The sequence below is a fragment of the Oncorhynchus nerka genome, linkage group LG20, assembly GCF_034236695.1.
Source record: "Oncorhynchus nerka isolate Pitt River linkage group LG20, Oner_Uvic_2.0, whole genome shotgun sequence".
In the NCBI taxonomy this organism is placed as follows: Eukaryota; Metazoa; Chordata; class Actinopteri; order Salmoniformes; family Salmonidae; genus Oncorhynchus; species Oncorhynchus nerka.
In genome coordinates this window covers 54,606,830-54,751,008 of record NC_088415.1, presented here as the reverse complement: position 1 = coordinate 54,751,008, position 144,179 = coordinate 54,606,830, and the positions used below count along the sequence as shown (strand labels likewise).

Below are 144,179 nucleotides of genomic sequence, written 5' to 3'. Positions count from 1 at the left end.
TTTTAACAAAGTTTAGCGGTAGCATTTTGAATTCCTTTCTCTGCATGTTAAACAAGTGGATTACTCAAATTGATGGCGCCAACTAAACAGACGTTTTGGGATATAAAGAAGGATTTTATCTAACAAAACGACCATGCATTTTGTAGCTGGGACCCTTGGGATTGCAAATCAGAGGAAGATTTTCAAGAAGTAAGTGAATATTTAATTGCTATTTGTGATTTTACAAAGCCTGTGCTGGTTGAAAAATATTTTGATGTGGGGCGCCGTCCTCAAACAATTGCATGGCATGCATTCGCTGTAAAGCCTATTGTAAATCGGACAATGCAGTTAGATTAACAAGAATTTAAGCTTTTAAATCAAATCAAATGTATTTATTTATATAGCCCTTCGTACATCAGCTGATATCTCAAAGTGCTGTACAGAAACCCAGCCTAAAACCCCAAACAGCAAGCAATGCAGGTGTAGAAGCACAGTGGCTAGGAAAAACTCCCTAGAAAGGCCAAAACCTAGGAAGAAACCTAGAGAGGAACCAGGCTATGTGGGGTGGCCAGTCCTCTTCTGGCTGTGCCGGGTGGAGATTATAACAGAACATGGCCAAGATGTTCATAAATGACCAGCATGGTCGAATAATAATAAGGCAGAACAGTTGAAACTGGAGCAGCAGCACGGCCAGGTGGACTGGGGACAGCAAGGAGTCGTCATGTCAGGTAGTCCTGGGGCATGGTCCTAGGGCTCAGGTCCTCCAAGAGAGAGAAAGAGAGAAGGAGAGAATTAGAGAATGCACACTTAGATTCACACAGGACACCGAATAGGACAGGAGAAGTACTCCAGATATAACAAACTGACCCTAGCCCCCCGACACAAACTACTGCAGCATAAATACTGGAGGCTGAGACAGGAGGGGTCAGGAGACACTGTGGCCCCATCTGAGGACACCCCCGGACAGGGCCAAACAGGAAGGATATAACCCCACCCACTTTGCCAAAGCACAGCCCCCACACCACTAGAGGGATATCTTCAACCACCAACTTACCATCCTGAGACAAGGCTGAGTATAGCCCACAAAGATCTCCGCCATGGCACAACACAAGGGGGGGCGCCAACCCAGACAGGATGACCACATCAGTGAATCAACCCACTCAGGTGACGCACCCCTTCCAGGGACGGCATGAGAGAGTCCCAGTAAGCCAGTGACTCAGCCCCTGTAATAGGGTTAGAGGCAGAGAATCCCAGTGGAAAGAGGGGAACCGGCCAGGCAGAGACAGCAAGGGCGGTTCGTTGCTCCAGAGCCTTTCCGTTCACCTTCCCACTCCTGGGCCAGACTACACTCAATCATATGACCCACTGAAGAGATGAGTCTTCAATAAAGACTTAAAGGTTGAGACCGAGTTTGCGTCTCTCACATGGGTAGGCAGACCGTTCCATACAAATGGAGCTCTATAGGAGAAAGCCCTGCCTCCAGCTGTTTGCTTAGAAATTCTAGGGACAATTAGGAGGCCTGCGTCTTGTGACCGTAGCGTACGTGTAGGTATGTATGGCAGGACCAAATCAGAGAGATAGGTAGGAGCAAGCCCATGTAATGCTTTGTAGGTTAGCAGTAAACGATATAAGACACTTGTATGTACCTAGATGTTTAATAACCATCATTTTTATGATGATTTATTTGAATTGCTCGCCATCCAATTTCACCGGAAGTTGTCGATGGGACACTAGCCCTAAGTAGAAGCAATACAAATGGCCTTCTTTAGACTAGTTGAGTATCTGAAGCATCAGCCTTTGTGGGTTCCATTACAGGCTCAAAATGGCCAGAAACAAAGACTTTCTTCTGAAACTTGTCAGTCTATTCTTGTTCTGAGAAATGAAAGCTATTCCAGATTACCTGGCCACCACAATCACCTGACCTCAACCCAATTGAGATGGTTTGGGATGAGTTGGACCGCAGAGTGAAGGAAAAGCAGCCAACAAGTGCTCAGCATGTGGGAACTTCTTCAAGACAGTTGGAAAAGCATTCCAGATGAAGCTGGTTGAGAGAATGCCAAGAGTGTGCAAAGCTGTAATCAAGTCAAAGTTGACTACTCAAAGGGTGACTAAAAATTAAGAAAAACCCTTGAATGAGTAGGTGTCCAAACTTTTGACTGGTACTGTGTGTACTGTATATACAGTGCATTCGGAAAGTATTGAGACACCTTGACTTTTTCAACATTTTGTTAAATTACAGCCTTATTCTAAAATGAATTAGATTATCTTTTCCCTCATCAATCTACACACAATACCCAATAACGACAAAGCAAAAACAGATGTGTAGAATTTTTTTCAAATGTATATAAAAAACAACAACATAAATACTGTATTTACATAAGTATTCAGTATTGAGACTCGAAATTGAACTCAGGGGCATCCTGTTCCCATTGATTGTCCTTGAGATGTTTCTACAACTTGATTGGATACAGCTTGTTCTGATATCAGCACACAGCTTTTTTATGTTGTCAAATCTCACCCATAATGTGTCTTTCTAATGTAAAAAAAATAAATTAAATTAAGGTTGTTTTTACATAAGCTATTGCTATTCGTGTATCAATGACCACATCTTAAACACAAAACTGATTTTATTGATAACAAATACATGACAAAGTAATTCTGTAAGAGCTCGACAAATATGTAAAAAAAATTATTAACTGTGTTCATTGTGAACATGTTCAGGGATTTTGTATGCGTGTTTGGAGAGCTAAAAGCTGTAGCTGGAAATGAGTGTCATGGTACAGTATGACAATCATCCATGAGTTAATTATTTGCCAGAGCTTCCCATTAGGATGAGCAGGTAGAGGAATATGTTTATGATGGACAGGATCAGGGCAGCAAATACATACTCCTCTGGATCCAGGGCATACTTCTGCCTGCCCATTACCAGCTGGCAGTTAATCACCAGGAGGGAAAAGGTGTCGGGGGAAAGAAAGGGTTTAGGGTGCAATAGATGGGGGTATTCATTCTGGCTACAAGGCTGCATAAATAGAAAGGGCCTAATAAAAGGAGATATAACATTGAGTGAGTTCTGTATCAGTGAGGAGAGCAGGGCTCCCAGAGATCCGTAGACTATCTGCAGCACATGGGAGTGGTAGAAACAGCAGAAGAAGCTGAACATGAGAAGGTCCACTGCCAGCACCAGCAGGATGCCATTGCAAAACGTGAAGTCCACTCGAGTCTGCAGACCAAAGAGAGGAGAGTGATTCACTTTTATTTCTGAATTCCAAAGCGACCCTGGGCAATATGGTATTTGTTGTCCAATAAGCTTGGTCACCTGACCACAAACTGATGTGGTATGGTCGATTTGGAATTAGGCATAATACCATGTTTTTAGTGATTTGAAAAGACAGTCAGACCTGGGCTGAGAAGATGATGATGATGGTGAAGGAGATGACCACTGTTGCTCCCATGGCGATGACTACAGCAGTGTTGTCGAATGAGGCCACAGTGCCGACCATGTAGGAAAGGCTAAGAGCGACCACTGACTAGAGGCAGTACACACACCATAACACTTAAAATACCACTCACTCAATCCCAAATCTCACGTTATCCTATCATTGTGTTTAAGTGGTGATAGAATCAAAGCAAGATCAAAGATGGTTGTTCTCATTAGTCATGCAACTAAGTTCTAGGAGAATGTATTTGGCATTAACCAATAGGGAACTGTGAATACAGTAAGATACATTTATAACCATCACCGGTAAACTTCACTTTTTAAATAATGTTTGTGAACACATCTAAAAAACAATTGTATACTTTATATCTATATGTGAGCAGATACATTTAGAGCTCAATGCAGTCTAAACCACACTTCAGTATTTACTTAGTGACTTTGCATGGGCCAGTTGGTCAGTCGCTGGTCTAGCTAGTTGTGATGGGGTTGTGTTTATGTGTTTGTGAGTGCGTGTGACCCACCAGGGTCCAGGGATGGCTACTGCTAAATGAGTTGCAGCAGATCAGGCAGATGGCCACTGAAGCAAACAGGATGGAGGAGCTGAGGTAAATCAAATGTTATTTGTCACATGCTTCGTAAACAACTGGTGTGAACTTAACAGTACAATGCTTACTTACGGGCCCTTCCCAGCAATGCAGAGAGAAAGAAGTGCAATGCTTACTTACGGGTCCTTTCCAACAATGCAGAGAAAGAAAATTGAGAAATAAAATAAAAATTGTCCATATGTTGCTCTGCACCACTGCCCTCACCATACTGGAGAAAGTGTTCACACAATGCTGAAGGTCACCGGCAACTGCAGGGTCACAATACTGAACACCAGGTAGAAAGACAGGGTTACCATTAGCCCCTTGGCAGGTATACTTGGGAGGATACCAAGAAACTTAGGGCTCCAAGACCAAATCTCTCTGACATATCAGTACAAACCTTTCTGATATTGTCTCGTGATCAAAAGATGATCCTTTGTGAGTGACAGAACAACAGTCTCATATTATTGGCCAAGACAACACTGGAATATTGTAGTGACTTTGCAGACTTTTCAGTGGTCATGTAACCCAACAAGTGAATTCAACGGACATACATTATTCCAGCAGAAATGTTCAATTTTGCATTAACATTTTATTGTAATTGGCAGTAATACGAGGAAAGACCTGATTAATCCACCAGCATGATAGATTCCCCTCTTTCCTTGCTATTGCAGGACGGGATAGATAGTTACCTGGCTCTCCCACATGGTTACACTCTCTAGGTGGGAGGGGTCCGAAGTCCACCCATGCCTGTAGTGGGTACAGGACTGGGGGGTAGAGTACGGCATACTGAGCCTCTGTGGGCGTGGGGTAGTTCTGTGCACCTGTCATTCTGAGCGAGAGCGTAGTGTGAAGAGGAGTGGGTTGGAAGATACTGATGTTTGGAGGAAAATATAGAGGGCTTAGATGATATCAAAAGGCCTGTGAGAAAAGAGATGTGAGATACTAGCCTGGGGGATTCCACTGTCCACATGAGGAACCTGGAATTGAGTAAACCTTCATAAAGTAATGTAACAGTTACATGTCAGAACAATGCAACAACAACATCCTTGCATTTATGACCAATTCAGCATACCGTGTATGTTAATATCACCAAGGAATGTTTTGTATTAGTGTTCTCACTGACACATAGTTTTGTCTATAGATGTGTGTGAATGCAGATATTTCTTAGTAACTACAGTTCTCAATAACAGGAATCAGTAGGTCAAACCACTGGGATAAACTGAATTCAAAAACATAAATATCTTTCCTTAAAAGATATATATTTTTCCCTTAAAATATATATTTTTTCTCCATAAAATATTATAATTTGTATTTTTTTTTTTTTTACAAATTACAACTGGAAAACTGACCCCAAAAAGATTAAATCCATTATTTTATTATAGCATTCATACACAATTAGATCATATGTTTGTGTTGTCCAATTTATTTCATTATTTTGTCCAAACTGGCACATCATCCTCTACCAACTGGAGATTTTTGACAACCCCAAAATGATGTCATCTTAGTTCCTTGAAGTAGTGGACCAATCTGGGAAATGACTAACTGAGCACCTACCTTCTTTATACCTGGGTTTCACTTGTGCTGAACCTCAATTACCACACTGCACTTCCTGTGTAGTGGAGTGATGATCTAGTGGCTAGCCTACACACAGACTGGCGCTTTGCTGTTTGACTCAGACTGAGAAACTGGAACTTCTACCTTCACCTTTAGCAGCTTGTGCCCGTTTGGGTTATTTCCAGAACTGAAATGTCACTGACAGTGATGGTGAACTAAGGCCTTGTTCACCCTGCAGGCCTTAATGCTCAAATCAATGTCGTTTTTCAAATCCATTTTGGACTACTGACTGTCCAAACAGCAAGTTACAAGTGACCAAATAGAATTTGTGTGTATTCAGACAGCATTCATTTGCTGACAAGGCTACGCTTGTTGTCATAACGATGAGTGTGCGCAGTGGGGAAGGCTGACTGGTGGTGGTGCTCAGGGTTCCTATCAGAAGTTATGTAGCAAGACAACAATACATGCCATGGATGTTCCCCAGTTGCTTTGAATGCTCAAAATCATAGGGTAAGAACACATTTAAAGCCTCAAAGGATAAGATGATCCAACTTTCAAAACGAGTCCTTTTTGGCTAGTCACAGCAGTCAACTAGCGAGCTAGTCACAGCAGTCAACTAGCGAGCTTGTCACAGCAGTCAACTAGCGAGCTAGTCACAGCAGTCAACTAGCGAGCTTGTCACAGCAGTCAACTAGCGAGCTAGTCACAGCAGTCAACTAGCGAGCTAGTCACAGCAGTCAACTAGCTAGCTAGCCACAAAAGTCAACTAGCTAGCTGGGTACTATAGCTGTTCAGCTTTCTAGCACATTCACTAATTTGTTTGTGAACAATTCAGACTTCAGGAAAAATAACAGACTTGAATCGGATATCGGATATGAAAATATATTGGATTAGAATCACTGCCAATGTGAACACGGTTTACGTGATAGATCATACAGTGCCTTCAGAAAGTATTCATACCCCTTGACCTATTCTACAGTTTGTTGTTAGTCTGAATACAAATGGATTAAATATTTTCTCTCACCCATCTACACACAATACCCCTTAATAAAGTGAAAACATGTTTTTAGACATTTTTGCAAATGTATTAAATGAAATACAAAAATCTAATTTCCGTAAGCATTCCCACAAGAGTCTACTTTGTAGAAGCACCATTGGGCAGCAATTACAGCTGTGTGTCTTTCTGGTGACACAGCATTCCACACCTGGATTGTGGAACATTTGTCTATTATTCTTTTTTAATTCTTCAAGCCCTGTCAAATTGATTGTTGAGCATGGCTAATTAGGAAGGACACCTGTATCGTTGTAGTGACTGGGTGTTTTGATGCTTTTTAAAAATATATTTTTTAACTCATCTACCAATAGGTGCCCCCTTCTTTGTGAGGATTTGGAAAACCTCTGGTCTTTGAGGTGGAATCTGTGTTTGAAATACTCGACTGAGGAACAATACAGGTAATTGTATGTGTGGGGTATAGAGATGAGGTAATTGTATGTGTGGGGTATAGAGATGAGGTAATTGTATGTGTGGGGTATAGAGATGAGGTAATTGTATGTGTGGGGTATAGAGATGAGGTAATTGTATGATAGAGATGAGGTAATTGTATGTGTGGGGTATAGAGATGAGGTAATTGTATGTGTGGGGTATAGAGATGAGGTAATTGTATGTGTGGGGTATAGAGATGAGGTAATTGTTCCAAAATACTTGTAAAGGAGAGCCACAGTCGGTGCAACATGTGCAAGAAAGCATTTTGCTCAAAACAGTTTTATCCTTTTTGTGTTTTATACTTGGGATATCGCTTCTCACCAAGAAAAGTTTTTTTATTTTTTTTATCACCAGAAGACATCTAAAGGATTGAGTAAGCAGTAACATTTTTTTTAAATCCAACAAATGCAGGAAGGAATATAACATTTCACATGGTTGAATTTATTTGTATTTTTAAGGTATGCTAGTCATTTACAGTAGATAACTGTAAATCTGTCACAGCAGTCAGCACTGCCTATTTGGCAAAGACCTTTAACAAAAATGCCATAAAACAGTTAACAGTAACCTAAACAAGGACATTGACAAAACAGGGCTCAAAAGTATATTTATTGTAAAAAATACATATAAAACCAATTGAGACATACAAAAGATTGGAGCTTAGAAACAGTCAAATGAACAGACAAAGACCAAGCCAGTTTGAATTGCAATACATATTTACACTTTAATAAATAAACGTAATTGTTCTATTATACCAAAGAGAAGGCAGATTGTCCATATCTTGGGGTGCAGATATCGCTGTGGTGACAAACATTCTCATTGAATATATCAGCATAACCGTCACAAAGCTCAGCGTCTAGGAGGAACAGAACCCTGTGATTAAACGCCAAGAATGCAATACATAGAAAATATCATTCCTGGAGAATAGCTATGCTTTTGTATTTGTAAAAATTGAGGTATTGCACCACACAGTAAAAAGGGAGAATAGTAATGTAACATTTGGGGCTTCAGATTGTCCAGATTTTTACTGACAACCCCCCCCTCAAAGTACACAACATAATTATTCATCATATTCACCACACAAAAAAAAGTACATTTAGGGCTTATGATCAATTCCTCTTTTTCACACACATCCCTGCCCACTGTTTCAGTTACACAGACATACATCATTTTGGCGTAATAGTTTCTTTTTTGAAGTGGAAAGAGTAACATGCACAGGGCTGGCAGGGCACGACACGTCGTAGCACCTCAGCGAGTGCAGGATGTGGTGCAACAACTCAGGGAGATCATCCAATAGGAATGCTGAACAGGACTGATCCTCATGCTGGTCTACAGCAGTCCGCCTGTGCTTTGATAAACTCACTGTAGCGTCACCACAGATCCCCAGACTAGACTACACCATAGGAGCCTGGACAGACACAAACCTCTCACCAGGCAAAGGCAGCCAACGGTAGCTTGTTTAACACATATGGTAATAATACAATGTCTAAAAATCCTCTTATGGGGAAGGGTGGTGGCTTAATACAACAAATCCCCCCATCAGATGTTCATTGCCTCCAGCGATGGGAATCATGGGATAGGCGAGGCAGATGCCTCATGGCGTAATCATGCCCTAAAATACATCATCCCTCACATTGACATGAACACAGCCAGATGGCCAGACAAGTGCACAGGGCCTGGTCCAATATTCCGGACTACACCAGACAGAGCGAGAGAGGCAGGGGGACACACCACCACATGCCTTCAGCACGACAGGACGGGTTGGTCTCACTGAGAGGAGGGCCAAGTCATCGTAGCAGTATGGTTTTTAATCACACTGCTTTAGGAACAAAGTAGCACTATGGTCGTTCCACCTTTGTTCCTAAGGTGGAACGACCATAGTGCTACTTTGTTCCTAAAGCAGAGGAAAGAGGGTAGACATCAACCATCATTGATTGTTCTGAAATCATTTCTGTTAGAAACATAAGATTAGCATTCATGCAACATATTTTTGAAAGCTAACTGATTGCATCCAAATTGGGCATTTTAATTTATAGGATTCATATAATATTTATTCAATATAGTACCTAACATCTGAATTGGGCCACACTTTCTTCAAACAATGAGTTAGACATGAGGAATCCAAAGGAATGGTCAAAAGCCAGGCACTGACCCCCCACACCAGTCCCAACCCAACAAGTATATACAGTGCCTTTGGAAAGTATTCAGACCCCTTGACTTTTTCCGCATTTTGTTAGGTTACAGCCTTATTCTAAAATTTATGAAAAATGTTTCCCCTCAATCTACACACAATACCCCATAATGACAAAGCAAACATTTTTTGTGGTTGACATTTGTTAATTTCTAACAAAAAAACGGAAATATTCCACTTACACAAGTATTCAGACCATTTACTCAATACTTTGTTGAAGCACCTTTAGCAGTGATTACAGCCTCAAGTATTATTGGGTATGACACTACAAGCTTGGTACACCTGTATTTGGGAAGCTTCTCTCATTCTTTTCTGCAGATGCTCTCAAGCTCTGTCAGGTTAGATGGGAAGCGTTGCTGCACAGCTATTTTCAGATCTCCAGAGATGTTTGATCGGGTTCAAGTCCAGGCTCTGGCTGGGCCACTCAAGGATATTCAGAGACTTGTCCAGAAGCAACTCCTGTATTGTCTTGGCTATGTGCTTAGGGTCATTGTCCTGTTGGAAGGTGAACCTTCTCCCCAGTCTGAGGTCCTGAGCACTCTGAAGCAGGTTTTCAACAAGGATCTTTGATGTACTTAGCTCCGTTCATCTTTGCCTTGAACCTGACTGGTCTCCCAGTCCCTGCCGCTGAAAAACATTCCCACAGCATGATCCTGCCACCACCATGCTTCAACATAGGGATGTTGCCAGGTTTCCTCCAGATGTGATGCTTGGCATTCAGGTCAAAGAGTTCAATCTTGTTTCTCATGGTCTGAGAGTCTTTAGGTGCCTTTTGGCAAACTCCAAGCAGGCTGTTATGTACCTATTACTAAATAGATGCATACATCTGTCCACTCTACCATAAGGGCTTGATTGGTAGAGTGCTGCAGAGATGGTTGTCCTTCTGGAAGGTTCTCCCATCTCCACAGAAAAACTCTGGAGCTCTGTCAGAGTGACCATCGGGTTCTTGGTCACTTCCCTGACCAAGGCCCCTCTCCCCGATTGCTCAGTTTGGCCAGGCAGCAAGCTCTAGGAAGAGTCTTTTTGGTTCCAAACTTCTTCCATTTAAGAATGATCGAGGCCACTGTGTTCTTGGGGACCTTCAATGCTGCAGACATTCTTTGGTACCCTTCCCCAGATCTGTGCCTCGACACAATCCTGTCTTGGAACTCCTCGTACAATTCCTTTGACATCATGGCTTGGTTTTTGCTCTGACATGCACGATCAACTGTGGAACCTTATATAGACAGGTGTGTGCTTTTCCAAATCATGTCCAATTGATTGGAATCCATCTGTGTTAAATGCAATTAAGTAGTAGAAACATCAATGATGATCAATGGAAACAGGCTGCACCTGAGCTCAATTTCCAGTCTTATAGCAAAGGGTCTGAATACGTATGTAAGTTAGTTATCTGTTGACACATTTTCTTTCGCAATTAAAAATAATAATAATACTGTTTTCGCTATTTCATTAAAGGGTATTGTGTGTAGATTTATGAGGATTTAAAAAATGTAATCCATTTTAGAATAACAAAAATTGGGGAAAAGTCAAGGGGTCTGAATACTTTCCGAAGGCACTGTAGTATCAGTTCTCTGTGACAGACAAGTAGTGTCAGGAACTCTTATCTGTTAGTAACTACAGAAACAATTTCAGAACAATCTGAGATGTTGGGTGTCATGGCTTGCTGAAATGACATGTAACAACGCTAGGGTTAAAACAATCTCACCCAGAGGGTATAAGGGCACTAACTAAGAACACACACTCCTCTCATTTACACAGCCAGTGAGAAGTCTGCAGTTCGCCTCTGCTGTCCAGAGTCGGGCGCTGTCATCCAGGACATTGACTGTCCACACCCCGCGCGCACGCACACACACACACACACACACACACACACACACACACACACACACACACACGTTGTTACTAAATTAGCAACTGTGGTTCAATCAAGCACACCTTATCTAAGAAGAAAGTTCAGCCTTGGGGTAAGAAGTGCTCAGTATGGGCATAACACCAGTACTATGGCCTGGGAAATGCCAACAACCTACTGTAGCTGCGGTAAAAGGCGCTAACACAGTGGGTTCAGCACCAACCAACATCCGCTTTTAACACCACAATCAACTCACACCCACCATCCCTCTCCTGAAATGTATCATGGCGACAATAGAAAACCACCTACAATCACTACTACTACAGCAACCCCATCCACAAAATAAAGCCCTGCTTTCCAACGTCGGGCTATAAAAAAACAATGCATTGCAATATTTAAGCATGAACAGTTAACATTTTCAGAGCTGGGTTGTTTTTTTTATGGACAGAAACATTTATTCACTGGAACGTGAATCTCTGCCCAATATTGTTTTGCTGCACCATAAAAGACAAAAATGACCTATCCCATATGGAAAAATCCACATTAGGGGAAGAGGAATGCATGGGACAACAGAAACACACATTTTTCCTCGCCTCCTCGAGTTAAAAAGGACTTTCACGGGACTGTCAACCTGGTATGATAATATATCGATTTACCGTTTTTCTGGAGTGCAGCAGTTTATCGTTTGGGCTATGTTCACAGAGGAGAGGTGGCTGTCTATTCCAGTGGTAGTTATAGTGGTCTGAGTTGAGCTCAAACGGACTGAACCAGCTCAAATGGACTGAACCAGGTCGAAAGAGAAAAAAAAGTGGTCTGCGGTCGCATCCTTGTGGGGCTGTGTCTGGGTCAGTAAAATTAGGAGGCTTGCCTCTGGTATTTTTCATTGACATCCTTGTGGGGCTGTGTCTGGGTCAGTAAAATTAGGAGGCTTGCCTCTGGTATTTTTCATTGACATCCTTGTGGGGCTGTGTCTGGTTCAGTAAAATTAGGAGGCTTGCCTCTGGTATTTTTCATTGCCATAATATATTTGCTGCAATTATAGAAACATTGCAGTCTCCTGTGGGGGAAAAAAAGTACATCAAATATTTATACTTTCCTCACACTTGGAATGTAACTCTTCCTATTTCACATAATATTTTGTCCACACTAACTTCTACCCTGTTGGCTAGTGTGACATCATGGGGTTGGAATAAATGGAGTCATGAACACGTACGTACCCGAGTCAGGTGTGTCCCTGAGCAGGACATGTGACCCATGAGTCAATCAAAAGGGTGTTCGGGACAGCATGGCTTCACCTTGGACCAGGAGTCTATACAGCTGGACAGAGAAAGAGAGAGACAAAGACATGTAATGAGACATACAGAAATGGAATGGCTGTTTTCCCTTTTGATTATCACTTATTCTGGACCATGCAGAACATGTATTACAGCAGTTTAAATTCCATAATTCAATCCCATCTGCGGTCCCAGGGTGGGACTTAACTCGGACCATGGTGCAGGCAGCTGACTGACTCACTGTGAGACAGCCAGATTATAAACACTGGTTGTGGTTACGGTATTTCTTTCAAAAGGAGGTTCACACCTTAAAATACCTCTTAGTCAAACAGAGGTGAATGACTTGCGATAAGGTTAGGTCATTCTGGTAAAGAAAATAAGGTTATAGCCGCTCACTGCTTGACGCTCCCACAAGTGTTCTTCAAAATCAAAAAGCAAATAAAAGTGTGAAACGCTTACTTATGGGCCCTTTCCAACAATGCAGAGAGGAAAAATAGAAAAATAAAAAGAGGAATAAATAATACCTTGGCTATACATGGAGTATACCAAACATTAATACCAAACATTAGGAACGCCTTCCTAATATTGAGTTGCACCCCCCTCCCCCTTTTTGCCCTCAGAACAGCCTCACGTTGTCTGACATGGACTCTAAAACATGAATAAAGTGTTCCACAGGGATGCTGGCCCATGTACACACGGGAAACTGTTGAGCGTGAAAAACCCAGCAGCGTTGAAGTTCTTGACACTAAAAATATTTTGCCTCCCATACACCCTCTGAATGGCGCACACACACACACACACACACACACACACACACACAATCCATGTCTCAATTGTCCCAAGGCTTAAAAATCCTTCTTTTAAGCTGTCTCCTTCCCTTCATATACACTGATTGAAGTGGATTTAACAAGTGACGTCAATAAGGGATCATAGTTTTCACCTGGATTCACCAGGTCAGTCTGTCATGTTCTTAATGTTTTGTATACTCCGTATATGCATGGGGTACTGTATACTGAATAACAAACTAACGCAACATGTAAGGTGTTGGTGCCATGTTTCATGAGCTGAAATAAAAGATCGCAGAAATGTTCCATATGCACAAAAAGGTTATTTCTCTCATTTTCTGCAATAATTAGTGAGCATTTCTCCTTCCATCCACCTGACAGGTGTGGCATATCAAGTGGCTGATTAAACAGCATGATCATTACACAGGTGCACTGTGTGCTGGGGACAATAAAAGGCCACTCATATGTGCAGATTTTTCACACAACACAATGCCACAAATGTCTCAAGTTGAAGGTGCAATTGGCATGCTGACTACAGGAACGTCAACCAGAGCTGTTGCTAGATCATTTAATGTTCCTTTCTCTACCATAAGCCGCCTACAATGTGATTTTTATGAATTTTTCAGTACGTCCAACCAACTTTACAACCGCAGACCACTTGTAAGCACGCCAGCCCAGGACCTCCACATCCGGCTTCTTCACCTGCGGGATCATCTGAGACCAGCCACCAGGACAGCTGATGATGTCCTAGCACCTCAGCGGGTGGGCCTGGCTCCCAAGTGGGTGGGCCTATGCCCTCCCTGGCCCATCCATGGATGCGCCCCTGTGCAGCCATGTGAAATCCATAGATTAGGTCTGAATGAATTGACTAATTTCCTTCCATGAAATTAATTGTTCCATTTATATTTTAGTTCAGTATACATACGGGAAGGGGCAAAGTGACAGGAAACAGGATAGATAATTAGTAGTAGCAGCAGCATATGTGAAGATTTAAGAGTTAGAGCAAAGGGGGTCAATGCAGATAACCAAATAGCTACTCGGACTAACTATTTAGCATACTTATGGCTTGGGGGGTAGAAGCTGTTCAGGGTCCTGTTGGTTCCTGACTTGGTGCATCGGTACCACTTTCCATGCCGTGGCAGAGAAAACTGTCTATGACTTGGATGGTTGGAGTCTTTGATACATTTTAGGATATTCCTCTGACACCGCCTGGTATAGACTGGATTGCAGGGAGCTCTGCCCCAGTGATGTACACTGCCGTAAGTACTACCCTTCTAGCGCTTTGTGGTCAGATGCCAAGCAGTTGCAGAGATGCAGTCAGTCAAGATGCTCTTAACTGTGCAGCTGTATAACCTTTTGATGATCTGAGGGCCATTGACAAATCTTTTCAGCCTCTTCACGACTGTGCTGGTGTGGGTGGACCATGTTTAATTCCTTATGCTGGGCATACACTATACAACTTCTAAAATCTTAACTTGTCCATTCCTTAATTCTGTCCATTCTCAACCCCAGGTCGTGGGTGCTCACATTACACGATAATTCCCTAGTTGATCCTGCCGACACGCAAACAGGGAGTTGCTTTATAAGTGTGCACATTATTATGTGCAGAAACATAAATATATATATTTTTTTAAAGAGACGGAAGTGAAGAATATAGACCCACAAATGGTTGGGCCGACATGGACAATCTGGACTTATATTCTTGAGGGAATTGGAGGTGAAAACATTTAATATTGAAAAAGGCAGCTGCATTCTCTCCAAGGCTCCACCAATCTGTCATAATTAAGGCTAAACCCTGCTTATTTCTACAATTTCTCTCCTTTAAAATCTGATTTTAAACCTAACCTTAACTACACCGATAATTTAAGGTTAAGCAAAAGGTTTAGGTCTTTATGAATTTTTACGATATAGAACATTTTGACTGTGGCAACTAGTGACAACTAGTGACAAAACAACGTTGTTGTTGCTTTCTTCTTCGCCATCATTGTTTTGGTCTCACATGTTGAGTGGTCCTTGGCTATTAGCTGCAGTCCTTGTCCAATCGCGTTGAGGCACCGCTCATACTACAAGATGGACATCCAACATTTGACACTTCAGAACATTTTCTGGACAACAAAAGGTTGTTGTCCTGGCACCACACTGCCAGATCATGACCTCTTCCCTATAGGCCGTCTCATCATCGTTGGTGATCAGGCCTACCACAGTCTTGTCGTCAACAAACTTAATGAGGGTGTTGGAGTCGTGTGTGGCCATGCAGTCATGGGTGAACAGGGAGTACAGGAGGGGACTAAGCATGCACCCTGAGGGGCCCCCGTATTGAGAGTCAGCGTGGCGGAGGTGTTGTTGCCTACCCCCTACCCATCACCTGGGGGCAGCGCGCCAGGAAGTCCAGGATCCAGTTGCAGAGGGAGGTGTTCAGTCCCAGGGTCCTGAGCTTAGTGATGAGCTTGGAGGGTACTATGGTGTTGAACGCTGAGCAGTAGTCAATGAACAACGTTCTCAATTCTTAAATTATTCAATGGAGCTTTTAGTGATATCAAAGATGATTTGTGGGAGAAAAACATTACAGGATTTCTTTTCGCAGTAAGCAGTGACAAAATAACCATGTAATTTCACATAGAACGGAAGGCATATATTACTAAATGAGAGTTCCAAAGAATGCAACTCATGATTGCATCACAACTCTTTGCACAGATCTGTGCTTGGTTCCCCCTTTGTCTCCTGGGCCACATGTACAGTGCTTTCAGAAACTATTCACCACTCCTTGACTTTATCCACATTTTGAGATTTTGTGTCACTGGCCTATACACAATAACCCATAATGTCAAAGTGGAATTATGTTTTTAGAAATGTTTTCAAATTATTTAAAAATGAAAAGCTGAAATGTCTTCAGTCAATAAGTATTCAACCCCTTTGTTATGGTGAGCCTAAATAAGTTCAGGAGTAAACATTTGCTTAACAAGTCGCATAGACTCACTCTGTGCAATAATAGTGTTTAACATGATTTTTGAATGACTACCTCATCTCTGTACCCCAAACATACAGATAATTGTAAGGTCCCTCACTCAAGCAGTGAATTTCAAACATGTTCAACCACAAAGACCAGGGACACCTATTGGTAAATGGCAACAAAAAAAAAAGATGTTGAATAGCCCTTTGAGCATGGTGAAGTTATTATTTACACTTTGGATGGTGTATCAATACACCCAGTCACTACAAAGATACAGGCGTCCTTCCTAACTCAGTTGCTGGAGAGGAAGGAAACCGCTCAGTGGATTTCACCATGAGGCCAATGGTGACTATAAAACAATTACAGAGTTTAATGGCTGTGATAGGAGAAAGCTGATAATGGATCAACAATACTAACCTAAATGACAAAAAAAAGGAAATCTGTACAGATTCAAACAATTCCAAAACATGCATCCTGTTTCTAATAAGGCACTAAAGTAATACTGCAAAAAAGGTGGCAAAGAAATGTACCTTTTGTCCTGAATACAAAGCGTTATGTTTGGGACAAATCCAACATGTCACTGAGTACCACTTCATATTTTCAAGCATAGTAGTGGCTGCATCATGTTATGAGTATGCTCGTCATCGGCAAGGACTAGGGAGCTTTTTTTTTAGGATAATAAGAAACGGAATAGAGCTAAGCACAGGCAAAATCATAGAGGAAAACCTGGTTCAGTCTGCTTTCCAACGAACAAATTCACATTTCAGCAGGACAAAAAACACAAGGCCAAATATACACTGGAGTAAGCTTATCAAGATGGTGCCAAAATAGCCAGCGTGAAACAGGGTCAAGAACAATGCATATAATCTTCACTGTCCAATCACAAAAGCTGCACTTTCACTTACTTTGTATATGCTTGTGATTCGTTCTGCACGCAATTTTGACTAGTACATGTATACTATGGTTCACAAGACTGTCTGATTCGCGCCTGTCTCAGTGGACTAATCCATTGCGGAGGCCACGGGGATGGCACAGTCCATCACTAAGACATGTGATACTGAAATGGTATATGGTTATATTATGGAAAAATAACGGTGCAACACTCAAATCTAATATTTTATAACAAATGCGCTTTCTCCCGCATTGGATAAGTTAGTGGTTTGTGGTTCTGAAACAATATTCAGTGCGCAGTAGAATTGGCGCCTTCCCCTATGTTGCTATGTGCAAAATAGCTAAATTAACCAGCATATTGGGATTGAGAACAATGCGATGGAGGCAGCAGCGGAGACGAGGAAAAAGCCCTGGCCTTAGCTTAATTGAATATTGAGGAGACAGGAAACCTCAACTTAATTAGGCTTATAATCAATAGCCTAACTGCTAAATGTGCTTGACTTTATAAATCATCCATATATATCTACAGAAATAAGACAGATATTGCTTCTGTTGCCTGTTTGTTTAATACCCTACTGATTCTGTGAGCACCAAGCCTCATGCTTGGTAGGCAGTCATTGCAAATAAGGATTGGTTCTTAACTGACTTGCCTAGTTAAATAAAGGTAAAAAAAAAAAAAAAAATGCAATGGCAAAATTTTGGAAAAAGCAATTTCACAGATTCGGTTGCTTTATCATTTATTTTGTTAGAACAGACTGGTATTACTTATAAATGTATTGTTTACACTGTTCCAAACAGGCAGAACAATAATATTGTGATCTAACAGCACCTGTTTGTTACACATATGCACGCAGCACTCGCTCCTATACCCTCCTTTTTCTTGATCTCCTTATTGTTATTATTACAATTATTATGATTACCATTATAGTAATAAGTAGTCGTTATCATTGGTAGGCTTTGTATAGTAGCCTTGTATAACCACCATCGAGCTGTAGGCCTAAGAGAGGGTACTGTTTGATCTTAAAACCACAACTTACTTAAACCTACATTTCAATATACAGGCTACTGTATCAATCAATCATTCATTCGTCCATGCCATCACACAGCATATGCTTTGAAATGCAAATCAAGCATTTTAGTTTTAAAATTAACCAAAGGGCGCTATGAATAATTAGCCTAAATGATACAGAAACTGCAATTCACGAACGCATGCAATTGTTTTTAGGTCTGCTGTAATAAAGGCTTTATAGATATTTTGTCCCCGTTAGAAAAGACTCTCCGGTACACTTATTTATTTTGTGTTGTTTAGACGGTTTCAAATGGTCCGAAAAATACACACAATACTCACGCAACCCTTGCTCCTATACCTTCCTTTTTCAAATGCCAAATGTCTTCCACAGACCTGACTTCCTCTTTCCCTCCTGAGCAACCAGTAAACATTTGCCTGTTTCCGAGTTTCTCTTTCACTTCCTCCTGGACAGCTAAACATGTTCTGCGACCGCTTTGAGGATAACGCCGTGCCGCAAACACGGGCCGCTTCCCAAGGACTGAGCTCTCGTTCTCCCTGGCCAACATGAGTAAGACATTTAAGCATGTTAACCATCGCAAGGCTGCTGGCCCAGAATGCATTCCTAGCCACGTCCTCAGAGCATGTGCAGACCAGCTGGCTGGAGTGTTTACGGACATATTCAATATCTTCCTATCCCAGTCTGCTGTCCCCACTTGCTTCAAAATGTCCAGCTTTGTTCCTGCACCCAAGAAAGCGAAGGTAACTGAACAAAATCACTATCGCCCCGTAGCACTCACTTCTGCCATCATTAAGTGTTCTGAGGGGCAAGTTAATTTTTTTTTCTCCCTCGGCTGAATGATCTGAATCTAGGATTACAGGGACTCTCCGCAACTATATTCAATGTGCGGGACAAAATTGAGGCTATGATTAAGAAGTTGGAGCTCTCCTCTGTCTGCATTATCAAGTACAATATACAGGTCTTTCCATCATTGTATGATTTTTTGTGTGCAAATGAACTCAAGCTTACGGACAATGGCAAACCATCGAATCCCCAAGCTGACATGGTAAAAATCTGTCGTTCTGCCCCTGAACAAGGCAGTTAACCCACTGTTTCCTGGTAGGCCATCATTGCAAATAAGATTTTTTCTTAAATGACTTTCCTAGTTAAATAAAAGGTTAAAAAAAAGTCAAATGTGATATAGCGAAGAACCCGAGTGAGTTGTGTGAACAATTACGCGGGTACTTTCCCGAAATGGATGACACAAACAACTGGATTAGTTATCCCTTTCATGCCCTGCCTCCAGTCCACGTACAGATATCTGAACAAGAGACTTATCGAAATTGCAACAAGCGCTTCTGTGAAAATGTCATTTAAATCAGATGCCACTGCCAGATTTCTGGATTGGGCTGCGCTCAGAGCTTTGTCTATTTCAACAGTATATCTTTGCTAAATATTAAAATACATTTCAGATCATGATCGAAAATAAATAAATTTGGCAAATTTGCCTTAGCAAATCACACTGTTAAGACACTGATGCCCTTTGCAACCACGTACCTATGTGAGAGTGGGTTTTCGGCCCTCACTAGCATGAAAACTAAATACAGGCACAAACTGTGTGTGGAAAATGATTTAAGACAGACTCTCTCCAATACAACCCAACATTGTAGAGTTATGTGAATCCTTTCAAGCACACCCTTCTTATTAACCTGTGGTGAGTTATTCACAATTTTCGATTAACAAATACGGTTTTATGTGTAGAATGGTTAAATAAAAGAGCACAATTATTGATTATTAATAAGAGCTCTGTCACTTCCCACGAGCCTGGTTGTGACAAAAAAATGTATTGTATGTGGCAGGCTTACAATGATGGCAAAAAACAACATTTCAGAGTGCGCTGACTGACCCTGGTGATAGAGGGGGGGTACGCAGCTGGAGGTTGAATGTTTGAAGGGGTACAGGACTATAAAAGTTTGGGAACTACTGACAAGGAAATCGGTCAATTTAAATAAATACATTAGGCCTTAATATGGCTATAGCAAAAGACGGGGAGCCTAAATGCATGCTGGGCCTGGCATGTCATGAACTGGTGAAGTGAGCACAACTGGAGAGGATGTGTTAACAAGGGCCTTATTGCTTATATCATTGGTCACGTGGCTGAGATTGGCACAAGCACTGTCCATGACAAACTGTTCACACCCTTCTTGTTGGCGAAGAGAACATTTTGCAGGTTTACGCACTTATTTCCTGCTATTCTACAACTTTTTGCCATGTCTTGTGTGTTCATGTGATATCTGAGTGAATCAAACACAACAAAATCAATGGGCAAAAAAAAACCTAGCTAAATAACATTAGCTGAAATGATCTAGACATTTCTGCCAAGTTACGAATAGCTCTTTCTCTTTCTGCAATTACAAGAGGAAAAGTGCCGATTCGAAAATAGGAACCACTGGCCCAGGGCTTTGAGAAGTGTGAGTCCTTAGCCCTGAGCTCGAGCTTAGCCCATGTTAACAAAGGCTTGGTGAACTCAGGATAAGCTAGCCCAGGGTCAGCCATAGCCTGGGGCTAAGATAGCCAGAGGTCGAGGTTAAAAACAATGCGTGTGAAAAGGCCTAGTGCTATTACCCCTTGTGGTAGACACATAGGCAGGCCAGCCGGGCAATGGTCTCTCCTTGCTGCAGCTCCTCCAGACAGATGGAACACTCACCGCTGTCCTTACTGAGCACGTCCGCTGAGAACACAACACACACACATCACAAACATGACAGTTAGACGTTAAAGTATCCTCACAAACCCAGGGGGCAGGGAAGGGGCTTTTAACATACATACTTTCAACACACATTATGCCTGAACTTTCATATATGCTACTGTTTGTGTAATAGACTGTAAATATTATTATTTGGTGGGTGCTTACATTTGTCCTATTTCAAACATGTACAAGTGTGTATTAATGTGTGTGATTTGGAAATGTGTTTTTTCCATATCCCTCTGAGAACGGGGTCACGGCCAGGGTCTGCCATTCAAAGGTAACCCTGGAGCAAATATGATTAAGTGCCTTGCTCAAGAGCACAGACAGATTTTTCACCTTGTCGGCTCGGAGATTTGAACTAGCAACATTACGGTTACTGGCTCAACGCTCTAACCGCTAGGCTACCTGCCACCACTATAACACCACTGTTTACCATACAATGTCAACCCTTTCTCTGGGTGAATGTAAAGAGCCTCTTTTGTTTGTAACAAATGAAACAGGCCTCTGCTCTGAGTTTTTTGGTGCACTCATACTCACTGTTGTAAGGGAGAGATGGAGATGTGAGGCAGCTCAACAGGTGATTCTCAATCTTGCCCCCCGAGAAAGACTTGGAGCAGAACGGACAGCGGATATCTGGGGATGAGATGGCAAAAAACATGCACATGATTAACAACGAAACATTAGACAAACAAAGGCGGGGAGAAGATCAAATCAACCTGTCCATCATGCATGCCATGGGTCTTTAGTAGATGTTGACATTTGTGTGATCCGAGTATCATCCTGACAATGATGAAGTCAGGTCAACTCAACTCATGATTAGTTTTCCAGTCATCATCATTCCACAGGTTTCCCAGTGCCAAGAGCGAGTTGCAGTAATCCAGACGGGGAGATGACAAGTGCCTGGATTAGAACAACATGCATAACTAGAGGAGTCCAGCCTCAGGGGTGGGACGACATGGGGAAAGAGTGTGCCCAGTTGGCTTCCATATCCCCTCCCTCCCTGGCCCTGCTGTCAGCTGGGCCCATGTGATTACTTTGACCCATTTCCTAGACTTGCTTGGGGGCTGGATTAATGGCGCGTGGGAAAATAAATCCAAAGCTTGTTTTGGGTAGGGGTCTCACTGACATACGACCAAGAAGGTCATTCTTGGAAACCTGAACTCAGTCTGAAGAGTTTTGGAGATGGGATACTGGTCTGTAGTTGTTGACATCGGAGGGATCGAGTGTAGGTTTTTTCAGAAGGGTGCAACTCTCGCTCTCTTGAAGACGGAAGGGAGAGCCAACAGGGATGAGTTGATGAGCGAGGTGAGGTAAGGGAGGAGGTCTCCGGAAATGGTCTGGAGAAGAGAGGAGGGGATAGGGTCAAGCGGGCAGGTTGTAGGGCGTCCATCTGTCTGATTAATAATGTAGGCCTACACTGAGATTATTCCTTGTCAGTCAGGACCTAGCCATATGTGAAAGCTTCTATTAAAAAAATAGCTGTGGATTGTTTCGTAGGCCTATGACTATAAGGAAAGCTTTTTTTATTTTTATAAATTCCCCATTACATGCCACCAGTAGTACATGTGCAGTTAATCCCCGTAATTTGATTACATCAATTTCTGTTCCTGCATGTATAAATTACAGTCATTTACTGATCTCATTCTCAGAGTGGAAATGTTGTTTGTAGAGTTCACAACCTGCTACACAACCTGAAACAAGTTTTGGTTAATTTCATAACCATAATTGACGAGTTGTCAATTTTTTCATTGTCTTTTGTTTGGAGTGGTCCATGTGACCAATGAGCATGTGTCTAGTTTCTCTGTCCTGTTAATGTTGAGGGAGCGTGGGCTGAGCACATAGAAGTACCTGACCTGCTGCGCAGCAATGTAGGAAAGTCAAAGTATTTTTCATTTTATTTTTTACATCCATTGTGAATGACAATATAAAGCTATTAATACTATAGTTCCTCACTGGAGGTTATTTGAAAAATCTTTCCAGAGTGTTTAAGAGCTAAATGTAATGTGATGATCTCATACAGCGCAATTGGAAAGTATTCAGACCACTTGACTTTTTCCACATTTTGTTACGTTACAGCCCTGTTCTAAAATTGATTAAATCGTTTTTTCCCTCAATCTACACGATACCCCATAATGACAAAGCAAAAAAAGTTTAGAAATGTTTGTAAATGTCTTAAATAAAAAACTGATATACCTTATTTACATAAGTATTCAGGCCATTTGCTATGAGACTCGACATTGAGCTCAGGTGCATCCTGTTTCCATTGATCATCCTTGAAAATGTTTCTACCACTTGATTGGAGTCCATCTGTGGTAAATTCAAGTCATTGGACATGATTTGGAAAGAAACACCTGTCTATATAAGGTCCCACAGTTGACAGTGCATGTCAGAAACATGAGCCATGAGGTCGAAGGAATTGTCCGTAGAGTTCCGAGACAGGATTGTGTTGAGTCCCAGATCTAGGGAAGGGTACCAAAAAATGTCTGCAGCATTGAAGGTCTCCAAGAACAGTGGCCCCCATCATTCTTAAATGGAAGAAGTTTAGAACCAACAAGACTCCTAGAGCTGGCCGTCTGGCCAAACTGAGAAATCGGGGAGAAGGGCCTTGATCAGGGAGGTGACCATGAACCAGATGATCACTCTGACAGAGCTCCAGAGTTCCTCTGTGGAGATGGGAGAACCTCCCAGAAGGACAACCATTTCTGCAGCACTCCACCAATTTATGGTAGAGTGGCCAGACGGAAGCCATTCCTCAGCAAAAGGCCCATGATAGCCCGCTTGGAGTTTGCCAAAATGTCGCTAAAGGACTCCCAGACCATGAGAAACAAGATTCTCTGGTCTGATGTATCAAGATTGAACTCTTTGGCCTGAATGCCAAGCGTCACGTCTGGAGGAAACCTGGTACCTTCCCTACGGTGAAGCATGGTGGTGGCAGCATCATGCTGTGGGGATATTTTTCAGAGGCAGGTAGACTAGTCAGGATCGAGGGAAAGATGAACAGAGAAAATTACAGAGAGATTCTTGATGGGAACCTACTCCAGTGCGCTCAGGACCTCAGACTGGGGCGAATGTTCACCTTACAACAGGACAACGACCCTAAGCAAACAGTCAAGACAACGCAAGAGTGGCTTCAGAACTAGTCTCTGAATGTCCTTGAGTGGCCCAGCCAGAGCCCGGACTTGAACCCAATCGAACACCGCTGGAGAGACCTGAAAATAGCTGTTCATCCAACCTGACAGAGCTTGAGAGGAACTGCAGAGAGGAATGCAAGAAACTCCCCAAATACAGGTGTGCCAAGCTTATAGCGTTAGGGTCTGAATACTTATGGAAATGTGCTATTTGTTTAAATATTTTTTTACATTTGCAAAAATGTCAACCTGCTTGGTCAAACATTGAGTCACCATCAGTCGATTCTTGTAAAAATGGCAATTCTGAAAATGTTTGTCCTGTACAACAGTGGTCCTTCTGCAGGGTGCTGAAATTCATACTTCTAATAAAAACTATTAGCAAACTTTTACTGGGACGGAACTAGCATAAACCTTAAGCATAACCCTTACCATAACCATTTAAAATGTAAACTTCCATTGCGTAGGGGCATCCCAATCATCCCATCATCTGTCTCTAACTACAGAAAACATTTCAGCACAATCTGAGATGGTGGGAGTCAATTCCCTTTCTTGTGCTTTTTGAGGTGGAACGACGCAGCAGCCTGATTATCACAACTTAATACAATGGGTTCAGCTGTAAGTCAAGTAGCCTGTATGCACGAGAGAAAATCACCCCTCCAAGAATGCCGTTTCAGTAGAAAGTCTGACCAATTTGTGTCACGTCTCACATATTAGCTATAACACATGTTAGCCAATTAACGTTGCTACCTAGGGTACATTTGTGTTTTTGTTCACACTGACTGACTGCCTAAATGATGCCGTGTACAGGATTTAAATCTGCCAAAAGTGAATAGCAACTGCAACTTAATAAAGCAATACATAAAAAACACAAAAAGGGTTGTCACCATGTCGGTTGTTGACACGGTAGAGGCCAATCCAAGCCTCCGACGCCGGGCGTTGATTGATGCCTCTCATTCGTGCGGATCTTGCGCTGACGTTGCGCCAGTTAGATTGTCGATTGCCGGGTAAACGTTCAGAGAAAGTGCGGTGAGACACGCGGCCTGTCTCCTCTCCAGGCAGATGTTCCCCGTTGACAGCACCCTCGGGACTGCTATTAGCGTCTTCCTCGCGCTTGCATTCGCTGGTGTCTTCCGCTGGTGATGACTGGCTGATGGATGGGTGGCTGTTGTGGTCGGCGGGGCTTCCAACGGCACTCGCCTGTTGCCCTATGTCCGAATAGCTGCCCTCCTCCGATCGGCTACGGTTGGTCTCCGAATCGTCAAAACTCCCCGAAAAGTCTATTTTAAGACTGGCGGGCCTATTGCAGCGGGGTCGTCGATAGGAATCCCGCTTTATGCCATCTTTGACGAAAGCCGAAGACACTGGGTCCTCCTGTAAACGACTAGCTCTTGTCCCCATCTCTTTCGTTTTTTACCCACAAAACAGGAGATTTAGCTAAAAATGTGATATTTTCGAAATGTCTATTTAAATTCTTACCACGATCTCTTAAATTATTTTCGTTCTATAAATAGAGTATTGTCAAACGGTTCCTTTCCTGTTTCTGAATCGTCTCTCTCCAAATTTAATTTTCTTTGACATCCCTCACGTCTGACTGCTTTTGGTTACCAGCGGAAGTGAATTCAGTTTCATCTTCTTCTTCTTTGGGTTTAATTGCGAACTACGCGCAAAAAGGTGTATCGTCGCCACCAACTGGATGGTTGTGAAGAAATTCACAAAAGAAAAGTACATTCCATTATGTGAAAGAGAACATTGTAATTAATCCACACAAACTACAAAATAATTTACAAAAATAAATAATATATATTCCCACTCCTTCAGACAATTCAAAACTTAAAATCCCCTGCTCAGGCTCTGGGGCCTGAGAGTGTGGCACTGCATGAGCCAATACTCCAATAGCTCCTCAGATATATTTTAATCCCAAAGGGGACATCAATGATGTCAATCTATTTTTTCAACACGCACAGTACCATTCATCACCATTGCTATAAAAGGCGATAACCATATGATCCATCATACGAACATCAACCACTCCAAAATTATTCTTTAGTATATCAATGTCAACTTCTTCCGGCACTCCAGAAATGACTCTTGACATGTGCCCTGCTCCGTAGCTCAATGCACGACCCAGGATAATCATCAACTTGAGTGAGGCCCAACACACATTCCCTCTGATCAGCACAAACACAATAAATCAAAACATGCGCACTTCTCGTGATCTTCACCGATGGTACTTTACCCAAAACTTTCATACCAAGGTAAAGACAGTTTCAAGTTGGATATTCAACTGATATTCACGCTTTCAAGCCACAGACTCCAAATAAGTGTCATGATGTTGGAAAAATTGCACACAACATTGCACAGGTCTTATTTTCACGATTTGGACATTAATTCGCTTTCCAAAGCTAATACACATGTGGAAATGTGAGCAGCATTTTGTATTTTGCTGACCAACTGGCAGGTGTCTTCACTGACATTTTCAACATGTCCCTGATTGAGTCTGTAATACCAACATGTTTCAAGCAGATCACCATAGTCCCTGTGCCCAAGAACACAAGGACAACCTGCCTAAATGACCACAGACCCGTAGCACTCACGTCCGTAGCCATGAAGTGCTTTGAAAGGCTGGTCATGGCTCACATCAACACCATTATCCCAGGAACCCTAGACCCTCTCTCATTTGCATACCGCCCAAACAGATCCACATGTTATGCCATCTCTATTGCACTCCACACTGCCCTTTCCCACCTGGACAAAAGGAACACTTATTTGAGAATGCTATTAATTGACTACAGCTCAGCGTTAAACACCATCATTAAGTTTGCAGACGACACAACAGTGGTAGTCCTGATCGCCGACAATGACAAGACAATGACAAGACTATGACAAGCCTATAGGGAGGAGGTCAGATACCTGGCCGGCTGGTGCAAGAATAACAATGTAACCAAGACTATGAAGATGATTGTGGACTACAGGAAAAGGAGAACCAAGCACGCCCCCATTCTCATCGACAGGGCTCATCGACAGTGCTGTAGTGGAGCAGGTTGAGAGCTTCAAGTTCCTTGAACAACAAACGAGAATGGTCCAAACACACCAAGACAGTCGTGAAGAGGGCACAACAATGCCTATGTCTGTTTATCAAATATGCATAGTCACTTTAACTACACATTCATGTACATACTACCTTAATTGGGCCGACCAACCAGTGCTCCCACACATTGGCCAACCGGGCTATATGCATTGTGTCCTGCTACCCACCCCCTGCCAACCCCTCTTTTACACTACTGATACTCTCTGTTAATCATATATGCATAGTCACTTTAACCATATCTACATGTACATACTACCTCAATCAGCCTGACTAACCGGTGTCTGTATGTAGCCTCGCTACTTTTATAGCCTCGCTATTGTACATAGCCTGTCTTTTTTTTGTGTGTGTGAATTTTACCCCCTTTTTCTCCCCAATTTCGTGATATCCAATTGTTAGTAGCTACTATCTTGTCTCATCGCTACAACTCCCGTACGGGCTCGGAGGTTGAAAGTCGTGCATCCTCCGATACACAACCCAAGCCAGCCGCACCAACGTGTCGGAGGAAACACCGTGTACCTGGCGACCTGGTTAGCATGCACTGCTCCCGGCCCACCACAGGAGTCGCTGATGCGCGATGAGACAAGGATATCCCTACCGGCCAAACCCTCCCTAACCCGGATGACGCTAGGCCAATTGTGCATCGCCCCACGGACCTCCCGGTCGCAGCCGGTTACGACAGAGCCTGGGCGCGAACCCAGAGTCTCTGGTGACACAGCTGGTGCTGCAGTACAGCGCCCTTAACCACTGCGCAACCCAGGAGGCCTTTGTTTTATTTCTTTACTTACCTATTGTTCACCTTATACTTTTTTTGCACTTGTAAGTAAGAATTTCACTGTAAGGTGAATACAACACCTGTTGTATTCGGCGCACGTGACAAATAAACTTTGATTTGATATTCCTAGTTTAATTAGTTAAGGAGCGTAAACAAAGTACAAACTTTTTTTGAATTCAAATTTCAATAGCTCCTTGGTCATGTGACCTACTGACCTCAACCAAGGTTCAGAATGTCCACTGACTACCCTTCTGTATTGCACACCCTTTAGTTTGTCCATTTTCATATCACTCAATTTTACATGATCTTTTTCAAAATGTACCATTTAAATAGCTCCTTGGTCATGTGACCTACTGACTTCAAACAAGGTTCAGAATGTACATTCAGTGGGCCTACACATTGCACACCCTTTAGTTTGTCCATTATCATCTCACACATTTTTACATTCATTTGTCAACTTTCTAATTTCAATAGCTCCTTGGTCGTGTGACCTACTGTCCCCAACCAAGGTTCAGAATATCCACTGACTAGCCTTATACATGGCACACCTTTTGTTTATCCATTTTCATCTCACATGATTTTACATGAATTGCCTGCTCTGATTCCCTGAAGGACAGTGTCACTCACACACCTATTCACTTGGGTCTTCTCCCTGGGGCCTTCCTGACCTCCAGGCATGCCCCCATTGACCTGGTGATTCCAGGCCTCTAGTGTGAGATGGAAATGGACAAACTAAAGGGCGTGCAATGTGTAGGCCCACTGAGTACATTTTGAACCTTGTTTGAGTCAAGTAGGTCACATGACCAGGGAGCTATTGGAATTCAAATGTTTGAAAAATTCATGTAAACATGTGTGAGATGAAAATGGACAAACTAAAAGGGTGTGCAATGTGCAGGAACAATGAGAGTAAATCCTGAACCTTGTTTTAGGTCAGCAGGTCACATGACCAAGGATATATTGAAATTCAAAAGTTTTCAAAATTACAGTAAAATCATGTGAGATGAAAATGGACAAAATAAAGGGTGTGCAATGTTTAGGCCCACTGAGTGGACATTCTGAACCTTGTTTGAGGTCAGTAGGTTACATGACCAAGGAGCTATAGAAATTTAACATTTTGAAAAATTCATGTAAAATCACCTGATATGCAAAGGGACAAGCAAAATTGTGTGCAATATAGAAGGGCATTGTGGACATTGTCAGTGGACATTCTGAACCTTGGTTGAGGTCAGTGTCACGTCCCGACCGTAGTCCCTTTTGTATGTCTCTATTTTAGGTTGGTCAGGGTGTGAGTTGGGGTGGGCATTCTGTTTTGTTCTTGTGTTTATATTTCTATGTGTTTGGCCTGGTATGATTCCCAATCAGAGGCAGCTGTCAATCGTTGTCTCTGATTGAGAACCATACTTAGGTAGCCTGTTTTCCCACTCTTTTTTGTGGGTGTTTTTTTCTGTTTAGTGTGTTTTTCACCTGACAGGACTGTTTCGTTTCTTTCATTCACTTTGTTATTTTGTTTTGTGTGTTCAGTTCTAATAAATTAACATGGACACTTACCACGTTGCATATTGGGCCGATCCTTCCTACTCCTCCACAGACGAAGAGCAGAAGCGTTACAGTCAGTAGGTCACATGACCAAAGAGCTAGTTAAATGTGAGTGAAAATGTATGTATAATCTATTTAAATTAGATTTGAAATTTGAATCTTAAAATTATTTTAAAATCTCATGAGATGCAAATGGACAAACCAAAGGGTGTGCAATGTGTAGGTCCACTGAGTGGACATTATGAACCTTGGAGGTGTGTGGGTCTAAAAAAAGTGTGTGCAATGTGTGCAAATGTCATCGGGTTAGCTAGAACCAGTTTTGAAAGTTTTAGGATTTAAAGAGCTATTAAAATGTGAACATTTTTATTTGTAACTGTTGACGGTCCCTAACTGCTGTTGGTGGACGTAAGGAAAACTACAGCCGAATATCCATCGAATATCCAACCTGAATCTGTCTTTACCTCGGTAGCTATCATCACCAATATTCCCTGAATTGTTTCAATTTAGTTCAACTTTATTTAACCAGGTAGGCTAGTTAAGAACAAGTTCTCATTTGCAACTGCGACCTGGCCAAGATAAAACAAAGCCGTTCGACACACAACACAGAGTTACACATGGAATAAACAAACATACAATCAATAGTACAGTAGAAAAATCTATATACAGCATGTGCAAATGAGGTAGGATAAGAGAGGTAAGGCAATAAATAGGCCACAGTGGTGAAGTAATTACAATATAGCAATTAAACACTGGAATGGTAGAATGTGCAGAAGATGAATGTGCAAGTAGAGATACTGGGGTGCAAAGGAGCAAGATAAATAAATACATACATTATGGGGATGAGGTAGATTGGATGGGCTATTTACAGATGAGCTAGTGGGGCAAAAAAGTATTTAGTCAGCCACCAATTGTGCAAGTTCTCCCACTTAAAAAGATGAGGCCTGTAATTTATCATAGATACACTTCAACTATGACAGACAAAATGAGAAAATGATTTTTAATGAATTTATTTGCAAATTATGGTGGAAACTAAGTATTTGGTCAATAACAAAAGTTTCTCTCAATACTTTGTTATATACCCTTTGTTGGCAATGACAGAGGTCAAATGTTTTCTGTAAGTCTTCACAAGGTTTTCACACTGTTGCTGGTATTTTGGCCCATTCCTCCATGCAGATCTCCTCTAGAGCAGTGATGTTTTGGGGCTGTTTCTGGGCAACACGGACTTTCAACTGCCTCCAAAGATTTTCTATGGGGTTGAGATCTGGAGACTGGCTAGGCCAATCCAGGACCTTGAAATGCTTCTTACGAAGCCACTCCTTCGTTGCCCGGGCTGTGTGTTTGGGATCATTGTCATGCTGAAAGACCCAGCCACGTTTCATCTTCAATACCCTTGCTGATGGAAGGAGGTTTTCACTCAATCTCATGATACATGGCCCCATTCATTCTTTCCTTTACACGGATCAGTCGTCCTGGTCCCTTTGCAGAAAAACAGCCCCAAATCATGATGTTTCCACCCCCATGCTTCACAGTAGATATGGTGTTCTTTGGATACAACTCAGCATTCTTTGTCCTCCAAACACGACGAGGTGAGTTTTTACAAAAGTTCTATTTTGGTTTCATCTGACCATATGACATTCTCCCAATCTTCTTCTGGATCATCCTAATGCTCTCTAGCAAACTTCAGACGGGCCTGGACATGTACTGGCTTAAGCAGGGGGACACGTCTGGCACTGCAGGATTTGAGTCCCTGGTGGCGTAGTGTGTTACTGATGGCAGGCGTTGTTACTTTGGTCCCAGCTCTCTGCAGGTCATTCACTAGGTCCCCCCGTGTGGTTCTGGGATTTTTGCTCACTGTTCTTGTGATCATTTTGACCCCACGGGGTGAGATCTTGAGTGGAGCCCCAGATCGAGGGAGATTATCAGTGGTCTTGTATTACTTCCATTTCCTAATTGCTCCCACAGTTGATTTCTTCAAACCAAGCTGCTTACCTATTGCAGATTCAGTCTTCCCAGCCTGGTGCAGGTCTACAATTTTGTTTCTGGTGTCCTTTGACAGCTCTTTGGTCTTGGCCATAGTGGAGTTTGGAGTGTGACTGTTTGAGGTTGTGGACAGGTGTCTTTTATACTGATAACAAGTTCAAACAGGTGCCATTAATACAGGTAACGAGTGGAGGACAGAGGAGCCTCTTAAAGAAGTTACAGGTCTGTGAGAGCCAGTAATCTTGCTTGTTTGTATGTGATCAAATACTTATTTTCCACCATAATTTGCAAATAATTTCATTAAAAATCCTACAATGTGATTTTCTGGATTTTCTTCCCTCATTTTGTCTGTCATAGTTGAAGTGTACCTATGATAATTACAGGCCTCTCATCTTTTTAAGTGGGACAACTTGCACAATTGGTGGCTGACTAAATACTATTTTGCCCCACTGTATGTACAGGTGCAGTGATCTGTGAGCTGCTCTGACAGCTGGTGCTTAAAGCTAGTGAGGGAGGTAAGAGTCTCCAGCTTTAGTGATTTTTTTCAGTTCGTTCCAGTCATTGGCATCAGATAACTGGAAGGAGAGGCGGCCAAAGGAAGAATTGGCTTTGGGGGTGACCAGAGATATACCTGCTGGAGCGCGTGCTACAGGTGGGTATTGCTATGGTGACCAGTGAGCTGAGATGAGGCGGGGCTTTACCTAGCAGAGACTTGTAGATGACCTGGAGCCAGTGGGTTTGGAAACATAGGCTACTAGATACTGTACAATGGGATATTATCAACACTAGACGTTCTCACCCACATTTTAGTTTATTTTTCTATTATTTTGGACAAAAGTCTATTCATCCTTATTTCCACTGCCATCAGATTTAAGCTCCATATCCACTTCTGCCATTGTCTCATCGCCCGCTGAATGTAAAATGCTAATGCTCGGCGGGCCAGAGTTCAGTTTGCGTTTTTAGAATGACATTTACTGTAGGGCAGGCCCCGTTTGAATACTTTTAAGCACACCCTTCTCCCCTACCTTAAAATATCACTGGTCTGATGACTGGACAGTAGATTTGTTTTAAATTTTACACCCTCTCTACATCCCTCTCATTTTCCCTGTGGGCGAAAACAACTAGTTGATGAGAGGGGTCGAAGGAGAATGGCAAGAATCGTGCAACCTAACAGGTGGGCCACAAACAGAAAAATAACAGCGCAGCATCTCGAAACGCACAACTCTTTGATCATTGTCACGGATGGGCTATTGCAGCAGACGACCACAACGAGTTCCACTCCTATCAGCTAAAAACAAGAAGCAGCTGTTCCAGTGGGCACGTGATCACCAACACTGGGCAATTGAGAAGTGGAAAAACATCACCTGGAACATGACAGTGAGATCAGTTTCTTTGAGTGGCCTGCGCAGTCCCCAGACCTCAAGCCATTAGAGCATCTATTGAGAACTGGAACAGGCTGTTCACAGCATGAATGTACCGCCGTCCAATCTGCAGCAACTGCGTGATGCCATGACGTCAGCATGGACCAACATCGCTGTGCAACGTTTCCGACATCAAAACATTGATGTAGCAATTAAGGAATCTAGATTTAACATGTGCGTTAAAAATCTGTCAGTGGCGGCCACCTGGGCAGCTTGGTCCCGTTTCAATTTAATCCCCTGAAACATGTCAAAGCCAGCCCATGGAAACATAGGGCAGGCCTAGTTCTATCACATTCTTTTGTCATTTTCTTACTCTCTTTCTTAAGAGAGACAACTCTCTTATTGTGACCTATGTATTATATGTTAACTTTGACGCCCTCTATTGACGAGATACAGATCTTTACGTAGCCAGGGTTGGATCTCAATACAGCTTCCTCTCCACTTCCGCTTTAATAATCTACACTGATTTGAAATAACTGAACAGGTGAAACCAAAATCCCAGTATCCACCATATTGCTTTCACCTGTCCAGGGTTTTCAGATCTTTGCAGGTGAAGGGAAGGAGCCAAGGAGATGAGCCAAGAGTATTGACATTTCCCCAGTGTACGTGTATGAAAATGACTCAAATTAAGTAGGTTTAGTATGCTGCCTGCCAATTATTCTTGTCAGCAGTTCATTGATAAATGCCAACTTCAGTTTGCAGGTGACAGCTGCACCCTATTTCAGCCAACCGTTCTTGTGAGGTAAGAGGAACCCACCTTACTCGTTTGGACGCTTTCTTATGTTCTTCGAGAGAGAGAGTCAACAAAGGGAGGACAAGGAAGTAGGTTACTTTTTACAGCCTCGCTCAAATAATCAATGGTTCGCGCAATCCGGGATCCCTGGGACGTCCCTACACTAAACTCTAACCACTACCCTAACCCTTACCTAAACCCAACCTTAGCCGTTTTAAATGTCAACTTCAATTGGGTGATGTCAGAGTCTGGAAAGTCCCAAGGATTCCGTTTCAAATAATCAAATCCAAACAACAACAAAAAAACTATTCGGCACAACCCCCCTTTCAACAACCACAGCAACTTATTTTACAATCGGTAAAGGCTAGGTGGGCAAATTATATATTGCCACAAGTTCACAGACAAACAAATACCGCAGGCAATCCTAATGGTAAGAGGTGGAAAGCATCGCCGTGGGAAGTAGTTTGGGGTGGGGGTGTTGCGATTTTTTTTTTTGAGGAGTGAGAAATAAAAAGCCCATGCTAAAGACGTAAATATTGGTCAGGACTAGTAAAGGCTCAGTGCACTACTTTTGTGAACAAATTTAAACTAAATGTATTTAAATTGTTTACCAGCATTTGTAACTTGAGTCTAATCATTAGCTGTACAAAAAAGTGAATCTGATAAACAGGATCTGTCCAGTTTGTATAAATACTTTGCAAATGCACTTATTTCTATGTGAAAACTGAAATGGTCTATTCATTATTGTTTTGTAGACGCTCTTATCCAGAGCAACTTACATTAGTGAGTGCATACATTATCATACTATTTCAAACTGGTACCCCATGGGACTTGAACCCACAACCCTAGCATTACAAACACCATGCTCTACCAACTGCACCACATTACATAAACCCAAACTAACTTTGCACTTTTTGATGTAGCCTAAATGTTTGAGGACAGTGTTTTGTCCTTTCTGGATTCCATTAGAATCAATCAAACGTATTCATGAAGCCCTTTTTTTACATCAGCCGATGTCAAAAGTGCTTTACAGAAACCCAGCCTAAAACCACAAACAGCAAGCACTGTAGATGTAGACGTGCGGTGGCTAGGAATAACTCCCTAGAAAGGCAGGAACCTAGGAAGAAACCTAGAGAGGAAACATGCTTTGAGGGGTATCCAGTCCTCTTCTTGCTGTGGCGGGTGGAGATTATAACAGTACATGGCCAAGATGTTCATAGATGACCAGCAGGGTCAAATAATAATAATCACAGTGGTTGTAGAGGGTGCAACAGGTCAGCACCTCAGGAGTAAATGTCAGTTGGCTTTTCATAGCCGAGCATTCAGAGTTAGAGACAGCAGGTGCGGTAGAGAGAGCGAGTCGAAAATAGCCAGTCTGGTACAAGGTAGCACGTCCGTTGAACTGGTCAGGGTTCCATAGCCGCAGGCAGAACAGTTGAAACTGGAGCAGCAGCACGACCAGGTGGACTGGGGACAGCAAGGAGTCATCAGGCCAGGTAGTCCTGAGGCATGTTCCCAGGGCTCAGGTCCTCCGCGAGGGGAGGGAGAGAGAGGGTGCATACTTAAATTCACACAGGACACAGGATAAGACAGGATAAATATTCCAGATATAACAGACTGACCCTAGCCCCCCGACACAAACTATTGCAGCATAAATACTGGAGGCTGAGACAGGATGGGTCGGGAGACACTGATGCCCCGTCCAACAATACCCCCGGACAGGGCCTACCAGACAGGATAGAACCCCACAGCAGGGGTTCAAACTGTAGAACCCAGTTCCTACATTTGAATACAAAAATGTATTTTATCAAAGAAAACTATGCTACATTTTATTTCTGGGACCCTCAAGATGACAAATCAGAGCAATATTACTGAATGTAAGTACATTATATACCTTCAGAGGTGAATATATCAAACCAGTTGCCATGATAATTGTTGTTGTTGTGCACTCCCCTCAAACAATAGCATGGCATAGCTACTGTAAATTGTACAGTGCATTTAGATTAACAATAATTGGAGCTTTCTGCCCATATAAGAATTGTCTAATGTATGTCCTGGGAAATGTTCTTGTTACTTACAACGTCATGCTAATCATGTTAGCTTACGTTTGCGCAACCGTCCCGGTGGAGGTTCACCGATCCCGTAGAGGTTTTTAAGGTCTAGACCGAATCTGCGTCTCTCACATGGGTAGGCAGACCATTCCATAAAAATGTTGCTCTATAGGAGAAAGCCCTGACTCCAGCTGTTTGCTTAGAAATTCTAGGGACAATAAGGAGGCCTGCGTCTTGTGACCATAGTGTAGGTATGTACAGCAGGACAGATAGGTAGGAGCAAGCCCATGTAATGCTTTGTAGGTTAGCAGTAAAACCTTGAAATCAGCCCTAGCCCTGGAAACCAGTGTAGAGGGGCTAGCACTGGAGTAATATGATCAATTGTTTTTGTTCTAGTCAAGATTCATGAGGTGGCAGGTAGCCTGGTGGTTAGAGCTTTGGACTAGTAACCAAAAGGTTGCAAGATCGAATTCCAGAGCTGACAAAGTAAAGAAAAAGCTGTCGTTCTGCCCCTGAACAAGGCAGTTAACCCACTGTTCCTGGGCTGTCATTGAAAATAAGAATTTGTTCTTAACTGACTTGCCTAGTTAAATAAAGATCAAATGTAAAAAATAAAATGATAAAACAATTCTAGCAGCTGTGTTAGTGCCTAACTGAAGTTTATTTAGTACTTTATCCGGGTAGTCGGAAAGTAGAGCATTGCAGTAGTCTAATCTAGAAGTGAAAAAAGCATGGATTCACTTTTCTGCATCATTTTAGAACAGAAGGTTTCAGATTTTTGCAATGTTACCTAAATGGAAAAAAGCGGTCCTTAGAATGACAATTGCAGAGAAAGGGACAATGCAACAACTCTTACAATTCCAACTACTGAATCATGCAAGATACTGTTCTTAATTATACAACTACCTTTTTTGCCAAAGCTGAGATGTGAAAATGTTTTTTTTGCCAGGGCTACAGATGTCTATCGTTCACTAATACTAGCAAAGGCAAAGTGCACTAGTTTTGGAAAATATTCCCCCCCCCCCCAAATTTTTATTTTTTATTTTTTTACAAGCACCCTCAGCACCCCTACTTCCCGTGGCCATGGCCCGAAGGGATTCATGAAGTTGTAAATATTGGAACTATTTTGGTTATAATTTTATGGGATATTTTGATCTGTTGTGTCAGCCGAGATGCATTATTGACTGGGGGAAATACAATACTGTAAATTGTAAGCGGATGGTAAATTGCTCATGCGTTATTATGGAAGATTGCTTAACATTGGTTAACATTTGTTTTGACAGGATCGGAAAGGGCGATATGATGACCTGCTGGATTTGGAGTGTGAGGGAGAAGTTATGGTGAGCCTTGCACTGTTGAATAGCATCATTCTATTCTAATCTGAGTAGCCTACATATGTTTTCTTTAATCCAAGAGCAAGGACCAATCCTTCTGTGTAATTGTATAAGTCCTCTGTGAAAGAATACATAGGCTACCTAGCGCAAGAATGTACTGTTAAGGAGTGTAGCCGACCCTTCCCAGTGGGCAAAACCTGATTTGAATCATGAAGTATTAGCTCGAACATCCCCCCCCCAAAAATTACTGACCAGAATGAGATTTACACTACATGACCAAATGTATGTGGACACGTGCTCTTCAAACATCTCATTCCAAAATCATGGCCATTAATATGTAGTTGGTCCCCCCTTTGTTGTGAAAACAGCCTCCACTCTTCTGGGCTTTTCACTAGATGTTGGAACATTGCTGTGGGGACTTGCTTCCACTCAGCCACAAGAGCATGAGGTGTGGCACAATGTCATTGTATGCTGTAGCATTACGATTTCCCTTCACTGGAACTAAGGGGCCTAGCCCGAACCATGAAAAACAGCCCCAACCCATTATTCCTCCTCCCTCAAACTTTACATTTGGCACTATGCATTTGGGAAGGTAGAGTTCTCCTGGCATCCGCCAAACACAGATTTGACCTTCGGACTGACAGATGTTGAATCTTGTTTCATCACTCCAGAGAACGCGTTTCCACTCCAGCCGTCGCTTGGCATTGCATATTGTGATCTTAGGCTTGTGTGCGGATGCTCGGCCATAGAAACCCATTTCAAGAAGCTCTCAACAAACTGTTCTTGTTCTGACTTTGTTTCCAGAGACGATATGCAATTCAGTAGTGAGTGTTGCAACCGAGGACAGGTGATTGTTACGCACTACGCGCTTCAGGACTCGGATGTCCCGTTCTGTGAGCTTTTGTGGTCTACCACTTCGCGCCTGAGCCGTTGTTGCTCCTTCACAGTAACAGCATTTACATTTGATCGGGGCAGCTCTAGCAGGGCAGACAATTGACAAACTGACTTGTTGGAAAGGTGGCATCATGACGGTGCCACATTGAAAGTCACTGAGCTCTTCAGTAAGGCCATTCTACTGCCAATGTCTGTCAATGGAGATTGCATGGTTGTGTGCTTGATTTTTATACACCTGTATGCAACAGATCTGGCTGTAATAGGGTTTCCACATACTTTTGTATATTTAGTGTATTTTTCTGACCACCATACGACCAGCTGGTCATAATTCTGACCACTATATTAAGTGCTATATTTTGTAGTCTACTGGCCATAGGGATAACGTCAGTGCTTGGACGTCCCAAGGATCCCGTTTAGACTTTTCAAACAATCAAGTCCAGACAGAAACTATTCGGCACACCCTGCCTTTCAGCAACCACTATTGCCATTAGTTCACAGTCAAACAACCACTGCAGGCAGTCCTAATGGTAAGCGGCGGAGCACTGCTCACACTTGAAGCGACTCCTGTCATTTTGAATATTGGAACTATTATGGTTATACATTTAAGTGGTGTTAGCCGATGTATTATTTGTTGGGGGATATACAATGTTTTAAATTGTAAACTGATGGTAAATTGCTCTTGAGTTAGCCTAACATTGGTTAACATTTGTGTTGACAGGATCTGAAAGGGCGATATGATGCTATGGTGGATTTGGAGTGTGAGGGAGAAGTTACGGTGAGCCTTGCACTGTTGAATAGCATAATTCTATTCTAATCTGAGTAGACTACATATGTTTTCTTTAATCCAAGAGCAAGGACCAATCCTTCTGTGTAATTTTATAAATCTGTGAATGAATGCATATAGGCTACCTAGCCCAAGAATGTACTGTTAAGGAGTGTAGCCTACCCTTCCCAGTTGGTAAAACCTGACTGAAATACATAATATTCTTGTCGCAAACTGGTTGAAAAAAAATATATATATATGTATTTCTTTACAGTTGGTCTTAATTGTGACCTATCTGACCAGCTGGTCATAATTCTGACCGTAATATTATGTAGCCTACTGGTCATAGTTAAGACCTCATAACCTGGTAATGACCACCTGACTACAGTTTACCTACTGTAAAACGTATTGCAGAGGATAGTTGGATATTGAAAACACAATTCATCACATTTGTATTTGTTTCCATAGTCACCAATTAAAGCTGAAATATCCAACATTCTTACATTTAAAACAGATCAAGCAATGGCAAAAACAAATCTTTTGCACATCTGCATACAGTAATTGTTTCATAATTCACCCACATACATTACATGCATAGAAATACTGGGACACAGAGTATATAAAGGCTGTTTTATTTGATTGATTAATAAGTGGTGTGATGGGTTAGATCCTCATCAAGGACCTCTGAGCACAGAAGGTGATCTGGAGTGTGGTTTCTCTCTCAGAGTTGTGCATTACAACTGTATCATCCCTGAAGACATTTTTTGGACTCTGCTAAAGTATTTCCATGGTACTAGTTGAAGAAGCTTGTGGCAGTTATCACTAAGTTATATCTTCAAAAAATAGCAACTTTTTTATGCAGACTTTGCATCCTCCTCCACCACGGTGGTCAGGGGCATATTTTAGGACTTTCCAGAGGGCCCGCAACTCATTAACCTCCTACATTTTCTGGCTTTTCATGACACTTCAGCATACAAAGTGAAGAATATAAGTTAACGAATGGCATATTGTGGGCATGCAAGACAACAGTAACGCAGAGTATAATATCTTTAAAAAGTCAGAATCTACAAAGAAATTCTCATTGTCTATGTCAAATGTCTCAACTGCTTACATTTACTTACCAACTACAATGGAGCACACACACGAGTGGTAGCGAAGGCATGTTTGCTCCTCTGTCCCTTCATATTGAAGTGGGACATGAATTCATTGGTCATCAATCTGAAACATTTTAAGAAAGAGGATATCAATATTAGATAGTAGTTGGATAATTATAATTATTATAATTATAATTTTTTAAAACTAATCTCTACATTTTAAAGTTTTGCTTAATGTTAATACATGTTGTAATATTCAAACAACTTTTTCTAAATGCACCACTCCGTATTCCCGAGGACATGGTCCGGGACAGAGGTTCCCCAAATTGAGGACAGCTTGGCAGTCTTAAACGGATACTTCAGGATTTTGGCAATGAGGCCCGTTATCTACTTCCCCAGAGTTAAATTAACTATTGGATACCACTTGTCTCTGTGTCCAGTATGAAGCATGTTAAGAACTAGTTTCCTGAGCCAATGTTAATTAGCGTTACCGCAATGCAAGCAGATATCCATAGACTTCCAGTCATTGAGCTATCGCTAGTCTGACTCTGGAGAAGTAGATAAAGGACCCGAAGTATCATTTAAAAAAAATAAAGGTAAAGAGGCAATAAAATACAATATTTTTCAAAAGCTATGTGACTGTCAAATCATTCCTGCAACAAACATTGTCAGGGAGAATGGGCAAGAGGAAAATGGGAGAAACTTTACATGACTCACCAAGGGAGGTGTCTGTTGAATCGGGACACAAGGGTTTTGCACCTAAAGAAAAAAAGGAGAGTTAAAATAGGATTTTATTTGCTTTACACAGACTTATATTATTAGTAGCAGTGCTAATTTAAGTTGGACCTACTTACACTACACTCTTAAAAAAAAGGGTTCCAAAAGAGTTATTTGGCTGTCCCCATAGGAGAAACCTTTTTGGTTCCGCATATAACTATTTTTTTGTTCCAGGTAGAACCCTTTTGGGTTCCATGTTGAACTTTGTGGAAAGGGTTCTACATGGAACCCAAAAGAGACTACCTGGAACCAAAAAAGGGTTCTTCAAAGGGTTCTCCTACGGGGACAGCTGATGAACCCTTTTAGGTTCTAGCTAGCATCTTTATTGTTTTTGTGTAAGATCAAACAATCATGGGCAGCTGAATAGCATGTCTCTTGGGAAATCCAATCTCAGTGAGACCTGATGCAGAGGAAATGTTAATGTACAAAGCTGGTTAGTAGGAATATATACACATTGAAGATCATAGTATCAAACAGAAAAAAAGAGAAAAAAATTGCACAAAAAAAAACTTACTGCCAATACTGGATTTAAGGAGTAGTGGTGCTGCTCTCTCCTTTTGTGGCAGAATATGTCACTGGTAATGGAGTGGGCCATGCATTTGGTCATTGACATGTTTCAGGAACTGTAAAGACCGAGAGGAATCACGATTAACCAATACCTAAGGCCTTCACTAAGTTAGACTTAGCCTAGCAAGTTCATTGACTGTTGCCCCTCAGCAGTCTGGCAGACATAGACATAGAGAGATCGACAGAGAGAGCAAAACATATGCCATTTACATTTCTTAGTCAGCCGGCTGGATAACTTCTGTACTCCTTTCCTTGGTTCCCTCCTCCATCCTGGCATCCAAGCTAGAAGATTCGTGCAAAAAAAGTAACGTTGGAATGAGTGTTGAGGGGGAGCAGGGATAGGAAAACTGTATCCTATTCTGTAATCATCAGAAACTGATTTTCTTATTTACAATGACGGCCTACCCCGGCCAAACCTGGACGACGCTGGGCCAATTGTGCGCCGCCCTATGGGACTCCCAATCAAGGCCGGATGTGATCTAGCCTGATATGCATACCTCCTTATTTAGCTACTAAAATTAAAATAAAATGACTGCACGTATGTTAATTGCTTAAAAGCGTTAAGGGAAAATATAGTCATTTTCAGGGTCAAATTCAGGTGCAATAATTTGACTGATTTATTTATTTTTATTTATTTATTAATGTGATTAAAAATAGGGTTGTGTAAATCCTGGTGGATTGTAGTAGGATATTGAAAGAAAAAAGACAGACCTAAATTGTTATTTGTTAAATTCTGAAAAATGTAGTTAGTCGTATTAAAACATCAAAACAGCATTCAGTGGAACAGAAGAAACATGCAGCAAAAATAAACAGTGCAATTAGCTAACACTGACAAAATATTACCATTAGACGCCAACACACAGTAAGCTATCAGATATCATTAATTAAACCACCATTATTTAATTGTGCTGCAGTTTTACGGCAAATCATTTTTTGTAAGGGTATCCTGTATTATTGTACATGGGGCGGCAGGGTAGCCTAGTGGTTAGAGCGTTGGACTAGTAACCGGAAGGTTGCAAGTTCAAATCCCCGAGTTGACAAGGTACAAATCTGTCGTTCTGCCCCTGAACAGGCAGTTAACCCAGGCTGTCATTGAAAATAAGAATTTGTTCTTAACTGACTTGCCTAGTTAAATAAAGGTCAAATATACAGCCTACCACCTTGCCACAGCAAACATTACTATGGTGTGTGTGGCCTCCACGTGCCTGTATGACCTCCCTACAACGCCTGGGCATGCTCCTGATGAGGTGGCAGATGGTCTCCTGAGGGATCTCCTCCCAGACCTGGACTAAAGCATCCGCTAACTCCTGGACAGTCTGTGGTGCAACTCCTGGACAGTCTGTTGGTGGATGGAGCGAGACATGATGTCCCAGATGTGCTCAATTGGATTCAGGTCTGGGGAACGGGCGGGCCAGTCCATAGCATCAATGCCTTCCTCTTGCAGGAACTGCTGACACTCTCCAGCCAACCGCACCAGCATATGGTCTCACAAGGGGTCTGAGGATCTCATCTCGGTACCTAATGGCAGTCAAGCTACCTCTGGCGAGCACATGGAGGCCCCCCAAAGAAATGCCACCCCACCCCACACCATGACTGACCCACCGTCAAACCGGTCATGCTGGAGGATGTTGCAGGCAGAACGTTCTCCACGGCGTCTCCAGACTCTGTCACGTCTGTCACATGTGCTCAGTGTGAACCTGCTTTCATCTGTGAAGAGCACAGGGCGCCAGTGGCAAATTTGCCAATCTTGGTGTTCTCTGGCAAATGCCAAATGTCCTGCACGGTGTTGGGCTGTAAGCACAACCCCCACCTGTGGACGTCGGGCCCTCATACCACCCTCATGGAGTCTGTTTCTGACTGTTTGAGCAGACACATGCACATTTGTGGCCTGCTGCAGGTCATTTTGCAGGGCTCTGGCAGTGCTCCTCTTGCTCCTCCTTGCACAAAGGCGGAGGTCGCGGTCTTGCTGCTGGGTTGTTGCCCTCCTACGGCCTCCTCCACGTCTCCTGATGTACTGGCCTGTCTCTTGGTAGCGCCTCCATGCTCTGGACATGGATGCGCTACCAAGAGACAGACAAACCTTCTTGCCACAGCTCGCATTGATGTGCCATCCTGGATGAGCTGCACTACCTGAGCCACATGTGTGAGTTGTAGACTCAGTCTCATGCTACCACTAGAGTGAAAGCACCGCCAGCATTCAAAAGTGACCAAAACATCAGCCAGGAAGCATAGGAACTGAGAAGTGGTCTGTGGTTATCACCTGCAGAACCACTCCTTTATTGGGGGTGTCTTGCTAATTGCCTATAATTTCCACCTGTTGTCTACTCCATTTGCATAATAGCACATGAAATTTATTGTCAGTGTTACTTCCTAAGTGGACAGTTTGATTTCACAGAAGTGTGATTGACTTGGAGTTACATTGTGTTGTTTAAGTGTTCCCTTTATTTTTTTGAGCAGTGTATATATTTCATCACCTGGTGAGTAAAAACCTCAAATGGCCCTACTCCTGAAGAAATTAATCTGTCTGGATAAGCTGAAGTGGACTCGGCCCGAATACCATTATCAAATCAAGTTGTATTTGTCACATGCGCCAAATACAACCTTAGAGTGAAATGCTTACTTTTACAAGCCATTAACCAACAATGCAGTTAAGAAAAATAAGGGTTAAGAAAATATTTACTGAATAAACTAAAGTATAGCACAAATAAGTCCCACAATAAAATAAGAATAACGAGGCTATATAAAGGGGGTACTGGTACCAAGTCAATGTGCGGTGGGACATGTAGGTAGGGGTAAAGTGATTATGCATAGATAATAAACAGCGAGTAGCAGTAGCGTAAAAAAAAAAGGGGGGTGTCAATACAAATAGTCCAGGTAGCCATTTGATGAACTGTTCAGAAATGCTACGGCTTGGGGGTAAAAGCTGTTAAGGAGTCTTGACCTAGACTTTGTGCTCCGGTACTGCTTGCCGTGCGGTAGCAGAGAGAACAGTCTATGATTAGGGTGGCTGGAGTCTGACCATTTTTAGGGCCCTCCTCTGACACCGCCTGGTATAGAGGTCCCGGATGGCAGGAAGCTTAGCCCCAGTGATGTACTGGGCCATACGCACTACCCTCTGTAGAGCATTGTGATCGGATGCCGAGCAGTTGCCATACCAGGCAGTGACGCAACCAGTCAGGATGCTCGATGGTGCAGCTGTAGACCCTTTTGTGGATCTGAGGACCTATGCCAAATCCTTTCAGCCTCCAAGGGGGAATGGGCAGTGTTGTGCCCTCTTCACAACTGTCTCTGTGTGTTTGGACCATGATAGTTTGTTGGTGATGTGGACACCAAGGAATATGAAGCTCTCAACCTGCTCCACTACAGCCCCATCGATGTGAATGGGGGCCGTGCTAGGCCCGCCTTCTCCTGTAGTCCATGATCATCTCCTTTGTCTTGATCACGTTGAGGGAGAAGTTGTTGTCCTGGCACCACTCTGCCAGGTCTCTGACCTCCTCCCTATAGGCTGTCTCATCGTTGTCGATGATCAGGCCTACGACCATTGTGTCATCGGCAAACTTAAGAATGGTGTTGGAGTCGTGCTTGGCCTCGCAGTCGTGGGTGAACTGGGAGTATAGGAGGGGACTAAGCACGCACCCTTAAAGCGCCTCCGTTTTGAGGATCAGCTTGGCAGGTGTTGCTACCTACCCTCACCATCTGAGGGCGGGCCGTCAGGAAGTCCAGGATCCAGCTGCAGAGAGTTGTTTAGTCCCAAGCTCCTTTGTTTAATGATGAGCTTTGAGGTCACTATGGTCTTGAATACTGAGCTGTAGTCAATGAACAACATTCTCACGTAGGTGCTCCTTTTGTCCAGGTGGGAAAGGGTAATGTAATTTGTGGATCTGGTATGCAAATTGGGGTGGGTCTAGGGTTTCTGGAATGATGGTGTTGATGTATATACTTACGCTAGCAAAGGGATTTTCTCAACTGAGTAGGTAATCACTTGTAACTGCGTATTCATTAACGGGAGGTGATACAGAGCATCCTGGTAACACACTTCTGAGACCCAAGAGACAGTGGCCCTTGTGTCTAACTGCATATCCAAGTCCTTTCCATACAAGGAATGTCTCTTTGTAATGCCATTTTTCCCATTGGAGGTAGTGTAAGTTTGAACAACATAGCCTAGAGTAGTTTGAACAGCCTGTTTAGTGCCCTGCCTGGATAAGAATATGCTTATTTAGCAGATTAAGAATGAGTTGCCAATTCCTTATACAATTGCACATTTATAAAACACATACTAGACAGCTAGTACATACGTCTGTGGCTAAAATACTGCTAGAGGTACATGGAACCGCATTGCCACACGCAACAAACTGAGCATTCATTTTCCACAATCATGTTCATTGACACCCGTCTGCTCTGTTAAAAATGTTGGGAGTTGAGACATAAAAAGGGTATTGTTTAGGTTAAGTTCTCCTTTATTACAGTAAAATAATGCCAATATGTTTGGGTGTCCATATAACCAATTATGTCACACCAACCCTCAAATACAAATAGCGAGTTGAAACTGCTTGTCAGACAGGATAGTCTTTCATCTTTGTTGTTGTGAGTGGCAGGGGGTGGGGCTTGGTGTCTGTGTGTGAGTGGGAAGGTGCACAGATCCCACAGCACAAAAGGGGCGAAGGAGACGAGACCAAAAAGACAAAACACACAAAAAAATGGAAAAAAATGAAACCTCAATTCTTGTGGTACAGGTGTTTGGAACATACATTTGAATTAATTCGATATATCACCCAGCAGCAAAGATTTCAAAGTAACGATTACACACCCTGACACAGTCCATTTTCCAGAAGGCAAGAACAGTGCCATGCGCATTGAAGGAAGCTGTGGACAACGAGTTGGATATGCTCGAGGAAACAAAGATTACCAAATTCGTTCCAAAGAGTGTAACGATTATAAGGCCACCATCAACCAGAGTGTGAAAGAGGCTTATCCCTTACCAAGCACAGTAAGGGACTTAAAATCGCTCAACCTGCTGGATGTACATCAGTCAGCAAGTTGGATCCCTTGCACGCCTACCAGTTGGATGCAGATTCTGAGAAAAACCTGACAATCAACACTCACCTTGGGCTGTGCAAGTCTCGTCGCATTAGCCACGGTGTCTCAAGTGCTACTTACCTTTTTTTAGTTGGTCATGGACCTACAAGGAATCACTGTATGGTGTGGACACTGATCTCCCACATCATGGACAACTGATAATAAAACCCCATTGTGTTTGCTTTGCGGACACTATTGGACACTGAAAAGAACTAGGCCCAGATTGAAAAAGAGGCCCTGCCAGAGTCAAGAAATTACAGAGTCAAGAAATTACATAATTATCTATACGGACAAGAGTTCATGTTGATTACAAGTCTGCTGTTCTAACCTTAGCAGCATTGAGAATGCAAAGATGGCACTCATACTCATGCCGAACGACGACATCGAATACAGAAAGTCATCTGTTCACAGTAACACGGACGTGTTGTCAGGACTACCAAGAGAAGACAAAGACATCACAGCTGAGGGGGGGAAGCACATTATATTTCTCACATGTGGATGAGCTGCCAATTTTTGCAAAATACTGAGCAAAGTACAAGAAAAGATCCTCTACTCAGCAAAGTGTGGCTCACAGTAAATGGGTGGCCATGCTACGTGACAGGTGAAACCATACTTCGTGAGAAGACACGAGTTGTCTAAACATCCTGGCACCTGTCGTATGACGGCCTTAGCCTGTAGCTACATCTGATGGCCAGAGTTGGACAGTGACATTCGGAAGGAAGTGCAGAGTTGCCAAATCTGCCAAACAGTACAGAAGATGCCAGCTGTCGCACCACTTCACCCTTAGAGAATTCACATTCGTTTCACTGAAAAGGACAAGCAGAACTTTTTAGAGATCATCAACAGCTTTTCAAAGTGTTTGGAAGTTATTCACGTGACATCAGCAAACCTCATCAAAAAGCTACAAAGGCCTACAGATCGTGCAAAAAAAATCATCCCAGACAATGGACCCCAGCTGGTCTCTTCAGATTTGAAACAATTCCTGAAAAACAATGGCATCAAGCAGACCCTTCTTCCCACCTACCATCCCGCCTCGAACAGCCAGTACTTAATTTGTGTAACATATACGCTGGGAGTCAGGAAGCAGGTGCAGAAGGTGAGTTTAATGATAAGAATAAGGCAGGTGTACTGAGTGTGACCAAAACTGCCTGATTACTGAGGGCTAAATAAAAGGGAGAGTAATCAAGGTGATGAGGCCAGGTGTGCATAACAATTGGGAGCAGGTGTGCGTAATGATGGTTGCCAGGACCAGTGGTTAGTAGACCTGCGACATCGAGCGCTGGATCCACCTCTCCTTTTTGGACTGTTTCATTTCGGGAACTATTTGGCCAGAGCCGGTACCTGATTTTTCTTTTTTTTCTCTTTTTGCAATGTAAAAATTCCTGATATTGTTGTTGATTCGGTTTGGCCAGGGCTTAAAGTTTGCGCAACATTGTAGCCTGTTAGACACCAACACGTGGCCATGTGAGAAGCAGGCCTTGTGTCTCTCACAGACCTGGAACGAGATTCACATTCTATGATCTCTCTCCCGATAGACATGAATTAGCCTGAAACTCTCCTCTCTCCAGCGTTGCACTTAATAATTTATGTCCTTATAGAATCATAGCTGCGCAAAGGGTTCGGGGGAAGGGGTCCGCAGCACCCCTGATAGAGTTACTGATGTCTGTTCAGAAATAAATTAAATAATTCAGAATAGCATATAATTTAACCAAAATGTTTGATCAACTTCTAAATAGGCTTTTTGTTTTACAAAAGAGAGAGAGAGAGAGAGAGACTTATGGCACTAGTGCATCGGCCATCACCAGCCAGTGAGCTGCGGTGAGTCAGTGAAATTGAAAAGCTTAAGACACATTTCCTCATAGTGTAGCCTACAATATGGGTCTCCATACGCCTAGGCAATTGATGGATGTAAGACAAGGTTGTTTTCACTGATCTCAGTTTGTCAATGTCAAAGTAGCCTGTCATTTCGAATTCCAAGTTGGATGACCGTTCAAAACGAATTTTCCCAGTTGGAGCAAATGTTTTCTTCCCGACTTCCCTGTTGTCTTGAACACACTGGCGTTGGAAGTCGGAGATTAAAAAGATTATGCCAAAGTCTCCAGTCATGTAGAATTGCATGAAATGCGTTTATGAAAGGCCACATTTTTCCTCAGACTCTAGGCCACTAAAAATGGTATCCATGTGTGACTCTACTGCTCTATGCCACCATGCAAATGCGATGATAAGGTGATCTCCTTTTTCCGGTACCTCAGAGGTCCCTAGGTCAGTGTTTACAACTTCCATGCAGTGACCCTTTAAAGATTCACTGGACATTTGAGAAGCAGTGCTGAAGGTCAGCAGCACTCCATATTTGGTTTTCACCTGGTTGAGTGTTTCTAATCTCTCATCCACTCTCTCACAGAAGAGTCGACCACAATGTTGAAGTAGTTGACTTCAAGGTTTTTCAGTGCGTCAGTCACTGGTTCATCAGGAGCCTCATAGCTGAAATTCCTCTGGCTGTTTCTCAATCTCTTCTCTTTCAGAACAGCCTCCACATTCATTTCTTAATAAATACTTTTGGCTGTTGTCTTGGCCTCAGAATCCAGTTATGTACTGAGGGAGGCCTTTGCATTTGAGATTAAATTCACTGCGATATCCAACTGCATTGAGGTGGATTAGAGGAGCTTGTTCACCTTGTTTGTCATTGTCAGTATCTCACACCATACGACACAGAAAATCAAGTAGCGGTAGAACCCAACTTCCTCTGCAAGTGCTTGTGCCTCCACTTTGGCCACAGGATCGTTGATCGTCTGTCTGGCTTCCAGTAATGCCTCCCGAACTTCAGAAGCTCGATACCTGTTTGTATGAACACTTTGGAGCCTATTCTCCCATCTTGTGTCACTTCCATGACTTGTGTCACTCCACACATATTTGTGTGCCAGCTGAGAAGGTGAAGAGCTTTTGCACATGCCCAAAAAACTCAACTGCATCTTTTGAAGATTTGGCAGCATCTGCAATCACAAGGTTTAGAGTATGTGCTCCACATGGGATGAACATGGTTCTGGGATTTCTTTTGAGCAGTCTGGCTTGTACTCCTTGGTGCTTGCCCTTCATTTTGGGCCCCACTATCATAAGCTTGCCCTCCAATCTTCAAATGGAATCTTCAACTCGTTCAGCTTATCTAAGATGACAGTGGACAGATTCAAGCCTGTTGTAACCTCAACATTCACAAAGCCGAGGAAGTGCTCCTTGATCTCTGGCTTTCCCTTTAAAGCCACGCTTCTCAGAATAATGGACATTTTGCTCCTGGTGACTGTCAGGTGTACAGTCCAAGAGAGAAGTACATTGAGTCTCTTACATGAGTCACTATTGCTTCCAGAATCTTGTCACGCTCATACTGTGTGCGCTTCCCAAGGTAATGAGCATGTGTGTCTCCATCTTTAATTTTGCTGAGATGATTTTCCATAACTGGGTCAAATTTTGCCAGTAATTCAACCTCTTTTAGGAAGTCTCCATTATCTGGTTGGAAGAGCTTGTCTGATGAACCCCTGAATGCTAGGTTTCTTTCAGCCAGAGACTCTGTGATACTCATTAAACATGCATGAACATCCAGCCATTTCTTTCAGCCTCCAAATTTGTCATTTGTATCTGGTCAAGAGTCTGTCCCCGACTTAGGCGCAGATCAAGTTCTCTCCACTTAATCATATTATCTGTGTTCAGGACTACCTTCACGGTGTTTCAGAATGGTGTTGATATTTGACCAGTCATTCACGCCTTCCTTTATTATTTTGTAGGCTTTTGTAGAAAAGAGCTTACAGCAAAAACAATACACAGCGTTGTTTTAGATTGAGTGTGAAAGCCAGCTCCTGGTAACCCATTCCCCATTTGACAACTGTCTCTGTAATAAGCCTGAATGGAAACCTTTTCTAGACTTGTCTGGACCTCTGCGCACTAACTTGGTCCGCAAAGTCTGTTAAGCAGCAACTGTTCTATTCGGGTCTGAGTTGTTTGTATCTGATGGAGGCTGGATGTGGATCAACTGAGTCTGCTTGTACTGGCTGATGATCCAGCATATCCTCTACTGACAAACTTAAGCATAGCACCTGTAAATTATAGCTGCATCAGGCCCATTCAGGCTCGCCCCATGGGCCTCCCGGTCGCGGCCGGCTGCGACAGAGCCTGGGCTCGAACCCAGAGTCTCTGGTGGCACAGCTAGTGCTGCAATGCAGTGCCTTAGCCCACTGTGCCACTGCTTTCCATCTTGCATTAGTCCAGAGTTGTAACTAAACCTTGATTGAGAGACTAGATAATCATTGCCTTGTTTTAAAATGATGTGCGCCTATGAGGAGTGCAATCTCTCATATATTGTCTGGACTGGTCCCCACAGAGGTTGCTTCTGGAAAGCGCAAGTTTCATTTTGTGCACTCTCATATGAACTCATGTTCACGCACGACACAGTTATCCTTTCCGAGCTGCAGTTTATAAACACCATTACCCGTTGGCGTTTATCAAAAGTAGTAAATAGTTGTATTTCACTCTCACTTTTGTCAGGCACAAAGTCACAGAACACAGCCCTGGAAGTGGCTGGCAAGCGAGACACAGACAGACCAAGAGATATCACTGCACAGCTAGGTTAGCAAGACAGACAGACTAGAGAGAGATGCACTGCAAGCTAGCACATCAACTTACCGTCACTGTTAACATAACTTGGAGAGGAGAGAACATAAGTTTACCTGATTGCTCTTTCCACAATTCACTGTGTTTTTTCTCTCTTTTCGTGACCAGAAGGATAGTTCTGCCTCATCCTGTCATCGAAGTTGTAAACATTGACACGAAGGGGAGATGGGGCCCTACACAACTTGCGTATAGGCCCGCCCGGCTCTGCCCAACAGACCGCTCCAGTCCTGACCACTCACCAATGTTCCCACACAGCAACCTCAGCCCAAGTCAAGTTGCTCAACCAGCACTGGAAACTGTAAACTTACCAGCTCCAGTGAACTCAAAGATCGCCACGAAAGTCTGCAGAGCGCAGGTACCCTGAAAGGATCCGTATGGTTCCAAAAAAAAACTTGCCCTGTAAATAAACCGAAACAAAAGAGTGCTCAGTTAAGAGAGTTCAAAGACTAGAAAATAAAAAAGACTAAAAAAAGGTAAAAGGAGACGTTCTTAGTTCAGTTGTTGAAGTTTATTGAAAAAAAATCTTTAAAAAGAAAATCAAAAGCATAATTTTTTTTTTTTTTAATTCAAAAACCCGACCTCAAATTTGTATCTCAAACAGACCGTTGAGAAAATGATTGCTTTTGCCTCAGAGGATGATGAACTGGCCAATCAGCGATCTACTGTCGTTGTAAGGACAGACGCTGGAAGACGAGAAGCAAGTACAGGGAGTGAAGATTTAATGGAAAAAAAACAGACAGGAAACAAACCACGGAGAGCGTCTGGACAAGGGAAATATAACGACATTAATGCTGACACGGGGATCAAACTGAGGAATAGACCGAGGAGGTAATCAATAAAGTGATGGAGTCCAGGTGAGTCCAATGAAGCGCTGATGCATGTAGATGGTGACAGGTGTGTGTAATGATGGACCGTCTAGCGCCCTCGAGTGCCAGAGAGGGAGTGGGAGAAGGTATGACAGTTGTTGGGGTACGCCCACACCATTCCAACACACAAGCTGCTATTCAACATACCCAATAAAAAAAAGTTGGAAGGAAAACTATTTATCTTTAATTGTAATGAATTATTGGTCATATTTCATAGAAATCTGGAAGGACAGTTACTGTAGGGGAAAAAGTGTAATAGATTGGTCTTTAATACCACTAATACCACACCAGCGTAGCCTGAAAATATTTTTCCTATCACAGATTGCCAGAACAATCCTCACATAATACTTGAAGAAAGGAAAAACCCACACTCACTGAAATATTCTTTACGTTTTAATGTACTGTATATATTTATTTTTTTGCAGGACAAATGCAAAACAAATGGACCTCGTTTCGGTGGCAGCCTTCATCAGCATTCTCACATAGTAACTTCATTGGGAGGAAGGATGTTTGACGTGCTTTTACTTTTTTTTTTCATACCTTCATTTATTCAACATAAAGAATATTAATACTGTATTGGTATCTCAAAAGCACCCCTTTAGACATATTGTTTGTGACAATATACTCTTCAAACATGTCAAATGTTCAGTGTGGGGGCTCTGGTACTTTCAATGATATGACCCATTTTATACAGTGCCTTCAGAAAATATTCATACAAAAATATCTAATTTGCATAACTATTTACACCCCTGAGTCAATACTTTGTAGAAGCACCTTTCTATTACAACTGAGTCTTTTTGTGTAAGTCTCTATGAGCTTTGCACACCTGGATTGTACAATATTTGCCCTTTTTATTTTATTTTTATTCTTCAAGCTCTATCACGTTGATTGTTGATCATTGCTAGACAGCCATTCTCATGTCTTGCCATAGAGTTTCAAGCTGATTTAAGTTAAAACTAACTAAGCCACTCAGGAACATTCAATGTCATCTTGGTAAGCAAATCCAGTGTAGATTTGGCGTTGTGTTTTAGGTTTTTGTCCTTCTGAAAGTTGAATTAGTCTCCCAGTGTCTGTTGGAAAGCAGACTGAACTAGGTTTTCCTCTGAGCATATAGCTTTATTCGGTTTATTTCCCCCCCTAAAAAACTCCCTAGTCCTTGCTGATGACAAGCATACCCATAACATGATGCAGCCACCACCATGCTTCAAATATGGAGTGTACTCAGTATTGTGTTGAATTTTCCAAACATAATGCTTTGTATTCAGGATAAAAGGCTAATTTATTTGCCACCTTTTTCCCAGTATTACTTAAGTGCCTTGTTGCAAATAGGATGCATGTTTTGGAATAGTTTTATTCTGCATGCTTCCTTCTTGTCACTCTTTCATTTAGGTTAATATTGTAGAGTAACTACAATGTTGTTGATCCATCCTCTGTTTTCTCATATCACAACCATTAAACTCTGGAACTGTTTTAAAATCCCCGTTGGCCTCATGGTGAAATCCCTGGGCAGTTTGCTTCCTATCCAGCAACTGAGTTAGGAAGGACACCTGTATCTTTGTAGTGACTGGGTGTATTGATACACCATCCAATAGCCTAATTAATAACTTCACCATGCTGAAAGGATTATTCAGTGTCTGCTTTTTATGTATGTAATTTTTTTACACATACCAAACAATGCCCTTCTTTGCAAGGTATTGAAACACCTCTGGTCTTTGTGGTTGAATCTGTGCTTGAAATTCACTTCTAGATTGAGGAACCTTACAGATCATTGTATGTGTGGGGTACAAAGATGGGGTAGTTTTTCAAAAAATCATGTTAACCCTTATTATTGAACAGGAAATGAGTCCATGCAACTTATTGTGCGATTTGTTAAGTATATTTTTACTGCTGAACTTATTTAGGCTCACCATAACAAAGGGGTTGAATACTTATTTACTGAAGACATTACAGATTCACTTTTTTATTAATTTCAAAACTGTATTGTGTGTAGATCAGTGACACAAATCTAAATGTAATCAATGTTACATTCAGGCTGTAACAACATGTGGAAAATGTCAAAGGGTGTAAATAATTTCTGAAGACACTGTACACAGAAATGGACATAATGGGCTCTATTTTCGGCTGGCGTAAGTGAGCACAATTATCAAATGCATGCTTGTTTGTAATTTCGACCTGTTACAGCAGTTGTTCTTCTACACTGAACAAAAATATAAATGCAACAAGTGTTGGTCCCATGTTTCATGAGCTGAAATAAAAGATCCCAGAAATGTTCCATATGCACAAAAAGCTTATTTCTCTCAAATGTGTTTACATCCCCGTTGGTGAGCATTTCTCCTTTGCCGAGATAATCCATCCAGCTAACAGGTGTGGCATATCAAGAAGCTGATTAAACTTCTTATGGCTGCAATCCCGTTAACGGGAGCGATATGTCAGCCAGTGAAAGTGCAGGGCGCCAATTTCAAAACATCAAATCTCAATTAAAATTCCTCAAACATACATGTATCTCATACCATTTTAAAGCTAATCTCGTTGTTAATCCCATCAGTGTCCGATTTCAAATATGCTTTACAGCAAAAGCACCACAAACGATTGTTAGGTCACCACATAGCTACAGAAAAACACAGCAATTTTTCCAGCAAAAGATTTCAGACAGTCACAAAAACCACAAATAGAGAAAATGAATCACTAACCTTTGATCATCTTCATCAGATGACACTCGTAGGACTTCATGTTACACAATACATGTATGTTTTGTTTGATAGTTAATATTTATCAAAATATGAGTTTACATTGGCGCGTTACATTCACTAGTTCCAAAAGCATCCAGTGATTTTGCAAAGCCACATCATTAAACAGAAATACTCATCATAAATGTAGATGATAATATAAGTTATACCCATGGAATGATAGATATACCTCTCCTTAATGCAACCACTGTGTCAGATTTTTAAAAAAACTTTACGGAAAAAGAAACCCATGCAATAATCTGAGACGGCGCTCAGAAGTAAAAATCACAATAGCCGCAACGATGGCGCCAACATAAACAAGAAATTGCGTGATAAATATTCCCTTACCTTTGATCTACATCAGAAAGCACTCCAGGAATCGTTTGGTATATCGTTTGGTATACATATCCAAACGCTCATTCTGGTCAGCGTTGCATCGGACAAAAACTTTAAAGTTATATTACAGGTCGAAGAAACATTTCAAACTAAGTACAGAATCAATAATTAGGATGTTAACATATAGCTTCAATAAAGTTCCAACCGGAGTATTCCTTCGGTGTCTTCATGAGCAATAGAACGCAAGTGGGTTCCATGAGGAATAAGCGTGATCAGAAAATGGCTGACTGCCAGTCACGTGATAGATTCTGCTCTCATTCAGTCCCACAACGTAGAAGTCTCATTCAAATTTCTATTGATGGTTGACATCTAGTGGAACCCCTAGGCAGTGCAACATCATTAATATCTCAAGGGGATTTCATTTTGGACTCTGGTGAATACATACTAAACTCAGATTTCTCACTTCTTGTTTTGATTTCTCCTTAGGATTTTGCCTGCTATATGAGTTCTGTTATACTCACAGACATCATTCAAACAGTTTTAGAAACATTTGTGTTTCCTATTCAATACTAATAATAATATGCATATATTAGCAACTGAGACTGAGGAGCAGGCCGTTTACTTTGGACAATTTATTCATCCAAGCTACTCAATACTGCCCCCCAGCCATAAGAAGTTAAACAGCATGATCATTACACAGGTGCACCTTGTGCTGGGGACAATAAAAGGCTTCTCTAAAATGTGCAGTTTTGTCCCACAACACAATGCCACAGATGTCTCAAGTTTTGAGGGAGCGTGCAATTGGCATGCTGACTGCAGGAATGTCCAGCAGAGCTGTTGCCAGAGAATTTGATGTTCATTTCTCTATCATAAGCCACTTCCAATGTCATTTTAGAGAATTTGGCAGTATGTCCATCCAGCCTCACAACCGCAGACCCACCTGTATGGTGTTGTGTCGGGGGAGCTGTTCGCTGATGTCCACGTTGTGAACAGAGTGCCCCATGTTTGGCGGTTGGGTCATGGTACAGTATGGGCAGGCATAAGCTACAGACAATGAACACAATTGCATTTTATCGATGGCAATTTGAATGCACAAAGATACCGTAACGAGAGGTGCATGTCATTGAGCATGCATCGACGTGTACGACAGCGTGTTCCAGTTCCCGCCATCATCCAGCAACTTTGCACAGCCATTGAAGAGGAGTGGGACAACATTCCACAGGCCACAATCAACAACCTGATCAACTTTATGCAAAGGAGATGTGTCGTGATGCATGATGCAAATGGTGGTCACACCAGATACTGACTGGTTTTCTGATCCACGCCACCACTTTTTGTTGAAGATACTATATCTGTGACCAACAGATGCATATCTGTATTCGGTAAAATCTTTGAAAATATTGTATGTTGCGTTTTTTATATTTTTGTTCAGTATATTTTCAAACCCTAGCGCCAGGATTGATAATGTACCTGTTTTATATAAGCTCGCTTGCGCTAAGGTGAGAGGGGTGGCAATATCTGAGCTGTGTCCTTAAAACCGTGTGCCAAAGTTCCAATTTCAGTTTTCATTGGTGGGGATATTTAAAACCAGCCTAAAGCTGGTAAAGTAACGTCGTTGATTATGGCATGGATTTTCCAACCGTGACGCACAGTGCCCATATGCACATGGAACAAGAGAGAGATGTGCTTTTTTGTGCCTGTAAAAATTGAAAACAAATGTTTTTTTTTCACCATTTTTTGTTGATTATGGCAGTTTTTTTGGTCATTTTTGACAAAACTATAGACCATAAAGTGTTTAGCTCATGACCTTTCTTAATTACAACTTTATTAAAAGTTCAAGTGAGCAGCCAAACAGTGCCCATCCATGCATTTACATGGAACATTTAGAGAGAGATGTGCTTTTTCCAGTGGAACAGCCACTTTAAAATAGTGATCTAAATCAAATGGGGGGGGTTTTTTTCACCATTTTTTGTTTAATTTCATTAAAAACCAAGCATAGCTTCCCCTCTCAATGAAGGCAGTTTTTTTGGTCATGCCCAATCCATTTGCCAAGTAGTCAAAACTATAGACCATAAAGTGTTTAGCGGAGGAGCGGGTGACATGATTGAACCGACGGGCAGCGGCGTTGAAGTAAATCTTAATGGCACAGGCAAAGCTTTATTGAAAGTGCCTGGATTAGTTCAAGGGTCGGCATGTTGTAGAGCATGAACCTAAACATCCCCTTTTTATCCATGTAGGCTATTACGTTATTGTAGCCAGCTCCTGTTATTATTTTGGATGTGTGTAAAAACTTCCATGTAGGCCACACGTGTAAACTCATTCCACCAAGGTGTGTGTCTGTGGGTTTTCGCTCCTCCCTTGTACTTGATTAATGAATTAAGGTCACTAATAACTAAGGAACTCCCCTCACCTCATTGTCTAGGGCTTAATTGAAAGGAAAAGCAAAAGCCCGCAGACACTAGGCCCTCCATGGAATTAGTTTGACACTCCTGATGTAGACTATATGCCCACCATGGAACGAGATATGAGATAATCTGGTGACACTGGTATTTGGAAACATTGAAGTTATTTTCCGGTAACAATTGCTTGTTTTCCATTTAACTTGAAAAAAACTATTACAACACTGTTGACTGTCAACACTTCAAACATATTGAGCAAACACTGCATGTTTTTTTGTTGTTGTTGCATTTGCTGTCACTCTTTACTGTAGCCTATGCAATTTAACAGAGTGTAGTATCAATCCACAATGGACTAGGATGAGAATATTCTGTGCCCCCAGCCAAATTGGAGTTGATGACGATGCAAAGACCTACAGAACTTGAGACAAAAACATGCATTATTAAGCCATGGAAAGCCTTGATTGGCCAGTGAGTGGCCAAGTCCTCCTCACACCTACAACTTGTTTATTCATCAAAACCCAGAGCTTTTGCGCCACCGCCAGCTATTGCGCTCATAATAATGGATGTGAAATCAGCAAAAATATTTCTGACACACCTGGACCTATAGCGCTACCACCAGTGCTTAGATTTACCATTGCGTTAGGTTTGTTAAAATGGAGCCCTATAAGTCATTAACCAATCACAACCCTCCTTTAGGATTGCACATTCAGCCAATCACCAGCAGAAGGAGTTCCCTTTGAATCCATTTTCCCATTCACTGTGTTGGTGGTGTTCATAAAATGTATCATACCTTCAAAATTAGCCTAGAGCCAACTCTGGACATTTGATGTACTTGTAGAGTATATTGTTCCAAACAATGTCTTGAAATTAACACAAAAAAGTTGTACATTTGAGATATTCATATTTTGAATGTTGAATAAATGAATGTGAAAAACAAAATCTGAATCTAGACCTACTCCATATGTTAGAGCCCACTATAAGGAGTATAATGACACCAAGATGTTGTCTGTATCATGTACGGTTCACAGATCATAGGGTCTTACAGGAGACATGTATAGGTCTAAAAAGGGCCCAAAATGTCCACTTTCATCATGATTTCCTAAAAAATGGTGACACAATATATATTTCTACCAGGGGAGAACTACTGACCCTGTCTTTGAAGTTACGGTTGTTGAGCGGTACTGCAGGTATCTTTAGTGGAAAACAGGATCCCCATTATAGTGAATGGAAAAATTGCAATCTTCGTGTAAAAAAATAAATATATATATATATTCAAAGACAATCGTGGTACCAATTGTTTCTTGTAATACACTAGATGTATGTTCTTGAACAGATTCTTTAAAAATTGCACACAGATTAAGTTATATGGATAATTTAGTTGCTAAGGGCAGCCTGCAGTACCTCATTCGGCCTTCAACTTCAGTTATTCAATGAGAGGGTGCAGCACTGAACTAGTCTGCAACGTCACTTTCTGATGTAGCTCAAACGAAGCATGTTATGTCTCCATGAGACGCAATCTTAACTGATTTAATTTGTCTTCAATGCGCTATTGGCTGCAGTCCAAACGCAAAGTAGACAGCCCTCGGCCCTTGAATGGCGTTTTACATCGTCACATCCGAGTGTACTTCAAATGTCCCTTGCTCAAGCGAGGGAGAGTGATGATCGGAGAAGCAACCTAAAGCTATTAATGTACCTAGCAAGCTAACGTAGCTAGCTATCACTCCTGTCATCTAGGTAGCTACAGTTACCCATAGCTGGCTAGCTAGTTTTATAGTTTTGGTAATTTATTCCAATACATTTCAGAATTACACAAAATATGTTTATGAAGCTAGCTACGTTGTATAGGCTCCTTCCTATGAGACTAAGCCAATTTGAGTCATTCTCATTTGCCAACTCTAAAATCAATGTCATCTATATATTTTCTTTAGCAAGCTAGCGTCATAATTATGTCTCACATGCTGAAAATGCAGCAGTGTTGATTACATTTGACATTTCGTGGCCACCAGAGTTTGACACAACTACATTTTGCATTAAACTGTGGGTCTTGTTATCAAAGTTATCAAACAAGTTATCAAAGTTCTTCACTCTAACTTGAGGGCCGAGGGGGCGATGTTTGTTTGTGAATTGGACCTCCACTTAATTAAGTTGGCAATCAAACTGCATCCAATTTTGACGGGGATCTCCCCAAGGGAAAGTGGCTAGGGCGACGGCTGAGGGGGTAAAATTAACTTGTTTGGACTACAGCCATTGAGTCTTTAAATAGGAATGAATGGTGTCACGTGATCGATGGCTTTGTCCATTCATATATACAGTCATTGATTTCTACTCTTACCCCACTCTTTCCCAGGAAAAAGGAGGAAAATTCAGTGGGATGTTCAAAAGATCCTCTAAACCAGCAGAACACTCAGTACCTGTGCAGGTGATAATGATGTCAATATATTAAACTATTACAATGTATCTACATCTTGATTTGATGAAGTCTGACTGTATTGACTTAACATACATCCTATTGATAGGATCATTTGTCTGTAAACACTGAGCTCTCAGCCAGCAACGTCAGCCTCAACAACAACACTAAGGTATGTGTGAGGCTGGGGGATTGATTGATCAATGGGCAAAATTATCAACTTGCCTCCTACTTTTTTTTTCAGGAGAAAGGAGGGATGTTCAAAGGAATTTTAAAGAAGTCTCCCAAGCCTTCCCAAGATGTAACACATGCTCAGGTGTGTGTGTCCATGTCTCAAGGCTTAAAAATCCTTCTTTAACCTGTCTCCTCCCCTTCAGCTACACTGATTTGAAGTGGATTTAACAAGTGACATCAATAAGGGATCATACTGTAGCTTTCACTTGGATTCACCTGGTCAGTCTGTGTCATGGAAAGAGGTGTCCTTAATGTTTTGTATACTCAGTGTATATTATCTTAACTGATATGTTTCAGTAATTGGAGGATATTGTATGACAAATGTTTTTATGCACAAGTATATGTATTTTTAGAACACATGTACTGTTTACTGTGTCTCAGGATCATTTGTCAACAGACAGTGAGCTTTCATCCAGGCGAGGCAGCGATGACAGTCTCATTGTCAACATCAACACTAAGGTTTGTCTTCAGTTAACAGATTCCTCATTTGACTATTTCCAATGGCATACAGTAGGATCACCACTGACCTGCCCTTATTTTACAGGAGAAGGGGGGAGTGTTCAGTGGAATGTTTAGAAAATCCCCCAAGCCCCTGGGGACTAGGACACATTCTCAGGTGAGTGTGATGTCTCTTCAGAGGTATAGTTTACCTAAGAGAAACTGTAAACAACCTTGTAACGGAATAGTAGTTTTTCACGTGGCAACATTGATAGTCACAGGTAAACCTAAAATGCATATTGTCATCTTTGTGTCTTTTAGGGTAATCTGGATGACCTATCTACTCACAGTGATCTCTCAGCCAGCACTGCCAGTCTCTCGGAAAAGACCCCGAAGGCGAGTCTTACCCATAAACTTAGCATAGTCCTCATTTTACTTTTATGATTTCTGCTTCACGCTGATTTATACTATTTGCTTGTACCTGTACTAATTCTCTGTATAATTATTTGACTCAGTTAGTCCTACTATATGTAGGGTATCCACCCACTCTATCCAGAGTCGGTGAAAACGAGCTTTGATTAAATTTTACTTCCTTATGTTAGAAAATACATTTAACCAAGACAAATATGATGATTCATGTTCTGAATTGTTCATTGGGGTCTTTCACTAACATTTGATGAACATTATATCAACAAATTCGGATTTCGTTAATGTACTACATCAGATAATAAGCACCGAGCTCTGTTGACAGAGCGGTGCAGCTTTCTCGCAACAACTTTTGAGGATATTACATGTTGTGGGGGTTGTCTTCAAAAAAGAATTCTGCAGGTCACAAAAAGCTAAATTAGCTTGACACTAACTGAATTAAATGTAAAAGCATTTGAAAATAAAACGCTTGGGGTATGCTCAGTGCTCCGTTGACATTTCACTGAGATACACTTGTTTTTGTGAGAAGCTTTTCATATTAATTTTGCATTACTATGAAAAGCGTATACTAAAATATGAAAATACCACATGTCATGTCTCAAAATTGATATCTCTATATTGTTTTATGCCCTGCGGATTCAAGAAGACAGATTACGAGTTCAACTGGAAAGTAATGTGATCTGATTATAATAAACCAATTACTGTTCATCTGGGTAAGGGGGTGGATCTAGACCATCCTATCAGGGCTGTGTATGTAAATATCTTCAAATTTGTTTCCTGATGCCCACACGATCAAAACTGAGCATTTCTAGGGCCAAAGGAGGCTCAGGGAAATAAAATATTGCAAATATATTTTGGAATTATTTTCATTAAATAAACACATATGGGGATCTTATTAGACATACAAAGCATTCTGAAAGTATTCAGACCCCTTCAATTTTTCCACATTTTGTTTCATTACAGCCTTGATCAAATATTTTTTTCCCTCATCAATCTACAGACAATAACCCATGATGACGAAGAAAAAACAGTTTTTTAAATCAATTTTATGAAAAATAATTCAACTGAACCATCACGTATTTCTGTTTATTTTTAAAAATAAATGTTACAAACATTTCTAAAAACCTGTTTTTAGGTCTAAATACTTTCTGAATACTTTTTATTTAAAAATAAAATGACAAAAACTGCTTTGGGGTTTTAACTTTAGCTGACATAAAGCTGTGAAATTTTCCTTATTTTTGACCTGTTTTTTTTCTGTCCTCCATTGAGTTAGTCACCCTAATTTTGGCCATCCTACAAGGGTAAAAACTCTAATAGCTTTTGAACGAATTATGATAACGACATGAGGTTTGCACCATTGGTTTTCATAGAGGATTATCTACACATTGGTCAAAATATACAGTTTTGATTGGACACCCTACTATATAAAAAGGACAACTAAACAATATCATCCAGTAGGCTTTAACTCCTCTAGATGCTTTTGATGTTGATGAGTGATGACATTTTATACTTTATTGCAGGATAAGGAAAGGGATGAAGACCTATCAGGCTCTAGGGAGAAACTCACCTTTTCTGACAAACACTTTGAAGCCAAGCAGGTGAGGATTTTGGTGGGGTTTATTTTTGTACTATTTTTGGTACTCTTTATACTTCAATTGGGAACTTCAGTTCTCAAAACGTACTTAGTATTTATTTTTCATATAACAACTTTAGTGTTCAGGTCAAGTCTAAGGTACTTGTTCTCTCTCTGCGTGTGTCAGGGCGAACGTTCTACAAACAATGATCTCTCAGCCAGCAATGAAAGTTTATCAGAAAAAACCTGCCCACCAACCTACACCAGTCCTTACATACACTATATATACAAAAGTATGTGGACATCCCTTTAAAATGGTCGATTCGACTATTTCAGCCTCACGCGTTGCTGACAGGTACATCAAATCAAACACACTGCCATGCAATCTCCAAAGACAAACATTGGCAGTAAAATGGCCTTACTGAAGAGTTCAGTGACTTTCAACGTGGCACCGTCATAGGATGCCAGCTTTCCAACTAGTCAGTTCCTCAAATTTCTGCCATGCTAGAGTTGCCCCGGTCAACTGTAAGTGCTGTTATTGTGAAGTGGAAACATTTAGGAGCAACAACTGCTCAGCCACGAAATGGTAGGCCACACAAGCTCACAGAATGGGACAGCCGAGTGCTGAAGTGCCTAGCGCCTGTTGTCAGTTGCAACACTCACTACCAAGTTCCAAACTGTCTCTGGAAGCAACGTGAGCACAATAAATGTTTGTCGGGAGCTTCATGAAATGGGTTTCCATGGACGAGCAGCCACAAACAAGCCTAAGATCACCATGCGCAATGCCAAGCGTTAGCTGGAGTAGTGTAAAGCTCGCCGCAATTGGACTCTACAGCAGTGGAACTGGAGTGACGAATCACGCTTCACCATCTGGCAGTTCAACGGACTAATCTGGGTTTGGCGGATGCCAGGAGAACTCTACCTGACCGAATGCATAGTGCAACTGTGAAGTTTGGTGGATGAGGAATAATGGTCTGGGGCTGTTTTTCATTGTTCAGGCTAGGCACCTTAGTTCCACTGAAGGGAAATCTTAACGCTACAGCATACAATGACATTGTAGATGATTCTGTGCTTCCAACTTTGTGGCAACAGTTTGTGGAAGGCCCTTCCCTGTTTCAGCATGACAATGCCCGTGCACAAAGCGAGGTACATACAGAAATGGTTGCCGACTGCGAGCCAGGCCTAATTGCCCAACATCAGTGCTTGACCTCACTAATGCTCTTGTGGCTGAATGGAACAAAGTCCCCACACAGAAGTGTTGACGCTGTTATAGCAGCAAAGGGGGGACCAATTCCATATTAATGGCCATGATTTTGGAATGAGATGTTTGACGAGCAGGTGTCCACATACTTTTTGTCATGTAATGTACCTTTTTTTATGATTTATTGATATTATTGATGTATCTTATTTACTTAGAGACCCATGCAGATTTGCGGGAAGGATATACGTGTTTATATCAAATCAAATTTTATTAGTCACATGCTCTGAATACAACAGGTTACAGTGAAATGCTTACTTACGAGCCCCTAACCAACAATGCAGTTAAATAAATACTGATAAGAATAAGAAATAAAAGTAGCAAGTAATTAAAGAGCAGCAGTAAAATAACAATAGCGAGACTATATACAGGGGGATTATATACAGGGGGATACCGGTACAGAGTCAATGTGCGGGGGCACCGGTTAGTTGAGGTTATATGTACATGTAGGTAGAGTTATTAAAGTGACTATGCATAGATGATAACAACAGAGAGTAGCAGTGGTGTAAAAGAGGGGGAGAGGGTGGGCAATGCAAATAGTCTGGGTAGCCATTTGATTAGATGTTCAGGGGTCTTATGGCTTGGGGGTAGAAGCTATTTAGAAGCCTCTTGGACCTACACTTGGCGCTCCGGTACCACTTGCCGCGCGGTAGCAGAGAGAACGGTCTATGACTAGGGTGGCTGGAGTCTTTGACCATTTTTAGGGCCTTCCTCTGATACCACCTGTTATATAGGTCCTGGAAGGCAGGAATCTTGGCCCCAGTGATGTACTGGTCCATTCGCACTACCCTCTGTAGTGCCTTGCGGTCAGAGGCTGAGCAGTTGCCATACCAGGCAGTGATGCAACCAGTCAGGATTAGAGGTCGACAGATTTTGCCGATATATATATATTTTTTTACACCTTTATTTAATCTTTATTTAACTAGGAAAGTCAGTTAAGAACAAATTCTTATTTTCAATGTCGGCCTAGGAACGGTGGGTTAACTGCCTCGTTCAGGGGCAGAATGACAGATTTTAACCTTGTCAGCTCGGGGGATCCAATCTTGCAACCTTACAGTTGTTGTTGCACTTGTTGCACTCCACAAGGAGACTGACTGCCTGTTACTCGAATGCAGTAAGCCAAGGTAAGTTGCTAGCTAGCATTAAACTTATCTTATAAAAAAACAATCAATCAATCATAATCACTAGTTAACTACACATGGTTGATGATATTACTAGATATTATTTAGTGTGTTATGCGTTGCGTATAATCTGACTGAGCATACAAGTATCTAAGTATCTGACTGAGCGGTGGTAGGCAGAAGCAGGCACGTAAACATTCATTTAAACAGCACTTTCGTGTGTTTTGCCAGCAGCTCTTTGTTGTGTGTCAAGCAAAGCATTGCACTGTTTATGATTTCAAGCATATCAACTCCCGAGATGAGGCTGGTGTAACCGAAGCGAAATGGCTGGCTAGTTATCTCGCGCTAATAGCGTTTCAAACGTCACTCGCTTGCTCTGAGCCTTGGAGTGGGTGTTTCCCTTGCTCTGCATGGGTAACGCTGCTTTGAGGGTGGCTGTTGTCGTTGTGTTGCTGGTTCGAGCCCAGGGAGGAGCGAGGAGAGGGACGGAAGCTATACTGTTACACTGGCAATGCTAAAGTGCCTATAAGAACATCCAATAGTCAAAGGTTAATGAAATACAAATGGTATAGAGAGAAATAGTCCTATAATTCCTATAATAACTACAACCTAAAACTTCTTACCTGGGAATATTGAAGACTCATGTTAAAAGGAACCACCAGCTTTCATATGTTCTCATGTTCTGAGCAAGGAACTTAAACGTTAGCTTTCTTACATGGCACATATTGCACTTTTACTTTCTTCTCCAACACTTTGTTTTTGCATTATTTAAACCAATTTGAACATGTTTCATTATTTCTTTGAGGCTAAATTGATTTTATTGATGTATTATATTAGGGTAAAACAAGTGTTCATTCAGTATTGTTGTAATTGTCATTATTACAAATAAAATAAATTGGCCGATTTAATAGGTATCGGATTTTTTGGTCCTCCAATAATCGGTATCGGCGTTGAAAATTCATAATCGGTCGACCTCTAGTCAGGATGCCCTCGATGGTGCAGCTATAGAACCTTTTGAGGATCTGAGAACCCATGCCAAATCTTTTCAGTCTCCTGAGGGGGAATAGGTTTTGTCGTGCCCTCTTCACGACTGTCTTGGTGTGCTTGGACCATGTTTGTTGGTGATGTGGATACAGCTCTCAACCTGCTCCACTACAGCCCTGTCGATGAGAATGGGGGTGTTCTCTGTCCTCCTTTTCCTGTAATCTACAATCATCTCCTTTGTCTTGATCATGTTGAGGGAGAGGTTGTTGTCCTGGCACCACACGCCCAGGTCTCTGACCTCCTCCCTATAGGCTGTTGCGTCGTTGTCGGTGATCTGGCCTACCACTGTTGCGTCATCGGCAAACTTAATGATGGTGTTGGAGTCGTACCTGGGCATACAGTCATTAGTGAACAGGGAGTACAGGAGGGGACTGAGCATTCACCCCTGAGGGGCCACTGTGTTGAGGATCAGCGTGGCGGATGTGTTGTTACCGACCCTTACCACCTGGGAGCGGTCTGTCAGGATGTCCAGGATCCAGTTGCAGAGGGAGGTGTTTAGTCCCAGGGTCCTTAGCTTATTGATGAGCTTTGAGGGCACTATGGTGTTGGAACGCTGAGCTGTAGTCAATGAATAGCATTCTCACATTGGTGTTCCTTTTGTCCAGGTGGGAAAGGACAGCTGTGCTTCCCTTTGTAGTCTGTAATGGTTTGCAAGCCCTGCCATATCCGACGAGCGTCGGAGCCGGTGTAGTACGATTCGATCTTTGCCTGTTTGATGGCTATTCAATCTTGTTTTGTTTTAGGGTGGCATAATGGGGAAGCTGTTCAGGAATCCATTTAACTCCTCAACTCAGGTAATCCATTACTGTATAAAAATGACTAGACTGTCTGACCAAGTAGCCTTTCATTCTTCTTTATGCTTCAAGTAATGGTATTTATGATGAGATTGATAACATTCCTTCAATCGCAGGATAAGGAGAGGACTGAAGACACATCAAGATCAAGGGACAAACTAATGTCATCTGATAAACATTCCAATGCCAAAGATGTAAGCGTTTTAGTAGAATGTCTTTCAGTACTCTTCAATTCTACAATATGGTATCTCAATGCTGAATATATACTGTTACTTACCTTTGATAGAGTATATTTTTAATATGACAACATAAACATTCAAATAAAATAAAAAACTGAGTTTGTTACATAATTTATACGGCACACACATTCCCAGCAGCCTTTGCTTCTCTCCAACTCCCACAAAAAAAAAAACAGGACCAGAACAGTGAGTGACTGTGTGTGTCCTTGTCAGGTCAAAAGCAATCTTATCCAGAGAGATAGGAAGGAAGGAACTGAAATGCCAGCAGTTGCTCCTAGACCCACTGAAGAGGTAGGCAAACAGATCAAACTGCTCCTCCTCACCGTATGTCTAATTTTATAACTTCTCTGCTAAGATTGTCTGTCACTTCTCCTCAACAGGAGCTGAAGGGTACAGCCTTACATGACCAACTGAAGAAGAGAGAGATGGGTGAAAATCAGGTGCGGTTTACACCAGTCATGTTAATTTGTTGATGTATGTGTAATAACATCTGTATGTAGCGAACCCGTATCTCTGTAAATTAATGCACAGGTTCGAGTGACTATATTTGTCCTTCTTGCTAATTCAGGCTAACAGGAATATGATCCCGAGAGAGAGGACGGAGAAAACTGCTGAAACTCCAGAGGTTCCTCCCAGACCTACAGAAGAGGTAGGCGATTGATATTCATATCTAAATTATCTGTATCTATCAGTTGTCCTGTGTAATGGTGGCTCATAGGCTGTGTTTAGACAGGCTGCCCAATTCGGATATTTTTTTCACTAATTGCCATAGGTCTTTTGACCATTCAGATCTGAAGTAGGTCTGATGTGAAAAGATCTGATGTGATTGGTCAAAAGTAGATCAGAATTGGGTTGCCTTTCTAAATGCAGCAGTACAGGAGGACTTTGTCTTCTGATTCCAGGAGATTAACATACCAGCCAGACTTGGTCAGCAAAAAAATCAAAAAGACAATCAGGTACACACACACACACACACACACAACTACCCTTGTGGGAACCTACAATTTATTTCCATTCAAAATCCTATTTTCCTTAACCCCTAAACCTAACCTTAACCGCTAACCCTAACTCTAACTTTGATGAGGCTGCCTTTCACTGGCCTCATCACCATTTTAAAATAGTGATGAAGTTTATATTATCTCAAATGCTTAAGTGTCTACATGTGTGGTTTGGATAAAGTGCACTAGTCCATTGCCATGCATACCGTAGTTATCCACCAGTTTAGGTGTGCCTGACCTTAATTGTTTTTAATGAGTTGATTGCTCCAGTTGAGTGCTTAGTTCACCCATGCTTTCAGTCTCCCTGAATCATATTCTATTTAATGTAGCTCTGTCTTTTCAACTAAAGTGTAGTTGACCAAATATGGTCATTTAAACTAATTAATGCAATTAACGTAAATCGTGTTTTCCATAGTATTTCCCGGTCTAATTAACAAAGTAACATTCAACGGATTAAATGTACAGTACATTCGCATTGGTTAATCATTATGGGCATTTGTGCTAATGTGTAAATGCTGTCCTTTTCTTATCAACTTGGAGTGTAACACCATTTTACAATATGCTCCATAGCAGTTTGTTTGTTGCGTCCTGTGTGTACAGTCAGTTGAGTTTAGCTGTTGAGCTGTAGGCTCTGTTTAGAGCTAGAAATGGGGTAAATCCCTAGTTATGCCGTTTAGCATTTAGGCCTCGGTTTTTGCTGCAGTAGGAACCCTATTGAAGGACTGAGCTTTAGACTCGCCGTCATCTGTCATTTTTGTGAGTTTTCATATCCTGAATGTTGCTGCTATGGACAACTGTTTGTCAAGCCATGTTTCCTAAAATCCTACATTTGCAATAAATCAAGTGCTATTTTTCTACCATGGCTCCTCCTCATTCCCACCTATCACCTCCCTTGGCTACTCTGGGTCCACTATTCTACACTAACCCTAAACCTAACCCCTAAGCCTAAAATAGACTTTGTTCTTGTGGAAACCTGGGAAATGTCCCCACAAGGGAGAAACTTTTGTTTTGCTATCTTTGTGGGAATTTCCGGTACCCACGACGATAGTAATACAAGCCCACAAGTGAAGCACACACAGAGACTCACACACACACACACTCTTACTCTGTCATATTTTCTGTAATATGATTTTGCCTGACAATCTATCGGAATGACATTTGTTTGTTGGTTATTTCAGGACCAATCTGATGATCTTAAAGAGGGTGAATCTCTCCTCACTGGGGAAAAGGAGGAGGGAGAAGACAAGGACGGAGAGGTGATGGTTAACCCTACGGATAGCACAGCTTCCACTAGACCAGTGTTCCTTACTGTGGCCATGCAATCTTGCAAATATCAGGGTTTCGCTTTAATTTAGTTTGTTATTATTCCATTACAAAATGCTGGTATTTTCCAGATTTTCTCAGTGTTTCTCACTTCCCTTTACTTTCCCTTTGAATTCATGTATATTGTTTTATTCTATTGTTCTTAGGCCAAGATGAGAAAACCTAGGCGACACAATCCGTTCATGCCACGCGGTGCAGGAGGCAAGGTAACATGTAAATGAGCTCCCATCATATTGTGTACACTACGTTTCACTTCCTCCAGGTGTTAACCATAGTTTGTGTCTGGGTTTACAATATGTACAGTGCCTTCGGAAAGTATTCAAACCCCTTTACTTTTTTTATGTTACAGCCTTATTCTAAAATGGATTAAATAATTTTAAAAAATCCTCAGCAATCTACACACAATACCACATAATGACAAAGTGAAAACAGGTTTTTAGAAATGTTTGCAAATGTATTAGAAATGAAAAACATATAAACCTTATTTACATAAGTATTCAGACCATTTCCTTTGAGACTTGAAATTGAGCTCCGGTGCATCCTGTTTACATTGATCATCCTTGAGATGTTTTTACAACTTGATTGGACTCCACCTGTGGTAAATTATATTGATTGGACATGATTTGGAAAGGCACACACACCTGTCGTTAAGGTCCCACAGGAATTGTCCGTAGAGCTGCGAGACAGGATTTTGTCGAGACACAGATCTGGAGAAGGGTACCAAAACATTTCTGCAGCATTGAAGGTCCCCAAGAAGACAGAGGCCTCCATCATTCTTAATTGGAAGAAGTTTGGAACCACCAAGACTTTTACCAAGAACCTGATGGTCACTCTGACAGAGCTCTAGAGTTCCTCTGTGGAGATCAGAGAACCTTCCAGAAGGACAACCATCTCTGCAGCACTCTACCAACCAGGTATTTTATGGTAGAGTGGCCAGACGGAAGCCACTCCTCGGTAAAAGGCACATGACAGCCCGCTTGGAGCTTACCAAAAGGAAACTAAAGACTCTCAGACCACGAGAAACAAGATTCTCTGGTCTGATGAAACAAGATTGAACTTTTTGGCCTGAATGCCAAGCGTCACGTCTGGAGGAAACCTGGCAGCATCCCTACAGGGAAGCATGGTGGTGGCAAAATCATGCTGTGGGGATGTTTTTCAGTGACAGGGACTGGAAGACTAGTCAGTATCGAGGCAAAGATGAATGGTGCAAAGTACAGAGAGATCCTTGATAGAAACCTGCTCCAGAGCTCTCAGGACCTCAGACTGGGGCGAAGGTTCACCTTCCAACAGGACAATAACCTTAAGCACACAGCCAAGACAATGCAGGAGTGGCTTTGGGACAAGTCTCTGAATGTCCTTGATTGGCCCAGCCAGAGCCCGGACTTAAACCTGATCGAACATCGCTGGAGAGTCCTGAAAATAGCTGTGCAGCATCCAACCTGACAGAGCTTGAGATGATCTGCAGAGAGAAATGGGAGAAACTCCCCAAATACAGGTGTGCCAAGTCTGTAGTGTCATACCCAAGAGGACTCGAGGCTGTAAATGCTGCCTAAGGTGCTTCATCAAAGTACTGAGTAAAGGTTCTGAATATACTTATGCACATTTTTTATAAATTAGCAAAAATGTCTAAAAACCTGTTTTTGCTTTGTCATTATAGGGTATTGTGTGTGGATTGATGAGGGGAAAAAACAATTGAATCCATTTTAGAATAAGGCTGCAACGTAACAAAATGTGAGAAAAGTGAAGGGGTATGAATACTTTCCGAAGGCACTATATGTTATGGTTGCGTTGTGGGAAAACTGTATAATACTGTAGAGTAAAAGTTTTTCTATTTGATTACATTTGAAACAGTGCCACTTGCCCCTAAGTGCATTTCTTATAGTTTTTGTTTTGAGGAAATGAGCATCCAGCATCATTGTAAAACATCTACTACATTCTCTGCTGTTGTATCGCGTGTGGATTGATGAGGGGGAAAAAAAGAAAATTATGTTGTTTGAGGTAACGTCTTTGTTGTTGTAATATAGCAAACAGCGTGGCAGTTTCACTGCTATGGATTCCACCTTTTAACAGAGTGTCTGTTTCAGGGTAAAGCCATGCCGAAGAAGGTTGAAACCCAGCCGGGAGCTACAGGCAGTGACTCAAAAGAGGTAACTCTACTCCAAGATCCTCCTTCTAACACTGTTCTTCCACATACCGGTACCGTTATAATGGATACCTAGGTTTAGTTTTTGTATCTGAAGGCTTGACTGTCACGGCTGGCAGACTGAAAAGTTGTCCAGGATTGCAAAATGGCCGTCACATTGGCTGATCCATTAGATGACTCGGTTCTTTTTCTAGCCCTTTGACTCCTAACTAAGAACATTATGTTCAAGTGGTGTTTTGTTCTCTCCTGTTCTTTTTATTTCTTTCTCTACCTACCTAACTGCCACCCACACCACCACTCCCAGATTGTTGTGCCAATTCCTTTCCACTGCGGATTAGATTAGATTGCTATGTGCCCAAACTTGTTCCCTTGCTTCCTTGTTCTTTGAACCCAGGAAGATTTGAATGTCCCACTTCTGCAAAACAGCAGAGCTAGTATGCACCATTTCCCTCTTTCTGTCTGTAATCTGAAATTGTCCACACATTTTCTATTTTCATTTTCGGCCTGTGAATGTGATCTCTGTATCATTCTCCTGTATCCCTCAGTACAATGTTGCTACCATGGCATGACAAACATTGTTTTGCCAAGACATATTCTATGTTTCTCTACTGTGTTAAATGTATAGACAGACCTACAGTACATAACAGCATGTATTCATCACCCCCTTGCCCCCTTCCTATCTCAGAATGACGGTGGAAATAAATCTTTATTCGACCAATTGGAAGAATTCCGTGTTAATCCGGCAGAGCCAGAGGAGCAGGTTGGTTGCTGTAAACAATGCTAAATAATGTCAATTTGTACTCTTTAAGATTACTTTTCAAACTTGGTTTCCTCTCACTGACTGCTAACTGCCATCGAGTTTTGCATTTGATTGCAATGGATTTTTGATTGAAAAGTATGGAGTTTCTAAAGTGGCGATTCAAAGCTGACTTAGAGAAATGTCTCTCAGCAGGATATGGATGGCCTGATGGACTGGTGGGGCACAGTGGAGCGTGAGTCCAACACACACACACACACACACACACACACACACACACACACACACACACACACACACACTTCATCCAAATTATGCCATTTTTATTTTGCTACAGAGTGGGAAGACATGCCTCAAGATGATGACTTGACTGAAAAAGAGGAGGCCAAGTAAGTGATGCTATAGTTGAGTCTCACTTTGTGTACAGGCACACACACATACAGAAGAGCCTTGTTATAAAGCCCCTGGGTAAACAGTAGTAAGCCCCTGGGTCACACTGTAGTAAGCATTGATGATGGTTATATGAACTCGTTTTCCAGGGCGTTTGCAGTGACAGCTGAGAAGGTGCAGAAAGGTATCCGTGTGTTCAACAAGCTGTTCTCAGAGCGTGCAGAGAGCCTGTGGCAGCACGTCATTGACCTGAACAGCATCGCAGATGCCCTCGACTGCTTCAACAAGAAGACCAAGATCGCCCAAATCACTGGCGGCTCCACCAGCGCTGTAGGAGGCGTGTGTACCATTGTAGGCCTCGCCCTGGCCCCTGTCACCATGGGAACCTCCCTGATCATCACAGCGGTGGGACTGAGCGTGGCCACAGCGGGCGGTCTGACCTCAGCCGGAGCTGGACTCTCCAACACGGTCAACAACTCCATGGACCGTAAGAAGGTGGAGGCCATCGTGACGGACTACCAGAAGAAGATGACCGACATCAACAAGTGCATGCTGTTCATCAAGCAAGGGATAGAGAGCCTGCGCAGGTTCGATCTGCTGAAGATGAAGAAGCATGCGTACAACCGTGACTTCCCGGGCCTCAACAACATCTATGAGGACGGTGCCATGGCTGGGAAGGCCATCCTCATCAACGCCAACGAGATCATGCGTGTGGTGCAGATAGCCAACGTGGCTGGCAGCACCGCGGCCAGGGCTGTCCAGATTGCCAGCATGGCCACCGGAGTGCTCACCGGCCTCTTTGTGGGCATGGACATCTACTTTGTGGCCAAGGACTCCAAGGAGCTGAAGAAGGGAGCCAAGTCTGAGTTTGCAGCCAAGATCAGGGAGGTGGCGACCCAGCTGCATGATGGACTGGTGGAGCTTAATGGCATACGGGTTGAGCTGCAGTCCACAGATCCAGACAACACCAATGGCACCAACACCCCAGACAGTACCAATAATCGGAAAAAGCTGGACAGTGATGACGACACAGACAATTATAAAACTTCTGACAGCAAAAGCATTGTTGATAACAGCAATACTGCAGATAACAGCCAAAAGACCAGCAAAGCCTAAACTGTACTTCATTCCAACCCATCTCTACAACTACACAAACTATCCTGTCAGCATTGAAACGACTCGAAGCTGGAACTCTGAGGCTATGATTCATATGTCTCTCTTTGATGGCACAAGCACCAATGCCTGAAACTTTTGTTTGACATAGACTGCGCATAGGCAGGTGAAAAGATGACATCACCAGTCACCACTGGCTAGGGTGAAGAATTATTATTAAAACTCTCTGTAATATCTGGGGAAATTATATGTTGTACGACAAGCCCATGTCCACATTTTGTAATTGTAGATGTGTGCATTGAGCCTGTCTTGACAACATTATCTACAGTACTTTATGAAACGTAAGGGTTGTGAGCTAAAGCAATTTGTTCGTGGTGGCAGGAAACTGTTCAGAGATGCAAATTATGAAATGAGGTTACAAAATGTTAAAAATACATTCTCAGGCACATTATTGAAGGGATCATGCTAACAGTCTTTCCTTAGAGCCAAATGTAAAAGCGAAATATAATATTTTCAAGTTCAGCCAAATACGTATTTTGATGGTTTAGATTATTCATAGGCTATGTATTTACAGTATGAAGGGTATGGGTTTAGTCACTATTTGATTCCTAAGACTATTGCTTGTTACATTGCTTTGTTTTATTTTTTAGGTTGGTAGAGGAATATTAGTTCATATTGAAACATTCAGGTTTTTATCAAGTCTAATATGTTCTATTACTGTTGCGTGCCTTCCTCATTTATATGATGCCTTTCAAGCACTTTAGGATTATTCTATTTCCCTGTCTCGGGTTAAAACTATACGTTTGATGTCATGGATGGTCAGTCCTTGCATCTTTAGCTCCATCTATGAATTTGAGAGTGGGTACATATGTCCAGGCTCATCTCTCAGCTTTAACCAAAACAGAGGCAGGCTGGCCAATTTGTTTATTGTTTCATAGAAGGATTCTAGCTTTAATTCTAGTATATTTTTGTTGTCATTTTTCATTGGTCAACTTTAGTCGTTTTTTTGTATTTATTTAAAGATATATGAAATGTAATAAGTTGCCAATAAACTTTGAAATGTATGTTAACATTTGTCAACATACAGTTGTTAACATACAGTTCTTTGAATTCCATGAACAGGGTTGCAGACATTTCTTTCTTTCTGCCAGTGCTGCTGTGTCAATAGGCCTTTGATATTGTATTTGTTTGACAAATAGCTGAGCTCATTTGTCAAATTGACCTCCATAGTAATGTTTGCTGTGGCAAGGTGGTAGGCTGTATATTTTACCTTTATTTAACTAGGCAAGTCAGTTAAGAAAAATTCTTATTTTCAATGACGGCCTAGGAACAGTGGGTTAACTGCCTGTTCAGGGGCAGAACGACAGATTTGTACCTTGTCAGCTCGGGGGTTTGAACTTGCAACCTTCCGGTTACTAGTCCAACGCTCTAACCACTAGGCTACCCTGTATGCGCTGCACTTGAAAGGCAAAGGTAAGCCATTTATTTAGTGGCTGCAGGGAAGAGGCAAAGGCAAGTGTGTTGTTTTCATTTACTAACTCTAATTTCTCTAACAAGTCTGGTTCATCCTTGGGAGCAATTTCCAAACGCCTGAAGGTACCACGTTCATCTGTACAAACAACAGTACGCAAGTATAAACACCATGGGACCACGCAGCCGTCATACTGCTCAGGAAGGAGACGCGTTCTGTCTCCTAGACTTCGGTGCGAAAAGTGCAAATCAATCACAGAACAACAACAAAGGACCTTGTGAAGATGCTGGAGGAAACAGGTACAAAAGTATCTATATCCACAGTAAAAAGAGTCCTATATCAACATAACCTGAAAGGCCGCTCAGCAAGGAAGAAGCCACTGCTCCAAAACTGCCATAAAAAAGCCAGACTATGGTTTGCTACTGCACAAGGGGACAAAGATCGTACTTTTTGGAGAAATGTCCTCTAGTCTGATGAAACAAATATAGAACTGTTTGGTCATAATGACCATCGTTATGTTTGGAGGAAAAAGGGGGAGGCTTGCAAGCCGAAGAACACCATCCCTACCATGAAGCACGGGGGTGGCATTATCATGTTGTTGGGGTGCTTTGCTGCAGGAGGGACTGGTGCACGTCACAAAGTAGATGGCATCATGAGGTAGGAAAATGATGTGGATATATTGAAGCAACATTTCAAGACATCAGTCAGGAAGTTAAAGCTTGGTCGCAAATGGGTCTTCCAAATGGACAATGACCCCAAGCATATACATCCAAAGTTGTGGCAAAATGGCTTAAGGACAACAAAGTCAAGGTATTGGAGGGGCCATCACAAAGCCCTGACCTCAATCCTATAGAAAATGTGTGGGCAGAGCTGAAAAAGCATGTGTGAGCAAAGAGGCCTACAAACCTGACTCAGTTACACGAGCTCTGTCAGGAGGAATGGGACAAAATTCACCCAACTTATTGTGGAAAGCTTGTGGAAGGCTACTCGAAACATTTGACCCAAGTTAAACAATTTAAAGGCAATGCTACTAAATACTAATTGAGTGTATGTACACTTCTGACCCAGTGGGAATGTGATGAAAGAAATAAAACCTGAAATAAATAATTCTCTCAACTATTATTCTGACATTTCACCTTCTTAAAATAAAGTGGTGATCCTAACTGACCCCAAACAGGGAATTTTTACTAGGATTACATGTCAGGAATTGTGAAAAACTGAGTTTAAATGTATTTGGCTGAGGTGTATGTAAACTTCCGACTTCAACTGTAACATTGAAGGTTGTGCAATATAACAGCAGTATTTAGACTTAGGGTTGCCACCCGTTCGATAAAATACAGAAAGGTTCCGTATTTCACTGAAAGAATTTGACCATATTACTGACCAAAGGCTCGTATTTCTGTGTTTATTATATTATAATTAAGTCTATGATTTGATATTTGATAGAGCAGTCTGACTGAGCGGTGGTAGGCAGCAGCAGGCTCGTAGGCATTCATTCAAACTTTACTGCATTTGCAAGCAGCTCTTAGCAATGCTTGAGTCACAGCGCTGTTTATGACTTCAAGCCTATCAACTCCTGAGATTAGGCTGGCAATACTAAAGTGCCTATTAGAACATCCAAAAGTCAAAGGTATATGAAATACAAATGGTATAGAGAGAAAGTCGACAAGTCATAATTCCTATTATAACTAAAACCTAAAATGTCTTAACTGGGAATATTGAAGAACTGGGAATATTGAACCACCAGCTCTCATATGTTCTGAGCAAGGAACTTAAACGTTAGCTTTTTTTACATGACACATATTGCACTTTTACTTACTTCTCCAACACTGTGCTTTTGCACTATTTAAATCAAATTGAACATGTTTCATTATTTATTTGAGACTAAATAGATTTATTCAAGTATTATATTAAGTTAAAATAAAAGTGTTCATTGTTCATTCAGTATTGTTGTAATTTTCATTACAAATATATACAGTATGTATGTGTGTGTGTGTGTGTGTGTATATATATATATAATGACAGATTAATCGGTATCGGCTTTTTTTGGACCTCCAATTATCGGTATCGTCATTAAAATCATAATCGGCTCCTTGTTTAACAGAACATAGGATCATAAGTACAGCAACGTTTCTATGGCAGCATCCTCATCACCACTGACCTGGACACTACTGGACTGGATTCTAAAATTGATTAAAATAGTTTTTCTTCATCAATACACACACACAATATCCCATAATGACAACGCTAAAACAGGTTTTTAGAAATATTTTTGTTGTGGAAATATCACATTTAAATAAGTATTCAAAAAGCACCTTTGGCAGCGATTACAGCCTAGAGTCTTCTTGGCTATGATGCTACAAGCTTGGCACACATGTATTTGGCGAGTTTCTCCCATTCTTCTCTCAGATCCTCTCAAGCTCTGTCAGGTTGGATGGGGAGCATTGCTGCACAGCTATTTTCAGGTCTCTCCAGAGATGTTAGATCGGGTTCAAGTCCGGGCTCTGGCTGGGCAATTCAAGGACATTCAGAGACTTGTCCCGAAGCCACTCCTGCGTTGTCTTGGCTCGGGGCTTAGGGTGAACCTTCGCCCCAGTCTTAGGTCCTGAGCACTCTGGAGTAGGTTCCCATCAAGGATATCTCTGTACTTTGCTTCATTCATCTTTGCCTCGATCCTGACGTGTCTTCCCTGTCCCTGCCATTGAAAAACATCCCCACAGCATGATGCTGCCACCACCATGCTTCACCGTAGGTATGGTACCAGGTTTCCCCCAGACATGATGCTTGACATTCAGGCCAAAGAGTTCAATGTTGGTTTCATCAGACCAGAGAATCTTGTTTCTCATGGTTTGAGAGTCTTTAGGTGCCTTTTTGACAAACTCCAAAATGGCTGTCGTACGCCTTTTACTGAGGCCTGATTGGTGGAGTGCTGCAGAGATGGTTGTCCTTCTGGAAGGTTCTCCCATCTCCACAGAGGAATGCTAGAGCTCTGTCAGTGTCACCTCCCTGACCAAGGCCCTTCTCCCCCGATTGCTTAGTTTGGCCGTGCGGCCAGCTCTAGGAAGAGACTTTGTGGTTCCAAACTTTTTCCATTTAAGAATGATGGAGGCCACTGTGTTCTTGGGGACATTCAATGCTGCAGAAATGTTTTGGTACCCTTCTCCAGATCTGTGCCTCGACACAATCCTGTCTCGCAGCTCTACGGACAATTCCTGTGGGACCTTATAAAGACAGGTGTGTGTGCCTTTCCAAATCATGTCCAATCAAGTGAATTTACCACAGGTGGACTCCAATCAAGTTGCAGAAACATCTCAAGGATGATCAATGGAAACAGGATGCACCTGAGCTAAATTTCTAGTCTCATAGCAAAGGGTCTGAATACATATGTAAATAAGGTATTTCAGTTTTTTATCTTTTATAAATTTGCAACAATTTCTAAAAACCTGTATTCGCTTCATCTTTATGTGGTATAGTCTGTGGATTGCTGAGGACTTATTTTTAATCAATTTTAGACTAAGGATGTAAGATAACAAAATGTGGAAAAAGCCAAGGCTATGTATGGCTCACTGGTTTGCCAGCAATACTAGCATTTGATTTGAATTTTCCCAGATGGTCTCTCATCTTGGTAGCAACTATACCCAGCCCTTGAATCTAGCCAAAAAAGGTGAGGAGGATGTTTCAAATGCTGTTAATTTACACTTGAGCTTTTAATCTTGTCTATTAAAATCTCTATTTATTATCTATTTATTTATTCCTGATAAGACCTTTCTTATTGCCAATGTATTTTTGAGACATAATCCATTGTTTAGATGGGAGACAGTGAAACTACAGTTATGAGTCAGAGTCACATAGGAAACCTAGCTCCTCTGTTACACTGGTCCACAGGTGACCAGGTAACCACGCCCCATTCCCCAGCCTGGTCTCATAGACTACCCGTAACATAGTAAATGTAAATCTGACACTAATTAGTATGATATGTTACGTTTGGTATGGTTACAGTGAAGGAATACTCTCCTATTTTACTTGTCTGTGACCCACTGAAAACTGGTCAGAGGAATAAGGCAACCTCACACGTTATTGCCAAACAGGGGTATGGACATGGAAATGGTCTGAAAGGTACAGAGAATGGGAGATAATGAATATATATGGATGCAGTAAATACAACAGAATAACTATACATGTAATAACATGGATATAACAGTGCAAAGGAATGGAATAGAATATTGACAGCAATAGCACAACAGTGATAAATATACTGAACAAAAATAAAAACGCAACATGTAAAGTGTTGATCCTATGTCTCATGAGCTGAAATAAAAGATCCCAGATATTTTCCATACGCACATCCCTGTTAGTGAACATTTTCCCTTTGCCAAGATAATCCATCCACCTGACAGGTGTGGCATATCAATAATCTGATTAAACAGCATGATCATTATACAGGTGCACCTTGTGCAGTTTTGTCACACAACACAATGTCGCAGATGTCTCATGTTTTGAGGCAGCGTGCAATTGGCATGCTGACTGCAGGAATGTCCACCAGAGCTGTTGCCAGAGAATTGTTTGTTCATTTCCCTACCATAAATGGCCTCCAATGTCGTTTTAGAGAATTTGGCTGAGGGGAGGATGGCTCATAATAATCTCTGGAATGGAGCAAATGGAATGGCATCAAACAAATGGAACCCATATGTTTGTATTTGATACCATTCCACTTATTCCACAACCACAAGCCCATCCTCCCAAATGAAGGTGCCACCAGCCTCCTGTGTCTCATAATGCAAATTCATAACATATTGAATGAATTGCAATTCATAACATATTATATGAATTGTAATTTGTAAAATATTATATGAATTGTAATTTGTAAAATATTATATGAATTGTAATTTGTATCATATTATATCAATTGTAATTGGTAATATACCATATGACATGGTTGATGGACTTCCACAAATTAATAGCCACCATATGAAACGCAATGTGTAATACTAAATGGAGAGTTACAGATTTACGTTTACTACGTTACGTCTACCCCTGACGTCAGGTTGCAGCAGCCAGCCCAACCCATTCCCAGGTGAATTGGGACCGCAAGGCACTGAGGTAAGAAAGACAAAAAGGTGAGTTTCGTGTCTCACACCCTCATCACCAGAGAGGAACAACAAAGAAAGTGTTTTGACAAGTTTTGGACTGGGATCCCTCTTCACTGGATAGGGACCCTTTCCTGTCTGTAAGTCACTTTTAAAATAATCAAGTGGTGCAGTGGTGTAAAGAACTTAAGAACTAGAAATACCTTAAAGTACTTTTTGGGGTAACTGTACTTTACTATTTATATTTTGTACAATGTTTACTTTTACTCCACTACATTCCTAAATATTTACATTTTACTCCAATACCGTTTCCCAGACACCCAAACCTACATGTTACATTTCGAATGCTCAGACAGGACAGCAATATGGTCTAATTCACACACCTACCAAGATAATGTGTTGTCATCCCCACTGCCTCTGATATGGCGGAATCATTAAACACAAATACTGAGTTTGTAAATTATGGCTGAGTGTTAGAGTTTGCCCCTCCGTCTGTCTGTAAAAAAAGACAAATGAAATCATGCTGGCTGGTTTGCTTCATTAATAGAAGTAATGTGATGTACAGCATTTACTTTAACTTGGAACTTTTACTCAAGTGTGAGAATTGAGTATTTTTTCGACCACTGTACTTAAAACCAGATACTTTTACTCAAGTAGGCTTGTATTATACTGGGTGACTCACTTCTACTTGAGTCATTTTCTATTAAGATATGTTTACTTTTATTTAAGTATGACAATTTAGTATATTTTCAACAACTGCAAATACTCTATAGTATTATGCAAAGGACTGGCTTGTTTTTCAAAGCTAGATTAGGCTATTTGACAAGGTGTTTTATTATAAGAATGTGTTGCTTGTTGCTGTGGGTTGGAACGACTTAACACAATACAGATGTGCCTGGCTGGCAGGCAGGTGCTGTTGGTATGAGCTTCTAAAAAAGATGAGTGATGCTGAAATTCTAGGAGTTGCCTCCCAATGATATATACACTGCTCAAAAAATAAAGGGAACACTAAAATAACACATCCTAGATCTGAATGAATGAAATGTTCTTATTAAATACTTTTTTCTTTACATAGTTGAATGTGCTGACAACAAAATCACACAAAAATGATCAATGGAAATCAAATTTATCAACCCATGGAGGTCTGGATTTAGAGTCACACTCAAAATTAAAGTGGAAAATCACACTACAGGCTGATCCAATTTTGATGTAATGTCCTTAAATCAAGTCAAAATGAGGCTCAGTAGTGTGTGTGGCCTCCACGTGCCTCTATGACCTCCCTACAACGCCTGGGCATGCTCCTGATGAGGTGGCGTATGGTCTCCTGAGGGATCTCCTCCCAGACCTGGACTAAAGCATCCGCCAACTCTTGGACAGTCTGTTGGTGGATGGAGCGAGACATGATGTCCCAGATGTGCTCAATTGGATTCAGGTCTGGGGAACGGGCGGGCCAGTCCATAGCATCAATTCCTTCCTCTTGCAGGAACTGCTGACACACTCCAGCCACATGAGGTCTAGCATTGTCTTGCATTAGGAGGACCCAGGGCCAACCGCACCAGCATATGGTCTCACAAGGGGTCTGAGGATCTCATCTCGCTACCTAATGGCAGTCAGGCTACCTCTGGCGAGCACATGGAGGGCTGTGCGACCCCCCCAAAGAAATGCCACCCCACACCATGACTGACCCACCGCCAAACCGGTCATGCTGGAGGATGTTGCAGGCAGCAGAACTTTCTCCACAGCGTCTCCAGACTCACGTCTGTTACGTGCTGTGTGAACCTGCTTTCATCTGTGAAAAGCACAGGGTGCCAGTGGCCAATTTGCCAATCTTGGTGTTCTCTGGCAAATGCCAAACGTCCTGCACAGTGTTTGGCTGTAAGCACAACCCCCACCTGTGGATGTCGGGCCCTCATACCTACCACCCTCATGGAGTCTGTTTCTGACCGTTTGAGCAGACACATGTACATTTGTGGCCTGCTGGAGGTCATTTTGCAGGGCTCTGGCAGTGCTCCTCCTTGCACAAATGCGGAGGTAGTGGTCCTGCTGCTGGGTTGTTGCCCTCCTACGGCCTCCTCCACGTCTCCTGATGTACTGGCCTGTCTCCTGGTAGCACCTCCATGCTCTGGACACTACGCTGACAGACACAGCAAACCTTCTTGCCACAGCTCGCATTGATGTGCCATCCTGGATGAGCTACACTACCTGAGCCACTTGTGTGGGTTGTAGACTCCGTGTCATGCTACCACTAGAGTGAAAGCACCGCCAGCATTCAAAAGTGACCAAAACATCAGCCAGGAAGCATAGGAACTGAGATGTGGTCTGTGGTCATCACCTGCAGAACCACTCCTTTATTGGGGGTGTCTTGCTAATTGCCTATAATTTCCACCTGTTGTCTATTCCATTTGCACAACAGCATGTGAAATTTATTGTCAATCAGTGTTGCTTCCTAAGTGAACAGTTTGATTTCACAGAAGTGTGATTGACTTGGAGTTACATTGTGTTGTTTAAGTGTTCCCTTTATTCCCTTTATTTTTTTGAGCAGTGTATATTATTAATGTTGTAAATGACTATTGACTAGTTGAGTATCTGGAGCATCAGCATTTGTGGGTTTGATAACAGGCTCAAAATGGCCAGAAACAAATAACTTTCTTCTGATACTCGTCAGTCTATTCTTATTCTGTGAAATGAAGACTATTCAATGCGAGAAATTGCCAAGAAACTGAACATCTCGTACAACGCTGTGTACTACTCCCTTCACAGAACAGCGCAAACTGGCCCTAACCAGAATAGAAAGAGGAGTGGTGGGCCCTGGTGCATAACTGAGCCAGAGGACAAGTACACAAGTGTCTAGTTAAGGAAACAGATGCCTCAAGTCCACAACTGACAGCTTCATTATATAGTACCTGCAAAACACCAGTCTCAACATCAACAGTGAAGAGGCTACTCCGAGATGTTGGCCTTCTAGGCAGTGTTGCAAAGAAAAAGCCATATCTCAGACTGGCCAACAAAAAGAAAAGATTAAGATTGGCAAAAGAACTTACACTGGACAGAGGAAGATTGGAAAAAAAGTGTTATTGACAGACAAATCTAAGTTTGAGGTGTTCGGATCACAGAGAACATTCGTGAGACGCAGAAAAAATGAAAATATGTTGGAAGAGTGCTTGATGCCATTTGTCAAGCATGGTGGGGGCAATGTGATGGTCTGGGGGTGCTTTGGTGGTGGTAAAGTGGGAGATTTGTACAGGGTAAAAGGGTTCTTGAAGAAGGAAGGCTATCACTCCATTTTGCAATGCCATGCCATACACAGTGGACGGCACTTAATTGGAGCCAATTTTCTCCTACAACAGGACAATGACCCAAAGGTCAGCTCCAAACTATGCAATAACTATTTAGGAAAGAAGCAGACAGCTGGTATTCTGTCTATAATGGATGGAGTGGCCAGCACAGTCACCGGATCTCAACCTTATTGAGCTGTTGTGGGAGCAGCTTGACCGTATGGTACGTAAGAAGTGCCCATCAAGCCAATCCAGTTTGTGGGAGGTGCTTCGGGAAGCATGGGGTGAAATCTCTTCAGATTACTTCAACAAATTGACAACTAGAATGCCAAAGGTCTGCAAGGCTGTAATTGCTGCAAATGGAGGATTCCTTGACTAAAGCAAAGTTTGAAGGACACAATCATTATTTCAATTAAAAATCTTATTTATAACCTTGTCAACGTCTTGACTATATTTCCTATTCATTTTGCAACTCATTTCATGCATGTTTTCATGGAAAACAAGAACATTTCTAAGTGACCACAAACTTTATTTTTACTATTTTCTACATTGTAGAATAATAGTGAAGACACCAAAACTTTGAAATAACACATGTGGAATCATGTAGTAATCAAAAAAGTGTTAAACCAAATATATTTTTATTTTCTATTTGAGATTCTTCAAAGTAGCCACCCTTTGCCTTGATGACAGCTTTGCACACTCTTGGCATTCTCTCAACCAGCTTCATGAGGTAGTTACCAGGAATGCATTTCAATTAACAATTGGCTGGTACTGTATATATAGACACACTGAACAAAAATATAAATGCAACATGTAACAATTTCAAAGATTTTACTGAGTTACAGTTCATAGAAGGAAATCAGTCAATGGAAAAAAATGAATTAGGCCCTAATTTATGGATTTCACATGACTGGGCAGGGGCACCGCCATGGGGGGGTCATAGGCCCACCCACACCCACAAGGGAGCCAGGCCCAGACAATCAGAACTAGTTTTTCTTCAGACGATCCCGCAGGTGAAGAAGCCGGATGTGGAGGTCCTGGGCTGGCGTGGTTACACATGGTCTGAGCTTGTGAGGCCAGTTGGATGTACTGCCAAATCCTCTAAAATGACGTTGGAGGTGGCTTATGGTAGAGAAATTAACATTCCATTATCTGACAACAGCTCTGGTGGACATTCCTGCAGTCAGCATGCCAATTGCACTTTCCCTCAAAACTTGAGACATCTGTGGCACAAAACTGCACATTTTAGAGTGTCCTTTTATTGTCCCCAACACAAGGTGCACCCTTGTGATGATAAGTATGTTTAATCAGCTTCTTGATATGCCACACCTGTCAGGTAGATGAATTATTTTGACAAAGGAGAAATACTCACTAACAGGGATGTAAACAAATGTGTACCAAAATTTTGAGAGAATTAAGCTTTTTGTGCGTATGGAAAATGTAAGGAATATTTTATTTCAGATCATGAAACATGGGACTAACACTTTACATGTTGCGTTTCATATACAGTAGGAGACAGGAATTGGGGTTCACAGCATGATCTCTCTTGGAATTGTCTCCATATCGAGACGTTATACCACTTTGTGCAGCCACAGTCTGTATTTTGTATAGTTTCAATAGTCACTGATATTTTAAAACTTCTGCTACTGTTAGGGAAGAAGTGGTCTCCGTGGGTTTCCTCTGAACTAAATTAGCATTTGTAGACACTGTTTTCGGATTGACCGACAAGATAATGATCTTGGTTCAGTTGTCTGTTGTGAGATCTGAGCGTCTTAAGCAAGCCCTATTCCCCTCCCTTTCCTTTTTGCTGCTTGCCCTGTACGATTTTACAAGCATATCACTGTGGTTTCCCAGAGGCAGGATGGAACAGTGCACGTTGAAGCCAGATGTGAAAAGAAATCAACAGAAACAGGTAAGAGCATACTACTACAGGAAAACAACTTATCTCTTATACAACACTTCTAAAACACTTCTACTTAAAAAAAACAAGATTATAATAACCTATCTGACCCTATAACACAAACCACCACATCAAAACTCTACTTGAATACATTACGAGACTCGTTACAAAACGAACACTGAAGACATCGTTCTATAAACACAATTTCAGATGAATAAACCAAGAAAGAACATTAAGCTGAACATAGGACTACTGTCAATACCGCATAGTTGAATACACTAACTCTTATCTCCTCTCTCTTTACGTCCTTCTCTCCACAGCCTTTACCTCCACCGAAGCCTGCAAAGGAGGTATACTATAATATTTAAAAGCTTTAGATTACAGAGGACTCACCTTCCTCCTGAGTTATGTAATGTCATGTTTGAAACTTCTGTTCTGTTTGAGAAACCCTGCTGTAGGGTAGCACCATGATGTAGGCGGAGGACAGCTAGTCTTTGTCCTCCTCTGGGTACATTGACTTCAATACAAAACCAAGGAGGCTCATGGTTCTCACCCCTTCCATATATGTACATTTGAATTAAGTCCTCCAACCTATCAGAGCTCTTGCAGCATGAACTGACATGTCGTCCATCCAATGACAGGATCTAGTACTAAAAGCATAAGCTAAAGCTAGCTAGCGCTGCAGTGCATAAAATGTGGTGAGTAGTTGACTCAAAAAGAAAGACAATAGTTGAACAGTTTTGAACAAATGTATTTCTTCAAAAATAAAGAAGCAATATTTTAATATTTTTTTCCACCCTCACTTTCTCTTATTTAGCTATCAAATGCAGCTAACGTTAGCTAGCTAGTTTAGACTACTCAAAAACCCGGTTCTAAACAGAGAGATGCTATTTATCTAGCTTGCTATGGATATCCAACACTGGAACTCTTCCAAGTCAAGGTAAGCTTTTGGTTTCATTAATTTATTGCCACCAGAGCCCGCCAATGTAACTGCTAAACTACTTGCTAACTGTACACTGTACTGCCTGATTGTAGCTGGTTTACTTACTCATTATTATTATTAGCTATTATTATTATTATTAGCTATGTTGTTGACTTAAAATTAGCTAATGACAATGACAACGATAAAGGCTGTATGTAGCGTTTAGTGTTTATCATATGACGGTTTGGCATGGAAAGGGTTTTCCACTTGGTCACAGACGGCTGATGTTCTGTGCACTGAACTCCACAAGCGAAGGAAAAAGTTGAGGAGAGCGCATAGATGCGAGAAGGAATTATACAACGATCTGGCTGCTATGAAAGTGAACTGATTTTGCATGTGATTAGGGTGTATTCATTCCTCCGATTCTGTTGAAAAATGAAAGAAAGGGGATAAACGTACCTGAATGTGTCCAGTAGAAAATCTTTTGCTACTGTTGGACTAATGATTACGCCCTAGATCAGCTAGATGCAGGCAAGATTGGCACATTCAATACCGCTTTGCACAATGTCTGTCACATTGATTACTCAAATTTCTCTTGACCTGTGCACCTATGTTGTAAACGTTCATTCAAAGCTGACATACATACCTATATAACATAGGTACATGCCTAATGACGGCACGTAAAATTTTGAGCTATATGTGCAACACAGCATTCCTAAACTAGCCCACAATGTCTGCTGTGTGGATCAAGCAATCAACAAGTCAAGCTGTCATTTGAAAAAGTAACAACGTTTCAGCGAGACAACTCAAAGGCGAAATCCGTTAAAGCCAAGATAATGGAATTCATTGCCCTTGACAATCAACCGTTCTCTGTTGTGGGTGATGTTGGCTTTCGCAGACTGGTTGAGCACCGGTTAACACAACCAGGTGCGCTATTTTTCCGATGTTGCCCAACCGGAGTTACACAGTAATAGCATCACTGCTAATAGCTTCATTTGGAACGCAGTTTGTGTCTTTGTGTGTCAAAAAAGATACAGAAGCACTGTCAAAGCTGTACAAGCAAACACCGGCCACGACCGCAACTTCTGGGGTAACTAGCTTCTGGGGTAGTTAGCTTTAGCTTGGTACCTAGCTAACACCAATACAACCAGCATGAAGATAATGACCAGAAACTGCAGTCATTTTCATTATTCTTAGCAATGATTTAGGATTCTTTGTGAGTACGTATTAGCTAGGTTGCCACTTGTTGTTCGCCTATTGAAATTGAACTTCAGTTCACGAAAATAACTAGCCAGCTAATTAACCCTGTTGGCCAAAGCTAACGTTTATAAGCAGCCAACTAGCTTCATCTAGCTAGTTGAGGCTCAACCGGACTGGGTTATGTGTTGTGGAGCAAGCCATAATAAGGATTAGGCACACTAGTGGAATTTGCAGTTTGCCTTCAAAATAAAAGTATATCATTGTCAGTGATGCAAACGAATACAAATAAGTAGAATTATGCAATACTTTTATTTTCAAGGCTAACCGCAAAGCCCACTTGTGGCCAATCCTTTTTGTGGCTAGTCTCACATAGATGGTCGGACCGACCACCATTAATCAAATATGAACTGTCGTATAAATTAGGGTTATTTTAGATGACACCTAGCTATAGCTACTGAAACAGATTATGTCGCTTTGCTATGTTTTTGGGGGGAGAACATTGTTTGCATCCATGAGCTAGCTAACTTTTTTTTATGACCAGCGCTGTAAGTGTGCGAGACAACTTTACCAGCATCATAGCATACGTATAGATGAATCATGACATATGAAATACGAGTGATAGTGTAATCAATGTGTAGTAACTACCTAAAAATGTATGAACGCGTTACATTAGTATGTGACGTACGTTCATATTAAGGTCCTGATTGGTCAACACATTTATTTGACAAGTCAAATAGTGTTAAATAGTACATTTTTTGACACGTAAAGGCCCAAACGGCATACCATAGAAATCGTAGTTGAGAATGAAACTGAACAAATTAACAAGGAAACGGCACGGTAAGTAAGTTAAATAAATAGGTTTTGATTATGTTTTACTGGCAATGGGGACACACGTAAATGCCTACAAAATAAGTTTTTGGTCAGTGTGGTGTGCGTGTGTGTAAAGTTTATTTAACTTGGCAAGTCATTTAGAGAACAAATTCTTATTTACAATGACTGCCTGCCCCGGCCAAACCCGGACGGGACTCCCAATCACGGCTGGATGTGATACAGCCTGGATTCGAACCAGAGACTGTAGTAACGCCTCTTGCGCTGAGATGCAGTGCCTTAGACCGCTGCGTCCATGTGTGTGTGTGTGTTAACTATTTAACTGTACTAGAATGCTTAAAAGGCCATGATTTTTTTTATATCCGTTTTTTTTATATCAGTTTTTTTATATCATATTTTTTTGGCAAGGAAAATATCGGATATCTGTATCAGCCAAAAATGTCATAATGGTGCATCACTAGTAAGTAGCCTAAACATATTCATGTTATATTGAGCTGGGTGACTGGAATATGAATGACAGTCATCAAATATGCTGTAATATTAAAAAATAATCATCCTCCCTCATCTTAAGGCACCGACTGCCACTGCTTGAATTCAGACATTGATTTATGTGGGATGTGTCTACCTCCTGGTTATATTTCATATATATTATATTTAATTTAGCAAAGATATAAAGTTTTTGACCTGACAAAGATTTTCCTCATCAGAAATGATGAGAAAAATAATTTGTCTGTGAGTGTTCAAATCAGTTGGATCGGGTATACAATTCAGCTGAAAATATAAGAACAGACTATTTTTGTCCGTCAGGCCAACAGGAACTTGATCCAGACAGAGACTAGAGGGAAACAAGCCAGAACTCCAGTGGTTCCATCCATAGTTAGACCCATTGCAAAGGTAGGCCTATCAGCTCCCACCATAACCACCACACTACTGCATCCCTTACACACTGCTGGCATAAACTTGTACTGGCAGAGAGGTTCCATAGAGAGACATGGCCAGTAAATCTCAATGTTTCCTATCTCATTGAAATTGTATCTTTTTCTGCATGGTTACACGGGTAATATCAGGAACCAAATGTTATGGCCAGAAACGGCAGTCGCAAGAGGACACAGGCAGAGCACATAAAGGTACATGCACACGCACAGATTTTGACAATGATATGTCATGTTCCTCTGCCTTAGTTTGAACCTTCTCAGGTCTTTAGTCTCAAACCACTGTCTCTTCATCAGGGCTCAACAGAAATGGACATTTCACCGATTAAGGCCTCTGATCCCCGAGAAGATGAGACCGACTTCAAGCAGGTATGTTCGGTGCTTCTGGTTTCATTGAAGAGAAATGTCATAGTATAAAACCATGTTTGCTACAGGTCTCTCTTATAAAATACATTTGATCTCAATTAGAATATCCTGTATGAATAAAGGTTGAATACAAATGCTTCACTCTCTTTATCATGGATATCTTTTTTTAGGACAAATTTGGGGGTCTTGGTGGAATGTTTCAGAAATTACAAAAAGAGCCAACCCCTACCTTTACAGTGAGTGGACAGAGCATTGTCTGGCTATCTTTGTAGTGGTGTATGCAGAAACATCTGTCAGTTAGTTGGCACACCAATCACCTATGTTTTCCGTATGATTGATCTCATAGTTTCTCTTCTCTCTCAGAGCTACATGACAGATAATGAGACGCCTGAAGAGCCCACCCCAGAAAAGGAGCAGTCCTCTGAGAACACCAAGAAGAGGCTGAGTCAGGCCAAACAAGTGTGTGTGGGAGAGGAGAGCGATATCTATAGACTACTAAACATATGCGATTGCATTAGAGAAACAATGAGAGACAAAGTTTGTTATGAAATAGTGGACGATTTTCAACATATATCACTCTTTCAGGACAAAGGAGGACTGATGGGAGGAATGTTCCAGAAAGCAACTAAAGACAAACTCTCTTCTCCTTCACTGACGGTAACATTTTCTTATTTTCTACTCTTGTTTATCTGTTGTTAACTTTGCTGTTTGGGTGCTCTACTACAACTATGATTTTGAAGTGCTTACAAGGTGTCATTGTTTTCATTGGTCCTAGGTCAGTACAGTAAGTAGTGATCCCAATGACAAACAAGAACAGACAGCTGAAAGCACTCCTGTATGTATCATGATAGGATGATACAAACAAACAAAAAAGATTTAAGCCTGGTTATTTTGTCATCCTGAAATATGCAAATAAGTCTAACTGTAATTCATGTATCTCCTCTATTGTTCTGGAGAAGGGGGGTTGTTCAGTGGAATCCAAATACCCCCCCAAAACTGCTGGAGAAGGGACACCTGCACACGTGTGTAGCATATGTAGTACTCTTTTTTTTGTACTGGAATACACATTTTCTGTTCCAGGACAATCTCTCAGTTCACAGTGAGCTTTTAGCCAGCAACAACAGTCTCTCTGACAACAACAACATCAAAGTAAGCTGGTTTAAGGAAGTTAAACTCTGCTCATTTGATCCCGCTGATAACTTCATGGTGGCGTTCTGTGTAAACGGTCCCTCTGTGTGTTTCAGGAGAAGGGAGGCATCTTCAGTGGAATGTTCAAGAAGTCTACCAAACCTGTGGAAGAACCACCTCAAACAGAAGAGGTAAAGTAATACGGTATACTATTTACCTGTTGTAAATTATGTATAAGATTTCTGTTCTCTTGACAAATCTTAAACTCTTAATGGCAATTTTATGTTGCCATTAAATTTGATTTAATATCAAGCAAATAGATTAATAATTCATTTGTTCACATATTGTCACTGTGCAGGTAACATAATTTGATGAAAAAAAGTATACCCAAACTCTCTTCAGCCCAGCTTAAACAAAAAAGGGAATCAGGTGCTCAACTGAAGGGCTTGAAAATCCCCCAAAACATTCCTTACCCCGGGACACTTCAACTGGTGACTATCCAGGACAATAAAGAAAAATGATCACTCAGTTTTTGCATAAATCTGATAGATTTATTGACGGGACAAACGAACAATAGGCTTATGTTTCTGCATGGATCACCTTCATCAGAGCATAACATCATTTCGTCTTTGTGTTGCCTGTCATTGTCATACAGGACCAGCAGTCACTACACAGTGAGCTCTCAGCCAGCAATGACAGTCTCTCTGACAACAACAACTCTAAGGTGAGGCAGAGTTGAGTACTATATTCATGTGCGCAGTAAGAGGGTTATGACTAAAGTATTACGGATATTATCATAGAAATAGTTGACAACCTGATTATGTTCTGATGCCATTAGGCAAAAGGAGGACTTTTCAGTGGAATCCTCAAAAAATCCCCCAAAGCTCCTCGAGAGGGCACACTTGCAGAGGTGAGCGTTCTGGAGATCAACACGTGACTCAAAATATTATTTCCGACCTACTTGTAAATATGCTGACTTGTATAGAAAATGTACCCCATAGCAAATGTTATTATGCATTCTCACTGGCTGAACAGATATCTTGATCTGTTTCTCAACCAGGCATTACACGGTGAACATTCAGGCAGCAATGACAGTCTTTCTAAAAACAACAGTAAAGTGAGTAAGGTTTGACAGTTCTTCACATCTGCTGAAGTGTTCTTCACAAATAGCTTCCATTGTTTATTGGAAACGATTGGGTTCCAGGAGAAAGGAGGCATATTCAGTGGAATGTTCATCAAATCCCCCAAGCCTGCTGCTGATGCTTCTCAACCTGTGGTAATATAGCGAAGTCAAGTGTTTGGCTTGGACCAGTCTTACATTTTCTATTTGTTCAGCTTATTCTATGCGTACACACTACTGGTAGCTAGTTACGTAAGCGGTGTCTGCTCACATTACAACACACTTGTGAGTCCAAAAACAACAATGTGTGTACAAAACAAGTGAACTAAACTAGAAGGGGTATCTTAAATTGGAGCACTGTTGTTTAAGTAACTCTTCCCCGTCATGTCTCAGGACAAGGGGTCATTACAGGGTGAGCACTCAGCCATCAATGACTGTCTGGCTGACAACAGCAACCCAAATCAAATCAAATTTGATTTGTCACATGCAGATGTTAATGCGAGTGTAGCGAAATGCTTGTGCTTCTAGTTCCGACAATGCAGTAATAACCAACAAGTAATCTAGCTAACAATTCCAAAACTACTACCTTATAGACACAAGTGTAAAGGGATAAAGAATATGTACATAAAGATATATGAATGAGTGATGGTACAGAGCGGCATAGGAAAGATACAGTAGATGGTATTGAGTACAGTATATACATATGAGATGAGTATGTAAACAAAGTGGCATAGTTAAAGTGGCTAGTGATACATGTATTACATAAATATGCAGTAGATGATATAGAATACAGTATATACGTATACATATGAGATGAATAATGTAGGGTATGTAAACATTATATTAGGTAGCATTGTTTAAAGTGGCTAGTGATATATTTTACATCATTTCCCATCAATTCCCATTATTAAAGTGGCTGGAGTTGAGTCAGTGTGTTGGCAGCAGCCACTCAATGTTAGTGGTGGCTGTTTAACAGTCTGATGGCCTTGAAATAGAAGCTGTTTTTCAGTCTCTCGGTCCCAGCTTTGATGCACCTGTACTGACCTCGCCTTCTGGATGATAGCGGGGTGAACAGGCAGTGGCTCGGGTGGTTGTTGTCCTTGATGATCTTTATGGCCTTCCTGTGACATCGGGTGGTGTCCTGGAGGGCAGGTAGTTTGCCCCCGGTGATTGCGTTGTGCAGACCTCACTACCCTCTGGAGAGCCTTTACGGTTGTGGGCGGAGCAGTTGCCGTACCAGGCGGTGATACAGCCTGACAGGATGCTCTCGATTGTGCATCTGTAGAAGTTTGTGAGTACTTTTGGTGACAAGCTGAATTTCTTCAGCCTCCTGAGTTTGATCTTCACGATGCTGTCTGTGTGGGTGGACCAATTCAGTTTGTCTGTGATGTGTACGCCGAGGAACTTAAAACTTACTACCATCTCCACTACTGTTCCATCGATGTGGATAGGGGGGTGTTCCCTCTGCTGTTTCCTGAAGTCCACAATCATCTCCTTAGTTTTGTTGACGTTGAGTGTGAGGTTATTTTCCTGACACCACACTCCGAGGGCCCTCACCTCCTCCCTGTAGGCCGTCTCGTCGTTGTTGGTAATCAAGCCTACCACTGTTGTGTCGTCCGCAAACTTGATGATTTAGTTGGAGGTGTGCGTGGCCACGCAGTCGTGGGTGAACAGGGAGTACAGGAGAGGGCTCAGAACGCACCCTTGTGGGGCCCCAGTGTTGAGGATCAGCGGGGTGGAAATGTTGTTGCCTACCCTCACCACCTGGAGGCCGGCCCCTCAGGAAGTCCAGTACCCAGTTGCACAGGGCAAGGTCGAGACCCAGGGTCTCAAGCTTGATGACGAGCTTGGAGGGCACTATGATGTTGAATGCCGAGCTGTAGTCGATGAACAGCATTCTCACATAGGTATTCCTCTTGTCCAGATGGGTTAGGGCAGTGTGCAGTGTGTTTGAGATTGCATCGTCTGTGCACCTATTTGGGCGGTAAGCAAATTGGAGTGGGTCTAGGGTGTCAGGTAGGGTGGAGGTGATATGGTCCTTGACTAGTCTCTCAAAGCACTTCATGATGACGGAAGTGAGTGCTACGGGGCGGTAGTCGTTTAGCTCAGTTACCTTAGCTTTCTTGGGAACAGGAACAATGGTGGCCCTCTTGAAGCATGTGGGAACAACAGACTGGGATAGGGATTGATTGAATATGTCCGTAAACACACCAGCCAGCTGGTCTGCGCATGCTCTGAGGGCGCGGCTGGGGATGCCGTCTGGGCCTGCAGCCTTGCGAGGGTTGACACGTTTAAATGTTTTCCTCACGTCGGCTGCAGTGAAGGAGTGTCCGCATGTTTTGGTTGCGGGCCGTGTCCGTGGCACTGTATTGTCCTCAAAGTGGGCAAAAAAAGTTATTTAGTCTGCCTGGGAGCAAGACATCCTGGTACGTGATGGGGCTGGTTTTCTTTTTGTAATCCGTGATTGACTGTAGACCCTGCCACATACCTCTTGTGTCTGAGCCGTTGAATTGAGATTCTACTTTGTCTCTATACCGACGCTTAGCTTGTTTGATTGCCTTGCGGAGGGAATAGCTACACTGTTTGTATTCGGTCATGTTTCCGGTCACCTTGCCCTGATTAAAAGCAGTGGTTCGCACTTTCAGTTTCACGGGAATGCTGCCATCAATCCACGGTTTCTGGTGAGGCAGAGTTACTGCATTTAGAATTTGAGAAAACCACTTATTCAAATGGAAATTCAAATGACACTGTCTTCTTCTATCAGGGAAAAAAGGGGCTATTCAGTGGAATCCTTAAAAAGACCCCCAAATCATCTGGAGATGAAACACCTGCGCAAGTGAGATCAAACATGCCTGTTTGCTTCAGTTACTTACTGTAAGAGTTTGTTCATTTTCTAACTACAGAACTGTGTTCTGTTCCAGGACAATCTTGCAACATGCAGTGAGCTCTCAGTCAGCAACAACAGCCTTTCTGATACCAACAACACCACGGTGAGGAGGTTTGGTGGAGTATTATCTTCAGACAATACTATGTATCCAGATAACAGTATATGTCAACACAGTAAAACTTTTAAAAAATCTAATCTAAACAGTCTTTTTGTATTTCAGGAGAAAGGAAGTTTATTCAGTGGAATGTTCAAGAAATCTCCTATTCCTGCCGATGAAGGCTCTCAACAAGAAGAGGTATCTAGAGATGACTATATTGGCTCTTAATTTGACGTGGACTAATGATATTTATGAGTCTATTGTTATTAACCGTCGTTAATTGTTCTAGTAACACTTAATAGCCTCATAGGACAAGCGGTCATTACCAAGTGAGCTCTCAGCCAGTAATGACAGTCTCTCTGACAACAACACTATTAAGGTGAATAGATGTCCAGATTCCTGGAGCAAGATATTACTACTATCACTTGTGTGTTTCAGGAGAGAGGTAAATTCAGTGGAATGTTCCAAAAATCACCTAAACCTGCCGATGAAGGCTGTCAACCAGAAGAGGTAACTACATTAGGTCTTAATTTGACCATGACTAGTCGGTCATATTTATAACTTTTGGCTAGTGTCATAGTAACACTCGATTGTCTCATAGGACAAGCGGTCCTTACACAGTGAGCTCTCAGCCAGTAATGACAGTCTCTCTGACAACAGCAACCCTAAGGTGAGACTGAACTGCACCTCAGCCACGCTCAAGGTACTAAACGATATCATAACCGCCATCGATAAAAGACAGTACTGTGCAGCCATCTTCATCGACCTTGCCAAGGCTTTCGACTCTGTCAATCACCATATTCTTATCGGCAGACTCAGTAGCCTCGGTTTTTCGGATGACTGCCTTGCCTGGTTCACCAACTACTTTGCAGACAGAGTTCAGTGTGTCAAATGGGTGGGCATGCTGTCCGGTCCTCTGGCAGTCTTTATGGGGGTGCCACAGGGTTCAATCCTCGGGCCGACTCTTTTCTCTGTATATATCAATGATGTTGCTCTTGCTGCGGGCGATTCCCTGATCCACCTTTACGCAGACGACACCATTCTATATACTTCCGACCCGTCCTTGGACACTGTGCTATCTAACCTCTAAACGAGCTTCAATGCCATACAACACTCCTTCCGTGGCCTCCAACTGCTCTTAAACGCTAGTAAAACCAAATGCATGCTTTTCAACCGTTCGCTGCCTGCACCCGCACGCCTGACCAGCATATCACCACCCTGGATGGTTCCGACCTTGAATATGTGGACATCTATAAGTACCTAGGTGTCTGGCTAGACTGTAAACTCTCCTTCCAGACTCATATCAAACATCTCCAATTGAAAATCAAATCTAGAGTCGGCTTTCTATTCCGCAACAAAGCCTCCTTCACTCACGCCGCCAAACTTACCCTAGTAAAACTGACTATCCTACCGATCCTCGACTTCGGCGATGTCATCTACAAAATTGCTTCCAACACTCTACTCAGCAAACTGGATGCAGTTTATCACAGTGCCATCTGTTTTGTCACTAAAGCACCTTATACCACCCACCACTGCGACCTGTATGCTCTAGTCGGCTGGCCCTCGCTACATATTTGTCGCCAGACCCACTGGCTCCAGGTCATCTACAAGTCCATGCTAGGTAAAGCTCCGCCTTATCTCAGTTCACTGGTCACGATGGCAACACCCATCCGTAGCACGCGCTCCAGCAGGTGTATCTCACTGCTCATCCCTAAAGCCAACACCTCATTTGGCCGCCTTTCGTTCCAGTTCTCTGCTGCCTGTGACTGGAATTGCAATTGCAACTTGGAGACTTTTATCTCCCTCACCAACTTCAAACATCTGCTATCTGAGCAGCTAACCGATCGCTGCAGCTGTACATAGTCTATCGGTAAATAGCCCACCCATTTTTACCTACCTCATCCCCATACTGTTTTTATTTATTTACTTTTCTGCTCTTTTGCACACCAATATCTCTACCTGTACATGACCATCTGATCATTTATCACTCCAGTGTTAATCTGCAAAATTGTAATTATTCGCCTACCTCCTCATGCCTTTTGCACACAATGTATATAGACTCCCTTTTTTCTACTGTGTTATTGACTTGTTAATTGTTTACTCCATGTGTAACTCTGTGTTGTCTGTTCACACTGCAATGCTTTATCTTGGCCAGGTCGCAGTTGCAAATGAGAACTTGTTCTCAACTAGCCTACCTGGTTAAATAAAGGTGTAATAATTGTTTAATTTTTTTTAACTTGATATCCAGGTGACATGATTTCAGTTGCTCTTTCTAAACTGCATCTGTATGTTTCAGGGTAAAGGTATATTCAGTGGAATGTTCCAAAAGGCTCCTAAAACAGCTGAAGCCTCGCAACCAGAAGAGGTAAACATGTTAGTCCTAAGAATCATTTCTATTCAATCTCTATGGTATATACAGTGCATTCTGACCCCTTCACCTTTTCCACATTTTGTTACGTTACAGCCTTATTCTAAAATAGATTCTTTAAAAATGAATCGTCATCAATTTACACACAATACCCCATAATGACAAAGCGAAAACAGGCGTATGACATTTTTGCAAATGTATTCAAAATAAAAAACAGAAATACCTTATTTACATAAGTATTCAGACCCTTTGCTATGAGATTCAAAATTGAGATCAGGGGCATCATTGTTTCCATTGATCATCCTTGAGATGTTTCTACAACTAGATTGGAGTCCACCTGTGGTAAATTCAAATGACTGGACATGATTTGGAAAGGCACACACCTCTCTATATAAGGTCCCACAGTTGACAGTGCATGTCAGAGCAAAAACCAAGCCATGAGGTCGAAGGAATTATCCGTAGAGCTCCGAGACAGGATTGTGTCGAGGCACAGATTTGGGGAAGATTACCAAAACATTTCTGCCACATTGAAGGTCCTCAAGAACACAGTAGCCTCCATCATTCTTAAAAATTGATCTAATTTGGAACCACCAAGACTCTTCCTAGAGCTGGTCACCCGGCCAAACTGAGCAATCGGTGGAGAAGGACCTTGGTCAGGGAGGTGACCAAGAACCCAATGTTCACTCAGACAGAGCTACAGAGTTCCTATGTGGAGATGGGAGAACCTTCCAGAAGGTCAACCATCTCTGCAGCACTCCACCAATCACGCCTTTATGGTAGAGTATCCAGACGGAAGCCACTCCTCAGTAAAAGGCACATGACAGCCCGCTTCGAGTTTACAAAAAATACACAAAGGTATCTCAGACCATGAAAAACAAGATTATCTGGTCTGATGAAACCAAGATTGAAATCTTTGGTCTAAATGCCAAGCGTCACGTCTGGAGGAAACCTGGCACCATCCCTACGGTGAAGAATGGTGGTGGCAGCATCATGCTGTGGGGATGTTTTTCAGTTTCAGGCATTAGGAGACTTGTCAGGATTGAAGGAAAAGTGAATGGAGCAAAGTGCAGAGAGATCCTTGATGAAAACCAGCTCCAGCGCGCTCAGGACCTCAGATTGGTGGCGAAGGTTCACCTTCCAACAGGACAACGACCTTAAGCACACAGCCAAGACAAAGCAGGAGTGGCTTCGGGACAAGTCTCTGAATGCCCTTGAGTGACCCAGCCAGAGCCCGGACTTGAACCCGATTGAACATCTCTGGAGAGACCTGAAAATAGCTGTGCAGCAACACTCCCTATCCAACCTGACAGAGCTTGAGAGATATTTTATTGATTTATTTAGCCTTTATTTAACTAGGCAAGCCAGTTAAGAACGGCCTACCCTGGCGAAGCCCGGACGAAGCTGGGCCAGTTGTGTGCCGCTCTATGGGACTCCCAATCGCGGCTGGTTGTGATACAGCCTGCAATTGAATCAGGTCTGTAGTGACGCCTGTACCACTGAGATGCAGTGCCTTAGAACGCTGCGCCACTCGGGGGCTCTGCAGAGAAGAATGGGAGAAACTCCCCAAATAGGATACACATGGTACTGGCAGGTTCCTTCTCGACAAGCTACAACAATAAAAAATAATCAAACGTACGATTATGAACATGAAGTAAATGGCTCAGTAGATCATAATAAACATTTTTGCATATGTATAATACAGGGATGCACAATTTATAGTACAATATTTACACATGTATCAGGGAAGGGGGGATTGGGGGGCAAGTGTTTAAATTGTGCAATATTAGCAATAGTAAATAAGAGTCTGGTAGCAGCAGTTGTGATGTGTGTGTAGCATGAATGTATATGTGTACATGAGTGAGTGCATGTGTGCGGAGAGTCAGTACAGGTGATCAGTCATTTTGAAGTATTCAACAGTCTGATGGCTTGTAGATAGAAACAGTTTCTGAGCCTGTTGGTGCCAGACCTCATGCTCCGATACCGTCTGCTCGACAGTAAGTGAGTGAACAGCTCATGGCTGCGGGACTTCCTCAGGCACCATTTCAAGTAGATGTCCTGGATGGATGGGAGCACAGTCCCAGTGATGTACTGGGCCGTCTTCAACAGGGCCTTGCGGTAGGGCCTTGCGGTCGTGGATGGAGTACCAGGCCGTGATGCAACCGGTCAGGACGCTCTCGATGGTGCAGCGGTACTATTTGGGAGGACCCGGGGTGGCATGCCAAATTTATTCAGCCGCCTTAGGAAGTAGACACGTTGTCGCGCCCTCTTGACAAGTGTGGTGATGTTGTTGATCCATGTCAAGTCCTCGATGATGTGGACGCAGAGGATCTTCAACTGCTGACTCTCTCTACTGCAGTCCCGTTGATGTGGATCGGGGCGTGTTCCCCCTCCTCTGCTTCAACTCCTTTGTTTTGCTGACATTGAGGGAGAGGTTGTTGTCCTGGCACCACAATGCCAGTTCACCTACCTCCTCCCTACAGACTGACTCATGGTTTTTGTTGTTGCCGATCCTCACAGCCTGTGGTCTGCCTGTCAGGAAGTAGAGGATCCAGTTGCAGAGGATGGTGTCCAGGACCAGGGCTCTGATCTTGGACGGAACAATAGTGTCGAATGCTGAACTGTAGTCAATGAACAGCATTCTCACATAGGTGTTCCTCTTGTCCAGATGTGTTAGGGTTGTGTGAATGGCGATGGAAATGGCATCTTCCGTGGCTCTGTTGGAGCGGTAGGCAAATTGGAGTGGATCCAGTGTGGCTGGCATGTTGGCATTGATGTGGGCAATGACCAGCGTCTCAAATCACTTCATGGTGACAGGGGTTAGTGCGACTGGGCGACAGTCATTTGGGCATGTTGTAGTGGGCAGTAATATTTCACATGTGTCTATATGATATTATAAATACCTCACAATCAACTCGTAATATGACTACGCAATTATACTATTAAAATGTTTATCTAACTCCTGGGCCACCATTTACTGTAGTGGGCGGTAATATTTGATATTTGAATATACAGTATATGACATACATTACATGCGACTCGTAATAATACTAAGCAATTGGCCCATTCAAATGTTTATCTGACTGCATAAAGATTAGCAAAATGCAAGAGACAATGGTTGAGTTACAGCAATACGCAATGAAGAAACGTCTGAGAACAGAATTCTAAATACAAGTGTATTGTAGCTTAAGTTACAAGACATTAACAAGCATTACTAGGCATTATTCTAAGCATGGTCAGAGAGAGAGAGAAATCATAACCTGAACGGCCATGCCCCAAAAGTCCATGGGGTGGAGAGAGAGAAAATAGTGAGTCTCACCACAGCAGTTCAGGATTAAAAAAAAAGGAACATTTTATAAGCATCTAAGTTATTTAGATTCAAAAACGGAGTTGTTGACCAATAGAATTACTGTAAAGTTCATCTCCAATCAGATATCAGACCTACATGATGTAACGTCTGTATCTCAGAGGTGACACAATGGAGGGTTGGGAGAGATAATACAGAGAATGCTGAATTCCTAAGACAACACAGGAAATGATTGCATACAGTTGATAAGAAGAGTCACTTTGGATGCTGCCCTACAATGTGTCCTTGGTTTTCTTGGTCGCTGGAATGATGATGGTATCCTTGAAGCAAGTGGGGACTACAGCCTGGGACAAGGACAGGTTGAATATGTCTGATCAGCGAACACACTAGCCTCATTTATACCTGGTGCTAACATGCTGCCTTTGTCCTCATCTTATCCACATTCTGATAGTGCACATCGCATCTACACGTCAGTAAAATATGTATTTTATTTGTCCACAGTGTCATTATTTTGACCAAATATCCTGGTCCCTGCCTGTATGCCAATTGTTTGACAGATATTCTTTCAAAATAATATTTATTTTAAGACATTGATGCTTTAAGTCAATGGCATCACCTGTCCATGATTTTAGAGGGCGGGATAATGACGATTTAAATAGTTTCACTGTCCAAACCTGCCTACACTTCTAAGATATCCAAATAGAATGCGTGTCTGACTACCTCTGGAGGTGGGTAGAAAGATCTGATCACAATGAGTCTTTTTATCATCTACACTTGCCCAAAAATGTGGGCACTATCTAAATGTGGAGAAGATCAGAACAAAGGACGTATGTTAGAACCAGGTATAAATGGGGCTTCTGAGGACATGGCCAGGAATTTTTGTTGGGGTATGTCCAGATTGTTATTGTGGGTACAACATCCTCAACACATTACCTAATGAATCCTGTGACTGACTATGTATATTTGTCAGTGTTGATGGATGAGTTCTGGTTGGATGAATCTTTGAACATATTCCAATCAGTATTCTCAAAACACTCCTGCAGCATTGAGTCTGCCTCTTCTGTCCAGGCCCTCACTATTCTCTGTGTTAGTGGCTCCCTCTTGAGTTTCTGTAGGAACAGAGAGACGTGATCTGATTGGCCGAAGTGGGGCTGGGGGACGGTTTTGTATGTATCGCGGATGTTTGTGTACAAATGGTCCAGCACATTGTTTCCTCTCATCAAATCAAATTATATTGGTCACATACACATATTTAGCTAATGTTATTGCGGGTGTAGTGAAATGCTTGTGTTCCTAGCTCCAACAGCACAGTAGTATCTAACAATTCACAACAATACACACAAATCTAAAAGTAAAAGAATGGAATTAAGAAATATATAAATATTAGATTGAGCAATGTCAGAGAGGCACCTTTACTGACCTCGCCCTCTGGATGGCAGCGGGGTAAACAGGCCGTGGCTTGGGTGGTTGATGTTCTTGATGATCTTCTTGGCCTTCCTGTGACATCGGGTGCTGTAGATGTCCTGGAGGGCAGGTAGTTTGCCCCCGGTGATGCATTGGGCAGACCACACCATCCTCTGGAGAGCCCTTCGGTTGTGGGCGGTGCAGTTGCCGTATCAGGCGGTGATAAAAAGGGCCAAGCCAAATTCTCAGCCTCCTGAGGTTGAAGAGGTGCTGTTGCACCTTCTTCACCACACGGTCTGTGTGGATGGACCATTTCTGATCATTATTGATGTGTACGCCGAGGAACTTGAAGCTTTCTACCTTCTCCACTGCGGTCCCGTCGATGTGGATAGGGGAGTGCTCCCTCTGCTGTTTCCTGAAGTCCACGATCAGCTCCTTTGTTTTGTTGACGTTGAGTGAGAGGTTATTTTCCTGGTTATTAACCCTCATGGGGCAGGATACACGTAGGCAGAGTTGTGGAGTCTGACTCGAGTCACAAATTTGATGAATTGAGGCTCGACTTGATTGAAAATAAATTCATTTGAGACTTCACTTGGACTCGGGACTCGACTTGAGACTGATGACTTGAAATTATCTGGCCAGGTTTTGTCATGTTTTGTCATTCATTCTATGGCACAGAGCCTCTGGATTACTCTCCACGAAGCCAAAGACAGTAGCTGCACCACCGGCCTTGCAAAAAAACATGCACAAGGATAGGGAAACGCACACTCTGCCCAATGACTGGACCAGCAAACTGTCAATCAACATAGGTTGGGTGAGCTAGCGAACAGATTGGGTGCGGCGCAAACATAAAAAATGTAGGGAGAGCTGAAAGAGTGCGACCGGGCTCCACGTATTTGACTGGTTTATTTATGACACCGCCCCCGGTTAGAGGGTAATTAAGTTGCTCAAGAGTTAGTACATACAGGAACTTTATTCAAACACACGGAGGAAGATGAACATGGGGATGGTGCTGTAATGGACACAAACTGAGAGATAATGAATATGCTATACAGGAGATAAATGCACTCGCCTGAATAGATATAGCCAGATAGGCCAATTTGACCCCCTCAATAATATACCATGATGAATTTGATGGATTGGAAATAACTTTCCCACAAAAGCTACTGGCTTTCTGTGGCTTTACACTACACAGTACTACTCAATTCCTAATTTTATTATGCTTTTGGTTTGGCCCGGTCCTCAGAGGCCATGGTTTGTGAAGGGGAAAAAAGTTGAGTAACGCTTGAAAGGGAAATGAAGCAATAGCTTCTCTGTAACAAATAAAGAAGTACAGTCATATTTAACATGGTAAATTCACATAAAGTATATAGAAAATTATGTTTTTCAAATGGAGAAAGTTTCTATTGCAAGGTGATGAGATGTGTATCTCAAGTGTAAACAGTTTCTCAAAGCTAGTGATAATTGGTAATGGTCATATTGGGCTCAATTTGTTGAGTTCAAAGACAACTTTGGTAGTATTACAAACTTTGAAACAACTGGTTTCTAGTAGGCTACATAATTAGAAACGGCCTGTTTCTCTGAACCTCAGGCAGTAGGCTCGAGAACACCGTTCCCTCACCAGTCAAAGGCAGACAGACTCTGACCAGCAGCAGCAACCTATCCTCCTTATTTACAGTGCATTCGGAAAGTATTCAGACCCCTTCACTTTTTCCACATTTTGTTACGTTAACAGCAATATTCTAAAATGGATGAAAAAAAAAAAGATCCTCAATCTACACACAATACCCCATAATGACAACGTGAAGAGGTTTTTAGAAATATTTGCAAATAAAACAGATTTAGGGGTTTCCGAATGCACCAAGATTGAATTGTTTGGCCTGAATGCCAAGCGTCACGTCTGGAGGAGACCAGGCACCGTTCATCACCTGGCCAGTCAAGATCAAGGGAAAGATGAATGAAGCAAAGTACAGAGAGATCCTTGATGAAAACCTTCTCCAGCGCGCTCAGGACCTCAGACTGGGGGCGAAGGTTCACCTTCCAACAGGACAACGACCCTAAGCACCCAGCCAAGACGATGCAGGAGTGGCTTCAGGACAAGTCTCTGAATGTCCTTGGGTGGCCCAGCCAGAGCCGGGCTTGAACCCGATCAAACTTCTCTGGAGAGACCTGAAAATAGCTGTGCAGCGACGCTCCCCATCCAACCTGACAGAGCTTGAGAGGATCTGCTGAGAAGAATGGGAGAAACTCCCCAAATACAGGTGTGCCAAGCTTGTAGTGTCATATTGAAGAAGACTCGAGGCTGTAAAAGGCTGTAATCGCTGCCAAAAGTGCTTCAACAAACTACTGAGTAAAGGGTCTGAATACTTAAGTAAATGTGATACGTTTATATATATATATACATGTGTATATATATATATATATACATACACACATTTGCTAAAAAAAATCTAAAAACCTGTTTCTGCTTTGTCATTATGGGGTATTATGTGTAGATTGATGAGGGGGGGAAAAAACAATTTTATACATTTTATAAGACTGTTAACATAACAAAATGTGTAAAAAGTGAAGGGGTCTGAATACTTTCCGAACGCACTTTGTTTTAGAAAACACATTTGAAAGCCAAAATTGAGGGGGGGAAAGCACTCAATGTTTATGCAACCTAATAATCAACCCCTAAAAATACTTCCAGAACAACCTTTTATATATTTATTTTCAATTGAGAAAATCTATAACAGAAATCAGCCCACCCTACTCGTCATTGATAGGGATGTGACATTGATAGGGATGTGACATTGATAGGGATGTGACATTGATAGGGATGTGGCATTGATAGGGATGTGACATTGATAGGGATGTGGCATTGATAGGGATGTGACATCGATAGGGATGTGATATTGATAGGGATGTGGCATTGATAGGGATGTGACATTGATAGGGATGTGACATCGATAGGGATGTGACATCGATAGGGATGTGACATTGATAGGGATGTGACATTGATAGGGATGTGATATTGATAGGGATGTGACATTACACAGCAGAAAGTTGGTTTATTTCTTTATTATCCGATTTATTCTTGATTTCAATATGGAAGGGAAACCATGTACTGGTGTTTGTATATACCGTTTCTTGATGAGTAAAATGTATTCTAATACAGGGTGTTGACCCTGGAACCCCAAAAAATATGTAAAACAAAGCTGCACTGCTATGGCTAACCAAAAAGGACTGGTTTTGAAAGTTGGATCATCAAATCCATTGAGGCTTCAAATGTTTTCTTAAACTATATATTTTTTTAAACATTTAAAGCAACTGGGAAATGTCCATGGCAGGCATTGTTGTTACACATTGGGAGAGAGAGTCAGCTTTGGCAGTGCCTCTTTGACACAGAGAAGAGTCTCGGAAGTGACCTGTCTTGAAGCCTGACTGGTTAGGGTCAAGAAGATCATTCTGAGAGAGATAACGAGCAAGTTCATCAGAGGCAGCACACAAGTGTTTTTGGAAAGAAAAGAAAGTTCAATCGTTTTTGACATCAGATGAGTCGGGAGTGTTGGTTTCTTGAGGAGGGAGAAACTCTGGCCATTTTGAAGTCAGAGGGGACACAGCCAGTCGTCAGGGATGAGTTGATGAGGGAAGTGAGAAGGTCTCCAGAGATGGTTTGGAGAGGGGATGGGGTCGAGCGGGCAGGTTGTTGGGCGGCCAGACCTCACTAGTCGCAGGATGTCACCTGAAGAGAGAGGGGAGAAAGAGGTCTCTGCTTCAAGATATCGCTGCTTCATTCACATTGAAGGCTTACTGTGCTTTTGTTTTGAATTCAGGATTCAGATTTGGGAACAGACTGTAATGACAACCTCTCAGAAAGCAAGGTAATCTACCCTGAAAGGGTTGTCTCTGTTGTCTGGAACTTCTAGTGACGGTTAGTGTTAGTTTATTAACTCCCTCTGTATCTGATGTAGGAAAAAACAGGGATTTTGGGACTCACTGGGATTTTCAAAAGGTCTCCAAGACCATCGCCAAAGCCATCCCCACGCTTCACTGTTGATAAGGTAGTAAAGTTGTCACTCTCTGGTGTTCTTTGTAACAGTATCAATGTACAATCAAACGAATGTTTATAGTAACCCTGTGCTCTAAATATGTCAGGACCCTCTTACTGAGTACAAGGAACTCTCTGCCAGCAATGACAGCCTCTCAGACTTCACCACAATTAAGGTAAGATTTTGTATACTTACATTTACGTATAAATGTAAATACATTTGATTTCATATAATTATGTTTTAGAAAATTACTATTTTTGTTGTAGGAAAATCTCTCTGCACAAAGAGAACTCTCAGCCAGCAATGGTAGTTTTTCCGACACTACAACCACCAGCAAAGTGAGTCTTGCACCTTATTTTACCTACACCTACGTTTATCATCACTTTGTTAACCCACCAATGTGCCTTGTATGTTTACTGAGTATATATTTTTGACACAGGAGAAAAAAGGAGGGTTTGCAGGAATCTTCAGGAGAACTCCAAAACCTTTCGAGCAACAGGTAATTACAGTCATGTAACATGAGCATTAGCATGTAGCATTAGCAACTGTAGCCAACTGATACATGTTACTATGCAGTTTACAACCCAGAACAGAAAACAATGTACACAACTGATACATGTTACTATGCAGTTTACACCCAGAACAGAAAACAATGTACACAACTGATACATGTTACTATGCAGTTTACACCCAGAACAGAAAACAATGTACACAACTGATACATGTTACTATGCAGTTTACACCCAGAACAGAAACAATGTACACAACTGATACATGTTACTATGCAGTTTACACCCAGAACAGAAAACAATGTACACAACATGTCATGTTGACACGTCCTATCTTTCTCTCTCTATTAGGACAGTATGGACACAGAGCCACCTGTGAGAGGTAGTCAGCTGAAGCGCCGTCGGACAATCAAGAAGAAGAGACGGGTGAGTGATCAGTTATTTAGGTGATTCGACCCATGATTGACCTATGATTTCAGAGATTTCACTCACGTCGCTACTCAATACAATTACTTGTCTGGTCCCAGTTGGTTTTGAGGCCATACTTTTGTTATGTACTTTGAATGATTTTGTTATTTTCATGTTGAATATTAAATCAAAGTTGCTTCTCAGGTTGTGTCATTCCAAGTGAAAAGAACTCTCCCGAGGATTCCAAAACGTACTGCTGCTCGGGTATTGATATTTCTTCTTGCGTTCCTCAACCCCTCCAACTCAGTCCATCACTTAATGCCCTTCTATGTAAAATAGTTTGTAATACAGTAGTAGTAAAATACATGCTGTGGTTTTCTGATTTCTCCCTCAGGACTCTGATAAGGAGCCTATCATTGAGGAGGCTGTGGAGCTGCAAGGGCTGGCCCCACTGCAGGTCAGCTATAGAACATGTGTATCATGCACACTGGCGCTTTATATGTTGCCTGTGTCCGGTGGTCTGATGTGTGTCTGTCTGTTCCAGGAGAGCACAGTGGAGATCCAGCCTGTGGAGATGGCAGCATACCCCACTGATGGAGTCAACCTTTTGGAGTCTGAAGAGGTATCTGTGTGTCTGTCTGTCTGTCTCTCGGTATCTGTCACTCATTCACACTCTCTGATTTGGAGATGACTCTGACATGTTTTCTCATTGTTGTTTTTTTTCAGGAGAGCGACGGCCTGTTGGACTGGTGGAGATCAGTCGAAGGTGTGTTTCCACCTCAAACTATTTCTGTATGTCTGTGCGTGCGTGCATTTAAGTGGCTGAGGGAATATTTATGTGCTGGTGAATGTATGTGTTGGAGAAGTGTGACGACTCTTGTGTTGTGGGTTACCAGGTTGGGAGCAATGGAATGAAACATCCCATTTCCAAGAGGATGAAGCAGATATGTGAGTCATTCATCTCTCTGTGCCTTACGTTCAAGTTCAAAACGTTATTGTCCATTTTCTGTTGACATGGAAAGTTCATTGTAAAACGCCTCTGTCCCTCCCTCAGGGCGGTGGAGCAGGTGGCTGACCGTGTGTTCATGGCGGCTCGGCTGTTTGTGCGTCTCTTCAACCAGCGGGGAGCGTCACTGCAGGGCCGTATCCTGGAGCTGCTGGCCCAGGCCGACGCTGCCGACCAGTTCCACAAGAGGACGGTGACGGCCGCTGTAGGGGGTGGCGTGGCCAGCGTGTGTGGCAGTGTGGCCACCATCACCGGCCTCATCCTTGCCCCCTTCACCTTCGGAGCCTCCATCATCGTCACCGCTGTAGGCATCTCCGTGGCGACCGCTGGAAGCATCGCCTCGGCAACGGCCAACATCACTGATACAGTGCACTCCAACATGGACTGTAAGAAAGTGGAGAAGATGATTCAGGGCTACCAGGAGGAGATCAAAGACATCAGGGAGTGTATGGAGTTTGTACAGGTGGGTTACTGTTCTTTCTCTCTCGCTTACTCACTAACGGGCACACGCATGCATATTCACATCCTGTATACACATACACACTCCTCCCCCTCTGTCCCTCACGTGTCCTTTCTCTCTGTGTGTCTGCAGGAAGGTATGGAAGCTCTGCAGGAGGGGAACTTTGAAAAGTACACTGAGAGTGCAACCAAGAAGGCTCTGAACCACAACATTAAGCACGTGATGAAGGAGGGGGGGCGGGCCGGAAAGAAACTGATGATCAACACAGACAAGCTCATCAGCACCGTGCAGGTTCTAGGTGTGGCAGGGGGGGCCGCCAAAGCAGTTAAGGCCATCAGCGTTACCACGGGCGTTATGTCCGCTCTCTTCCTCGCACTTGACGTCTTCTTCCTCGCCAAGGATTCCCATGAGCTGCGCAAGGGCGCCAAGACAAAGTTCGCCTCCGAGATCCGAGAGATGTGCAAGGACCTGCAGGATGGGCTACTGGAGCTGAACAAGGTGAAAACCCAGTTGCAGAAAACCATGGATGGGATCGAGCTGGAAGAGTACGAGGAGGAGGAGGAAGTGGAGGTGGAAGTGGATGATGACCTAGAGTCAGACCCAGTTAAACTCGCTCAGCTGGAGCAAGAGCTGGACCAGTTAGAGGAGAAGTTGGACAAGAAGGTCCAGGAGGAACAGAAATGGAATAAAAGCAAGGAGGAGGCAGCTAAGAGTGAGGAAAGGGAAATGAAGGAGGAGAAGAATAGTAAAAAGAAGGATAGTAATAAAGAGGAGGGAAAGAAGGCGAGGCCTAAAAGTAAAACAATCGAGTTGGGTGAGACTGAGAAATTGGAGATGGAGAAAGAGCGGACGACTGAGAGGGGAGACACTAGTGGTAGTGTGAAAGGTGATACTAGCAGCGTTCAGAATAAAAAAGGGTCAGAGAAAGATAAAGGAATGGAGAGTAGAAACACCAATGAAAAAGGAAATGTTGAGGGCAAAAAAGAGAAAAGAAATGATAGAGGCAGTACGAATGAGGAGGGTGAAGAAAAGGCAAGAGAGACTGAAAAACAAAGAGGTAGAGGCAATAAAAATGAGCTGGCTGATACAAAGAAAGGGATTTCAAATGAAAATGTAGAGTCTGAAAGGGGGAAGAGTGAAAGATTGAAGGAACAAAAAGTAGCTGGATGGGAGACTAAGATGAGGGTGAGGGAAACTTCAGAAAGAGGAAACGCAAGCAGACATAGCATCAAGACTGACAATGAGCAAATCCCGAAGAGGAGTCCGAGGGAGAGAGGCAGTAGAGATGAAAGACCAGCGATTGCTCCAGGGAGAAGACGCAGTAAAGATCTGAAGTGTGGGAGCATAACTGAAACGGGTGAGATGGAGAGAACGAGTAAGACTGAAAGGGGTGGGGTAGAGAGGGGGATTAGGAACTGGAGAGCAGAGATGGATAGGGGAAGTCAAGATAAGCACAGTATTGACTTAAAGGGAGACTCAGAGAGGGGGAAGACAAAAGAGGAATCGGAGGTGAAAAGAACGAGTGGGGTTGAGAGAGGGACAGCTAAAGGGACCTCTAAGGAAGAAGGAGTGATGGAGAGAATGTCCAGGAGGGAGAACAAAGACAGGGAGTTGGGGTGTAAGAGGGAAAGAGCTGAGGAAAAGTGTGGGAGTAAGATTGAGAAAATGCAAAGAAAATTTGAAAGTGGTAGGGAGGGAGGCATCAGAAAGGAAGATGAGGAGGTTCATCAGTGTGAAAGGGACAGGAAGGAGGGTGATGTTGAAAGGAAAAGGAGAGATGGTGATGCTGAGCAGAAGCCTCTCCGCCAAGGCGCTCATCCACGCTCCAAAGCCATTTGCCAATTTTACATCTGATGCATTATTAACTGAGTACTTAAAGAAGTATTTTAAAAGGGATTAACCTAGTGTTTGGTTTTACATTATTTACTTGGGGACAAATTGAGACAAAGACAGTCATTGTGTTTTAAATATTTGATAGAGCAATGGAACTCCAATGTGCATTTTTATACACATTTTTCATGACAAAGAGATTTTTTTTAACTGTAAAGATTGTTGTATGAAAATTAATTTCTCGTGGACAGACATACATCAACAATTGTCTGGAAGGAATGGGATGTATGGAATAACAAGCAGCAGAAGTTCCGTTTTTTTTTTTTTTTTTGTCGCTGGTTATTTGGACAAGTCACAATTTCGCAGGTGTTAGCATGTTTAGAATTTCGGAAGTGAAGTGGACATTCGGCCATAACTTTCAAATATGGTGGAGCTCCTTGTTCCGCTCCTCATTCTGGCATCTCTTCCACCTCTTCACTTAACATGTGTGGACCTAGAATTGAATCGAGCACCTGACCAAATGCTGGGGACTTTAGTTCTCGGTTAACCAACATTATATGAACAAATCGTCCAAAAGCTGGTAACAATTCATACAGATGTCAATTAACTCCATAGGAAGAGCACTTTATAGAGCATTGGCTGATGCTCATTGGGCCGATTCTGACCCGAATTAAGCGCACATAAATGGAACGTAATTACTTTTTTATGCACTATTCTCTCTATGCGTATTCTGACCTAAACTTAAGCTAGAGAAAAGCATGGTATTCACCCGCTATTTGTTCGGGGTGGAGATCTAATAAAATGGAGGTGTGGCACAGGTGTGTTTATAGATCCTCCATATTCTGATTTTGCCTTAATTCCCTCATAATTCCACCACCTTTATGCAAAGGAAATCATGAATAAGGTTAGAACGAACCTGCCGGTTTCAAGTGGGAAAAGCATCTACTTAATTTTTTATATATATATATAAATAACAGCATTCTCCATGCACTGTAATACATACATTGATAAGAGCTATATAAGTGAGTAACCCGTTTGGAGAAAGGGATTGCAAATACACATAGCAATTGTTTTAGATCATTCATCGTTATGATCCCTGGAGAAGAACGTGAAACCAGTCATATGGAAGAAAACTGAAAATCATATCAACATGACATGTATTGCGGCACCTTTTCCAAAGTGAAGTAGGCTCTAAAGAGCTGTACCGTTATTCTGAATTTTAATTGTGCGCGTAAATGAAATTTGTAGATCCAAGCTATAGGCTTCTGTAGAGCTGAACCTGACGATTTGATGCATGCGCTTTCGAATGTTTTAATGGTATGCCCGGGCATTTCTACGTTTTATTTTGTATCATGTTAAATATGATCCACTATTGGGAACAACCACCAGTAATACCCACATACATTTACAACTGTCACTTTAATGTTCGTTTTTTTCTTCAATTTGTAGCTTCCATTTTGCATCCTTCCATTCCGTTTTACGTGTCTTTCCTTTGTCACGTCTGTGGAGTTGTTCCCGAGGGTCGCTAGCGTTAGTGGTTCATATTAGGCTAATGTTGTGCAATAATTTGGGACAAGTAGCCTATTTGAATCATTATGGAACTCAGACCACACGTAGCAGGTTAAACCTGGAGCCTGGCACACGGTTCACGACGACTGGAGCAGTCACACAGTTCCATGATGAGTGAGGAATAGGATATATATAATTATTGTTCATTCCTAATTGTGCACTTTTCCCCACCTTACAATATTTATTGGATTGAATATGACAACTTTCAGGGTGTATTTGTTTTATTCATAAATGCATTCTGTGCGTAAATGTTCTCCAAACCTATTTTTTTTAATGATTCATACATACTTTCTTAACCCCAAACTGTGTTTAAATAATCAGAGTATTTTTAAATCTACCAGTTGGTGCTGAAACGGAGACGAATATGCATATATTTAGATGGCTTTCTTTTATTGATCTCTATATTCTGAACCCATTCTCAATGTATTCTAGTCAGTCTGTTGACAGAATTTGAATTTTAAAAAAGGTACACAGTATTTAAAAGGGATGGCTTAAAATGAACGTAGGTTACTGAAAATCCTGTTGAAAGAAAACTGACCAGGAAGTGAGAGGGATTTCAGCAGTTGAATTAACCTTTTCATGGGTGAGTTCCAAATATCTTTAACGGTCCCCAGCGTGTTTTTTTTTATGCACGTGATGTGAGAATGCACTCACTAGCTTGGTTTCCAACCAATTGGCAACAGATGTTCATTCAAAAATCAGTATAAAGAAAATATGTGCATTTGCCCACCAGTAGCGTTTCTACCAAATGGACTTGTGGATAAAAATCAGTGCGTGATGACGTAGTGCAGACGAAATGTACTTTTTTTGCTTACGTTTACATTTACATTTACATTTAAGTCATTTAGCAGACGCTCTTATCCAGAGCGACTTACAAATTGGTGCGTTCCCCTTAAGACATCCAGTGGAACAGCCACTTTACAATAGTGCATCTAAATCTTTTAAGGGGGGTGAGAAGGATTACTTTATCCTATCCTAGGTATTCCTGAAAGAGGTGGGGTTTCAGGTGTCTCCGTAAGGTGTCTTACGTTTTCATGTACGGAATAAAAATCTAAAGTTCAATGCGTTTCCATTGCATTTTCTACTGTTGTGTTAAATAGCTCCATTGTGGCTACCTCGGTAGCTCTCGCTCACTAAACTCAACTTTATCGTAAATCATGGAGTTGCGAAGTGGCCCGTCTGGTTTGCTGACCAGACGGGCAACTTCGCTTTTCTAACTAACCAGCTAGCTATAGAGCTAACAAAAGGGCTAATGTTAACCCACTGAATGATATTTCCTAAACATGTTAAGTTGAAGCCATCCTTTTTTGTGTGTGAGTGAGTGAGAAGTTCAGTTTTTTTTTTGTCACTGGTTATTTGGACAAGTCACAATTTCGCAGGTGTTAGCATGTGAGTGAGCAGAAGAATGAATCTGGTGAAAATTTAGCCTAACATGGAATGTGATTATCTCAATACTGTGTGCATGGCAACACATGATGTCATGACACATTATTATGAGGTATAGTTAAGTTATCAGTTGTGTGTCTGTCTCTGTGTTATATCTTTATAGTGGCAGACACTTGAGCTAATTCCAGACCAGCTGATCAGCCTTCAAGGGGAACCCATCTTTAGCTTTTGTCAGGTCACACACAAGTTTACATACAGAGACGTGTTGTATATTTGTGTTCACCAGCCCAATCTAGTGACCACTATCCTCTGGACTCAGCCAGCCTAAACGGAGAGGTATACACATCACTGGGACATTGTTGTTTCTAGGGCTGTCCTGGACTAATCTTGGTCGACCGAAAATAGTCTGTTCTTTTGACCAAATGTTTGTACAATCAACTATATGCATTGAGCTTGTCTGATGCTTTAAAGTGACGGTTTGATGAAATAAGACACAAATGACTCAAGAGGGAGCCAGAGATCAAGATAACCAGAAGAAGAAAAACTTAACCTTATCCAACCATTCTCCTCCCGCTCCTGCTGGCTTTCGCAGATAATGCCATTACTCTCCTGAAGTTGTCGGTAATAGGCTACAAGAAGAGTCTGCAACTTTTCTCATGTGGAATTCAAATTTATCTTACCATTTCTACCGATCTGTGTGCCAGTTGTGGTTTTCATATGCACATTTTCATGAAATAGTTTAATTTAATTTATAACAGCCTAATGCCGTTTATATCTCTATCAGTGTGATGTGATTCATCAAAATTCTATCCAAATCTAAATGAAAATGATAAACCTAAAAAGTAACTTCTATTGTCATTGTTAACTATGTAAAAATAGCCTACATAAGGAGAAAATATCCTGATGAAAATAAATATCATATAAATATATCATATTGGCTGCAACAAACTTGAAACATTGTATCAAGTATTAACTTGGGTCTGCCTGAAAGTCAACAAATGTATCAAATATTCTGGGCCTCCAATATTCTGGGTTTCCTGCACCAGTGAACTCAGGTCAGACACAGGTGTAGGCTATTTGCACAAGGGATAAGAAGCAGTGCTTGACATGGGCAGGAGCTCACAAGAGCGGAGTACCGGCACCTCAAATGTTCTACTTCTTGAGTTCCTGTTCCTCTTATAGAATATTCTCAAAATATTTGTGAAGCACCTGCACATAAATACAAACAGTATCAGCACCCACAATTAGTTCTGGAACCTATTTTAGTCAAAGATAAGCACTGATAAGAAGTAATCAGGTAGGCCTATTTTATGACGTTTCCACTGGATCAGAGCATGACCTTTTTCCCTTTATCGAAAGGGAGAGAGCTAGAAATATTGTCATACTCAATGGTTGAAAAAACAGACTGTTTGCTTGCTGTTTGAGGTGAAGAAAAGATTACTTTGAGAAGCTCCACAGCTCATTAGTGGTGGTGCCTTAAGCCAATCAGAAATACTATCAGATCCCCAGATGGGCACATTTACAGTGCCTTAAACTATTCAGACCCATAGACTTTTTCCACGTTTTGTTATGTTACAGCCTTATTCTAAAATGGATTAAATAAAACAAAATGTCCTCAGCAATCTACACCCAATACCCCATAATGACAAAGCGAAAACAGGTTTTCCATCATACTTAAATGGAAGAAGTTGGAAACCACCAAGACTCTTCCTAGAGTTAGCTGCCCAGTCAAACTGAGCAATCAGGGGAGAAGGGCCTTGGTCAGGGAGATGACCAAGAACCCAATGGTCACTGACAGAGCTCCAGAATTCCTCTGTGGAGATGGGAGAACCTTCCAGAAGGACAACCATCTCTGCAGCATTCCACCAATCAGGCCTTTATGGTAGACTGGGGGGGCGAAGGTTCATCTTCCAATACGTCAACGACCCTAAGCACACAGCCAAGACAACGCAGGAGTGGCTTCGGGACAAGTCTCTGAATGTCCTTGGAGTGGCCCAGCCAGAGCCTGGACTTGAACCCGATCGAACATCTCTGGACAGACCTGAAAATAGCTGTGCAGTAACACTCCCCATCCAACCTGGCAGAGCTTGAGAGAATCTGCAGAGAATAATCGGATAATCTCCCCAAATACTGGTGTGCCAAGCTTGTGGTGTCATACCCAAGAAGATTTGAGGCTGTAATTGCTGCCGAATCTGCTTCAACAAAGTACTGAGTCAAGGGGTCTGAATACTTATGTAAATGTGATTTGAATTTGTAATAAATTATTAACAAATTATGAAAAACGGTTTATGCCTTGCCATTATGGGGTAATGTGTGTAGATTGAGGGGGGAAAACAATTTAATATTTTTTTGAATAAGGCTGTAACTTAAATTGTGGAAAAAGTGAAAAAAGTGAAGAGGTCTGAATACTTCAGGAAGGTACTGTATATGCCTACATTTGCGTGCAGGCCTGGTAGCCGATAGGCCTACTTCTCTGCGTAATCAGGTGTGCGTCCTTACTCAACATTGATAGGAGTGCTCCAAACAAAAGACAATGACTAAATTGACAATGGAATGAAATAAACCAAAACGTGTTTCTCACAAGTGAAGCATAGGTTGTGCAGTCTGCAATGTGTCCACTCCGACATTGAGAATGATAAGACTGGAATACTAATATATTTAATGTATTAACAGAAATGTTCATAACCAAACAATGTAGATTTGGAATTATAGTTATTAACGGTAGATGTAGGCTACTACTGGTAGTAGGGAATAGACCCCAACAATCAAAACGCAAACAATTCACAGTGAAGTTATGAAACAATGAATGTGCACAAATTGGCGGGAGAGAGAATTCTGTAGAGAGAAGTGCATTGTGTGCTGCATGGTCAATCTGACATCTGCATTCGCCATGCAACATTTACCGTGATATAGCCTCTGCAGAAGTCAAGGTATTCCGACTGTACTAATTGCGATTTGCGGAGCAGCACAGAGCTGTTGTGAAGGAAGTTGTCAAGGAAGTGAGTTTGATTATACAAGATGTACCGCCCCCACCTACTGTCACCAAATATGTCAATGCGGAGCTATTCAGAGCACTCATTCTTATAACATTTGGGAGTTCGCACAGCGGTGTGGTACAGAGCTCAATTTTGCCTTTGTATGCCTCCACAATTGTGTCACACCTTCCATATGGACAATGGCGACCGTCATTCAGAGCAGGTGAGCCACACCCGTTTAGCAACAAAAAAAAAAGTGTTGTTTGTTTTACATGTTATTTTGTCAGTTTTTAAACAATGTATACATTTTTTTTTAGTTAAAACACTTTGTTTCCTTGAGTAAGGCAACCCCAGTGTTTCGGCCAAGCACAGTGCTTTCTGTGCTGGTGGGGCAGCCACCAGGGGGGGGGTAATGTTCTCTAGTTGCGCAGTGATTGCCTCCGTGGTCTGTCACTCACTCAAGGAGTCATCATCATGAATCAAGTCGACAATCTACTGGCAAATCCTTTTCATATGAAGAGAAGTTATAGATAAAACGTATCGGTGCTCGTCGACCATTGGACAAAAATTACACAAGTTGGAAATCGCAAATTCAACAATGAGCGGTTTGGAAGGTATCAGTGGCTAACTGCAAGCATTGCAAAGCAAACACTAGCCTGCTATTCAGTGGAGAGGGTTGTGTGGTCCAAGTCTGTGTTTAAGGGTCTCTTTTCCAAGCTTAAAAAGGATCAACATTGACATGCCATGGACCAGGAAAGGTTGAATACATTGGCCATGCTGTCAATCCAGCATGACTTCTGCAGCGTTCAAAACAACTGGAAACTCTAAAAATCTCAGACTTGAGCGAGTTCAAGACAACTGGGAACTACGGGAAAAAAACACAGCTCCGACTGGGAAAATAAGTTGAGTGTATAAGTCAGGAGCTCGGGCCTCTTTCTAGAGCTCCGACCTGAAGATCGCTGACGTCAGGATTGAGGCTGAAGTCCTGAACAAATAGTTATATTGACTACGTCCGTCCCAGCTCACTCATTAATGTCTTAATCAAAATTATGGATTGCCTCTTATCCGCTCGTCATTCCCGTATGCAGTTTGTACATCTCAATTGTCAGTAGAAACCAAGTGAGCCATGTTTTTTTTAAAGGCAGTAAATGAGGCTTAATTAACTGTTTCACTGCCAGACAAAGCTCTGCTGATAGCCGGGTATAGCAGTGGTAAGGATTCACTCCATGGTGCTGAAAAGAAGGCTCTGCTCTTGGGACAGCTTTATGTAGGCATTAACAGTTTGTGGGCACCTTTTGTCATATAGTGCAATTCATTATAGTGCAATTAATGCATTGCTTATTGGTTTTGCTGGCATGCATCTAAAAATATGTATTTAAAAAATTATATGGGGGAGCTTGCCCCACATGCTAAAATCACCACTTCATATGGAGACTCCAACCACATTTTCAGATCAAGCATAAAATTGGCTTTTAGTCTAGGCTTCCTCAATGGGGACAGCCCTAGTGTACCTACTACCTATATGAACACCAACACATCATCTGTTTGCATGCCTGGTTGGGAGGTTCTCGAAGTGGAACCATGATAAAGGAAGGGACTGTTTAAAGTGATCTGATATCCAAACACGGTGCCCTCTGGTGATTCACACAACACGCCAGTTATTTATTGTTGTGCTACCATCACCCAAACAGAATAATACCTGATAAATTAGGTGTGCATCTGCAAACCTATTTCAATGAAATAAAGAAGCACTAATTATTAAGTATTAATTAAGTATTTAATTGCAATTTATTATTACAGTACAACTTAGACCGAGTAGTATAAAAGAGTAATGACATGAAAATCAGGAACATACAAACTCAAGTGGACACGTTTTTTTCTTCAAACGTTCACTCAATCTTTAGTTGTTGTCATTGCTTGATTACCAATGCTAGTAAAGCCAATGTGGTGGTTTGACTTGTGGCTCAGGTCAGAGAACAGCCATTTCTGCTCTCTGCTGGTCAAAAGAGCAACAGCAGCACAACAAATCACTTCATAACGCTCGCTATCTACATCTCGTTTCAATGTACCTGGCTGCAAGACCATGCTAAATGAATAACACAATGATAGGAGTGAGATGAAACCGGGATAAACTAAATTGCATCAAGAAAAATAAAAAGACCTGTGGGACAATGGAAGGGTGGTATTCGGGTCGGGGCAGGTGTTCTCAGAGTGTGTGCATTGACGTTTTCTCACGTTTTGGAGTAGTGTGGGTATTAAAATAGGAGTCGGAGGAGCCACTGGAAGCCATGTGGATGCGTGGTCTGTACAAGTGTGCATCAGTCTGCGTGTGGTCTAAGAGTCCTCATCTCCGTTGACACTGTCACCATCGTCGTCTCCAACCACATGCTCTCCCTCCTCCTCCTCCTCCTCCTCTTCATCATCATCCTCCTCCTCCTCTTTGTTGACTCTTCACCTGCGAGAGCATATTAGGCGCTGTGCGTATAAATACTCAAATTACACTGAGCAAATATAAAATGCAACATGTATAGTGTTGGTCCCATGTTTCATGAGCTGAAATAAAATATACCAGAAATTTTCCATACGCGTTTTCTCTCAGATTGTGTGCAAATTGGTTTTGGTCCCTGTTAGTGAGCATTTCTCCATCGACCTGACAGGTAAGCTGATTAAAACAGCATGATTTTTACAAAGGTGCACCTTGTCCTGGGGACAATAAAACATCACTAAAACGTGCCGTTTTGTCACAACGCAATGCCACAGATGTCTCAAGTTGAGGGAGCATGCAATTGGCATGCTGACTGCAGGAATGTCAATCAGAGCTGTTGTCAGAGAACTGAATGTTAATTTCTCTACCATAAGCTGCCTTTCAACGTCGTTTCAGAGAATTTGGCAGTACATCCAACCAGCCTCACAACCACAGACCATGTGTAACCAAGCCAGCCCAGGACCTCCACATCTGGCTTCTTCACCTGCGGGATCATCTGAGAACAGCGACCTGGACAGCTGATGACACTGGGTTTGCACAACCAAAATATTTCTGCACAAACTGTCAGAAACCATCTAAGGGAAGCTCATCTGCGTGCTCGTTGTCCTCGCCAGGATCTTGACCTGACTACAGATCGGGGGTCGTAAACGACTTCAGTGGGCAAATGCTCACCTTCGATGGCCACAGATTAATCCCAGTTTCAACTGTACCGGGGCAGATGGCGTCATGTGGGCAAGCAGTTTGCTGATGTCAACGTTGTGAACAGAGTGCCCCATGGTGCTGGTGGTGTTATGGTTTGGGGAGGCATAAGATACTGACAATGAACACAACTGCATTTTATCAATGGCAATTTGAATGCACAGAGATACAGTGACGAGATCCTGAGGGCCATTGTCGTGCCATTCATCCGCCCCCATTACCTCATGTTTCAACATGATAATGCACGGCCACATGTCGCAAGGACCTGTACACAATTCCCCCCGGAAGCTGAAAATGTCTCAGTTCTTCCATGGCCTGCATACTCAGACATGTCACCCATTGAGCATGTTTGCGATTGATGTGTATGACTGTGTTCCAGTTCCCGCCAACATCCAGCGACTTCACACAGCCATTGAAGAGGAGTGGGACAACATTCCACCGGCCAAAATCAACAGCCTGATCAACTATGCAAATGAGATGTTGCGGTGCATGAGGCTAATATTGGTCACACCAGATACCGACTGGTTTCCTGATCCACGCCCCTACCCTACCTATTAATGTATCTGTGACCAACAGTCATGTGAAATCCATAGATTAGGGCCAAATTAATTTATTGCAATATACTGATTTCCTTATATGTACTATAGCACAGTAAAATCTTTAAAGCTGTTGCATGTTGCGTTTACATTTTTGATCAGTGTTGAACAACACATACTGCCATTCATCAATATGTTTTCTCCTCTTCCCCTCCCTCGTTTCTGCCATCTCACCTCCTCCTCTTCCAGCAGATCCCCCTCCTCCTCAGAGTCGTTGAGATCCTCCCTCTCCCTCTTGATGCTCTCCTCCTTCTTGATGCTGCAGTGCTGCTGTGAGGACACCTGTCCAGGCTCAGGCTTTGCACCCTTCTCATCTGCTCGCAGAAAGAGCGCGATCCGGGTCAAACAAGCCAGAGAAAAAGTAGTCAAAAGTTGAAAAATGAAATCACTTATCTGTACATACAAGTCATAGGAATGCTGAGATTGCCGGTATACATACAGAGTACAAACCACCTCATTCATTTTTTTTTTTACGTTATAAAAGTTGACTGTCCACGTAACCTGGTTCAAACATCTACCATGTAACCCTGAAGGAGGCATTGTATGCCAATACATTAGTTGCTATACGCATTAAATGTTTGGGAGCATAGTGTGCGACTTTCTTTTTATAAAAGCATTGATCACATGGTTAAGGTGACACTCCTACACCCTACCTGACTTCTTGCTGTGGTCCTTCTCCATGCGGTCTAGGCTCTCCAGCAGGTAGTCTACTTTGTGTTTAATCATTGTCAGCTCCTTCTTGATGGTCTGCAGGTCATCTGTTTTCACTGAGAGAAAGAGAGTGAGAAAAAAAAGAGATGGATAAAGGTTTAAGCAATTGACCCCAATACCTTATGAAGCTCTGTATGCGGTGCTGCGAGAGTAACCTTCAAGCCCTGCACAGTGAGCATCAGGGCATAAAAAAAATATTTTTGGTCCACCAGCCACAACTTCTTTTCTCTCTAAAATACAAAAAAAAAAACGTGTATTATTCCTAAAACAATAAATGTATTACTAGTAAGAAGTAATGGGTTATTGTTTAATTTCATTTCATTGTGTGACCTGAGTCTTAACCAAAATATCACAGATGAGACAAAACATTTCAGCTGCCCCTTTTAAGGACGGGAGGTTACCACAACTTGTCATGTTTGTGCATGTGAGATTGAGTCTGACTAGTATAAGCGTGGTCTTTTCTTCCCTAGCAGTTGAAACCCAAACATAGAATAACAACCTATCTTGTGAACAAAACAATGTAAATAGCCAAGAAACAAGGACAAGGTCTCACCTCAGTAGACTGGTTTCAAATCAATTAGACCAACTTTTATGCCTATGCGCAGAGCTTCTAAAAATGAATCTGTCACTCAGCTCTTCAAATGCACACAGCCTCCAGCCAGGCAGTGATGCAGCGCGAGGTGGAATAGGCTATTATATGATTCGTAGAGCTTTGACTTTGTGCGATTCATTTACCAGCTATAAAGCAAAAATGGCCAGAAATACTTTATAACAGTTACTGCAGCATTTATTTTACTATAAATGGGATCATACTTGACTTTCTATTCGCAAATGAAAGTGAAATGCTCGCACTGTGGAGCTCTTGACCACCCGCCAGGTGAAATAGACATCTTTACCCGCCAATGCCAAAATCTACCCGCATTTGGCAGGTGTTAATTTGAGTCCCTGGTGAGCATTGACAGCAGGTACTGCATGAAGGTGCTACAAATAGTCCACTGGGCAATGTGCAAGTTTACTGTGCTAGTTGAGTGGCTAGAGCAGAGGGGACTGGGCACTGACTTGTTCTTGAGGATGCCCTCTGGCTGCTCTTGGAGGAAGAGGAGAAACTGGCCTTGCTGCGGCGGCTGCCCCCTCCAGTCATGCTGATCCGCGGGCGCTTGGACGGGATCACAGCTCGGGACAAGGGTGGAGGAGGAGGGGGCACACGGGATGGGTACGAGTACACTCTGAGAATAGAAGAGCGAGTAATGAATGAACAGACTACTGCATTTACACTAATTCCTCTTGGATATCGAGTTATCTACACTGAACAAAAATATAAAAATGCAACACGTGTTGGACCCATATTTCATGAGCTGAAATATATCCCAGAAATTTCCCATTCGCACAAAATGCTTCATTCTCTCATTTTGTGCACAATTTTTTTTACATCCCTGTTGGTGAGAATTTCTCCTTTGACAATATAATCCACCCACCCGACAGCTGTGGCATATCAAAAAGTTGATTACACAGCATTGTTACACTGGTGCACCTTGTGCTGGGAACAATAAAGATTCACTAAAATGTGCAGTTGTCACACAGATGCCACAGATGTCTCAAGTTGAGGGAGCATGCAATTGGCATGCTGACTGCAGGAATGTCCACCAGAGCTGTTGCTAGTATGTAATGTTATTTTCTCTACCATAAGCCATGTCCAAAGTCGTTTTAGACGTTGTGTCCAACCAGCCTTACAACCGCAGACCATGTGTATGGCGTCGTGTGGGCGAGTGGTTTGCTGATGTCAATGTTGTGAACAGTGTCCCATGGTGGCGGTGGAGATATAGTATGGGCAGGCATAAGCTACTGACAATGAAGACAATTGCATTTTATTGATGACAATTTGAATGTACAGAAATACTGTGACGGGATTGTGAGGCCCATTTTATGGAATCTCTGACCAACAGATGTGTATCTGTATTCCCAGTCAAGTGAAATCCATAGATTAGAGCCTAATTTATTTATTTCAATATATGAACTGGTCACATTTCGTCAGCCGGTGATTGTCAAGCAAATAACTGGTCAATCTCACGGTACCTGACCGTTAATTAGCATAAACACATTTAGCATCTCCTGGCTTCCACACATAGCCTACAAGCCAATGATGCGGACCGTTGGAACAAACACATTTAGCATCTCCTGGCTTCCACACATAGCCTACAAGCCAATGATGCGGACCTTTGGAACAAACACATTTAGCATCTCCTGGCTTCCACACATAGCCTACAAGCCAATGATGCGGACCTTTGGAACAAACACATTTAGCATCTCCTGGCTTCCACACATAGCCTACAAGCCACTGATGCGGACCTTTGGAACATCTACATTTAGCATTACATTTACATTTAAGTCATTTAGCAGACGCTCTTATCCAGAGCGACTTACAAATTGGTGCATTCACCTTATGACATCCAGTGGAACAGTAGTGCATCTAAATCTTTTAAAGGGGGGATTACTTTATCCTATCCTAGGTATTCCTTAAAGAGGTGGGGTTTCAGGTGTCTCCGGAAGGTGGTGATTGACTCCGCTGTCCTGGCGTCGTGAGGGAGTTTGTTCCACCATTGGGGGGCCAGAGCAGCGAACAGTTTTGACTGGGCTGAGCGGGAACTGTACTTCCTCAGTGGTAGGGAGGCGAGCAGGCCAGAGGTGGATGAACGCAGTGCCCTTGTTTGGGTGTAGGGCCTGATCAGAGCCTGGAGGTACTGAGGTGCCGTTCCCCTCACAGCTCCGTAGGCAAGCACCATGGTCTTGTAGCGGATGCGAGCTTCAACTGGAAGCCAGTGGAGAGAGCGGAGGAGCGGGGTGACGTGAGAGAACTTGGGAAGGTTCTGGCTTCCACACATAGCCTACAAGCCAATGATGCGGACCGTTGGAACATCTACATTTAGCATCTCCTGGCTTCCACACATAGCCTACAAGCCAATGATGCAGACCTTTGGAACATCTACATTTATAGTCTACACCTTCGGTCTAAAATAAATAATGGATTTATTGTGGTCTCAAGAAGAAAGATATGAAGAAAGTGTAGACTATTTCAGAAGAACATAATGACAACACAGAGTATGTTAGGTCCTGATCTGGCTATGCCAAATGGCTGTGGGATACACTAGTTAATTTAGCAGACAAGATTTGCTTAGAATTCCATGGCATTATTTTATAGTATGAAGAATACAATTGAACAAAGCTGAATTAAATAGAAAGGATATTTTCTCCAAACAATGAGGGAGTGCACACATGCGTCTCTTCTATTTTGAGAGGTTAGGAAATAGCTATTCCTTTATGCTTAATTTAGAGTTATTAATGTAACTTTAGTTGTTCTACAAACATTGGGCTATATGTTTAGATTTTTAACCCTTGTGTAGTCTTAACATTCTGTTAAAATAAAAGCAGCTTCATTGAATTTTAAACCCCAAATCTATTTTTGCATCAAGAAACAACCCGTCATTCATCAAACTTTGTGAATATCTGGGTTTTCCCTCTGCACAGTGCAGAAAGACTGCATTTAATCAGTGGACACCACTCGTTTTATTACAACACACCTGTCAATTATTATTATTACTGCATAGGTGTAAACAATAATATTTTAGCAAGAGATAGCACTTGTATAGCCTAAGAAAGTAGTAGAAATTTGCAGAAAGTAGTTTAGAATGCATTTTATTGAAGGGAAACAGTCTGGAACTTTTTTGCAACATAGTGATATATTCTTATATACTGTACAATGAGGATCTCAACTACAAAATACTAGTCTTCTCCCATTTAAAAAACAACATTGCCCCCACCCACAAGGTGTATGAACAATAAATATGATTAAAATAAGATACAAAACAAAAATCAATAAACTCTAATCAGCACATGTAGGACAATATGCAAATGTGTGTGCATGGTCTTTGCAGATGTATTTCTCACATGTGCAGCACATAGTATTTATTTTACAGTCCTTCTTTGGGGGGGCAGAATTTGCATCTCCTCCTCTTGCCTGCCCCAGCTGCAGGGAGTGCCTGCCCCAGCTGAACAGCTTTCACAAGTGCTGCAGAGGCTGCTGTGCGGGGCAGGCACTCCCTTTGAATGTGTGGGGTTACAAGTGCCTTTCCCAGCTGCTCCAGGAACACCTTCTTGTTCCGCATCCAGTTAGGGTTGATCTTGTTCCATATCATGAAGGCATTGTATGAGGACACATCAATGATGTTATGGAAGATGACCAGGAGCCAGCGGGCAGCCATCCTCATGCAGCTATAAGTTCCAATCACGGTATCCAGGTTGTCCACGCCTCCTTTGTTGTGTTTGTAGTCCAGGATAATGGCTGGCTTCCTGTCCTCACGATCACTGATCTCAGCCGTTTTGTGCAGTGTGCTCAGGAGGACCACATTCTTGTTCCTCTTTGGGAGGTAAGAAACTAGTGGTGGTGGGGGTGAAGGCAAACTGATGAGAAGGCCTTTCTCCCCCTTGTTGCGAGGAGTGCAGGAGGGAGCTCAGAATTTTTCTTTTTAACTGTGCCAACCATGGTGATCTTCCTCTTCAGGAGTTACTGGCTGAGTTCAATCAGTAGCACACAATCTCAATTTCTCTGTGTGTGTCTTTGTGGTGTATAAATAATTTTATAACTGCCGGGTCAAAATTGACCCGAAGACAATCTTTATACCCTGGTGGTGTACAGCCTTCATGGAAATATGAACAAAGGCGATGTTTCACGTTTTCTAATGTTGGTCACTCTAGGAAAAGTCATCAACTGCGCGCGTCCTTATCCCGTTCCGACGTGCATATTGAAGACATTGGAAGAACTGTCCACATTTACTTTGTCAGCCGACAAGATGAGTAGGCCTAACGAACAGCAAAAGCACTAGCCTATGTCAATCTACTATCCCGCATAGTACATAGGTTGACCTATTCTATTCTGTGTGAGAAATAAATATTCCAAAAATAGTCTGGGACAGTTGTGGGATGCAATAGATCCCAAATTAATACAACCATGACCATCCAAAAACATTTTTTACACAATATGGCTGATGCAACAGATCAGAACATTTAGCTTAAAATGTTGATAAACTATTAGGCTATTTTTTCACATTATAAGTGCAGCAATGCACACAGGGTAGAAGGCTATATGCGCGCATATTCCATTAGCAGAAAACACCATTATCAAAAGTATATTTTTATGGTGAAAATGATATTCCCCAAACTAGAAATTCACACGTGGCATGTATGCCAGTTAGGCTCTACACCCCTTGTAAAGCGGATTAAGTTATTTTGCCACTTTAGTTGTGATACAAACCTTATTTTAATATGGCTATGGGAAAGGTTACATGAGGTTTGGGACTATGAACCGAAAAAGGTCTAAAAAAAAAGGCAGTGTTTTTTATGCTGGGCATCATTCACAAGTAATAGGCTTATATTGTCATCTATCAGACTATTCTTGATTGAATCTGGTCTTTACATATACTAAATAACATGTGTGAAATTTGTTTTGGATTTAGAATGGACCATTATCATGCACCTGTATCGAAACAGGGTCAGCGGGAAAAAAATACATGTCATCTATGGACTTAAATAGCGAATGGAGGACGCTTTTCCCCGTGGTTTATTTTCATGCCAGCCAGGCTATACTTCTGCTGTAAATATAAGCAACGTGCTTAATATTAGGAAAGTTGAGAAATAAATATAATAGGCCTAGCCTATAGAAAGCTGATCCTCCTATTTTTAGTAGAGGCCATCACTCCGTTTTCAGACAATTGCATAGCCTATTGAAATGTTGCGCAATATGAGCTCTCAAAGTGTTTGATTAGATTTTCGAATACATTTGTATTGATGTCAGAGTGATTAGAGGGACAGAGAGCTGAGTACCCAGCAGTTAGCAAGTTTGGTAGGCTCCTAATGACCAGCATCAGAGCTTGGAGAAGCCTAATTACCGTGACTAAACGGTCACATGGAATTTGACTGCCTTCATGACTCGTGTGTGTGTGTGTGTGGCGGTAATACACACTGAAAACAGCCCCAACTGTAACTCTGTTAGTAAAATTTGTAAAATTGTTGCATTTATATTTTTGTTCAGTATAGGTAAAATAGAGCTAAAACATAGGATGTGGGAACAGACAAAGCACTGGACTCACCGGTCATAGTAATCTCTCTGGAAGTCATAGTCCAGATCAAATGTGGGACTACTGTGGGGAGAAGAAAAAGAGCTGTCAAAACAAGATACACGTACGCAGTGGAGAAGAGGAATTATCAGAGTAAGATTTGGAGACCCAGAGCAGGTTCAAAATATGAGATATTTAAAAATGGGATTCTTTACATTGAATCAGACCTGTACAATTCTCCCGCCGAGCGCTTTGCGGTCTTTGACCTGTGGGGTTTGGGTTCTCCAGCCAAGTTAATGTCTGAGGAAGAGAGAGAGTCTTAGTTGGCAGTTGGAAATACAATCTTTATTCATATTCAGTCTATTACAGAGGCACCTTTAAATAAAAAAAAATTAAAAAAAATCTTATTCTCCACAAGCAGGTCGGGTATGGTCAGGTCAGTTTTGCACAATACCCATAGAACCGTGAGTTTGAGGCATTGCTCACCAGCCCCAGGCTGGCTTTAGTCCTTACCCAGCACCTGTCCCACGATCATGCGTCCATCCTCGGCCCCTACAGCGGCCCGGGCACATCTCTCGTTGGCGAACTGTACGAAGGCAAAGCCCTTGTGCACAGAACAGCCCACGATCTTGCCGTACTTGCTGAAGATTGCCTCCACGTCTGCCTTGGTGACCAGGAGCGTGTTGAGGTTCCCGATAAAGACCCGCGAGTTCAGCGAGCGCGGGTCCGTCTTGTTGGTCACGTTGCTGGCCATCAGGCTGCTGGTGGTGGGGGACAGACTGGTGGAGGAGGGGAGACGGGTGAAACCAATTATTAACTGTCAATACAAGATAAAACTACTCAACCATCTTTATATACAAACGAGTGTCAAGGAATGTTCCGAATGAACACGGTTGACCTTGTTCAGCGTAATATTATATCAACAGTATCGCCAAAATATGTAAAATAGTTTAAGCATCTCATGCTCCAGCCATGTAGCTTGCACAAATGTGTTTGTGGCGTATCTTAAAATCAGTCTTTGATGTCCCTTGTGTTGGTAATGTAACAAACAGCCTTAAAGGGATACTTTGGATCTTGGCAATGAGACCCTTATATCTACTTCCCCATAGTCAGGTTCATTTGTGGATACCATTGCTGTCTCCGTGTCCAGTATGAAGGAAGTTCAAGGTAGTTTTGCGAGCCAATGCTAACTAACGTTACCCATAGACTTTGTCATTGCGCATTCTGATAGTATGTATAGTAGATACCGACGGACTTCCAGTCATTATGCTAACACTAGTTAGCATTGGTTCGGAGAACTACCTCGAACTTCCTTCATACTGGACAGAGACATAACAATGGTATCCACAAGTTAATCTGATTCTGGGGAAGTAGATAAAGGGCCTCATTGCCAAAATCCCAAAGTATCCCTTTAATATTGGTAGTACATATATGGTACGTATGTCTAGTGTTGTGCATATGGCACAAATCCAGGAGGTCCTGCTGTAAAAGAAAGATCCAGGATAAGCACAATAAGTAATCAGACAACTTCTATTACCATATGTGAAAAATACCATGACGTCGTATTTATGCAGACATACAGAAGCTGCACACCCCATTTCATACACAAACCAAAACTCATTCAATAGCTTAATACAATTCACATTTCCAGGAAGAAACGGATGCACACGGGTTTCCATGACTTCAGACAACAGCAGTGTGGAAGGGGGCAATGTGTGTATTCCAATCCACCTGTAGCAGGTTGTTGCAGGGTTTGTTTCATATTGCCTGAATTGCACATCTAGGGCCATAGTTAACAAGTGTCTCAAAGTAGTAAATGGATAAGTGCTTGAACATTGAGAATGTCACGCCATGGGCTACTATTTAGCACATGGTAGGGAAAGGGCTTGAGTGTGTACAAATTAGGTGCTTATGATACTAGTGGCACATGTGGTAATTTAAGGAAAGCTGAGCAAAGGAGTTTGGGCACAATCGGACGTTAGGGAGTGAGATCTCACTGGCACTGCATACAACCTGAGTGTCAAAAAAGGAGACGTTAACAACCGTTGGGGGTTAAATAACCACTCACTCACTCCATAGAGTCTGTGTGCAGGGCGATCGTCGGTCTGTCAGTCAGTTCTGACACTGAGCGCAGGGCCAGTGTGTGCGGGCAGGTGTCTTGGGTGCTCTCAGCAAAAACTACAACTTCATCAGCACCCTCAGAACGCAGAACTTCGCCCCCACGACTTATACTGAGGCGGGCGACAGAGAACACACCTCAGTGACATTGTATGTACAGGGTTATTACAGTCTTACCTGGTTGGGTTTTGTACATAATTAAATTATGAGCCAAATGCAGAGCAATCCTATAGAGGAGCACATTCAGGGGACACTTTCTGCTATTGATGTGTAACTGCCTAGCCTATCAACTTGTTTAAGAGATGCAATATACTTCAGTTACTTTTAATGCATAGAGTTATGGTTCGTTAACTTTTTGATATCATTGGTTTTTGTTTGGCCTACATTTTAGTGAAAGTGAAATCTTAGTCTCAGCATCACTCTTATTGTGAAATTGCCCTGTACTAGGCATGATTATTATTATTAGTAGTAGATGGGGGAGGGGAAAATTGATAGTTACATATCGGGATATTAAAACTCATTCTCAGCTCTCTGCAGCAGACATACGGTGAGCAAAATGTTTGGCACATTGAATCGCAATAAAATCACAGTATCAAATAGCAATACATATTGTATCGGCACCCAAGTATCGTGATCATATCGTGAGGTACCCAGCAATTCCTGGCCCTAATTAGGATAATTTCACATGAAGTAAAACAGGTTGGGGCTTTGCTTTAGCACTTAAAATGTTTGTGGTAGTGGAAGAGGTGTTCATATTTGAAAAGCAGACTAAGATTTCATACCCAAGTTGTCATCTAACTTGTTGGAAAAGTTGTAAAAAAAAAAAAAAAAACGGCAGTTGTTGCACAGATTTCATGCGGTTAATAAAACAAGGCTCATACACATTTTGACAAATGGAATTTAATGACTTTTCCCGACTTAACCAAACGTCCATGTAAGTACAGTGCCAGTCAAAATGTGACACCTAATCATTAAAGGGTTTCTTTATTTTTTACTATTTTCTACATTGTAAAATAGTGAAGACATCAAAACTATGAAATAACATAGTAGTAACCAAAAAAGGTTTAAAAAAAATATATATATTATATTCGAGATTCTTCAAAGTAGCCACCCTTTGCCTTGACAGCTTTGCACGCGCTTGGCATTCTCTCAACCAGCTTCATGGGGTAGTCACTTGGAATACATTTCAATTAACAGGTGTCCCTTGTTAAAAGTTAATTTGTGGAATTTCTTTCCTTCTTAATGCATTTGAGCCAATCAGTTGTGTTGTGACAAGGTAGGGGTGGTATACAGAAGATTTGGAAAAAAAGACCAAGTCCATATTATGGCAACAACAGCTCAAATAAGCAAAGTGAAAAGAAAGTCCATCATTACTTTAAGACATTAAAGGTCAGTTAATCCGGAACATTAAGAATTTAAAGTTTCTTCAAGTGCATTCGCAAAAACCATCAAGCGATATGAAACTGGCTCTCATGAGGACCGCCACAGGAAAGAAAGACCCAGCGTCACCTCTGCTGCAAAGGATGAGTTCATTAAAGTTAACTGCACCTCAAATTGCAGCCAAAATAAATGCTAGAGTTAAAGTAAGACACAGGAGACTGCGTGAAATCAGGCCTTCGTGGTCAAATTGCTGCAAAGAAACAACTACTAAATAAGAAGAGACATGGCTAGGGCCAAGAAACATGAGCAATGGACATTAGACCAGTGGAAATTGGTCTGATGAGTCCAAATGTGAGAATTTTGGTTCCAACCACTGTTTTTGTGAGACGCAGAGTAGGTGAAAGGATGATCTCTGTATGTGTGGTTCCCACCGAGAAGCATGGAGGTGGTGATGGTGCTTTGCTGGTGACGCGGTCAGTGATTTATTTAGAATTCAAGGCACACTTAACCAGCATGGCTACCACAGCATTCTGCAGCGATACGCCTTCCCATCTGGTTTGCGCTTCGTGGGACTATCAATTGCTTTTCAACAAGACAATAAACCAACACACCTCCAGGCTGTGTGTGAAGTCTTTTTGACAGGAGAGCTACTGCATCAGACATGGCCTCCACAATCACCCGACCTCAACCCAATTGAGATGGTTTGGGAGGAGTTGGACCGCAGTGAAGGAGAAGCATACACAAGCATTCCTGGTGAAGTTGGTTGAGAGAATGCCAAGTGTGCAAAGCTGTCAAGGCAAAAGGTGGCTACTTTGAATAATATCAAATACAAAATATATTTTGATTTGATAGACACTTTTTTGGTTACTACATGATTCCATATATGTTATTTCATAGTTTTGATGTAGCATAGACTCGTGATGCACCGATATTACATTTTTGGCCGATATCTTCCTTGCCAAAAAAATAAATTGAGTGATTAAATTTTAGCAGCATTTTAAGCATTCTAGAACAGTTAAATAGTACACACACATAGCAGGCATGACTACAGTCCCCGGTTTGAATCCAGTCTGTATCACATCACGACCGCTACTTCGATGCAGACAAGCAACAGGGTTTACGTGAAATGTTACATTAACAGCTGGACAAGATGGAAACGGACAGTGACAGTGCGCACAGAGGAAGAGAGGAGACGGACAGACAGAACTGAAACTTCACTGCTTGACATGTACTGGATGATAAAATCCTGGTTGAGAATGAAACTGAACGAAACAGCAAGCAAAATAAATGTGTTTTGATTATGTTTTAATGGTAAAATGAGGACGTACGTAAATGCCAACAAAATAACTATTGGGTCAGTGTGGTGTGTGTGTAACCTAGGCAAGTCAGTGAAGAACAAATTCTTATTTTTAATGACAGCCTACCCTGGCCAACGTTGGGCCAATTGTGCACCCCCCTATGGGACTCCCAATCACGGCCGGATGTGATACAGCCTGGATTCGAACCAGGGACTGTAGTGGATGCATCTGGCACCGAGCTTTAGTGCCTTAACACACATAGACGCAGTGATCTAACTACTTAACTGTACTAGAATGCCGCTAAAATGTTAAAATATCTGGAACTTTTTTTCTTTTTTTTTACAGGGAAAATATTGGAATCGTACAAATTCCATCTTGGTGCTTCACTAATTTCATATCAAAGATCAAATGGCTGTGGTAGGCTACAAATCTTTCTATTCAGCTGAAGCAAGCCCACAAATTTACAGGAAATTTTGTCAATTTTAGCTACTTTATAAGTGTTTATTTTGCAGACTGAGAAGCATCTATTGAGTTGCAATGTCCAATACATTGGATGCCCAAATCAACTGGAAGTATCTATAACAAGTTTTGAAGCCACATAATCCAAAAGGCTACATGTAATCCTTTTCCCTAAAATTACTGGTCGCAATTTACAAATTATTATTTTGTTTCACATTACGATTAATCAAGATTGACCCAAATCCCAACTAATACAATGGCGAAGTGAATAATTTGTTTAGTCAAAAATATTTTTTAATCAGTGTTTCCCCAACCCTGGTCCTGGAGTAGTACACATTTCATTGTAACCCTGGACAAGCACACCTGATTCAACTTGTCATCAAATCAATGAGTTGTGTCTGTCCTGGGCTACAACAAAAAGGTGTACTGTTGGGGTATTCGAAGACCAGGGTTGGGAAACACTGGTTCAAATTAATCAACATTGTACATATCATTTAATTTAATCAACTTTGTATGGCCTTATTCAGGAGTGTCAGTGGAAAGTTTTGGGGACATGACAAAAACATAAATACATGCTAATAACAGCTAAACAGTTAACTATAGGGTACAATATATGTTTGAATTGGCTGCTTAGTTAGTCTGTTCTCTATCATATTGTATAGGCTATATAGGTCTACCTGGTGCTGTTAAGTCCGATTGTCTCTCTCCTTGAGCAACGGCCTACTCGTCTCGCACATGCAGGTGATGTGCATAAACAGATGCGATAAAGTGTCATTCTGATCCTGGCTGCTACGTAGATTTTTATTCAATTGATACAATATTTTAAACTATGCCTAAATGACATTAACATAAATTAATATCCATAACTTCTCCAAAACTGTTAGGATTTTCCAAAAATGTTCCTGGCCTGGAAAACATTATTTAAAAATTCCATGACTTTTCCAGGATTATCCATGACCTTTTGAACACTGAAAACATGTGTACCTCTAGATCTGTAAAAGTTGTTCGGATTCCAGATTTGAATGGCAAAGTGGAGGAAGATACCACACACTAACTTTGTTGAACTTGTTGGGAAACTTGTCAAAGTAGATGTGTCAAAAGTTGCATTGTTCACAGTGAATGGAATCAGTGTGGGAAATTAACTTAGGTCCACCAGCCACTGTGGCAGGTAGATTTCTTTATTTAATTAGACAAAATATTATTTTCTCAATAATTGCACACGCTTTCTAATGTTTCAAAAAAAAGAAATGTACTACTAGTAATAAGTAATGGGTCGGCAGGGTAGCTTAGTGGTTAGAGCGTTGGACTAGTAACCGGAAGGTTGCAAGTTCAAACCCCTGAGCTGACACGGTACAAATCTGTCGTTCTGCCCCTGAACAGGCAGTTGGCCTAGGAACAGTGGGTTGTCATTGAAAATAAGAATTTGTTCTTAACTGACTTGCCTAGATAAATAAAATTACAATCGCTTAATTTCATTTTTTATTGACCTGCGTCTTCTAACCAATGTTTGTTAAGAAACAATTCAGAGCCAATAATAAAAACAGAAACGGCTCAAACTGAACATCAAGCCTGCCCTGCCAAAAAGCTGAGTGATACAGCTTATCATTATTATAGTTCGAGGCTCTACGCTGACATTTTTTACAAGGAGTACATGAGGTGATCCTAAGTTGAAATGTAGACACATAATTCAACCTAGGAGAACAATGAATACACATTTTTAGGAGTGATGCATGCTCAATCAAGCACAAACATTAGTTGAGAAACATTTTCAGCTGGCACTTTAAGGGACAGGCCTAGATGAAGACAGTTGTAGCAAACTCAAACTAACATTGAAAAACAACCAAGTACGCGACCTAAACTACATAACTGGCCATGAAACGAGGAGAAAGTCCCACTTTATAAGCCTTTGTCAATTTCAACCAACTTCTACATGTGGGTTTTGGATTAAAACTGTTCCAAAATGCCCTATGACCACCTTCCAACGTGGCTGGTGAAATATACATTCTTACCTGCCAGTGACAATCTACCAGCATTCAGCAGATGTTAATTTCCAACCCTGAATGGAATGTTGGAAATCATGTGACTAACAATGGGGAGCATTACATGCTTACCAGACCACCTGCGTTGTGTTATAGCTTGCAAAATAAATTCACGTTATTCAATCATTTAATCCAAAATGCTTGCAGGCGTCTGTGTAATCAGGCACTAGTGCGGTGCAAGTTCCGCCTCTTCCATCTACTCATTGGTTTTTGAGCATATAGGCTACCCACGTGAGTGATAGAAAGATTAACGAGGTCCACGCGCCAGTCGGTGGCTGGCGGTAATATACCTTCAAGTTTGTTGCCAACAGCCATATAAAATCTACAGAAGAACGAACGAGGAGATTAATCAAGGAAACTAAAACTAACTAGGTTTCCCATTTTATCTGTGGATTAATTGTTTGAGTAGAGAACACATGGTGTGACTGAAAATGAGTCAAATTCTACAAAAACTCAGCAAAAAAAAGACCATATGCAGTAGGGATGCACGATATATCGGTAAGCATATCGGAATCGGCCAATATTAGCCAAAAATGCCAACATCGGCCCTGTCTAGTTTAACGCCGATGTGCAAAACCGATGTCAAAGCTGACGTTCATACCCATGTAATGTAAGTATATGTAATGACGCCACGAAAAATACAGCCCTACACAGAAAAGCATAAAAATACTAAGCGCACACTTCCAACAACTAAACAAGTTTAAGTCGTGCAATCATTTGAAAGTAAGAACATTTCAGCGAGACAACTCAATTAGTGTCAAGATAATGTAATTCATTGTCCTTGACAATCAACCGTTCTCTGTCGTGGGTGATGTTGGCTTTCGCCAACTGGTCAAGCACCTCGAGCCCCGGTACACACTACCAATTATGTGCTATTTTTCAGATGTTGCTCAACCGGAGTTTCACAGTATTTTTGGAAAGCACATCCATGAGCTACTTGCTATGGGTGTCACCGCTATTAGCTTCATGACTGACATCTAGATCAGCGATTGTCACCCCCGTGAGCATGCTGAGCCTGAGAGCACAGTAGATCGACGAGGATTTCGTACTGAGGAAAGCTGTATGCATGCTCAAGAATGTGCTGGTTCTCATACCGCTGCTGCCATTTCAATGGCATTTGAGAACATGAACACGCTAGCTCCATTCGAACAACTGCGTCTGCAGCAGATGTGACATCCTCTGTCATGGTATTGAAATGCCTGCTCAAAACTTCCAGTTATCACAAATTGCAAAAGTACTCTACCAGAGGCTGTGAACAAGCGATTCCGTGGCATTCTCTCAGCCTCTTTACGGTGTCGCCACCATGCTTGATGCTAGGTACAAGGACCGCTACTTCAATGCAAGAAACAGGGTTTACATGAAATGTTACACAGCTGGACAAGATGGAAACGGACACAGTGACACCGAGGAAGAGGCCACGGACAAACCTGAAACTTTACTGCTTGAAATCCTGGTTTGCGACTGAACAAATGAACAATGAAACAGCAAGTAATTGAAATAAATAGGTTGATTGTTTTACTGGTAATGGGGACATACGTAAATGCCAACAAAACAACTTTTTGATCAGAATGTTTCAAGCAACTAAATTTTAAATAAATCGGTATTGTTTTTTTGGCAAGGAAAATATTGGATATCGGTAAAAAAAGATATTGATGCATCCCTAATGTGCAGGTAAAACAACCCAATGTTTATCTCTCAGGACAAATTATTACGCAACAGCAAGCTAACTAAATGTCCATGAATGTGTCTAGGGGGAGACAAATCAACATGCACACACTGAGACGGTTTAGTCATCACGTTAGAATGTTGAAGAAATAAATCCCTTTAAAAATTGGACAAAAAGCTAAGAGCAATTGCTCCTAAAACCTCATTTAGATAACAGCATGAGGAATAGATACGAGTCAGAAACACTACAAATTGACTACGTGCAAATAGGATAATTGGTCATAAAGCAAAGTCTCATCCAAAACAGAGTTTTGTACCTAAGTATTTAACAAGGTAAATGAAAGTTGGGTTCATTTCAATCCTGCCCAAAGCACACAAGTAATTAATAAAAGTATAAAAGATATCAAAAAAGTTGTCTACAAAGCACAATGGTCCTGACCTCTACGCACATTTTAAAGTTCGAATTACACTTCTAGCTTAAACGTGTACGACAAATACCGTTTCAAATAACAATTAGTATGACAAATATAAAGTGGAACTTTTTCCTCACTTGTCCCAGTAATTAAACACACCAACAACCTGATCAATCAATGCCGAGGTCTCTGGCAGGGAGGGGCCTGAGGGAAAGCACCACTTCCAAAGTAATGTAACTACTGTACTAGCTATTATCAAAATGGAGAGTGGACTGTCAATGTCGTTTGAGCTGCACCTACCGATACCTTTAGCACTATTTTTTAGTCTACGATGCAACTTGATCAAATCAGGTATATTAAAATAATTACTATTCCATCTGGAACAGTTTGAAAAACACACCCCTAGCCAAGGAAGATCTAAGTAAACTCACAATCTGCACACTGTAATAAAACATTTATATAAAAGCTGTGATCTAGCTAGCTATACCTTGGTTTAGGGTCTAGCAAAGTGAGACTGAGTAAGGACAGAGTACATAACTGCATTATTCATAAAGTAACGTTTAATTAGTGGTAACAAAAAGTACACATGTCCTTGTGTTTTCTGCCACATTGTTAATATTATCGAAGTAAAATATAAATGACGTAACTACGTGAAAAACGTGTCCAGAGAAAGGTGGCCAACCAGCATTTCTTGCAGAAAAAAATAATTCCCGCAAAAATAGCGTTCCTGTATCAGTCTTTCTGTGGATATCCAAGGACTTCAAAACCAGCTAATCAATCACAAAAATGTAAAAACCACCACCGGCCAAAATCAAGGTTCAACCGGGAAGATTGCTAGTAAAAAAAAATGTTAGCGTTAAAAACAGATTCCACAAGGTTAACTAGTTGGCTATGCTGCAAGCTAAAGTTAACCAGCCAAACTAACGTTAGCTGCAAACCGGCTGCAGTGCAGCGTGTTATTGTCCAGACAGAGCGCGTTATTCGCAGATAGTCATAAAAATTTAACTAGCTCGGCTTACACAATCATGAACTCAATTTGCAAGACAACAAAAGAGATGGCAAAAAAGCTAGCAAAAATGTAAAGGATCCTTCTAGCCAGCATTTTGCCGGACCAACTAGCTAGCTTGCTAAAACGCTAATGGAACCAAAGTCAGTAAGTACATCAGTATGTTTAGAAACTCTGATGGAAACATAGCTAACCGCTCGCTCAAATAGAAAAATAAATGGCGTTAAAAAATTAAAATTCCAAAGATATTGCAGTCAGAGAAAAAAAAATCAAAACAGTCTTGAATCAAAATACTCACCAGGAGCTTAAAGGTTAAAATGACTTATTTCAGCAAAATGTCAATATAGTGCTGAGGTACTCCTGTAGTTATAAGAAAGTGGTTACACCCTGCACGAAATGGCGCAGCACATAAAGGAGAGGGAGTCAAGACATGTATTAAATCAAATATTATCTATATTGACAAGATAGTCGACTGACCGCTCTAACAATGGAATTACATGTCCGCAAAGGTATAATGGAGGCGCGATCAGGTGGGAACATTCTAGCCAATGAGAGGGCAGATTCGCGTGTGAACGACGGACACAACTCTGAAATAAAATAGTTTTTCTCAAAGTTACTGGAATACCACGTGGACCCACCTATATCAGAATGTGTAACAACATAAACATTACGAAACGAGTAATCGATCAAATAAGCCTCACGTAGCGAATTCAATTCCATGTTTAGTTGACCAAATTCGACACTCTTCTCATAGTCCTCCAGAGGGGGAAAAAAAGGGGGCGTGGGGGGGCACTTGGTCTACCTATCGGGCGGATCGGGCCTCTCCTCCTTATCGGGCCTCTCGCTATCTGACTAAATCCGCTTTAGTAGACACCTATATCAAATCTGATTGGCTGCTCGTTATAAAACCCAAGCCGTTCCTGTTAGTGGTTGATTACAATGTCTGTCACCTGCTTTTTTTTGTTATAACCTTGCAGCTGATAGGTCGTGTTGATCAGGGTCAAGCTTGTGTTCAAATCGCAAGACCTCTCCCAACAGCAGTGGTATCCCAATTTGGGGGACGCAATATCTTTCCAAAGAATTTCTCACGACGCACACACACAAAACATTTGTTTATAATAGGTTTCATGAGTGGCGCAGCGGTCTAAGGCTCTGCATCTCAGTGCTTGAGGCGTCACTACCGACACCCTGGTTTGATTCCAGACTGTGTCACAGCCGGCTGTGATTGGGAGTCCAACAGGACAGCGCACAATTGGCCCGGCGTCGTCTGGGTTTAGCCGGTGTAGGGCGTCATTGTAAATAAGAATTTCAGAACTTACTTGCCTAATTAAATAAAGAGTACATTAATAATAATAATACACTGAACTATAAACACCACATGCACAAATATCAAGATTTTACTGCGTTAAGGTTTATTTAACGAAATCAGTCAATTGAAATAAATTCATTAGGCCCTAATTCATGGATTTTACAAGACTAGGAATACAGATATGCATCTGTTGGTCACAGATACCTTAAAAAAAAGTAGGGGTGTGGATCAGAAAACCAGTCCGTATCTGGTTCGACCACCATTTACCTCATGCAGTACAACATTTTTGTACATAGCTCATCTGTAAATAGCCCATCCAATCTATCTCATCCCCATACTGTATTTATTTATCTTGCTCCTTTGTACCCCAGTATCTCTACTTGCACATTCATCTTCTGCACATTCTACCATTCCAGTGTTTAATTGCTATATTGTAATTACTTCGCCACCATGGCCTATTTATTGCCTTACCTCTCTTATCCTACCTCATTTGCACATGCTGTATATACATTTTTCTACTGTATTATTGATTGTATGTGTGTTTATTCCATGTGTAACTCTGTTGTTGTATGTGTCGAACCGCTTTGCTTTATCTTGGCCAGGTTGCAGTTGCAAAGGAGAACTTCTTCTCAACTAGCCTACCTAGTTAAATAAAGGTGAAATAATATACAATAAAAAACATATCTCCTTCACATAGAGTTGACCAAGCGGTTGATTGTGGCCTGTGGAATGTTGTCCCACTCCTCTTCAATGGCTGTGCAAAGTTACTGGATATTAGAGGGAACTGGAACATGCTGTCATACACATCGATCCATAGCATCCCAAACATGCTCACATGTCTGATGAGTATGCAGCCCATGGAAGAACAAGGACATTTTCAGCTCCCAGGAATTGTGTACAGATCCTTGCGACATAGGGCTGAAAAATGAGGTGATCTTGTCACAGTATCTCTGTACATTCAAATTTCCATTGATAAAATGCAATCGTGTTTGTTGTCCATAGCTTATGCCTGCCCATATCATAACACCACTGCCACCATGGGACACTCTGTTCACAAAGTTTACATCAACAAACAATGCCATACAGGCTGTTTGCCATATGCCTGGTACAGTTGAAACTGTGATTCATCTGTGAAGACCACAATTCTCCAGCATGCCAGTGGCAATCAAAGGTGCGCATTTGCCCACTGTAGTCAGTTACGATGCCGAACTGCAGTCAGGTTAACACCCTGTAGATGAGCTTCCCTGAGACAGTTTCTGACAGTTTGTGCAGAAATTCTTTGGTTGTGCAATCCCACAGTTTCATCAGCTGTCTGGGTGGCTGGTCTAAGACAATCCCACATGTGAAGAAGCTGGGTGTGGAGTGCTTACACGTGGTCTGCCAAAATCTCTGAAATGTCATTGGATGCGATTTATGATAGAGAAATTAACATTAAATTCTCTGGCAACAGCACTGGTGGACATTTCCTTCAACAAAGTACTGAGTAAAGGGTCTGAATACTTATGTAAATGTGATATTTCAGTTTATTATTTCGAAAAACCTGTTTTCGCTTTGTCATTATGAGGTATGTGTGTAGATTTATTAGGAAGAACATTTATTTATTTCATTTTAGAATAAGGCTGTAATGTAACAAAATGTGGAAAAGGGGAAGGGGTCTGAATACTTTCCAAATGCACTGTATATACAGTACCAGTCAAAAGTTTGGACACACTTACTCATTCATGGGTTTTTCTTTATTTTTTACTATATTCTACATTGTAGAATAATAGTGAAGACATCAAAACTATGAAATAACACGTGGAATCATGTACTAACCAAAAAAGGCTTAAACAAATCAAAATATATTTTATATTTCAGATTCTTCAAAGTAGCCACCCTTTGCCTTGATGACAGCTTTGCACACTTTTGGCATTCTCTCAATCAGCTTCATGATGTAGTCCCCTGAAATGCATTTCAATTAAACAGGTGTCCCTTGTTAAAAGTTAATTTGTGTAATTTCTTTCCTTCTGAATGCGTTTCAACCAATCAGTTGTGTTGAGACAAGGTAGGGGTAGTATACAGTAGATGACCCTATTTGGTAAATGATCAAGTCCATATTATGGCAAGAACAGCTCAACTAAACAAAGGGAAACGACAGTCCATCATTACTTTAAGACATGAAAGTCAGTCAATCCGGAAAATGTAAAGAACTTTTAAAGTTTCTTCAAGTGCTTTTGCAAAAAACACCAAGTTCTATGATGAAACTGACTCTCACGAGAACTGCCACAGGAAAGGAAGACTCAGAGTTACTTCTGCTGCAGAGGAGAAGTTCATTAGAGTTAACAGCACCTCTGATTGCAGCCAAAATAAATGCTTCACTGAGTTCAAGTAACAGACGCATTTTCATCATCAACTGTTCAGAGGAGACTGCGTTAATCAGGCCTTCTTGGTCTAAATGCTGAAAAGAAACCACTACTAAAGGACACTAATAATAATAAGAGACTTGCTTGGGCCAAGAAACACGAGCAATGGACATTAGACCGGTGGAAAACTGTTCTTTGGTCTGATGAGTCCAAATTTGGGATTTTTGGTTGCAACCGCCTTGTCTTTGTGAGACGCAGAATAGGTGAACGGATGATCTCCACATGTGTGGTTCCCACCGTGAAGCATGGAGGAGGAGATGGTGTGATGGTGTGGGGCTGCTTTGCTGGTGACACTGTCAGTGATTTATTTAGAATTCAAGGCACAGTTAACCAGCATGGCTACCACAGCATTCTGCAGCGATACACCATCACATCTGCTTTGCACTTAGTGGGACTATCATTTGTTTTTCAAACAGGACATTGACCCAAAACACACCTCCAGGCTGAAGGAGAGGGATGGAGTGCTGCATCAGATATTGACCTCAACCCAATTGAGTTGGTTTGGGATGAGTTGGACCGCAGAGTGAAGGAAAAGCAGCCAACAAGTGCTCAGCATATGTGGGAACTCCTTCAAGACTGTTGGAAAAGCATTCCAGGTGACTACCTCATGAAGCTGGTTGAGAAAATGCCAAGAGTGTGCAAAGCTGTTTTCAAGACAAAGGGTGGCTACTTTGAATGACCTCAAATATATTTAGATTTGTTTAACACTTTTTTGGTTAATACATTATTCCATATGTGTTATTTCATCATTTTGATGTAGAAAAGTCAAAATTAAGAAAAAACATTGAATGAGTAGGTGTGTCCAAACTTTTGACTGGTACTGTAATTCATATAGGAACGACTCAAGCTGCTTGCTATAGCTAGCTAGCTAACTAGTTAGTCTGTCAGGCAAGAAAAGTTGTGTGTTTTGGTAAATTTGGGCAGCGCTCACTAAGCGTCAACTTCAGCTGTCACTTTCACTAGCTAGTAATACAGACAACCTGCTAACTAGCCACCGAAATGAAGGCTACAGTAATTTGTGTTTATATCTGTTGAGCTTAGGTTATGGTTTGTCATGTTTACTAGGTGCAGATATTCATAGGCTATACATTGCCTCATTTTCCTTTTATTTGACAGTTTAGCTGTCGAGTTAAGGTAGTAGATGCCCACACAGTTTAGCTCATATGATGAGTTAGATATGTTTCCACTACCGTTCTAAAGTTTGGGGTCACTAAAAAAATTCCCTTATTTTTTAAACGAGAGCACGTTAAAATAACATCAAATTGATCAGAAATGCAGTGTAGACATTAACATTGTAAATGACTATTGTAGCTGGAAACGGCTGATTTTTAATGGAATATCTATAGGCATACAGAGGCCACATTCAGCAACCATCACTCCTGTGTTCCAATGGCACGTTGTTAGCTAATCTATTCATTTTAATAGGTGAATTGACCATTAGAAAACCCTTATGCAATTATGTTAGCACAGCTGAAAACTGTTGTTCTGATTAAAGAAGCAATAAAACTGGCCTTCTTCAGAGTAGTTGAGTATCTGGAGCATCAGCACTTGTGGGTTGGATTACAGGCTCAAAATGGCTAGAAACAAAGACTTTCTTCTGAAACTTGTCAGTCTATCCTTGTTCTGAGAAATGAAGGCTATTCCATGTGAGAAATTGCCAAGAAACTGAAAATCTCGTACAATGCTGAATACTACTCCCTTCACAGAACAGCGCAAACTGGCGCTAACCAGAATAGAAAGAGGAGTGGGAGGCCCCGGTGTACATTAATGTCTAGTTTGAGAAACAGACGCCTGAGAAGTCCTCAACTGGCAGCTTCATTAAATAGACCCACAAAATACCAGTCTCAACGTCAACAATGAAGAGGCGATTCTGGGATGCTGGCCTTCTAAGCAGAGCTCCGCTGTCCAGTGTCTGTGTTCTTTTGCCCATCTTAATCTTTTATTTTTATTGGTCAGTCTGAGATATGGCTTTTTCTTTACAACCCTGCCTAGAAGCCCATCATCCCGGAGTCACAACTTCACTGTCGACGTTGAGTCCCTCTTTTGAAAGCATTGCATGATATATTTTATTAAACTAAATCACCAGTGCTGTGGCAAATGCCACCTCACCACACGTTTCTGGCGGCCCAGTATGGGTGCAAATCAAATTCAAAAGTCGAACATGCACGAGATGGTGCACGTTAGCAAGATGAAACATCATTGCACGAGCAACCTGAGTCGAGAGAGAAGAAATGTGGTCGAGCGAGCAGAGGACGGGTCCCACGAGTGCACATGCCAGTCGAGAGCGCTATAATTAAACTTGAGATCCGCGATTCAAATGTGTAAAAAAATCATTTGGACGCATTTAATTGTCCACCAGCAAGTCACTTGCCATTGGCAAGTTTTCGCTTCAATTTCTCAAATTGCTTTCTCTCAAGTCTTGACACCTAATGGGTCACGTTCAGTTGAGTGATGGACGAACGTACAAATTCCTACCATTGGCCAGTCCAGTGATGTGATTGGCTATTTTACAGGCCTTCTGTTTGCGATGCACTGCAGAGCCGTCTATTTCGCTAGCTAACCGGTTTGAGAAGTAAGCACTGAACATCTTGGGAAACCCAACATTCTCATAACCAAATTAATTGGGAAATAAATTCTAATAAATATACTATACCTTGAGTGGAATCTACTTGCCGAGGGAGAGATTAAATTTACACAATAGTTCAGGGGTGCAACTTTGGTTTTAGAAGTGGGGGTACTTAATTGTTTTTTTTATATATATTTTTTTATCTGAACAGATAAACACTCCAAATATTTCCCCTGCAATATTTACCCAGAGGGAAATGGGGGAGGGTCGTGCTTTTTCAATTTCAGTCAAGGGGAGGGTTTAGTATTTTGCAGCATATTTGACTAGAAGAAATACTTGCCTTAGGCCTACTTGCGCAATGTACTGAACTATGCATACCACAGTAAGGGATGGATATTCCAACCCTGAGCCCCAGCCTGCTCTGCTCTTGCTGATCAATTTTTTTGTGTGTGCACTGCCTAACCAATGGCTGTGCTGTGTAGGCCTACGGTGGCAGTTCAAGAGGAGTCAAAGGCTTCTTCCAAAAATTGTTTTTGATTAGGCCTTGTCCAAAACATTTATGCAGACTAGCCTATAACCTATGTTCTGTTCAATTTGAGAAGGAGAGTGTGAAGATGAGGAATATGTTTCTTGCTCATGATGTAGGCCTATTTATCAGAGTTATTGACCTCACAATAAGCCAGATTCGAGTAACTTACATTGTGGTGCTGAAACTTGAAGCAGCAACTGGGCACAATCAATCGGAAATGGACAACTCACGGTGCTGAAAGTAGGCAAATTGCAGTAGGCATAATTAATTTAAACCCTCTTATTTTAGAGACGTACTAACAACAAGAGGGCTTTGTGTTGAAGCTTGTTTCTTCCTATTTAAGAAATAAGAGGTAGGCCTACCTATTTGACAGATACAATTAGGCTATAGGCTGCTATATCCATAGATTTCATATAGCAGCCTGCATTCCTCCACCCACCGTAAAATAGTCTATCTCCGTGTCAGTGAAGGGCTGTTAAGTTAAAACCAAGACTCAAATTGAGGGAGTATGAGAGGGTATGCCATAGGCCTACTTTAGAAAATGGCAAAAAGCACAGACCTACCCTTTGTTAGCTTACAATAAAACTGATCCAATTATATAACAGCACTTTGGTCTACAATGGTTTGTTAGAAACAAGCTGTAAAATACCTGGGAAAGACGTGACTCCGATGCATATGATGATATCATTGTTAGTTTCTTTTACATTCAGAGGCTGAGCTACAACTTTCTACCTCAGAGGAGAC

General features: G+C 41.9%; 5 protein-coding genes and 2 long non-coding RNA genes across 18 annotated transcripts; 3 read left to right on the top strand and 4 right to left on the bottom strand.

The window, feature by feature from the left end:
- Positions 1-2,588: 2,588 nt before the first annotated feature.
- LOC135563008 (protein lifeguard 1-like) lies at positions 2,589-7,130 on the bottom strand. The gene is made up of 2 exons (XM_065005602.1): positions 3,378-7,130; positions 2,589-3,199 (listed from the first exon to the last, which is right to left on the bottom strand). The coding sequence occupies exons 1-2, from the start codon at positions 3,477-3,479 to the stop codon at positions 2,786-2,788; spliced, it is 516 nt and encodes a 171-aa protein (XP_064861674.1). The 5' UTR covers positions 3,480-7,130; the 3' UTR covers positions 2,589-2,785.
- A 496-nt stretch (positions 7,131-7,626) lies between these two features.
- On the bottom strand, positions 7,627-25,477 carry LOC115102795 (uncharacterized). Of its 2 annotated transcripts, XR_003859486.2 has the most exons (6): positions 24,745-25,477; positions 21,270-21,365; positions 20,609-20,714; positions 12,294-12,393; positions 11,733-12,133; positions 7,627-7,892 (listed from the first exon to the last, which is right to left on the bottom strand). XR_003859486.2 is itself a non-coding variant. In XM_029623096.2 (5 exons), the coding sequence occupies exons 1-4, from the start codon at positions 25,256-25,258 to the stop codon at positions 12,336-12,338; spliced, it is 774 nt and encodes a 257-aa protein (XP_029478956.1). In that variant the 5' UTR covers positions 25,259-25,477; the 3' UTR covers positions 7,627-7,892; positions 12,294-12,335. The 2 variants fall into 2 exon arrangements, 1 of the variants encoding a protein (XP_029478956.1); XM_029623096.2 differs by lacking the exon at positions 11,733-12,133.
- A 12,668-nt stretch (positions 25,478-38,145) lies between these two features.
- On the top strand, positions 38,146-74,302 carry LOC115102793 (uncharacterized). Of its 6 annotated transcripts, XM_029623094.2 has the most exons (23): positions 38,169-38,196; positions 38,388-38,444; positions 50,711-51,456; positions 59,277-59,348; positions 59,446-59,508; positions 59,581-59,652; positions 59,952-60,029; positions 60,115-60,186; positions 60,330-60,404; positions 61,955-62,032; positions 66,174-66,224; positions 66,341-66,418; positions 66,677-66,754; positions 66,844-66,903; positions 67,032-67,112; positions 67,366-67,419; positions 68,640-68,717; positions 68,931-68,990; positions 70,869-70,931; positions 71,613-71,687; positions 71,877-71,919; positions 72,022-72,073; positions 72,224-74,302. In XM_029623094.2, the coding sequence occupies exons 4-23, from the start codon at positions 59,301-59,303 to the stop codon at positions 73,188-73,190; spliced, it is 2,226 nt and encodes a 741-aa protein (XP_029478954.1). In that variant the 5' UTR covers positions 38,169-38,196; positions 38,388-38,444; positions 50,711-51,456; positions 59,277-59,300; the 3' UTR covers positions 73,191-74,302. The 6 variants fall into 6 exon arrangements, with proteins under 6 accessions (XP_029478951.1, XP_029478952.1, XP_029478950.1 ...); XM_029623091.2 differs by lacking the exon at positions 50,711-51,456 and having other exon boundaries at positions 38,146-38,196; positions 71,880-71,919; XM_029623090.2 differs by lacking the exon at positions 50,711-51,456 and having other exon boundaries at positions 38,147-38,196.
- Positions 74,303-79,761: 5,459 nt separating this feature from the next.
- LOC115102792 (uncharacterized) lies at positions 79,762-112,354 on the top strand. Its single transcript, XM_029623089.2, has 34 exons — positions 79,762-79,885; positions 84,875-84,932; positions 85,241-85,270; positions 88,678-88,764; positions 88,938-88,997; positions 89,100-89,171; positions 89,339-89,404; positions 89,532-89,627; positions 89,754-89,825; positions 90,249-90,317; positions 90,413-90,487; positions 90,952-91,020; positions 91,135-91,206; positions 91,357-91,413; positions 91,501-91,572; positions 94,181-94,252; positions 94,338-94,406; positions 94,524-94,598; positions 94,839-94,910; positions 95,002-95,070; positions 96,697-96,765; positions 105,295-105,342; positions 105,433-105,522; positions 105,617-105,685; positions 105,777-105,848; positions 105,950-106,009; positions 106,371-106,445; positions 106,632-106,691; positions 106,822-106,884; positions 106,972-107,049; positions 107,154-107,193; positions 107,324-107,375; positions 107,482-107,896; positions 108,026-112,354. The coding sequence occupies exons 2-34, from the start codon at positions 84,882-84,884 to the stop codon at positions 109,745-109,747; spliced, it is 4,218 nt and encodes a 1,405-aa protein (XP_029478949.2). The 5' UTR covers positions 79,762-79,885; positions 84,875-84,881; the 3' UTR covers positions 109,748-112,354.
- LOC115102794 (uncharacterized) lies at positions 99,828-102,245 on the bottom strand. The gene is made up of 2 exons (XR_003859485.2): positions 101,493-102,245; positions 99,828-101,181 (listed from the first exon to the last, which is right to left on the bottom strand). It is a non-coding gene; the product is annotated as an uncharacterized LOC115102794 (long non-coding RNA).
- Positions 112,355-115,716: 3,362 nt separating the features above from the next.
- Positions 115,717-120,440, top strand: LOC115102791 (uncharacterized). Its single transcript, XR_003859484.2, has 2 exons — positions 115,717-115,876; positions 119,623-120,440. It is a non-coding gene; the product is annotated as an uncharacterized LOC115102791 (long non-coding RNA).
- LOC115102790 (heterogeneous nuclear ribonucleoprotein C-like) lies at positions 118,010-137,255 on the bottom strand. 6 transcript variants are annotated; one of them, XM_029623082.2, is made up of 9 exons: positions 136,271-137,255; positions 128,324-128,482; positions 126,765-127,030; positions 126,467-126,551; positions 126,285-126,335; positions 121,204-121,370; positions 120,087-120,200; positions 119,608-119,747; positions 118,010-118,108 (listed from the first exon to the last, which is right to left on the bottom strand). In XM_029623082.2, the coding sequence occupies exons 1-9, from the start codon at positions 136,309-136,311 to the stop codon at positions 118,076-118,078; spliced, it is 1,056 nt and encodes a 351-aa protein (XP_029478942.2). In that variant the 5' UTR covers positions 136,312-137,255; the 3' UTR covers positions 118,010-118,075. The 6 variants fall into 6 exon arrangements, with proteins under 6 accessions (XP_029478942.2, XP_029478944.2, XP_029478943.2 ...); XM_029623084.2 differs by having other exon boundaries at positions 126,479-126,551; XM_029623083.2 differs by having other exon boundaries at positions 136,274-137,255.
- Between the last annotated feature and the right edge of the window lie 6,924 nt (positions 137,256-144,179).

Coding starts and splice junctions, on each gene's coding strand:
- LOC115102793 (XM_029623090.2), top strand. Junction 59,349..59,445: donor AACACTCAGTACCTGTGCAG/GTGATAATGATG, acceptor TCCTATTGATAG/GATCATTTGTCTGTAAACAC. Junction 66,419..66,676: donor AACATTCCAATGCCAAAGAT/GTAAGCGTTTTA, acceptor TGTCCTTGTCAG/GTCAAAAGCAATCTTATCCA.
- LOC115102792 (XM_029623089.2), top strand. CDS start 84,882: ATGGAACAGTGCACGTTGAAGCCAGATGTGAAAAGAAATCAACAGAAA. Junction 89,172..89,338: donor ATGAGACCGACTTCAAGCAG/GTATGTTCGGTG, acceptor ATCTTTTTTTAG/GACAAATTTGGGGGTCTTGG. Junction 107,194..107,323: donor CTGGTGGAGATCAGTCGAAG/GTGTGTTTCCAC, acceptor GTGGGTTACCAG/GTTGGGAGCAATGGAATGAA.
- LOC135563008 (XM_065005602.1), bottom strand. CDS start 3,479: ATGGTCGGCACTGTGGCCTCATTCGACAACACTGCTGTAGTCATCGCC. Junction 3,200..3,377: donor TCATCATCTTCTCAGCCCAG/GTCTGACTGTCT, acceptor TTTGGTCTGCAG/ACTCGAGTGGACTTCACGTT.
- LOC115102795 (XM_029623096.2), bottom strand. CDS start 25,258: ATGGGGACAAGAGCTAGTCGTTTACAGGAGGACCCAGTGTCTTCGGCT. Junction 21,366..24,744: donor CCGTGTCAACAACCGACATG/GTGACAACCCTT, acceptor TCTCATCCCCAG/ATATCCGCTGTCCGTTCTGC. Junction 20,715..21,269: donor TCCATCTCTCCCTTACAACA/GTGAGTATGAGT, acceptor TTGTGTTCTCAG/CGGACGTGCTCAGTAAGGAC.
- LOC115102790 (XM_029623082.2), bottom strand. CDS start 136,311: ATGCTGGTTGGCCACCTTTCTCTGGACACGTTTTTCACGTA. Junction 128,483..136,270: donor CTGGACACGTTTTTCACGTA/GTTACGTCATTT, acceptor CGCCCGCCTCAG/TATAAGTCGTGGGGGCGAAG. Junction 120,201..121,203: donor GAGGGCATCCTCAAGAACAA/GTCAGTGCCCAG, acceptor TCTTTCTCTCAG/TGAAAACAGATGACCTGCAG.